At 40.0% G+C, this 121,896-nt stretch overlaps 2 protein-coding genes across 4 annotated transcripts; one reads left to right on the top strand and one right to left on the bottom strand.

The window, feature by feature from the left end:
• The first annotated feature begins 2,437 nt into the window (after window positions 1-2,437).
• myo7aa (myosin VIIAa) lies at window positions 2,438-55,565 on the top strand. The gene is given in 51 exon segments (XM_051958238.1): window positions 2,438-2,476; window positions 3,125-3,229; window positions 5,710-5,823; window positions 8,805-8,957; window positions 11,370-11,554; window positions 11,772-11,893; window positions 12,053-12,195; window positions 12,593-12,706; window positions 13,000-13,068; window positions 13,147-13,231; window positions 14,009-14,085; window positions 14,307-14,426; window positions 16,483-16,625; window positions 16,979-17,189; window positions 17,979-18,114; window positions 18,838-18,944; window positions 21,802-21,939; window positions 22,842-23,000; window positions 24,997-25,039; window positions 25,042-25,088; window positions 28,563-28,657; window positions 28,900-28,984; window positions 30,791-31,009; window positions 31,893-32,000; window positions 32,660-32,869; window positions 34,185-34,391; window positions 35,421-35,597; window positions 36,721-36,810; window positions 36,888-37,015; window positions 37,434-37,560; window positions 37,645-37,764; window positions 37,848-38,021; window positions 39,263-39,490; window positions 39,956-40,123; window positions 40,780-40,897; window positions 42,427-42,553; window positions 42,899-43,068; window positions 43,784-43,974; window positions 44,803-44,927; window positions 45,600-45,757; window positions 46,483-46,636; window positions 46,901-47,056; window positions 47,506-47,611; window positions 47,711-47,824; window positions 48,566-48,653; window positions 48,898-49,004; window positions 50,393-50,578; window positions 50,782-50,898; window positions 51,509-51,592; window positions 51,706-51,825; window positions 52,872-55,565. Coding segments are annotated over 51 exon segments (6,660 nt in total). The 3' UTR covers window positions 52,965-55,565.
• A 10,085-nt stretch (window positions 55,566-65,650) lies between these two features.
• gdpd4a (glycerophosphodiester phosphodiesterase domain containing 4a) lies at window positions 65,651-112,536 on the bottom strand. 3 transcript variants are annotated; one of them, XM_051957571.1, is made up of 18 exons: window positions 112,326-112,536; window positions 92,254-92,470; window positions 89,631-89,736; window positions 89,092-89,195; window positions 87,958-88,051; window positions 86,505-86,564; window positions 86,317-86,415; window positions 86,065-86,158; window positions 82,059-82,204; window positions 81,554-81,636; window positions 79,800-79,950; window positions 79,073-79,291; window positions 78,798-78,955; window positions 76,247-76,394; window positions 74,410-74,492; window positions 72,654-72,733; window positions 70,268-70,407; window positions 65,651-69,276 (listed from the first exon to the last, which is right to left on the bottom strand). In XM_051957571.1, exons 2-17 carry the CDS (start codon window positions 92,313-92,315, stop codon window positions 70,313-70,315), a joined length of 1,782 nt encoding a protein of 593 aa, XP_051813531.1. In that variant the 5' UTR covers window positions 92,316-92,470; window positions 112,326-112,536; the 3' UTR covers window positions 65,651-69,276; window positions 70,268-70,312. The 3 variants fall into 3 exon arrangements, with proteins under 3 accessions (XP_051813531.1, XP_051813528.1, XP_051813529.1); XM_051957568.1 differs by lacking the exon at window positions 70,268-70,407 and having other exon boundaries at window positions 112,326-112,535; XM_051957569.1 differs by lacking the exons at window positions 70,268-70,407; window positions 112,326-112,536 and adding an exon at window positions 112,107-112,293.
• Window positions 112,537-121,896: the final 9,360 nt, after the last annotated feature.

Genomic DNA, 121,896 nt, shown 5'->3' with positions numbered 1-121,896 from the left:
GATTGATTCATTTGTGATCATTGTGGAGCAGAAATAATTGTAGTTGTGTAATTTGTCAATTTGCACACCTGAATTAGATCCACCTGCAAATCAACAGCGCAAGCGATTAGAAATTAGAAAAAATTAGAATGAATGACGTGAGGGAGACAGATGATGGAAATGAGAGGAAATATAAAGGAGGAGACAGAAAGACAGACACCAAACAGATCCTCTGCGTTCAATAATTCAGCAAGTGGTTCCTGATAGTTTGCCATCAGTCTGTGTGTGTGAGTGTGTGACAGCTGCTCGGTGGTGTAATGTTCAGCAGGCTCAGTTTGCCAGACGGAGTATTTACTTAATTAAACAGACAGATATGTAACACACACTCAGACTACTACGGTGTTCATCACACAGTAAACTCAGCAGCTCACATCTTCTCCGCTACTGTTCTGAACATTTCTGTCTTTTTAAGGAGGAGGAGGGAAAGAAAACAGACAGAATCATGGTTCACAGCAATCATCTGACTGATTTAGATTTAAAACAAAACGGATCAAACGACAAAAAGAGGAAACGTCAGTAGTTGCTGGGAATCAAGAATGTCTGCAGCAGACTTTGTCACTTTATTCTGTAGTTGTTGAGATATTTCACAGGATAAGTGGATTCAAGCTGGAATCTAGAGACTTATCTTTACATCGATAAATGCAGATCTACATGATTCGGGTTTCCTTTTAAACGGAACTTGTAGAGTGACTTCTACATCAGATATCTTTGTTTCAAACTTTCTTTTCTTCATCCCCTTAAATACCTTAACACCTTTAGCTACTGACTTCAGGAGTGTTAGTTCTCCTTTGTCTTTTTCTAGATGTTAAAGACACCTGCAGAGTATCAGTCTATGTGATTTTTTTTATTTAGATTAGACTGTTTTCAATGTACAGGATCCTTGCAGATGTTTATGCTTTATTCAGATTTACATGTGGCACTTTTAGCACCTTCAAGTCATTTTAAGTGTAGGGAATACCCAGCTAGAATAGTTTTGTTCCAAAAATGTTCTAAAAAAGTTCTGCAAAGTGTTCAGTTTCAACAGCTGCATAGTGACATTCAGCTCCTTGTTCAGTATTGAGCTGGTGGAGACCAAAACTAGAGCTACAAGACGCCAACAACATGCTAGAATTTGTTTGTCCCAAAAACATGGAGAAAGTTCTGCAAAGTTTTACTAACGTTTCCAGCAGCAAGTTTTCTTTTAGTTCCCAGAATGTTCTTCTTAAAGGCAGCATAGCAAAAGACATTCTAAAAACATTTGGTTATAACTGAGTGTTACACCAAGAACATTCTTTCTTTGTTAGCGTGGAACATTGTGGGAACGTTTTATAGGTTCTGTCATGTCTTTACTCAACCACATCCTCCGATCTTTGCAGTCAGAATGTTCCACCTTCTATATATCGCAGAACGTGAACATCCTATGAAGAATTATCTGTTATCTGAGGTCTTTAAAATGTTTTTCTGAATGTTGCATTGAGAACATCTTCTTTATTGTGGATACGTCTTGTAGAAGAACGTTCTATAAAGTGTTCCCTCAGCAAAAAGGCTAAATGTTCTACCTTTAATAATCACATTACAGGAACATTATAAAACATTCTGTAGACTGTAGTATCTGATCTGATGTGCTGTTAGACATGTGATTCTCATGACTTGAGACAAGTGATGTTGGTGTTGCTAGGCATGTGCTATATGTCAGAATGGAGTGTATCTTCTTGTTGAAAGAACTCAGTGTTGTATTAGTAGTTCCTGTGTCTAGGGAATTATCCTATGGATTTCGCCACAGGGTTTATCAATGAGGCTCTTGTTTTTTGGTCTTCTGATACAAATCACATGTTGTGACAATGGTTCCACTTGTTTAAAACATATAAAAGTGACCTCCGTTTGCTGTTCGGGGAGATTCATTTGTCCGGATCCTCCCAGGCAGTCTCTCTGTCTGATCGATGCTGTTCTTCCTTATAATAAACTTATTATTAAGCAAGTCAGTGTCACGGACTTTTCTCCTTCACCTGCACATCACGGACATCAGAGAGAAACCACGACAAGACAACATCTGGAAAATCTTTTAAAGTTGGTTGGAGAACGTTCTTAGTTTGTTATCTTGAAACATAGTCTGTTCTCCTCTGAATGCTGACATTAAAACATTACACTAACATTGTAGGCACATAACAGGAAAACATTTTTGAACATATGATTAAACCATTTCTTAAAATTATTGTTAGAACTTTCAGGTAATGTTATCCAATGTTGTGGCATCGTTTCCTGTCAGCTGTGTCTCCAAAGTTGGAAAGTTTAGCCAAACTAGCAGCTTCATGCTAAGATGCTAAAGCTGCTGAAACATCACACATGCATCCCAACAGCATGGCAGAATCACTGCTCATATAATTACTGAGTCACCACTGAGATGTCTGAGGAGTGACTCATGAAGAAGGTGGTTGTTGGAGGATTCAGATACTCCTGTGTGAGTCGTCATTAGTTTCACGCTAACGTTTCTCAGCCGTGAAACAACCTGTCTGCTCTGCATCACCTGCAGACATTACTGAGCAGTTAGAGCCTGTCGTGGATCGATCTGTGCGGAAATCCAACACCGTAGGACACACCTGAGGAGGAAGTGGCATCCTGTTGCCACGGGCGACAGGAGAGGTGTAGGGGGGGTTAACAAAGTGTGATAGAAGAGACGGAGAGGGCTGGAGGGTTCTCCCAAAATGTGGTTGCAGAGGGAACTTCACAGTGATGAACTTCTTTGTGGACTTTTTGAAAGCTGAACCAAGAATTTGAAGAAAACGCAAAAGCCAGGATGTTCCTCTGTGTGACCCACAAGATGTCTGCTGATGGAGCTGCTTTTATGGACTTCATCTTTGTTCCATCACTGAAAGACCATCTCAGCTGGTTTTAGATGAACAGAGGTGACTATGATGTGATCTAGAGCTGTGATGAAATGAAGAACATTTTAGAGTTTTTCTGAGAAGCTGAAATTTTACAAACAGCAGATTAGTTTGCACAACTTTCCACCTGCATCTTGGGATATTTTATATATTTTACGTTTGAAGCAGAAAACTTCTACCTTTGGATATCAGTTTCTGAGTGTTTGTAAGTTTGAACGGTGAAGATGTACAAGCGTCGGGACTACATGGACCTCTATGAGAAGGATCTGGCCAAATGGGCGCTGCTACGCAACGTCAACACTGTGGTGAAACACACAACACTGCTGCCGGTATGCATGTGTGTTGTGTGTGAGTTTTAAGTGTCATGAGTCACAATTGTGTGTCTCTTCTCTGTGGATTTGTGTTAAGACGTGTGCGTGTTCACCTGTGTCATACATCAAATATCAATTCTATCTGTGAGGCTTTTTTTCTGATTCAGACCACAAATGTGCAACAAAAAGTTTTTTATTTGAGCACATAGCATTAAAATCTGTTTTATTTCCCTCTTTGTTGGCTTATTTATATTCACTTTGCTCCAAATTTGTATTTTTCTGTCATAAAAGCAAGATAAGGACAATGTTTTCATCGATACTAGCCTAATAAAGATCATAAACTATTCATGAAAAACTGCTAGATGTCTGATTTCAGTGACAGTCTGTTCATGATTAAAATCACACTAACTCTGCTGCTACATTAATGTTTTACCTCTTTAAGGAGTTCTTTTTAAGCTGGTGGGGAACATTTCAATAATATTTGATAACCTTACCTACTATTAATTTCAAGAAAATGTTTAAAATAAATGTTCCTTCCAGTGTTGTTCCTATGAAGTTCATTTAATTATGAGATTATTGTTCCATGATAACAGTTATATTAGTGTTGCTTATTTTCTGATGTGTGTTTGAGAGAGTAGAGAGATGCTGACATATTACAAAGCATTGTGTTAAAATAGTTATACGTGGCTTTCAGTTCTGAATCATAATTGTACATCTGAAAACTGTGTTTAAGGTTTTAACTCGGATTTGTGTATTTGCTTGTAGTCACACTATGGAGATCCACTTCCCTTCTGGGGAAAATAAATCATTAAAATGTAAATTAAACTTTTTTTTAGACCTATTTATTAGACAGATTATGGTTAAGGTTAGTGTAAACCAGTGTAGCAGCCTCTGAATGAATGAAAACATGAATGTGTGTGTGTGCTTTAACTTCAGTCTGATGCATCATAACACAGGAAGCAGTGAGCAGATCCTAGCTTTTTCTGCACATGCTTTTTTTAATCCTTTTTTTTTTGTGTACAGAACCTTTTTGCACTGTTCTTGTATACTCATGTTATTACCTCAGTATATATGAGGAGATGTGTGTGTGTCTGAATGAATGTATTTTGTAAAAAGGTTCATTAGGGCACTGAGTAGACACAGAGAATGTAGAATTTCATTACAATGATAGCTTGTTGTTGCCAAAAGATTTGGTCTCTTGGAAAATCTGTTTAGTTGCTTTCAGCCTGCCTGATGTATTCTCATATCTGTCAGTTAAAATTAAAGGTGTAGCCTGCATCTGTTTGGTTTGTTTAAGCACAAACACTGAAAACGGTTAACCAGAGTCTTTGCAAAGATGATTCAAACCACCTATGAACACTTCTAAAGTCCTGTCCAACTGCATGTTTCATGAAGGGAAAAGATGCTCCGAGACTATTCACACTGAAGCTGAGAAACTCTTTGACTAGATCACATTTGTGGCATGAAAAACAGATTGAGAGTCCAGCTGCATATATGTCTGAGCTTTCCCATCGACGAAGTATTTTTGTTTGTAGAATCACTGCTCACTGAATGTTTGTTCTTTTTCATTCTGAGTAAATTTAAAAAAACTATTGTGGTGAAAATCCAGGAGATTAGCGGACTCACTGAGATCACTTTGTTTCCTCGTTCTGTACATCAACAGAAGCTCCCGACACGTTTATTCATGATTTTCTACATTGCATTGCTGCCACATGATTCCCTGGTTAGATGTTTGCCTTTAAAAGCAAGTAAGCTAATGAAGCATCAGTAAGTGTTGTGTTTATGTCAATGAAGAGTTAGAGAGGAAAAAAGTGACTCAAAATTTCAAACTGACTAAAGATTGAGGTCATCTGGACACTTTCAGAGCCACTATTCAAGCCTTCATTAGTTTAGAGCTTAATACTCATGAAAGGTTTCCTTAAAATGCACCAAATGATTTATAGATATCTTTTGTCCACCCTAATACTGACCCTTATTTCCTCTCCTGTATAACAACGTCCAGGTTTATATTTAGTTTTTCCTTTTCAGAACCTTCCAGTTGAGGCAGGACTGGACCAGGAGATCACTCTCAATTCACTTTACCCTTTTCATACTTAACCATTTATTTATATTCTTGTGTTATCTTACATCATTGGTGATTGTCAGTTGACCTACTACAATAATTGTAGTAAAAGTGTGTAGAATAGGATGTTATAAGATGTTAAGAAGTCTTAATTTAACCACAGTCTGACTTTAAAAATTCACATTTCCAGACTGCATTAAGTCTGGTGGAGGTTAACTGTGAAAAAGGTTGTGATTCAAGCATTTAAACAAATAAATTCTAGATTCTAATCATGAGTTAATGAAGATGCTGCAATCAAAGCAAGGTTCCTTCTAATTTCTCCTAAGGTCCTGCATGGTGTTCTGACGATGATTTGAAACTGTCCGATGCTGAATGATTTGACTAATCTCTGATAATGATCTGTCCTGATCCTGGTTTCTGTTTTGCTTCTTCTCAGGGCGACTATGTCTGGCTGGACTTGAAGACCGGTCGGGAGTTTGAGGTGCCGATCGGCGCTGTGGTCAAACTCTGCGACTCGGGACAGATCCAGGTGTTGGATGATGAAGGGAATGTAAGTAACAAAACACTTGTTTGTTTGTTTCTTGTTGCCTGCTGACCAGCAGGTGGTTATGATCCTGCTATGTAGAAAGAGCTTTGCCTTTCTCGTAAAAACAACAGAAGGTCCTCAGCCGAGGCATCAAGCACCAAGACCTAATAACACCAAGACCGTGAGACTCCTCGTCCAAGGACTCTCATGGTCTTGGTGGTGTTAGATCTTGATGGTTGATGGTGTTAGACCTTGATGGTTGATGGTGTTGTTACACCTTGATGGTTGATGGTGGTGTTAGACCTTGATGGTTGATGGTGTTGTTACACCTTGATGGTTGATGGTGTTGTTACACCTTGATGGTGGATGGTGTTAGACCTTGATGGTGGATGGTGTTGTTAGACCTTGATGGTTGATGGTGTTGTTAGATCTTGATGGTTGATGGTGTTGTTACACCTTGATGGTTGATAGTGTTAGACCTTGATGGTTGATGGTGGTGTTACACCTTGATGGTTGATGGTGTTAGACCTTGATGGTGGATGGTGTTGTTATACCTTGATGGTTGATGGTGGTGTTAGACCTTGATGGTTGATGGTGGTGTTAGACCTTGATGGTTGATGGTGTTGTTACACCTTGATGGTTGATGGTGGTGTTAGACCTTGATGGTTGATGGTGGTGTTACACCTTGATGGTTGATGGTGTTGTTAGACCTTGATGGTTGATGGTGGTGTTAGACCTTGATGGTTGATGGTGGTGTTACACCTTGATGGTTGATGGTGTTGTTAGACCTTGATGGTTGATGGTGTTGTTACACCTTGATGGTTGATGGTGTTAGACCTTGATGGTTGATGGTGGTGTTAGACCTTGATGGTGGATGGTGTTGTTAGACCTTGATGGTTGATGGTGTTGTTAGACCTTGATGGTTGATGGTGTTGTTAGACCTTGATGGTTGATGGTGTTGTTACACCTTGATGGTTGATGGTGGTGTTAGACCTTGATGGTTGATGGTGGTGTTAGACCTTGATGGTTGATGGTGTTGTTACACCTTGATGGTTGATGGTGGTGTTAGACCTTGATGGTTGATGGTGTGTTAGACCTTGATGGTTGATGGTGGTGTTACACCTTGATGGTTGATGGTGGTGTTACACCTTGATGGTTGATGGTGTTTACACCTTGATGGTTGATGGTGGTTAGACCTTGATGGTTGATGGTGGTGTTAGACCTTGATGGTGGATGGTGTTGTTAGACCTTGATGGTTGATGGTGTTGTTACACCTTGATGGTTGATGGTGGTGTTAGACCTTGATGGTTGATGGTGGTGTTAGACCTTGATGGTTGATGGTGTTGTTACACCTTGATGGTTGATGGTGGTGTTAGACCTTGATGGTTGATGGTGGTGTTAGACCTTGATGGTTGATGGTGTTGTTACACCTTGATGGTTGATGGTGGTGTTAGACCTTGATGGTTGATGGTGGTGTTACACCTTGATGGTTGATGGTGTTGTTAGACCTTGATGGTTGATGGTGTTGTTAGATCTTGATGGTTGATGGTGTTGTTACACCTTGATGGTTGATGGTGTTAGACCTTGATGGTTGATGGTGGTGTTAGACCTTGATGGTGGATGGTGTTGTTAGACCTTGATGGTTGATGGTGTTGTTAGATCTTGATGGTTGATGGTGTTGTTACACCTTGATGGTTGATGGTGTTAGACCTTGATGGTTGATGGTGGTGTTACACCTTGATGGTTGATGGTGTTAGACCTTGATGGTGGATGGTGTTGTTACACCTTGATGGTTGATGGTGGTGTTACACCTTGATGGTTGATGGTGTTGTTAGACCTTGATGGTTGATGGTGTTGTTAGATCTTGATGGTTGATGGTGTTAGACCTCGGTCCCTGTTGTGAAAGTTCAGCAACACACTGGAGACTCAGGAGAAGTGACACCGACTAAGCAGTAGTTCTTAGAAGCAATGCCAGCATCAGTTCTGAGGATTCTCTCTGATCTTTGGGTAAATATTGTAGTTGGGAGAAGGTCAGATTTGGATTAAAGGCCAATATGGAGACAACTCATTTGCTTGGTCATGTCAGAATAGACAGTATCTAATCTCCTGCTTGTCTAAAGGCCATTATGACCTTAGAAAGGGGAAAGAGTAATTTTTCTCCCACTGTCACAACAGACTAACATACCACAGCAAAAAAAGTAGAAAACACATTCACAATCAAGTCTATTATGTGTTCTGGTTGAGAGTCAGGCCCAGATTTGATTGCGATCGTCACATTACAAATACAATTCATTCAAGTACAAATTAAACTTTGCTACCATGTTTACATTTCCTGTTGCACCTCAAAAGGTTCTGGTTGAATTCAGTTGGAATTTTGAACATTTTGGACGTTTGTAGTGCTGAAACACTTGTTTTGTTTTGTTTTTTTTAAATAAAATGGCTCCTTTATGTTGTGAGGAGTGTGCTAGACAGTGTCTGAAACCATCCCTCAACATTTTTTAATACATATACCATCATGACATGTAGACATTAGTTGCCAGGAATTGAACTTGGGAACAACTTGCTGCCATTGGTTTGTTCAAAAATACAAGCTGTGAAGGGCTTCTAGACATTATGCAAATAAACTATTTAAACGTTTATAGCTATGAAAATCACCATATTGTGCAACTCTACACCTGTCAGCAGTGACACAAAATTACCCTGATTCTTAAAGGCCCAAAGTCTTATTTTACTGCTCACTACAGCACAAGTTTCTCATTATGTATTATCACCAAGAGCAAGTGTTTGCGTCAGATAAGTTAAGAAATTCACATACATTTCTGTTGAGCAGTCAGAGTGACTAAAGTTTTCTCAAGTTTTTGTGATCTGTATCTAAAAAAAAAAAGTTCTAGTAAGTGGTTCAGTATAACGTGACTCCACATAAGTGCCAGATGGATCTTGGAATAATGAAAAAATCTATTATTTTGGATCAGAAGTGTCCTGTTTCCCTCCTCCTGCCCCTGCAGGAACACTGGATCTCCCCTCAGAATGCCACCAACATCAAGCCGATGCATCCCACTTCCATCCACGGCGTTGAGGACATGATCCGCCTCGGAGACCTCAACGAAGCCGGCATCCTCCGCAACCTGCTCATCAGATACAGAGAAAAGCTCATATATGTGAGTGTTACTGCACACAGGAATCCATCGACACTACGTGCTCTTCAGATACACAGAAAAGAACGTCAGAAGTGTCATCACCAGTGTTTCTATTACTAAGCGTCAAAAGAAGTGATGCTGTTTCCTTCTTACACCATTTACAACCACAGAAACATTTTTTCTCATCCACACATACTGAAGAATAAAAATACAGGAATTCAGACCACAAATGTGCAGAAATAAAGGATAAACTTCTCCTGAAAGCATCAACAGAACTTTTTAGAACAGCTGGCCATCTATGGATCAACTTCAGTTTACACAATTAGAAAAGAACAATTATACAACATGCTAAGTTAAAAGTAATCAAAGATCTGATTTGCTTTCAGAAAATGTGTGAGATTGGCTTTAAAATGTATTTCCCTTTGTGCTTCCCTGTATAAATGTGGTTCCTCTTTACCACTTCTGTCACTAATGTCTCACAAATCCGTCCTGCTGTTGGCTGTTTCTCACTTCTACTCTGTTTCATGTTTATTTATTCCTTCTTTTCCCCTACTTGCTACCTTCCTTCCTCTCTCCTGTTTTCTCTGAAGACTAACTGTGGTGGCAGGGTAAGTCCAGCATGGCTGCAGCAACTTCAGCTGGAAAAAAACACAAGAATATGCATTTAACGCATGTATGTACAGTCTATTTAAGATCTGACCCACCTACACTCACTGGTTTTTGATATCGACCTTTTTCGCTCTGGTATGGATAAAAAAAAACAAACACACAGTGAAATCTCCAATATTAATCAGTTTTACAAATCAGAAACTGCAGGTTAAATCATCTTCCATCTGCATGACAGTCTTGTTCAGAATCTAGTTCATTTACTTTGACCTGTCAGTGGTTTTAATGTTGTGGATGATTGGTGTAGGTCAACTCAGCCATACTCGGAGACTATGTGATCTATTTGTCCAGTATTGCAGACACTGAATTAATGACATGATGAGAAACAGGGAAAATGTCAGGCTTTTATCTTTAATATATCCTGAGATACTGCTGTTCAAAGACTCAAATTTTAACTTGTGAAAATTCATGCTGAAAGTGAGTTGATACACGTTTTTTTCTTTTTGGTATGTCAAGCTGAAATTATACAAATATCTCTGTAAATATTTTTAAAAATCATGCAAATCAGAGTTGGTGTAGCAGAAACTGTTATAAAAATGTAATGATTTCAGATGGAATGACTCCAATGCAACACCTTTTATGCAAACAGCACCATGCACTATATATTTCCTATTCATTCTTATCTACATGCATGCATGTTGCACGTTTTGAATGTTTCATGTCGTCGCTGTTCGCTCTCATGAACCTGAAACTGAAGCAGTCGTGGGTTCGGCCACTTAAACGCTGGAGGTGTCATGTTTCTGCAGGATGAGTCGAAATGCTTCATGGGTCTGACTCTGTTGGGCTCAGCGGTAACCAAACTCAGCTCTGCGGCCTCGCTGCATGCTGATTTGTTTCCAACATGGCCGCCTGCTCTCTGGTGGCGACACGATGATCCGCTCTCGTTGCCGTCCTTCAACATTTGAGCTACGAGATCTGCATCACCTCAGCTACCCTCCACCAGCGCCGCTAGCTGCTCGCTCCCCCAACAACAGTCTGATGTGCTTAACAGACTTTTGATTTCCATTTAAAACGTCCAAGGATCTCTTCCTAAATGGAAAACACAAAATAGTCACATCTGACGAGCTGAAATCGGAGAATTTGGACAATTTTTCCATTAAAAAATAATTCTGGTTAGTGGGTTTTCAAACCAGTTGGTGAATAATTTAATAATCAGCAGCTAACCCATTAACTGTTGCAGCTCTGGTCAAAAACAAGAAATAAGATGTGCTGGAGGCGACCAAATTGGAAGTAGAAATCTGGACACAGATGTATGTCTGGCTTTAAATCTGGGATTTTCTGAATGGTGTTTGGTTTCATGGGTTCATTTTAGGGCTACAACCAACAGTTATTGTCACTGTTGAATAATCAGTTAGTTTTTGATCCAAAAAATGCTGAAATATGTCCAAGGAAGAGGTAAAGAAAACAAATTTGACAAGCTGAAATCAGAGAATTTAGACAATTTAACTTAAAAGACTATTCCTGTTTGTGGGTTTTCGAACCAGTTGGTGAATATTTTAATAATCAACAGCTGACCCATTAACTGTTGCAGCTCTGGTCAGAAACAACAAATACGATGTGCTGGAGGCGACCAAATCGGAGCAGAAAATGTAGATTCATTCTTAGTTTCATGGGGTTCATTTTAGGGGCTGCAGCTGTTTTTGTTACTGGAAATGTTCACATTTTTAAAGCTCGGGTCACAGAGTTTGAACTGTTTTTGCAGTCGGTAATCCTCACATCAGCCTTTAAAGACTTTCATCTATTTTCATTCCCTTCCTCTGCCTGCAGACGTACACTGGCTCCATCCTGGTGGCCGTCAACCCTTACCAGCTGCTGCCCATCTACACGGCTGACCAGATCCGCCTCTACACCAATAAGAAAATCGGAGAGATGCCGCCGCACATCTTCGCCATCGCTGACAACTGTTACTTCAACATGCAGAGGAACAACCGTGACCAGTGCTGCATCATCAGGTGAGCAAGAGTCCAAACTGCATTATTACATTATTATGACAAAACCAATGTTGTACAGTTTTTAGTTGTTGTTTTTTCAGGTTTTAATGGTGTGGCTGATCAGTGTATATGCACTGAAAATCTGCAGACAGTGTCATCAGAAACTTGCAAAGGATGCTAAATCATTGCTTTGTCTTCATTCGTTTCACATTTTCTCACAAATGGTGTGACTTGGCAGTGGAGAGTCTGGAGCAGGAAAAACAGAAAGCACCAAACTGATCCTCCAGTTCCTGGCAGCCATCAGCGGCCAACACTCCTGGATCGAACAGCAGGTCCTGGAGGCCAACCCCATCCTGGAAGGTCAGAGATATTTAGAGACATTCAACACAATCAGACCAATATTGTATTCTAAGACAGCTTTGCGATGTGAAATCTTCTGGTCTAGTCAGGAGGAAACAACCTGGATAAGTGCCATAGAACAAGTTCAAGTGTGAGTGAGAATCTCTGTTTCTCTTCCAGCCTTCGGCAACGCTAAAACAATCCGCAACGACAACTCGTCTCGTTTTGGGAAATACATCGACATCCATTTCAACAAAAGAGGAGCCATAGAGGGAGCCAAGATAGAACAATACCTGCTGGAGAAATCCAGAGTCTGTCGACAGGTAAACCCTGTTTAACCCGGACACTAGAACAGTTTCCTCCCTCAACGACTACACTACAGGCCAGAAGTCTGGAAGCAACTTCAAGTTTCTGTTCACCGTGTCTTTCTTAAAATCCAGTATGAATTGTACGGATTCTGGGATGCATTTGCTGCATGATCAGACTCTTGTTTCCTTGATACGCACCATTTTCCTCAGTTTACCTTTGAAGTTACCAGACAATTGCTGAATTTTGCAAAAAATATTGAGTTTTTTAAAGCTTATTTTTCTCCTTTAATGAACTTGTTGTGTTTTCTTTGATCCATTTAGGAATTTGGTCCATCTGTCATAAGATTATAGAATCCTTTCCAGTTATATATGATGTGAAGCCTTTAGTTTTATTTCCCTCCTCTCTCTTCAGGCCTACGATGAGAGAAACTACCACATCTTCTACTGCATGCTGAAGGGTATGACTGTGGAGGAGAAGAAGAAGCTGGAGCTGAGTAAAGCCACCGACTACACCTACCTGACCATAGTGAGCAACGTTTTAAAGTCCTCCTCGTGCTTTCAGCTCGTTCTGTGTCTGTAAATGAACCATTATTAACCTCTTAGCTGCAGATGTTTGTTTATAATTCAGCCAGTAGCAGCTCCACATCTGTAACATCAACAAGAACCAACTCGGCCTCTGTGGATCAGAGACACTTTTTTAGAAAATTAGAATTCTGAATTACAAGCTACCTTCAACAGAATAAGTTAGATGGATGTAAAATATCAGCAGCACAGAGAGAAATCCAACATTTTAGATGAACAGACTCCATCTCCCTGCAGGGTAACTGTACAGTGTGTGACGGTCGAGACGACATGAAGGAGTACTCCAACATCCGCTCTGCCATGAAGGTACTGAGGAAATTAAAGTCTTTAACTCGTTTACTTGAAATGCACTTAAATGTTTTCTTTTTTCTCTGTTCCAATCAGGTTCTCATGTTCACTGACAAGGAGAACTGGGAGATTTCTAAGCTGCTGGCAGCCATATTGCACATGGGGAACCTCAGATATGAAGGTGAAATTAAAAATATATTTGGTGATGTTATTTTTCAATCTTCATAATGTTCATGGTTGCTCAGGAATGTTTCCCAGTTCAGTCTTCAGTAGTTCTTGGTTTCCTGCAGCCATATTGCTTTCTAGATCTTTTATAGCTTCAGGGTGATTTTTTTATGAAACCCTTTTTTCAGCATTGTTGATAAATTTCATTTTCACAGACTGACCGATCATCTTTCTGTTTCATTGCTCATTACTTCAGTGTTGAGCCTTTTTTCATTACCTGATGGCTAGCTTAGCTTTCCTGAAGTGAACTAACTATTGTGAACTTCATATTTTTGTATGTATTTGAATATTGACAGTTATTATATGTGAAATCCACTGTAGTGACTGGGATTTGTTTGGCTTTACCTGATCACTGGAGGTTAATCTAGCAGCCAGAAAATGAAAACTTACAGATGCTATTGAGGGCTGACAAAATCATTTTTGTCTGTATTTTTATTTACAATGACTCCAAAAGCACTAGAACTAAACATTATCACATCTTTCTCTATAGTAAAATTAGAAATACAGCAAGTATCCAAATACGAAGTATCTAAGTATAACAGAAACGGGAACAAATGAATATTAAATCTGGTCACAAAGCTGAATTTTTGCAGCATTTCTAGTTTTATTCTGCTGTGATGGAAAGCAGTTATTAATTTTAGCAAAACTTCTTATCTGCACACTGATTTTTCATTGCTTATTGTGTGCAAACAAATACAAAAGACTGTTTAACATCAAAGATTTGACCCTGCAGCTCGTACCTATGACAACCTGGACGCCTGTGAGGTCGTTCGTAGCGCTCACCTGACCACCGCTGCAACTCTGCTGGAGGTAACACGACGAGTATTTCCATTTTATGCAACTTTATATATCTACTCCATAACATTTCAGTGACAAATGTTCTAATTTCTCTCCACTACTTTAATCTAACAGCACCAGTTAGTTTAATAATCACATGCTGATGCTTCACTATTAATATCCTAAATGAAAAATTATATCAGTCAGAGGACCAAAGCAGGACTTTTACTTTAATACTTAAGCTGCATTTTCAGGTGGACGATAAAGATCTGATGAACTGTCTGACCAGCCGAACACTGATCACCCGAGGAGAAACCGTCTCCACTCCGCTCAGCATGGAACAAGCTCTGGATGTCCGGGACGCTTTTGTTAAGGTAAAACACTGAACTTTTAAAATAATTTACAACTCTGAGATGTTGTCTTTCCAGCTATGTTAGATGGACACCAAACACTGCACTTTATCACAAACACACCATCCCCACTGTGAAGCATGGTGGTGGCAGCATCATGATGGTGAAGCACGGTGGTGGCAGCATCATGACGTGAAGCACGGTGGTGGCAGCATCATGATGTGAAGCACGGTGGTGGCAGCCTCATGATGGTGAAGCACGGTGGTGGCAGCATCATGACGTGAAGCACGGTGGTGGCAGCATCATGATGTGAAGCATGGTGGTGGCAGCATCATGATGGTGAAGCACGGTGGTGGCAGCATCATGACGTGAAGCACGGTGGTGGCAGCATCATGACGTGAAGCACGGTGGTGGCAGCCTCATGATGGTGAAGCACGGTGGTGGCAGCATCATGATGTGAAGCACGGTGGTGGCAGCATCATGACGTGAAGCATGTTGATGGCAGCATCATGATGTGAAGCACGGTGGTGGCAGCATCATAACGTGAAGCATGGTGGTGGCAGCATCATGACTTGAAGCATGGTGGTGGCAGCATCATGATGGTGAAGCACGGTGGTGGCAGCATCATGACGTGAAGCATGGTGGTGGCAGCATCATGATGGTGAAGCACGGTGGTGGCAGCATCATGATGGTGAAGCGCGGTGGTGGCAGCATCATAACGTGAAGCATGGTGGTGGCAGCATCATGATGGTGAAGCACGGTGGTGGCAGCATCATGACGTGAAGCACGGTGGTGGCAGCATCATGACGTGAAGCACGGTGGTGGCAGCATCATGATGTTGAAGCATGGTGGTGGCAGCATCATGATGTGAAGCACGGTGGTGGCAGCCTCATGATGGTGAAGCACGGTGGTGGCAGCATCATGACGTGAAGCACGGTGGTGGCAGCATCATGATGTGAAGCATGGTGGTGGCAGCATCATGATGGTGAAGCACGGTGGTGGCAGCATCATGACGTGAAGCACGGTGGTGGCAGCATCATGACGTGAAGCATGGTGGTGGCAGCATCATGATGTTGAAGCATGGTGGTGGCAGCATCATGATGTGAAGCATGGTGGTGGCAGCCTCATGATGGTGAAGCACGGTGGTGGCAGCATCATGATGTTGAAGCATGGTGGTGGCAGCATCATGATGTGAAGCATGGTGGTGGCAGCCTCATGATGGTGAAGCACGGTGGTGGCAGCATCATGACGTGAAGCACGGTGGTGGCAGCATCATGACGTGAAGCATGGTGGTGGCAGCATCATGATGGTGAAGCACGGTGGTGGCAGCATCATGACGTGAAGCACGGTGGTGGCAGCATCATGACGTGAAGCACGGTGGTGGCAGCCTCATGATGGTGAAGCACGGTGGTGGCAGCATCATGATGTGAAGCACGGTGGTGGCAGCATCATGACGTGAAGCATGGTGGTGGCAGCATCATGATGTGAAGCACGGTGGTGGCAGCATCATAACGTGAAGCATGGTGGTGGCAGCATCATGACTTGAAGCATGGTGGTGGCAGCATCATGATGGTGAAGCATGGTGGTGGCAGCATCATGATGGTGAAGCACGGTGGTGGCAGCATCATGATGGTGAAGCACGGTGGTGGCAGCATCATAACGTGAAGCATGGTGGTGGCAGCATCATGATGGTGAAGCACGGTGGTGGCAGCATCATGATGGTGAAGCACGGTGGTGGCAGCATCATAACGTGAAGCATGGTGGTGGCAGCATCATGATGGTGAAGCACGGTGGTGGCAGCATCAGATGGAAGGTTTTTAAACGTAGAGGGTAAAATAAATGCAAGTCAACTCTTCCAATCGCTTATTTTTGTTTCAGATTTTAATGAATTGAATCTACTTTATAGAAATCTGACATGAAAGAATACTTTTTACAGCTGCTGTATTAGTCGTAATGGGTTTCGTGCACAACCCAAGCAGGAAGCCACACTTTAAAAAGCCTCCTTAACATTATTAGAGCTACAAATTACAACATTGTTGTAATTACAAAGTGTTGAATGTTGACCTGTATTTGTGTTCAGGGTATCTACGGCCGGTTGTTTGTTTGGATCGTGGAGAAGATCAATGCAGCCATTTACAAGCCTGCGTCTTCACAGCCCAAAGCTCTCAGACGCTCCATCGGTCTGCTGGACATCTTCGGCTTCGAGAACTTCACCATCAACAGGTAAAAGGCAAACACAGTCTGTCATCCTGCATTTCCACCTAAAGTACCCAGAACTTTAAGTAGCAGGCACATCTAACCATAACTCTTGAACTTTCAGAAAGTAGTTGCCTCCAACTTATACGGTATAAACCAACTTTTTCCAAAAGTTCTTAGTCCATGGAGAAAATGGAAACATGACCTTTGTGCCATCTCATTTTCTTCTTTTCTAGGTGTGATTGCAATTCATACAATAATCTCTGACCTATTGCAACAATTTTATCAAAGCTATGAAAAAGTGTCCACATTTTTTTCGTTTCTTGAGATGCTTCCTTCTCCTAACCAGCTCTTCTTCTCATTCTCCTTCCTCCCTGTAGCTTCGAGCAGCTCTGCATCAACTTTGCCAACGAGAACCTTCAGCAGTTCTTCGTCCGTCACGTCTTCAAGCTGGAGCAGGAGGAGTACAACCTGGAGCACATCAACTGGCAGCACATCGAGTTCACCGACAACCAGGATGCCCTGGACATGATCGCCATCAAACCCATGAACATCATCTCGCTCATCGACGAGGAGAGCAAGTTCCCCAAGGTTCGAACCCAGACTCTGGAATCCTCTGGCTTCCATTCCCTCTAAAGTCAGAATTTTAAACCGATCGACCATCAGCTGGTTGGAGACAGAACAGGGAAACCACTTAAGAGTTTTCTAAACTATGAGTTTATCCAGTGGCTCACACATGTTACGTTTAGGAACAATGAGGAGAATAATGTACAAAATTACTTGCAAATCATGCTGAAAGAAGAAACATGGTGTGAAAACATGCTACAATTTTGCATTATAAGGGAAAATGAAAATGTCTAAAAGCAGTAGAACAATACAAATGATAATAAGCATCTAAAACGTCTGAATTTGTCAACACTTTGATGGGGATCTTATGCTAACTACACACTGGAAGGCTTCTTTAAAGTGACGAATGGAACTGTTCTCTTATTATTTTATCCTGCAGTTGGTTTTGCTGCTTAATTTCCAAATAAACAAATGTTTTCTAGCAGCTCCTTAAATCCAAAAAATTTGATTTTAAATGTTATCAGCCCATTTTGAGTCATTTGAAATGAGAGACTCAGTATTCTACTGGTGTAAACAACAGTTTCTTCATTTAGATTACGAATATAGGTACTTCTTCTGTCTTCTATCCTTATTGATTTACTGTTTGCTGGAAACTGTTTTCACTGTAAATTAAACCAACAAAGTTCTTCAAACTTTCTTTAATTGAAGGAAAGATGGATGTTCAGAGGTTAACAGGTCATTAAATGTTAACTTTCTTCTTTCTGCTGCTACTGATCTACAGTGTTGTTGCTTTTCGTTGTGCGTCTCCTGCAGGGCACAGACACCACGATGCTGAACAAACTGAACTTTCAGCACAAACTCAACACCAACTACATCCCACCAAAGAACAACTATGAGACTCAGTTTGGGATCCAACACTTCGCTGGAGTGGTTTATTACGAGACGAGAGGTCAGAGTCACTTAAAACGCGTCATTTAAGCCTGCAGTCGGTGGAAATTAAAATATTCCTGTTAGTGTTTATACGGTCAAAGACATTTATGTGTTTCCTTCTGGTTTTATTGTTCGTGTGGCTCAGAGGAACAGTTCAGACTGTTTATTTGTGAAATTACTTGATTATTTTAGAGTTTTTTCTTGTTATTGACACCAAACGTCTGTAGTTTGTTCTTATACGTCATTAGAACTAATGTCCTGCTTGCAAAAAATTTATATTGGTGGCGCATTAAAGAATGTCAGAATGTTTTATCAGTGCAGCTATAAAACAGGAATTTGAGAAGAGATCAGAGCTAAACTGTAGCTCATGATGGGAAGCATGGTGGTGGCAGCATCATGTTTGTACATATAATTCATTACAACTAATGTCCTGTTTGCAAAATTGTATTTAGGTGGTAATATATGAACATTATTAACAAAAGTATCATATAAAAGAACCTGTTCTACAGTAAAATGTTGTTATTGATGATCTCAACAACCTTTTAATTAACTGTATATAAAGTTTTACGAGTTTAGTGTTTCAAGGAATGGTTAACTAGAGAAGAATAAAAACAAAGGTTTCATCCACAAACTGATAGAATTTTCTGGACTTTTAGTTAATCTTCATTTTTACTGTTACTCAGTTACTCTCCACCGCTGGTTTATTTACTGCGTTCTTGATGTAAAACTGTTTTTGTTGAAGGTTTCCTGGAGAAGAATCGAGACACTTTATACGGCGACATCATCCAGCTGGTTCACTCCTCCAAGAACAAGTTCATCAAGCAAATCTTCCAGGCCGACGTCGCCATGGTAACGGACACACACACACACACACACACACACACACACACACACACACACACACACACACACACACACACACTCTCTCTCTCTCATCACACATGCATGTATGGAGGACAAGGAAGCAGTTTTCTAACTTCCTGGTTGTGTGTCTCACTACACATGTGCAGTAGTGTTTCCCCTGTAGGCCCCGCCCACTAGTTCCTGCTCAGTCTGTGCTCACTCTGATGCCACTGAAATAAAACTAATTTTTCTTGGCACTGTAAAAGTTTTCCACATATCAAACCTTAGTGGAACAAAAAGTCATAACAGAAAGTATAAAAATCAACCTTGATTGCAGTTTAACAGACGTCTCTTTAATATGAGGCGCGATCTAAAAGTTCTGGGACTGTTTTGGCCACAGCAACACAGTCACCACCGTCTACCTTCCAGATCTGGAAACCTGTGCTTCATTTCTTAGTCGAGGAGTTTCTGTTTTAATGCGATTTAGGAGATGTATTTATCACAGATGTTGTTTGACAGAACTAAACCTTCAGGAGGCGTTTAAAGGAAGTGTTGCAGGAGCTCTGGGAGCAGAGTGTTGCTGCACAAGGAGAGGACAAATCCAATCACACTGTTCAACAAACAGCTCAATCTGAATGGTTTATGTGTCAAACCACACTCTGATCTACTAGGTTGATATCTAGATCCTTATTTGATTCTGCTTATCATTTTCATGTAATGTGATGCTCCTTTAAATTACTGAAGCTGTAATCTGGGTCCAGTAGATAGATAGATAGATAGATAGATAGATAGATAGATAGATAGATAGATACTTTATTAATCCTGAGGGAGATTCAAAATTTACAGCAGAACAACTTTTCACAATTCCAAAATTAAGAAATTTGGGCATCAACATGGTGTTTTCTTTGCCAATCAACACTTTAGAGCTGCTCTAAATAATATAAAAATGAACAGAACGACTGAAAGAGATCAGAGTTCTTCAGAGATTAAACTGAGAATAAAACCACCTCCAGCTTTTTTCTTCTTCTTCTGCTGGTTTTTACTCTTTAACTCGCATGTTTCTCAGGTGACATCAGTGTTTTCTTTGTCTTCCCTCTTTCTGTGTTTGTTTGTTTGTGTGCTTCCTGCATGTCAGTGTGTTGCTTCTCTCCAGTCTCTGTGTGGTTTCTCTGCTGACTGTTCTGTAGCTTCGTCTGCGTCAGCTCCTCCCAAGGTAACAATAAAATGCATCCCATCAGCCACAAAACAAACAAACCTCCATCCATTCACCTCTTTATCGTTTTCCATCTCTGTCATGTTTTATTAACATCTTTGTCACATTTATTGTTACATCAGGATCATGAATGTCTTTCGTCTGTAGTTCTGAATATTTTTTCATAACAAACCTGATATTTATTGCTTCTAATGTTGTCAAAAAGCTACACCATCAATCCAACATTTATATGCTCTTTGGTTTCATAAATATCAGTTTTTAAAAAGCATTAATGCTGTAAACAAAACTAATAAGTGCTTAGTTCCCTCTAGAGGCCACAAGAAGGAACTACAACAAACACATAATTTTAAATGATCAAATTGATCAAGTCCATTTATATTTATTTAGTTTCTTTAATCAATAGTGTTATCAGTATATTATTCTGTTAATGTTTCATGAATCAGTAAGTCAAATTTTATTCATGCAAGACTTTGTAAACAAATCAAACTTTATGCTATTGTTTGTAGCTCTGCGTGTATTAAACGCACACACTCATAGCGTAAATAAGGCAGCTTCGATGAGTTTGGCAAGCTGCTTTTATTGTAGCATCTGTGCTAAGCTAGGCTAGAGCGTCACGGAGCTTATGCTAGCTAACTCTCCCATATCAAGCTTCCACTCCTGGTAAGAAAAACACTTTGACCGAATATTTATTGTGTTTTTATACTTGATATAAATCATAAAGCCTTTTCCAGATGCTACCATAGTGTTTTTGATTATTATTTTAATGATCTCTGGTTCTTTCTTTTTTTTAAAAAGCTGAAAATGGAGCCGCCTTAAATGTTAATTTCGTCTCCAGTTAACCTGACCTTGAGTCTAGATTAATAAATTAGTTTTAAACAATGTGGAAACATATGAGAAAATCCTCTAATATTTTCCCACAACCTGACAGATTCATTGTTTTATTGAACCAACCTTCTAATTTCCCAAAATAAGCAGCTTATTATGAAAATGGTCACATTTTAGAAGCTGTTTTTTGCAGAGATTTGTCATTCTTTTGCTCTGAGAACAGCTGCAGGTGAGTTTTCAGTCACATAATTTACCTTTGACTCAGGCGTTTCCTCTGTGTATGCTATTTAAAGTGTGAAGCTGCAGTGTCAGCCCAAAAATGCTGTTTTATTTAATGAAGATAAGCAATATATCCTGGTATTTTAGAAGCTAATGTTTGTTGTTTTTCTCTAAAATTAGCTGCAGGTGAACTTTCAGTCAGCTATGTGATGATATTTCTTTATTTGACACATTTTCTGCTCTGATTACAGGTTTATAAAGCATGAAACTGCAGCGTCAGAACAGAAATAATCAGTTTACTGTATTTCATGAAGAAAAATACGATCACATTCACTGAGCTGAAGCAGAGAAACGTTTGTATTTTTTCCTTCACATGTAGCTACCGGTGGATTTTTAATCATTTAATTGATAGCAGTAGCCTCTGTTTGACTCTGTATACTGTAATTATATTGTAAGTATGAAGCCAAGAAAACACTTTTACATGTAGAGAAAGAGGAAAAAGGTTTGCTGTAGAACTCAGGAAGAACAAACGAATCGTCATTGTGACCCTGAAACTTTCTCTGCTGTTTAACTGTGTGTGTGTGTGTGTTTTGTGTGTGTTTTCAGGGGGCAGAAACCAGGAAACGCTCTCCGACTCTCAGCAGTCAGTTTAAAAGATCTCTGGAGCTGCTGATGAGAACTCTGAGCGTCTGTCAGCCGTTCTTCGTTCGATGCATCAAACCCAACGAGTACAAGAAGCCCATGGTGAGTCTCTGCTTCTGTCTGCTCCCATAGACACACGATAGATGAGGGTTTTAAGGGATTCAGCGAAAAATGTGTCTCAGAATGTAAAACTAAACAGACAGACTCGGAAACCAGTTGGAGGAAACATTTCTTAGTTTTGTTCATTTATTGTGTTTTATAGTTAAATAACACGTCTGAAAACAGATCTGAGGTAATTTAACACACAGAGACAGTTTAAAGGAGTTGGATCATCAGTTATTAGTTGATATGTTGCAGAAAACAACATTAAAACTCATTAAACACACTTTATTCTGCCCCAGTTAATAAGAAGTCCTGAAGTGATGTTAACGATCAGAGACCGTTTCAGGATTTAAACCAAGAAATCAAGTTTTTAGTTTAAATTCAGATACTTTTATGTGTTTTTTAACCTTTATTTAACTAAGTTCTTTCTTTCTTGTTTCTTCTTTCTTTCTTTCTTTCTTGTTTTCTTCTTTCTTTCTTTCTCTTTCTTGTTTTCTTCTTTCTTTCTTTCTTGTTTTCTTCTTTCTTTCTTTCTTTCTTTTCTTGTGTCTCTAATTTGAGTTTTCAGAATAAAATGGATCCAATTAAACACTAAATTTTCCTCCACAATAAATAGCATCATTTTCTAATAAAGTCCAGTTTCTGTCATTTTTCATCGTGAAACTTTCAGACTTTCCATTTTTTTAACCAGATAAATGAAGACAAACATACTGCAAACATTATTTTGTTAATAATCCAGAGAAAATCTAGAAAAACTTCATGAAAACAAGTGAAATATTTTCCAGATGACAGAAGATAAATCAGCAGTGAGATTTAACAAAATAATAAATGAAAGTAGAAGGGTTGGTTCCTGGTAATCTGAACGTTGACTCTGATGTTTGTTTGTTTATTTCTGTGTGTAGTTGTTTGACAGGGAGCTGTGTGTGCGTCAGCTGAGGTATTCTGGGATGATGGAGACGATCCGGATCCGTAGAGCCGGCTATCCGATCCGTTACACCTTCGTAGAGTTTGTGGATCGCTACAGAGTTCTGATGCCGGGAGTCAAACCGGCGTACAAACAGGTAAACAACAACAACAAGAGTAACATTCACAGAACAAACACGGCGGCAGTAAAGAGTAGAAATGAGAGTAATTAACGAGATGAAGACAAAAGTTAGAAATGAAGAATTAAAGACGACGTTCCACCAAAGAACTGAAGCTGAAATGAAACCAAGAGAAAACGTAAAATAAACACAGAATAGAACAGCAAAGCTAAAGCTAGAAGTGAGTTTAAGGAGGGATTTAAAGAAGTTTTAGTGTTGTTTATTTCCACTCTGAGGACGTGTTGTCGTTTCTGAAAGCAGACGAACTTTGACTTTGATCATTTTCCTCATTAGTTAAACGTTGAACCCAAAAATAGATTCATGTTGTAGGTTTTCATATAAAATATTTATAGTAGTTAAAAGTTCCAGTGTCCCCTTTTTTCTTTCTTTCTTTCCTTCCTTCATTCTTTTTCTTTCTTCCTTCCTTCCTTTCTTTCTTTCCTTCCGTCCTTCCTTCTTTCTTTCTTTCTTTCTTTCCTTCTTTCTTTCTTTCTTTCCTTCTTCCTTTCCTTCTTTCTTTCTTTCCTTCATTCTTTCTTTCCTTCATTCTTTCTTTCTTTCCTTCCTTCTTTCTTTCCTTCATTCTTTCTTTCTTTCCTTCCTTCTTTCTTTCCTTCATTCTTTCTTTCTTTCCTTCCTTCTTTCTTTCTTTCTTTCTTTCCTTCTTCCTTCCTTTCTTTCTTTCCTTCTTTCTTTCTTTCTTTCTTTCTTTCTTTCCTTCTTCCTTCCTTTCTTCTTTCTGTCCTTCCTTCCGTCCTTCCTTCCTTCCTTTCTTTCTTTCCTTCCTTCCGTCCTTCCTTCCTTCTTTCTTTCTTTCCTTCTTTCTTTCTTTCCTTCATTCTTTCTTTCCTTCATTCTTTCTTTCTTTCTTTCCTTCCTTCATTCTTTCTTTCTTTCCTTTGTTCCTTCTTTCTTTTCTTCTTTCTTCTTTCTTTCCTTCTTCCTTCCTTTCTTTCTTTCTTCTTTCCTTCCTTCCGTTCTTCCTTCCTTCCTTCTTTCTTTCTTTCCTTCTTTTTTCCTTCTTTCTTTCTTTCTTTCCTTCCTTCCATCCTTCCTTCCTTCTTTCTTTCTTTCTTTCCTTCTTTTTTCCTTCTTTCTTTCTTTCCTTCATTCTTTCTTTCTTTCCTTCCTTCATTCTTTCTTTCTTTCCTTCATTCTTTCTTTCCTTCATTCTTTCTTTCTTTCTTTCCTTCCTTCATTCTTTCTTCTTTCCTTTGTCCTTCTTTCTTTCTTCTTTCTTTCTTCCTTCTTCCTTCCTTTCTTCTTTCTTTCTTTCTTTCTTTCCTTCCGTTCTTCCTTCCTTCCTTCTTTCTTTCTTTCCTTCTTTTTCCTTCTTTCTTTCTTCTTTCTTTCCTTCCTTCCATCCTTCCTTCCTTCTTTCTTTCTTTCTTTCCTTTTTTCCTTCTTTCTTTCTTTCCTTCTTCCTTTCCTTCTTTCTTTCTTTCTTTCTTCCTCCTTTCTTTCCTTCCTTCCTTCCTTTTTTTTTGGTTCTTGAAGTAGATTTCCATCCATCCTCTATACACCGCTTTATCCTCACTAGGGTCCGCGGGGGGTGCTGGAGCCTATCCCAGCTGACTCGGGCGAAGGCAGGGGACACCCTGGACAGGTCACCAGTCTGTCTTGAAGTAGATTTTTAAACCCTAAATTCTGATTTCTTCAAACTAAAACTTGCTGCAGATGAAAGTTTTTTGGATCCGTTTCTGTTTCCTCTTCAGGTCAAAGTGGAACGGAAAATAAAAGCAGCATTATTTTTATTTCTGATCTGATTTATGGAAAAACTAAATCTTCTAAATAGTTTCTTGTTCTGTAACAAACGTCTAAAGAAACATAAAGCGTTCGTTGTTGTTGACCTGCTGGTTTCATCACTGCTCTATCTAAATACAGAGTCTGTAGTCCTGCTTAATGTCTGTAAATACTGCACTTATAAATGTGCTTCGTGTTAATTTATCCGTCTTTGCTGTTGTTTGTTGTTTAGGAGGATCTGAGGGGAACGTGTCAGAGGATCGCTGAGGCTGTTCTGGCAGAGACGACGACTGGCAGATGGGAAAAACCAAAATCTTCCTCAAGGTGAACCCGCAGTAGAGTACAGTTTTAGGGCTGATGGAGAGGAAACGATCAGAGGTTTACTAAAGATTTCATTCATGTCGTCTTTTTAATTCTACTTTGTAAACATGACGTTTCAGTGGAAGAAAATCCTTCATTTTTTTAAACGTCTTTATGATCTTCACGGCTCGTTTCCAAACATCAAACCAACCGGACAAATATGAGAAAGACTCTGAGAGAGTTGGAGCTTCTGGAGGATTCTGATGTGATGATTTCTGTTTGTTTGTTTGTTTGTTTGTTGGCGTTGATGCTCCAGACCTCTGAACTCGTCTTCATGTTGGTGGAACATCTTTAGATAATGAGTGATCTGGTTTCTAGTTTTTGGTCTGGTGGTTCTGACAGGAACTTGATGTTTGGTGTCAGAATTAAGAACAAACGGGTCAACTAGAACACATTTTCTGACCTGCTTGTAGAGAAAACAGCTGTTTGCAGCCGCTGGTGCAGGAAGCAGAATAAGATTAGACTGGACTGGTTTTATATTTTTATTCTAAACAGAGTGTTTATTATTGAGGAAAATGTTTTTATTGAATATGAACGGACTCAGATCCACTTCCTGCTGAAGATCTTTTTGTGCTTCATGCTGCCGCCTGATTAGCTCGTTAGAACTTTGTTTTTCCCGGTGAACAGCTGGACGACTGACTGTAATGAACCTTTAGACTGATGAACCGGTTCTTCCAGTGCTGAGCTTGTTTCCCGTCACATCTGGACTGATGTGTGTGTTTTTAATAATAATGTTTTGTGAGGTCACATGTTGGTCTGTTGGCTGGTTTCCATGGCGACGCTGCTGGTTTTATCTGTTTGTTTTGTCCTGCAGAACGTCTCCTGTCTAAACTTTCCCTTTCTGATGACGGAGCTGATCTGACTCCACACCTTTAAACAAAACATTAGTGCTCTTTGTGTTTTTATGTTGAGATGAATTAAAAAGTTTTATTTCTCTTGCAGTAGTTTAAAGTCTCATCAGGTGTTTGTTTACAGCATGTAGCGGACAACACGACGATTTTACTGTTAGAAAACAACAAAAAAAAAGGGACACTTCGGAATCAAAATATGCCGACAAGAAAACCAGAACGTCCGTCCATTTTCTACTGAAACTAAATGAAACTGTCAACAGTTTCCATTTAGTCTCAGCATTAAAACAAAGTTCACCTCGTCTCACCAGATGAATAAACTGTAGAGTGTCAGCTCTAATCTTTGTGATACTGAGGTCTGTTTAGTCTCTAAAATGTGGATTTTTCAGATTTAATCTCACCTTAAATAACAAAACAGACTCTAAACTCCAATATTCTAACTTGTTATTGGATTTCAGTCTTTTATTTTGTCCTGTTGTAGGTTCTTACAGTGAACAGAAACAGTTTCCTCCATGTTCTCTCTTCTTATTTCATCTTCATCTTTGAACGTTTAAGCTTTAAAAAAAAAAACACAAACTAAAAATTATAGATCAGGGTTTTCTGGAACAAAATCCAGTAGATTTGTGGAATTAAAGTGCAGTTTGTTTAGCTTACTGGAACTAAAGTTACCTGTTATTCACCTGGTTGAATCTAAGTTTTAGATCAAGAAGTTGATTTTTACAGCTATAAATATTGTATTAAACCCTAAAAGTTTAAATCTTTCACCAATAAAAACCACCAGAAAGGTCGATCTAATGCGGCGACTCAGTTCAGTTTTAATGCCAGAAAAGAAGATTTTTAAAACAATAGAAGTGGATTCTTCTCACCCGAGGCTTTAAACTGCAAGAAAAATGTGTAAAATCTGCTCATCTGATCACATGATTAATGACGGTGTAGATTCTAGAGGAAGATGCTCCTCGGATTCTTTTTTCTCCAGAACAGTTTGAGTTTTCAGATTGTTCCAGAAGCCGAATGAATCCTTAACATTCACATTAGTTTTAGATGTGACGCTTCGTGTTTATCAGTGAATGAGTTTTCTCACAGCTCTGTGGACTCAGCCTGTCGTTCTTCAGCGGTCCGTCCATCAGGAAGCTCAGCAGGAAGCAGGAAGTTCAGGAGGTGAACAGAGCAGCGGCCACACTTCCTCCACAGGACGCAGACGGACAGATCGCTGCAGGAAAAACAAGAAGTTTTAGCTTTTTCTCTTCGTTTGTGGAAAGCTGTCAGGTTGAAGCCTGGAGGAGGAAGACGCTGCTGAACAACTTTGAATTTCTGGACTTCACAAGTTCACTTTAGGAAAGCAGATATTCATTTTTTTTAGCTGAAACTGCAGCTCCTGTTGGTCAGATCAGCAGTTCAGGGTTCATTCCAAGAGATTAAAACACACCGATGTTTGCTGCAGCGCCCCCAGCAGGCTGACTTCTGCAGCTATGAGTAAAATGTGTTCAGAAAGATTTGAGAAGAGGGAACGCTGAGTAAAGGTTTTATCACCTTCTTCTGCTTGCTTTTTAGTTTATATACATATATTATTTACCGGCAGTATTTCCTCAAGTATTTTCACCAGAATTATTGTTTCCGTGTCTGAAAAAAATCTAAAAATTCAGCAACAAAGTTCCCCAAATTTCTGAAGATTTGTAAAACCTTCAGGAGGAAAATTCCAATAATTCCTTAAAAGTTTTATTTTAAAAAATCCCCAAATTTGGCAAGAAAAGTCTTGTAAATATTTTCAAAAAATGAGTAAAAATCTTCCAAAAAATCCTATAAATATCTAAAGTGATTACATATATATCAGTAAAACTTCTAATATTTTCTGTAAGAACATTCACATAATTTCACTGGATTTTAGTTGATTTTTTTGGGTAATTGTTCTTAAGAAACATTTGTAATATTTCTTTTTTCCACCAAAAAATGTTCAAATATTTCCCAAAAATGTTGAAAATGTGGACTTCAGAAGTTTCACTGTGGAAAATGTATTTTTTTCCACATTTTCAAACTTTAAAACGGGTCAATTTAACCACAGGACGACAGGAGAATCAAACAGTCTGACTTTAGTGCGTTAATTGTTGACATTTGTGGGTTTATTATCCAACACAGTCCAGTATGACTTTTATTTGTTATATTTTTCATCAATTAATTGTGTTTTATCTGATTTAAAATTGGAATTTAAAAATGTCTAGCTGGACAGATATATATTTTTCTTTCCTTTTAATTATTATTTTATTTGAGCTAATTTGTTGTAAGCTCTTTTTGTTGGATTTTACATTTTTTTCTTTATATTAAATTTATCTAAATCTTCATTTAATTATGTGAAAAAGTTAACTTGCTGCACACATTACACTGGTTTGTTCTGGCTTTGTTTTCTGCTGTTTCTGTGGGAGACGTTGCTTTACCAAAACTTATGATGGGACCGTGTTAGCATTCTGTTAGCATTTAGCTCAAACCAGCGCTGTGTTATGGTTGAGCTGCTGCTGTGGCTGGAAACTGAACCGGAGCTGGAATTAAAATCGTTCTGCGTGGTGCTGGTTCTTTAGTTTTCCGTCTTTCTGTCCAGGATCACCACGACATGCTGCTGGAGATTGAGAGGGACAAAGCCATCACAGACAAGGTCATCCTCATCCAGAAGGTGGTTCGAGGGTTCAAAGACAGGTAGGAGCTAAAAACACAAAGAGAACAGTTCAATATGTCAAGAGGCTCAAGGGAGAGGTACGTATGCTCATGAAGCAGAAGTGGAACAGCAGTGATGTTTAAGTTCTGACGTGAATGCTTTGATGAAAGTGGAAAACAGGATGAAGTCTACCTAAACCTGTTGGTCAGACTGTGAAGTTTTAGGTAAAAGCGAGCCGATCATACAGATTAGTTTCAGATTCTTCTAAACTTCCTTCTTTCAGATCCAACTTCCTGAAGATGAGGAAGTCGGCAGTGTTGATCCAGAAGACGTGGAGAGGATACCAGTGCAGGAAGAACTACGGAGCCGTGAGCAGCATCGGTTTTATGAACTTATTTAGATAAAAACAGACAGACTTGAAGCCTTTAGCTCTTTTTCTTCTTCTCCTCCTCCTTCTTCTCCTCCTCCTCCTCCTCCTCCTCGACCACCTCCTTCTTTTCCTCCTTCTTCTCCTCCTCCTTCTTCTCCTCCTCCTTCTCCTCCTCCTTCTCCTCCTCCTTCTTCTCCTCCTCCTTCTTCTCCTCCTCCTCCTCCTCCTCCTTCTTCTTCTCCTCCTCCTTCTCCTCCTCCTTCTTCTTCTCCTCCTTCTTCTCCTCCTCCTTCTTCTCCTCCTTCTTCTTCTCCTCCTCCTTCTTCTCCTCCTCCTCCTCCTCCTCCTTCTTCTTCTCCTCCTCCTTCTCCTCCTCCTTCTTCTTCTCCTCCTTCTTCTCCTCCTCCTTCTTCTCCTCCTCCTTCTCCTCCTCCTCCTTCTCCTCCTCCTTCTTCTTCTCCTCCTTCTTCTCCTCCTCCTTCTTCTCCTCCTTCTTCTTCTCCTCCTCCTTCTTCTCCTCCTCCTCCTCCTCCTCCTTCTTCTTCTCCTCCTTCTTCTCCTCCTCCTTCTTCTTCTCCTCCTTCTTCTCCTCCTCCTTCTTCTCCTCCTCCTCCTCCTCCTCCTCGACCACCTCCTTCTTTTCCTCCTTCTTCTCCTCCCTTCTCCTCCTCCTTCTTCTCCTCCTCCTTCTTCTCCTCTTCCTCCTCCTCCTCCTCCTTCTCCTCCTCCTTCTTCTTCTCCTCCTTCTTCTCCTCCTCCTTCTTCTCCTCCTTCTTCTTCTCCTCCTCCTTCTTCTCCTCCTCCTCCTCCCTCCTTCTTCTTCTCCTCCTTCTTCTCCTCCTCCTTCTTCTTCTCCTCCTTCTTCTCCTCCTCCTTCTTCTCCTCCTCCTCCTCCTCCTCCTCGACCACCTCCTTCTTTTCCTCCTTCTTCTCCTCCTTCTTCTCCTCCTCCTTCTTCTCCTCCTCCTCCTCCTCCTCCTCCTTCTTCTCCTCCTCCTTCTCCTCCTCCTTCTTCTTCTCCTCCTTCTTCTCCTCCTCCTTCTTTTCCTCCTTCTTCTCCTCCTCCTTCTTCTCCTCCTCCTTCTCCTCCTCCTCCTTCTTCTCCTCCTTCTTCTCCTCCTCCTTCTTCTCCTCCTCCTCCTCCTCCTCCTTCTTCTTCTCCTCCTTCTTCTCCTCCTCCTTCTTCTCTCCTCCTTCTTCTCCTCCTCCTTCTCTCCTCCTCCTTCTTCTCCTCCTCCTCCTCCTCCTCCTCGACCACCTCCTTCTTTTCCTCCTTCTTCTCCTCCTTCTTCTCCTCCTCCTTCTTCTCCTCCTCCTCCTCCTCCTCCTCCTCTTCTCCTCCTCCTTCTCCTCCTCCTTCTTCTCCTCCTCCTTCTTCTCCTCCTTCTTCTCCTCCTCCTCCTTCTTCTCCTCCTTCTTCTCCTCCTCCTTCTTCTCTTCCTCCTTCTTCTTCTCCTTCTCCTCCCTCCTCCTCCTCTTCCTCCTCCTTCTTCTCCTCCTTCTTCTCCTCCTCCTTCTTCTCTTCCTCCTTCTTCTTCTCCTTCTCCTCCTCCTCCTCCTCCTCTTCCTCCTTCTTCTCCTCCTCCTTCTTCTCCTCCTCCTTCTCCTCCTCCTCCTTCTCCTCCTCCTTCTTCTCCTCCTTCTTCTTCTCCTCCTTCTTCTCTTCCTCCTTCTTCTTCTCCTTCTCCTCCTCCTCCTCCTCCTCTTCCTCCTTCTTCTCCTCCTCCTTCTTCTCCTCCTCCTTCTCCTCCTCCTTCTTCTCCTCCTCCTTCTCCTCCTCCTTCTTCTCCTCCTGCCTCTCCAGATGCGAGCCGGCTTCTCTCGCCTTCAGGCTCTGGTTCGTTCCAGGAAGTTGTGTGCGTCGTATCACGTCGCCCGTCAGCGAATCACGGGCTTCCAGGGCCGCTGCCGAGGCTTCCTGGTGCGCCGGGCGTTCAGACACCGGCTGTGGGCCGTCATCAGCATCCAGGCCTACACCAGAGGAATGATCGCACGCCGGCTCTACAAGAGGCTGAAAGCAGAGGTACGTACGCTCAGCAGACAAGGAGAACGGCGTGTTTCTGTCCAAGAGCAGCAGGAAGGAAGCCCCCTTCTTTCCCACAGCTTCTCACTGGGTAATATTATCATCTTATAGCAATATATTTATTTACTAAGGAGATGAAGATGTTTTAAAGTCATCAGTTTGTGAAATGAACCCACACTGTGACAGACTGAACGGTTTTAGAAATGAGCTGAGCCACAGCATTAAAATGCTTCTAAACATATTTACACATCAGCTTTGTAATCCCATAATATTATATATTAACTCTGCAAAACACATATTTTTACTTTAAACAAGGACTTAATAACAATAATAGTTTTTGCTCTAAAATTTCAAATGAGTCTCCTTTAGTGTCTTATTTTTGCAGCTTCTTTAATTGTTTGCTGATTTTCTGTACTTTTCATTTTTCATTGTCTAATTCTTTTGCTTTTCTTTATTCTAGTAGTTACTTAATTCCTTCAGATTGTTACTATTTTTCTGCATCATTATATTCAGGCCCTTTTGGCTGCAGAGGCATAAAACATCTGGAAATATTACTGAACTAAAAGCCAGTAATAAAAAAAGTACCTAAGCATAAAATGCAAAAATGAATCCATAAAAATGTCCCCTGTGGCTGCTGTATGTTGGATCATTCTGTTATTATTACTCTGTTTGAAGTAAAAGCAGGATTTTACTGTTGGAGTTGCTTCATGTGAGACTCATTTTGAATTATTTAGTCTTTAACTGCCTGAAAATGAAAGGAAAAGACTCAAAGTGCCTTAAATTTGTGCTTGTATGTAGTACTGGTGCTTTGAACTGATCAGAGATATTACCCTGAGCTGTGGGTTGTTTTGGTAGCCAGTTGAAGGTTTTTTTTTAACTTTAGTACCATCGGAGGCTGGAGGCTGAGAAGATGCGTTTGGCTGAAGAAGCCAAACTGAGGAACCAGATGTCAGCGAAGAGAGCGAAGGCTGAGGCTGAACGTAAACACCAGGTGAGATGTTCTGACCTGAAAACATTTCAGACTTCTTCTTTCATCTCAGATCAGCGGGTTCCTTCTGCTCGACTGACTTTGATTTGATTCTGACTCGTTTTAATCATAAAAAACGGATATTTAAAATGAAAGGTTACAAAAGTGATTATTTTAGAGAAATATTATTTTTTTATAACCCACAGGTTTTTTTTCAGTCAAATTTGAGGCTGTTTGAACAACAAAATATGAGGAACTATAGAAGATAAAACCCTGAATTTTGTCATTGATGCAGAACCCACAATTATGGGAGAAGTAGGTCACATGATCTGATTGTTGGTGACTTTTACCTTTACTAGTTCTTATAGTTCAAAGAGCAGGTCGATGGAAAAAGAAAAAAGGTATATTATATGATTTCAAAATCCAGTTTAATGTGTTGTATTAAATTCTTTTCTGTCCGACTTTCATTGATATTGGGACTATTCTCAGATTCACATTAAATAAGTTCTTACAGCTCATCTGAGTGTGTGATCTGTCTTTAAGTGAACATACAGCTGGTTATGTGTGTGAACCTGAGAAACACTTTTCTGATCTTGTTAAAGTTAAACTGGTCCAGCAGGCAGAAGGAGCCGGTGTCCTTATTAAGTTCCTGTGTCCAAACTAACGTGGTGTTTGTTTTCCAGGAGCGTCTGGCCCAGCTGGCCAAGGAGGACGCTGAGCGGGAGAAGAAGGAGAAGGAGGAGGCTCGGAGGAAGAAGGAGATGGTGGAGCAGATGGAGAAGGCTCGACTGGAGCCCGTCAACGACTCCGACATGGTGGATAAAATGTTCGGCTTCCTGGGAACAACCAGCTCCTTCCCCGGTCAGGAGGGACAGGCTCCCGCTGGCTTTGAGGTGAGAAAGCAGTTTGGGGCTGGCCCGAATACTGGTTTCTGGTCTCCGGATATTCAGGGTCCCATTAAAGACGAATATCCGAATATTAGTTCTGCCCTGTAACGTCTGATGAGGGGCGGGGCTTGTGGCAGAGACGGCCTGAATATTCGGATCCATTCGTCTGGTCTCCTGGGTCCAAATTTTGCCTTCGTTTTGTCTTCAGTTAAACTGAAGAATTCCCAAACAGTGGAGGTCTTCAGCATCTTGTCTTGTGTTTATGCAACAAAGTAAAGCGTGACGTCAGAGTTGGCAGCCACCCGGCCATTCGGGTGGAGGTAAGAAACACGAATGGATGAGCCGAAATGAGCCGAAGGCGAAGAGACGAGCTCCGAATATTATCCAGGCGTGAATATTCGGATACCAAAATTAATATCCAGATACCACTGTAGCGAACGAATATTTGGATATCCGGGTCCAGCCCTAAACCAGTTATCAAATTAGATGAAATGTTGAAAGCAAAAAACACTAAATTCTATCATCTGTACAGTTTTGTACTTGCAGATAAGCCAAAAGAACCCTTCAAACTAAAAGCTGTATGCTTTTGGTTGGCCGTAAAATAGGATGAAAAGCTGTGAAATGAATTCAGTTTGTTTGTTTCACTGCATATTAACAGAAACCTCAAAATAAGAAAAGGAAACTTTGTGACAAAGAGGGAAAAGAAGCGTCTCCAGTTAAATGTTGTGAATAAATTAATGTGATGGATCAGATGGATTCAGTAACTTTATTTCTTTAACAAGTTCATGATATTATTCTGACATTAGATACATAAAAATCTCTGTTTTTTTAATTAATTTTATGATCCTTTTTTGGTTCATTAAGCACTTAATTCTCTTGGTCATAACTATTTATTAGATTTGCTTTTATCCAGATCTTCTGATTTAAAAACTAATTTTATTTTTTTTACATTTATTTCAATACATTTCAGTCTACATTATGTCTGTTCTCACTTCACTTTTTATTATTGTCTTATTTTGCTTTTATAAATTGAAGCTGATCCTTGTTGTGTTTATTTCTGACAGTGTTTTCTAACTATTTGTTTTATTGAGTCCTTCCATTAGAACATAATGTTTGTGGGTGGACTTAGAGGGTGTTTTTATTGATATTTTTGTTCTGTGAAGCTCTTTGTGTAACTTAATAAATAGAACTGACAGGCATCTTTAAGCTTGGGGTGTTCAGAGCTTCATCTCATCACTTGGAGGATTTCAAACATTCAAAACTCTCCAGGTTGGAGGTTTTTTAGCTACCAGGAGAGGCTGAAGTTCTTCCTCCTCTGCAGGACCTGGAGCGAACTCATCATGAGCTGGAGGAGGAGGACCTGGACGAAGCTCTTCCTCTGCCTGAGGACGACGACGAGGAGGATTTATCGGAGTACAAGTTCGCCAAGTTCGCCGCCACGTACTTCCAGGGAACCACGACTCACACCTACGCCCGCCGGCCGCTCAAACAGCCGCTGCTGTTCCACGACGACGAGGGAGATCAGCTGGTAGGTCGACTCTGAGGAACCGGCTTCACACTGATGGTCACACTTCTGTTGTTTTGATGTTCAGCACAGCTTAAGCAGGTTTTTGCACTGAAAATGTAAAGAGATGAGCCATCAGAGCTCCAATAATTGTGTTCAGTCTTTGATAAAAACAACGTGACACATCCTTCATTCGCTGCTCTGTCGGGTTTAAACCGGAGTTAAATTATTTTTCTTCAACAAAATCTTCTCTGTCTGAAGAAACTTTGGTTTAAGCTGCATTTGTTTAACCTAAATCTGTTATTTCCTGTAGTATTTACTTGAAAATGTCTCCAGAGATCGTTGTTTCTAAGATTTGAGTCAAAGCTGCAGCAGAATTAATTTAGCGGATGCCAGTGGTAGATTTCTGCAGCTAACATCTGCATATTAATCATTCACCTTGTATGATTTTATGGAGACAAATTTAAAGAATGAAGCTGGACTATAGAGCTGCATTTCCACTATCAGTTCATCTGTTTATTATATTTTTCTTCATTAATCGATTAGTTTGGTCTGATCAGTTTCTTGTTGAGTCCAAATCACAAACATATTCAGTTTACTGTCATCAAGGAGGAAAGACACCAGAAAATATTCAGATTTTGGCAGATTCTGTCAGACTATTTAGAGTTTTCTTTATTTTTTTATTACTCAAACTCCTAGATTATCAGAGGAGCTGATGATTTATTTGATTGCTGACATGTAAACAATGAATCGATTATTCCTTGCGGCTCTCCTGGACTGTACTGGATTGATTCTGTTGTATTCCAGAATTATTTTATTGCAATTAAGTGTAAAATCACAAAACTCAAACCAGTTTTATTGCATCACGTCCAGATGAATCTTTCTGACCAATCAGCTGCATTTTAGAACCCTGAAAGTTCCAGTTTTGTTGAACTTGTTCCTAAAGGCAGACAGTCTGAATGACTCAGAGCAACATCTGGAACGTTAGCAGCAAAGTGTTAACCAGCAGGAGCAGCAACATTCCTCCTGATAAATGAATCCATCTCCCCTCAGGCTGCTCTGGCCGTGTGGATCACTGTGCTGAGGTTCATGGGAGATCTACCAGAGCCTAAATACCACACAGCCATCAGCGACGGCAGCGAGAAGATCCCCGTCATGACCAAGATCTACGAGACTCTGGGGAAGAAAACCTACAAGAGAGAGCTGCAGGCGCTGCAGGGGGAAGGAGAGGTGAGGAGTTTAGCATTTATAAATGATCAGGTTGAGCTGCTCTGCTGCTGTCGGTGGTTTACTTATCTGTGATGAGACACAGTCCACTTTCATCCACAGACGATCACCACCTTTCTTCTCGCATCACCACGAGGCCAACCACTTTAGAGCTGTATGTTTTTAGTCTCATCTTAAAATAAATCATTTGAAACCTTCTTTTAAAATGAAGACTAATATAAGGAAAACACATAAAACATATCATCTACGTTACAGAAGAAAAGAAACATTTTAACATGACTATTAACCCTTTGATGCACGACATGGGTCAAAAGAGACCAATATTCCATTGAATATGGGTCTGATTTGACCCATGCTGTGCATCAAAGGGTTAAACAGGTCAAATATAATTTACTGCAAAAACACCTAAAGTGACATCTGGTGACGACTTGACAGCATTAGGATGAAGGAGACGGTCCAGGTACCTTCTAAGATGCTGATGTTGGACAAAAAGCTGGACTGAACCACCACATAGATGATATTTATTAGAGCCGTTTCAGTTTATACATCTAGTTATATTGAGATTTTACATACGCACGTTTTTTTTCTTTTGCCTCCTGGACATAGACAAGTCATTTAGTTTATTTAGTACATTATAGACTTTCTACTGCATGTATTCCATGCTGTTTATTTTTCACATTATATTGTTATTACCTTACTTTAAGCCTTCAGGACACTTTAGTGCTCCTGAAATGTTTTAATCTCAGTGTTAAATGTGGGGTTTTGACTGTAGCATCCATCTCTTCAAATTCTGGAAATTACCTAATTAGGACTGCCTCGTGTTTTATTAACAGTTTGTGACATCGACATCACCAACATCTGTCTTTACATACCTGCACAGTATTTTTATGCATCTTTGTTTCTGGAAAGTATTTTTAGTAACATCTGTACTGAACTTGGTGGGACTTAAAGAGATTATGTAGGAACAACAGATATTTATGTAGATTATAAATTATGGCTATAAGAGGAAATGTAGATAAAAGGAGCCAAAGTAAATAGTTTCATAATATATGAGACATCAAACTGACTTTTATTGAACAACTGTAGTGTTCTCAGTGAGTCATTTCTTTGTCTCGTTCTGCCTCAGACGCCTCACTCTGACGGCCACAAGAAGAACAGCGTCCGACACAAGCTGGTGTCGCTCACGCTGAAGAAGAAGTCCAAGATCACTGAGGAGGTGAGGGAAGGTCGGAGGTCACATAGACTCGCCTCGTTTCTGCAGAACTTAAAAAGTCGTGTTTTGATGCGTTTCAGGTCACCAAGCGCCTCAATGATGGCGAGTACGGTCTCCACGGCAACAGCATGCTGGAGGACCGGCCCACGTCCAACCTGGAGAAACTTCACTTCATCATCGGCAACGGCATCCTCAGACCAACACTGAGGTAATGATACAAAAGTCAACTGAATTATTTAGCTGTTTGTCTGTTCAAAAGTACAAAGCAAAAGGGTTTTCTGATCATCAATAAGCCTTTCAGCACCACTAGCTAACACAATGTAGCATTAGAACACAGGAGTGATGGTTGCTGGAAATGTTCCTCTGTACCCCTATGGAGATATTCCATTAAAAATCAGTTGTTTACAGATAGAATAGTCATGTAGCACATTAACAATGTCTACACTGGATCTATCATTCATTTCAAGTTATCTTCATTGAAAAAAATAATGCTTTTCTTTCAAAAATAAGGACATTTCTAAGTGACCCCAAACTTTTGAACAGTGGTGTACGTACGAGATAAAAAAGTCACTTCTTTGCTGTTTTTATAAAACTGGTATGTTCTCGTTGATGTTTCTGACCTTTAGAGATGAGATCTACTGTCAGATCTGTAAGCAGCTGAGTCAGAACCCGTCTAAAAGTTCTCACGCTCGAGGCTGGATCCTCATCTCGCTGTGTGTCGGCTGCTTCGCCCCGTCGGACAAATTCGTGAAGGTCTGTTAAATTTGTACCGACTCCACTGTAGGAATCACATTTTTTGTGTGTGTGTGCATGGAACTTAATTTTTCTTGATTGCAGTACCTGAGGAACTTCATCAGCAGCGGACCTCCAGGTTACGCTCCGTACTGTGAAGAAAGGCTGAGGCGAACATTCGTCAACGGGACGAGAACACAACCTCCGTCATGGCTGGAGCTGCAGGTACAAACACACACATGATTAATCGAACAACAGGCTTTTTAGCTGGAAACCAAGAGGACTAAAGTTGTGAATTCAACCTCCAGGCCACCAAGTCGAAGAAGCCCATCATGCTGCCGGTGACGTTCATGGACGGAACGACCAAAACGCTGCTGACCGACTCGGCCACCACGGCCAAGGAGCTCTCCAACGCCCTGTCGGACAAAATCAACCTCCGAGATCGCTTCGGCTTCTCGCTCTACATCGCTCTGTTCGACAAGGTGGGAGCAAGAACACACGGAAATCTGCGTTTAAAACTTTAACACACTTATAGATGTGCAATCAGGATTCAAGGAGTCAAAACAGATTCAGAATAGAAAAAAAATCAGAAATATTTTACACACATTTATGCAATATTCGATCAGACACACACGCAAGAATTAGGAAAAAAGTCTCACAAATATTATTAAATTTATGTATGAAACAAGTGAGAATGAACACAACTGGTGCTCAGACAGAAGAGAGTCCCTTTATGGTCAGAAATGTGTTTTTCTTATTGTGATGTGATCCAAAACTTGGTCTTTATTGTGCCAAATTTGTTTTCACATTTATTTCTGTGTGCTTGTTAATAGTTGGTGGGAAAAAATAATAGTGTGAGCTGGGCCTGGCCCGAATACTGGTTTCTGGCCTCCGAATATTCGGGCCCTATTAAAGACGACTATCCGAATATTCGTTCTGCCCCGTAACGTCTGGGGAGTGGTGGCTTGTGGTGGAGATGGTCCGAATATTCGGATCCCTTCGTCTGGTCTCCTGGGTCCAAATTTTGCCTTCGTTTTGTCTTCAGTTAAACGGAAGAATTCCCAAAGAGTGGAGGTCTTCAGCATCTTGTCTTGTGTTTATGCAACGAAGTGAAGCGTGACGTCAGAGTCTGCAGCAACCCGGACATTCAGGTGGTGGAAAGAAACATGAATGGATGAGCTGAGATGTGCCGAACACGACGGGATGAGCCGAAGTGGGCGGAAGGCGAAGGGAAGAGACGAGCTCCGAATATTTTTATCTGGGGGAGGAGGGCGTGATCACATCGACATATGTGTTTATGTTTATGTGATCACAGGACGGGATGAGCCGATGTGGGCCGAAGGCGGAGGAAAGACAGTAACGCTGCATATTTGTTCCACCCGGTAATGTCCGATGGGGGGGCGTGCGAATATTCGGATACCAAAATTAATATCCAGATACCGCCGTAGCAAACGAATATTCGGATATTCGGGTCCAGCCCTACTGTTGGGTGAATGTTATTTATTTTAAAAAGTGTAAGTAGCACTGAGCCCTGCTCTGGTTTTACTGATTTATTCCACTGAAGACCACAGAGGGGCGCTGTAACCTGCTTTGTCTTGAACTTTGTTAGTGTCATAGTTTGTAAGGAGCTCAGGTGACATTCCCTGTTCTTTTTTTCATTTTCATTCATTCATTTACTGAGGAAGGAGAGAATAATGTCGTCACCTGTGATCTGCTCCTAAAGGTTTCGTCTTTAGGCAGCGGTAACGACCACGTCATGGACGCCGTGTCGCAGTGCGAGCAGTACGCCAAGGAGCAGGGCGCCCAGGAGAGGAACGCCCCCTGGAGGCTGTTCTTCAGGAAGGAGATCTTCACTCCTTGGCACAACCCCAGTGAGGACCAGGTGGCCACCAACCTCATCTACCAGCAGACCGTCAGGGGGGTGAAGTTTGGAGAATACCGCTGCGACAGGGTGACTCACACCTCTTTGTTCTTCAGTGTAAAGGAATAGTTTGACATGTTGGGAAATGCCAGTTTTTTTTTTTACTCTCAACTTTCTTCATGTCTGGAACCAACAGCTGGTTAGTTTAGCTCAGCACTCAAACTGGAAACGTCTGAAGATTCATCGTTTTTGCACCGATCAATCTCATTCCCGGCAAGAGAACAAACACACAAAGTGTATTTCCCAAAAATGTTGAATTATTTCTGTAAGTTGCAGTCAAAATCTCAGCTGTAGAATAGAAGAGCTGCTTTTTCTGTCAGTATATAAAACTATAAGATGTAGTTTAGTTTCTCTTTGGGGAGTCATGTTAAGTGTCATGTTACTTAGAATTAAGCCTGCACAAGTTGGTTCAATCTGAGAGGAATCTACTCTGAGCTGATTTTGAGCTCTTACTGTATGATGACAGACTAACTTCCTGGTGTCTGTCTGTCTCAGGATGATCTGGCTGAACTGGCCTCCCAGCAGTACTACGTAGATTACGGTTCAGAGATCCTCCTGGAGCGTCTGCTGAGCCTCATCCCCTCCTACATCCCAGACAGGGAGATCAGCAGCTCCAAGACGGTGGAGAAGTGGGCTCATTTCATCATGGCTGCCCACAAAAAGGTGCATCAGAGATCAGAGGAGGAGACTGTAACAGAATAACTACAGAATGACTGGATGGGTTGCCTTGAAATTCACGGTCCTCAGAGAACAAATCCTGCAGATGTTGGTGTTTTAGTGCCAACAGCAATTTGGCATTTTGTGTTTTCAGTGAAGTGTCTCTGCAGATGTTGGATGTAAATTTTGTTCACACATTACTGCATTTAAACGATGGCTTTTACTGTGAAGTCTTCTTCAGGTTGTAATTTTAAACCATCCAGTAGTTTAGTTTATGTGTCAAATACCTGTAAGGCCGAAGACTTTCCAGTTATCTTCAGTCACTAAGGTCAAAACCTGGCATGTAAACATCAGCAGCACTTTGGTTTATCTCAGAGGAAATATCTGCCACCAATGCGTCTTACATTTCTTTCCTTCTTCCCACACATCATTTAAAGGGTTTGGAAGCCGAATGGTCTGACCCACTTTCTGTAGTTTTAGAGAAAAATGGGTTCAAAGTTTTGTTTTCCAGAATGGTCTAACGTTCACTGGAACACTGTGCTGTGGGTCAGATCACTCTGCCGCTAAAATCCAGATCATAAAATACCAGAGAAGTTGTGTAAAACAGTTTGTTTTTGTGGGTTGGACCACTGTGCTGTACTAACGTCTGCGGGTCTGTTCAGGGCATCTACACCCAGAAGAGGTTCGACGTTCAGAAGGTGAAGGAGGAAGTTGTGGACTTCGCTCGACACAAGTGGCCTCTGCTCTTCTCTCGTTTCTACGAAGCCTTCAAGTTCTCAGGTGAGAAACTTTTACGCCTAAACTGATGTAATAAACGTTGAATCATCCTGAGTTCTTTAGGGCCAAAGTAGACCAGTACAGGGCCGCACAGAAAGAAAAAGAACGTTTTATTTCCGGTGTAGTTTGCTCCTGGTTTTATTTTGAAGAATGATTAGTATGTCTTCCTGTCACTTCCATCTGTACTGGACTCATGTTTTCATGCCTGGCCTTAAATGAAGCCATCAATCTGCCAAAATGATTAAAAAAACAAACGTCTCCTTCTTTTAAAAGTGGGAGAATCTGAGAAAGAAGAAAAAGTAAAGACAAATTTCTCAATAAAAAATATTTTATTAGTTCAGCACAACTTTTTAAATAATAAAATGATATAATAATATAATAATAATAAATATATAATATATATAATAAATATATAATAAATATAATAATAAAATTCTTATGTGTGCGATGACCGGTCCGTGGTGCAAAAAAAGATTGGCGACCGCTGCTTTAGAGGATACCTTTTTTAAACTTAACTTTTACAACTAAAGCACATGGGCAAACAAAGAAAACTAACCATCAAAACAGGATTAAAGTTAAACAGGATTAAACCGGTTAATCCTCTTTGTTAAAGACCTGTTTAACCATCTCAACCTCACAACACACCAGCGGGTTTAAAAGACATGTTATTTAAAAAAATTTAAAAAAAATCACACATAAAACAGCCAGAATCTGTAAAAATGCAAAGAATGGTGACTGTTCCTTTTATGTGATGTACGGTTCAGTTGAAAAGTTTACCAAATCTAAGTTTTAAATTGTGATATCTCATTAAAATCCCATTTAATCACGTCTTATTTAAAATATTCCGCACTCTTCAACCCAAATGAGAAGCCACGACCGACTCAGCAGTAACATGACGTTAATTATTGGTCTGTTTGGCTGAACTGCAGCCAGTGTTTCCACAGAGACTGAGAGGAAAATCAAACCTACTGGGTCAATAAATAAACACAGCATGGCTCAGAAACAGTGAACAGAGCAGCAAGCTGTTGGAAGATACATTCAGCATGGTGAAACATCTTTGTACAGACGATGAGCAGAGACTCAAAACTGGACAAAAGTTGTTGAAAATAACTTAAAATTGTTCGTAATAACTCCAAAAGTTTGAGCCCAGGTCATTTTGAACCAACTCTGAGTCATTCTGAACTAGTTTCCAGTAATTTTTACACAGTTTTTAAGTTATTTTGGACAATTCTTGAGTCAGTTTGAACAGGTTTTGGACAGTTACGTGTTTCGTTGGATAAACTTCAAATCATTTTAGGCTAAAAGGACAATAAACAGAATGTCATGGCTCAGAAACAGTAAACAGAGGAGCAAGTTGTTGGAAGATGCATTCATGATGGTGAAACTTCTTCTACTGAAGCACTGAATTAATACCGGTCTTCATTGTCCTTGTAGCTGTTAAACTTCTCCAGAAACCGTCCTAAGAAATTATCTTACGTATTCAGGAAAGTGGGACCCATAAAACTCTGAATATTTGTCTTTCTGCCTCTCAGGTCCCAGCCTGCCTAAAAACGACCTGATCGTCGCCGTCAACTGGACGGGGGTTTATTTCGTGGACGAGCAGGAGCAGGTCCTCTTAGAACTGTCCTTCCCAGAAATCACTGCAGTGTCCAGCAGCAGGTGAGGCATTCTGGGAGATTTAGCATCCTCTTTGTTACTTCTTTTCCCTTTATTCTGCGTCTCTGAGCGCTTTCCTCTGTCTGTCAGCATCGGTCATTTCAGCAGATTCTCCAGCAGCAACACGTGCTTTCATTCCAGAGTTAAAGTCCTTTATTCATGTGTGAATTAAAACTCACAGGATGGATCAGAACAACATTGTGGAAGCTTCGTTCTGACTTTAACCTAAACCGAGCTGCTCTAATCCTCACCTGAAGCTGCATCAGTTCAGTGATTCTGTAAAGCTTCAGACTGATAAATTCTGCGTAATTCTGCTCTGACAGTTAACAAACTGTGCTGTCGGTTCAGGGGCGGGAAGCTGCAGGGCCAGAGCTTCACTTTGGCCACCATTAAAGGAGACGAGTACACCTTCACTTCCAACAACGCCGAGGACATCCGAGACCTGGTGGTGACCTTCCTGGAAGGTCTGAGGAAGAGGTCCAAGTTTGTGGTGGCGCTGCAGGACAACCCCAACCCCAGTAAGTATTGTCCAAGAGATTAAAGGAAATGAGATTTATACACATCTGAGATATTTGTTTCTGGGTTTAAAGTCTGTTTCTGTGTGATTCTGGTCAGTATTTTACTACAGCAGCTGTTTAGGCGACATTCTGAGACAAGTTCAGGGATTTTATGTGAAACAAAACGAGCTTTAAACGCTTTCTTCTTCTGGTGTCACACCAAGCAGAAGCTGTCCCCGATGCTGCTCAGTAGATGGACTGAAAACTGTTCAACACTGGTCAAAGTCTGCGTTTTTAAATTCAGGGCTAAATAAAGTAAACAGAGTAAGAATATGCAGCATGTGTCTGATTTATTGTTTAATTTCTTACATTGTTTCTCATTTCTATTAACAGATTTATTGACATTAAGGAGTGATAAGAACGCTAACATTTTCTTCATTTTAACTCAATCTGACCATTTTTCTTCATTAATTGTTAATAAGAAATCTTAAAATAGTGAAAAAAATGTGTATTTTTCAGTTTATTGCCTAATAGGAGAAACCAAACAGCAGCACATTTTATGATGATTAATTTTTTTGTGGAACTGTGTAAAATCAAAGTTTGTGGGATTTAACATAGAAAAATAATCTATTTCATGTTTCTTGCTAAATGTTTTTACAGTTAGATTTCCCTGTAAACTCCTCAGTATTATTCTCCACCACAGTAAAGTCTGACCTCAGTTTGTTTCTTCCTGCAGCCGGTGAGGAGTCGACGTTCCTGAGCTTCCTGAAGGGAGATCTGATCGTGTTGGACCAGGACACCGGAGAGCAGGTCCTCAGCTCTGGTTGGGCCCACGGCATCAACGAGCGGACCAATCAGAGAGGAGACTTCCCAGCTGACTGCGTCTACGTCTTACCCAGCATGACCCGGCCTCAGCAGGACATCGTGGTGAGGAGAGGAAAAATCACGTTAAAGCCTTTATGATGCACAAACTGCTGTTTCTCAACAGAAAATCAGCTGAACTTTGTTTTTGTGGGACTCTGACGTGCTCATTTTGTTGTTTTCAACGGAGAACGCGCCGAGTTCCTCTGAGCATTTTGAAGTTTGTTTTAGCGAAATCAATTTGCAATATTAACCAGAAAGCTCAGTAAAAAGTTAGAATAGCGTCACTTTTAAACCGACAACTCGGTACGGAAAGTGTGATTTTACCTCGCTCACGTATTCTAAAGTAAGAAACGAAAAAATGAGCATAATCCAAACTATAAACACTTCAGAAATCACAGACATCTACGTCTAAAATATTTAATTTGGCTGCACAGTTGTAAAAAAAATATCAGTTTGGGTTTTGAAACTGATGAAAACGTGCAAGAAAGACGTGAAAAAAGGCAGCGCTTCACGTTTATTAGTTTTCTGTTGATTTCAGGAGTTAAAATATGATTAAATCAACTTTAAATCTTGTTAAGAGGTCAACTTTTATGTTTTTTTAATTCTTTCTTTCTTTGAAGTTCATCCAAAATTCCCCGACTGTAATGAAGGAATGCAGCAGGTTAACAGATCAAACGACTCACACACCACAGAACCAACATGAGATAAAAATGAATCTTTTAAATTATGTTTTCATTACGTTTACAAACAAAAAAAGCTGCAGCTGTGTGCTCAACTACCAAGTGATGGAAAAAGATGTTCACAAGGACATTATCCCCAACCACTGCATCTTTAAAGAACTTGTATATCTGTTCTAAAAGCTGATTTATTTTGTTTTAAATTGTCGATCAGGCGCTGGTCACCATGACTCCAGACCAGCGGCAGGAGTCGGTTCGTGTTTCGCAGATCGTGATGCCAGAAAGCGACGGCAGAATGAAGCCGTACACGCTGGAGGAGTTCTCCTACGACTACTTCAGGTACACATGAGGAAAAAACGTCTTGTAATGCAGCAGGATGGAGTTTATTCTCACCTCGTACAGGAAAGACTGTCTGTGTGGAAACCTCCTTCATCAGAGGTTCAGACTCCGTCACATTTCTGTAGAGCTGCAGTGATTGATCGAGTAGTTTGTTATTAAAAATAGTCTAAACTTTATGATTCCAGCGTCTTAAATGTGAATATTTTTCTTCTTTCTTCCTCTGTGACGGCAAACTGAATATCTCCCTCATTTTTCACCATTTGCTGACATTTTACAGACAAAAGAACAAAAAGACTAAACAAAAACATCATGAATAGGTTAGCTGCCAGTGAAAACAGTCGATAGTTGTGGCTCTAATCTTCTGCAGCGTCTCACACTGTGAACAGCTGTTACTCGCGAGTGTGAAGGAGGAATGATTCTTTCCCCTTTCTAGACAGGTAGACGTTGCTTTAATCTAAATCTGACCTTCTCCCAACTACAGTATAAACCCAAAGATCAGAGAGAATCCTCAGAACTGCTGCTCTGTCGGTGTCACTTCTCCTCCTATCAGTAAACTTTACTCACAACCCAAATCACGTGTCTCCAGTGTCTCGCTGAGCTTCACATCTAAACGTCATTGCTGACGGCCGTTCAGCCGTGTCTGCGTGTCACTGGTGTCTCTGCTTCCTCCAGGCCTCCTCCCAAACACACCCTGAGCAGAGTGATGGTCACCAAGAATCGAGGTAAAGACAAGTTGTGGAGCTGCACCAGAGAGCCGCTCAAACAGCCGCTGCTGAAGAAGGTGGTGAACCACGAGGACCTGGCTCAGGACGCCTGCATGTCCTTCATAGATATCCTTTAATCGGCTCGTGTGTTTCACTTTAACAGAGAAGGCTCCAAGTTAAAAGTTAAGCCAAAATCCTGTATAACCAGTATGATCTGGGGACCTCTAGTACAGCCATGGCCATAAGTTTGGACACAAGTACCATGACGCTTGTGAATCTTAGAAAATACCACAAAATTGTCACTTACAATACAGCACACAACTCCTGAGAACTATATTAAGTTTCATATTTAAAAAAACATCAAAAGAGTTTGGTGTCATTTTGTTATTCTTACCAAATTCTGTTGTGAAAGTACTGCATTTTTTTGTTATTTTCTTCTAATATTATGTTTTGGGAACAAAGTTGTTCCAATTGTTGGAATTTATTGATATTATTATATCCCTTGTTGATTTGTTGACTAATTAAACTGGTGCTGTCAAAAAATATTAGCTATGTTCTGTAATAGACATCAGAACAGACATAGTAAGTCATGCTGTGTCCAAACTTATGGCCATGGCTGTAGAGTGTAACAGTGATTGATTTGTAGCAGAAGATTTCCACCACAGACGAGCAGCCATGGTTCACATAAATCACATGAAGTCACCGGCTAATGCCAGTCAAAGTGTGAATATTTAACTTAGACTTACATTTCAGCACTCAGAGGATGTTTTGAGAATATCTTTTTAAATTACACCCACGTCTTAAATTTGTCCTCCGCTGACCGTGCTGTGGTTCCTTGACGGCGGTCCTACCTGTGATGAAGTACATGGGCGACTACCCGTCCAAACGGACCCGGTCGGTCAACGAGCTGACGGATCAGATCTTTGAAGGGGCGCTGAAGGCCGAGCCTCTGAAAGACGAGATCTACTGTCAGATCATCAAACAGCTCACAGACAACCACGTCAAGTCAGTAAACCGAGGCCGGAATTACAAAAAATCAAAGTTTCATGTGGAGTCAAAACGTTCCCCTACAGTCACAATAAAAGTGCTCTTTCCATTTTGATGACCTTATCTTATTTTTGCCAATATTTACAGTTCAAAAAAAGACCAGTTTCTTGTCTAAATCAGTGAGTGGATTCAGTAGGAGGAGCTAAAGCACAGACTGAAGATGTGCTGCTTCTACTCGGTGAACTGTCTGCAGACGCTGACCTGCTCTTTGTGCTGCTGCAGGTACAGCGAGGAGAAAGGCTGGGAGCTGCTGTGGTTGTGCACTGGTCTGTATCCTCCCAGTAACGTGCTGCTGCCGCACATCCAGAGGTTCCTGCAGTCCAAGAGACACCACCCGCTGTCTGCAGACTGCATGCAGCGGCTGCACAGAGCTCTGCGGTAAAACTCAGTCGTCCTCTGATTGTTTGCTTGAGGCCTGCTGCCGTATGAATCACATAAAAACGACACCGCATTAGTAAAGAATCATCATTAAAATAAACTGCGAATCATTCCTCTCCGCTCAAAGATATATTCTGTTTATTTTAATTTGATGTTTGAGTAGAGTTTCTCAAAGTTCACCTTAAATCTCAGAAATAAGCACTGTTGATACTGCACAGATTGCTTAGAGTAATGAAAACAACAGTACTGCACAGGGTTATTCTGTACGGAGGAGGATATCGGTGCTGCACAGATTCTCTCATGAGTGAAATTTATTTAGTAGCTTCACTGTAAAACAAGTGGCCTGTTTGTTAGTTTGTTCTGATACTCGTATTGGTATTAACCCTTCATCAGTGGTTCTGTGAGGTTGTAAAATCAGCTGACTGACCGTGTTGTTGTCATGGCAACAGTAACGGATCCAGGAAGTACCCTCCTCATTTAGTGGAAGTCGGAGCCATCCAGCACAAAACGACTCAGATCTTCCATAAAGTCTACTTCCCTGATGATACAGACGAGGTACGACACAAACCGAGGGACGCAAAGTTCAACTCGTCATCGGCAGTTTAGAATGCATTTGAAGGTGTTTTTTTTTGTTTGTTTGTTTCAAACCTGCAGGCCTTCGAGGTGGAGTCGAGCACCAAGGCGAAGGATTTCTGCCAGAACATTTCCACCAGACTGCTGCTCAAATCTCCTGAAGGCTTCAGCCTCTTTGTCAAGATCTCAGACAAGGTCAGAGGTCAACGATCGCTTTTGAGGCACTTCAAAGTAGAATAATATGTGAAATCTGCGAGGTCAGGAGATGAGACTGTTCTCTGGAGGTGTTCAACCAGAGTCCAGCTATTCTTTTAAAATACGTTTTGTGTTATAAGTTGTGTATATTCCCTCTCTGATCACCAGTTGTCTTTATCTGTTCTTTAGAAGGTTAACCACAAAGCACATTCTCCACACTTTACATACAGCAGTGGAATGAAGTTTTCAGACGCCGTAAAGTTTTACACAGTCTCAGATATTATCATGAAATATTTGTGGAAAAAGTCTTCTTTGTGTTTTAAAAGGTGTGGCTGCATTAGACAAACACAAATTATTATTATTATTTGTTTACTGTTTACAAGAAAAACAAACAAAACTAAATTCTACCAAAATGACCCAATACTCAAAAATTCTTATTTTTATGGAACCAATCCGTTTTTAATGGCGTTTTTATTTGTTTCGTATTATGGCTGTGATTGTACTAAAAGAAAATACACTTGAAGACCTCAGAGTGATTCTTAATACACCACCTGTCAAAAGTTTTGAGACACTTTCTCATTCAAATAAATTAGAACCCGTCTCAACACTTTTGACAAGGGGTGTACGTGCAAATGTTTAAGGTGTCTAAAGCTTTATTCCACCACTGTACAGGACACTTTAAACACTGCAGCATCTACAGGTGAACTCTGATCACTTCATTGATCTGTTATTTCTGTGCAGGTGATCAGTGTGCCAGAGGGAGATTTCTTCTTCGACTTCGTCAGACATTTGACCGACTGGATCAAGAAATCTCGACCAGCTAAAGATGGTTAGTACGTTTTGCAGTAGAAGTAGTGTTGGGCCGTGTGATGACTTAGATTCTTACTGGCTCACAGATCGATTACATTTCTGTAACTGCAGATTAACGTCACAGCTCTGATGCAGATCTTCAACCTGCTAACTAAAGAACTCTGAGGCTGTTTTGATCCAGTTTTTGGTTTTAAAGTTGGTTAAAAGGTCATTTTTAATCAATGATCATGATTAATCTCTGCTCCTCCCCCCCCACTCTGCAGGAATCGTCCCCTCTCTGACCTACCAGGTGTTCTTCATGAAGAAGCTGTGGACCAACACGGTCCCAGGGAAGGACTCCTTTGCCGACTCCATCTTCCACTATTACCAGGTTCTGATTTCTGTTTTATTCTTTAGAAACAGAAAAATGTGCATTAATCAACATTCTAGTAAATGTTTGCCTGAAGTTGTCTGACAGCCAGGATTAATAAATCTAACACAGTATGTTCACAAGTGGTTCACAGTTCAGTTAAATGCAGCACAAAGACACAGAAATGAGCATTAAACCATTACTTAAAGCTGCTGTCCGGAGTTTCCGTTTGTTTTCAATCTATGTATCATTTTTTAACAAAGCTTAAATGTGTTAGTCTAGTTCGATACTATAATATAAAGTTAGTATAACGCGATATGAAAATTTATTCCTGAGCTCCGCCTTCCTCTCATAGACCCCCATGTTATTCCAAAAAGCGCCGGTCGCTGCCGACCAATCAAGTTCGAGCTTCAGCTTTGTCATGCTGTCAATCAACGGTTACGCGCACAGCAAGCAAGCCCATGCAGAGGTGGGCGAGCTACGCACTACGCAACCGCGAGCACATTTGTTTTGCTTGTGGAGGAGAGAGCATCAGGGATCAGCAACTTCCAGAAAAGTTACCAATCCCACGGCTTGTCAGGCCAAGAGACTGCAGGACGTTTTTTGGCTCGGGGTGCTCGCGTCGCTCCCCGACCACGGCCTCCATAGCCCGCCTGACGGCTTCGTTTAGATGCCCGACCTCTGGAGGAAGATGTTGGGGCGTCTGGGACATACTCTTCATCAGAGGAGTCATGCAATTCTGAACTCTAGATAGAAATAAATAAACAATGTAACACATATACACGCGTAAATGCACTAAGTTTGATAAACAACGTCATCGAGAGGGATACACGAGTGTAATCACATATTGAAACTTTACTCGTTAGTCCTAGCAGATTCATGTTATTTTGGTATTAGGACAAGTTAGACTCAATACAGCATTCTAACGTAATTCCTTTATTATTTACTAAATGTACTAAATGCAGAAGAGGGGAAAACAGCAAAACAGGCGAGATGCTGCAGCACTCCGGGCACTTCTCTCATGTACTGAGCGCGTGCACAAATAAAGGGGCGAAATCAGAGGGAGGGACCGACAGTGTTTTGGGAGACGCTGCGATTCAAACTCCGGACTGCAGCTTTAAAGTTACCATTAAAGCTCTGATGTGAAAGACCAGACGCAGTGTGCCGGAGGACAAGAACCTGAACAGTAAATCAGTTCAACTAAACAAACAAAAGAAAACAGAATTGTGCTTTTAACATTTCAGGCAGCAAACTGTAGTTTTTTTATTCAGAATGATCATCATCTGTGTACTTTTTCTCTGGAGCTGCTGTGACGGTGAACTTTCCCCACTGTGGGATCAATAAAGTTTATTCACACTGCGAGTCATCCTGAGTGTAAACAAACACATCTCATCATCATCTGCTTTCAGGAGCTGCCTAAATACCTGCGCGGCTACCACAAGTGCTCACGGGAAGAGGTTTTCCAACTCGCGGCGCTCATCTACCGCGTCAAGTTTGAGGACGACAAATCCCACTTTCCTACGATTCCCAAGATGCTCCGGGAGCTGGTTCCCCAGGACCTGATCCGCCAGATGTCACCGGATGACTGGAAGAGGGTAAACGTGAAGAATCTAACTGCTTTTAGTGCAGTACAGTGAATATAAAATCACTGTTAATGAGGTTTACGGTCAGATATTGTGTGTGTTTGACACTGATAAATCACTGCTACCATTAAGATGCTGAGTCTAGCTTTGTATTTGGATCCAGTCTGCCTGGCTGAGCAGAGATCATCATTAATCCAGGCTGTGTGCTCTTCCAGTCTGTGGTGGCGTACTTCAACAAGCAGGCCGGTAAATCCAGAGAAGAGGCCAAACTCATGTTCCTGAAGGTCATCTACAAGTGGCCCACCTTTGGCTCCGCCTTCTTTGAGGTCAAGGTAAACACACCTGCAGCTTTCCGGGCGTTGGACTCGCCTGTCTTTTTTTAGGGACCTGTGAAATCTGACTCGGTCCAACACAACAGCTCAGACATGAATTCTGTTTGAATGAATGTGAGAATTCTACTGTAATATCGAGGTGTTGTACTGGACTGCATTACATTTCTGGGCTCCTCATATTTTGTCCAACTCTTATAAAGCATACATAAGAGGCAGAATATTAGGAACACCTTAAATGTAAAGTGGTCCAGTGATCCACCTACAGTGTTATATGGAGTAGAAGTGTCCCCAGATTCCACAGGATGAGGCTCGTTTTGTTCAGAAAATAGCCGCTGCTTCAGAGTTGGACTGGACTGAACACACTGAATATTTTAGTGTCTCAGAAGAGAAGAACTAAGAGGTAGAAGTGCAGGGAAATGTAATGGCAAAGACGAACAGCTGAGCAAATGTCAGCAACAAACAGGACGTCTTGCTTCATTTGTACCATCCAAAGTAGAATTATGTAACATTAATGCAGACAAACATTAGAGCTTCATATGTAAATAATAGAAGCTATGAGTGATGACTGGATATCGAGACGCTTTAGCAGCACGAGTCTTTTTGTTTTCAGCAAACCACAGAACCAAACTTCCCAGAGATCCTGCTGATCGCCATCAACAAACACGGAGTCAGTCTCATCGACCCGAAGACCAAGGTTTGTGTTTGAACGGGAATAAATGCCCGCTCTCCAACGCTGATTGTCCCGTTAAGAAGCCGCTGTGTCCCAGAGGTGCTGAGGCTCATTTAGGAGTGTCTGTGTGTGTGCAGGACATCTTGACCACTCACCCCTTCACCAAGATCTCCAACTGGAGCAGCGGAAACACCTACTTCCACATCACCATCGGCAACCTGGTCAGAGGAAGCAAACTGCTGTGTGAGACTTCGCTGGTGAGGAGCAGGAACAACTCACTACTAAATATCAAATTATTGTTTACTGCAGGATATTGGGGTCCAGCCGTAATGAATTCCTGGAACTCCCAGTTAGTCAGAACTGAGGAAGCTTCTTGCATGAAGGTGGAACATCCTCCAGACCCAAAAAGAAGCCCAACCTACCTTCTACTTCTGACATTATAAATTCAGAACAATGTACATTTCCACAGCATTATGTCAGCCGGTGTAGTTTCTTGTCTGTCTTTGTGCTTAGTTTCAACAGAAACGCTAGTTTTCCTCAGCATTTAGGTCACAGAAAGTGGCACATTTGGGTCTGTTCACTCCTGGCTGCAGGTAAAACGCTGCTCAGCTCGTCTTTGGGTGTTTAATCCTCATCATGTGTTGCTGCTAAATGAAGCTGTGGAATTGTAAACTGGTTCATCCTGAGGATAAAACCCACAAACACAAGCTAAACAATGCATCTGCAGCCCAAAGCAGCGAGGAGTGAACAGACCTATAATACCAGGAGACAGACTGACTGATTGTTCTACTTTTCTGTTTCCTAACGACATGCTTTAGTTTCTCTGTGATCCATGTCAACAGCTGGTGTGTTGATCCTGATAGATACTGTATTCAGGCTGTAACACGTGGTCACAAACACTTTCAAGTTCTACAGAAAGGAGAGACGACACTTCTCCTGATGCGTTCGTTTCTAGTTATTCTTTCCAAAAGGCTGATCTCTGTCTGTCTGTGATGGGGAAGCTGCTGTATTCCATCAGTCATTGAGGCTCTGCAGGTCCAAACAGCTGGATGGAGCAGCTGGATGCTCTTGGAGATCATATAATGAGCACATCAAGCGTCACATCGTCTCTCCTTTCCATAACATGTGCAGTGTGTTTTATAATAACCAGACTGGAACACATCAGCTGTTCATGTGAATCAGAAAGAAATAAAGCGCAGTGCGAGGAAATGCAGATCAAACAATTCTTGCCATATGCCTTTGAGGCTCCATAGATGTGATCTGTGTCTAAAATATTCAGCTGTGACTCTGTTCCTGCCTGCAGGGCTACAAGATGGACGACCTGCTCACCTCCTACATCAGCCAGATGCTGACCACCATGAACAAGCAGCGGTCCGGGCGAGGCCACAGCAAGTGAACTTCTTACTGGCAGGAGGCCGCCGAGCTCATCCGCCTCTTGCGTCCTATTGGCCAGCACTGCAGCTGGGGGCGGACCTTTGCCAGCCAGCTGTGGTGGATGAGCCGCAGTCCTTCTGCTTACTCCGACGGGTCCAAGCTCACCGGGGCGAGTTCGGCCACCAGCAGCGACGACCCCGGAGAAGGACCCAGCAACTACAACCGCTACGACTACGATGAGGACGAGCCGTCCAGCGAGGATGACTACCTCTAAGACTTGAGTCCAAACTGTCCTCCATTAGTCTCTCTGGTTTTGGTTCCCAGATTGAGCAGTCAAACCTGTAAAGAAACAGTGTTCAGTCAGTAACACCTTAAAGGCCTGCTTCAGATCACTGCAAGGACCCTCTGCTGGGTGAAATGCTAAATGGGCATCTGAAGGTGTTAAAAACATTAAATTAACACGCCTTAAATATGTTTACCTGATGTGGACAGGAACCTGTTGGAGTGTGATGCTGTTCAGTCTGTGACTCAAAGGGCCTGTGTTGGTTTTAGCCAAATTATTTTAATTGGTCAATCAGTTCCTTATTTTAGGCCACAATTAGTATGGCCAAGTGACATTAATTGCTTATTTATATGACTGGGAAATACTGACAAAAATGGCAATAAATACACAGAATTATTACAGAACTGCTTTCCCTACTGGTTTCCCATCAGGTCTTGTATTTACGCTGCAGAAACCCTGATTTATCTCTAAGAGTTAACAGGAAAAGAGTTTAGCTGATGCTAAACCCAGACTCTGACCTGAGGCCTTCACTATAGCGCAGCATTTGGGGTTAACTTGTTGTTTCAGAGCAGATTATGTTCAAGACAAAAGCTCACGTGTCTGAAAGCAGCACCTACGAACCATTCAGTTCTTTTGGAAAATTCTATCATTATTGGTATGAGAAAAACTGTGTTAGGAAATCAGGAGTTTATTAGCGGTTTCAAAGCCATTTCTCTGCTCTGTAGGCCTTTGTTTCACAACTATTAGAAGGTCAAAGAGCACACAGCATTAGTGCTCTATCAGTCTCTGTGCAGTGATATAATCGTTAGAAAGTCTGCTTACCGAGTTGAAAGATGCTCTTTAAAACTCCCCAAAACGATCAACTTCACCAGGGCTGCAGCTGAAACAATAAGTCAGAAATTGTCATAATTACCATAGCAACAGGCTGAACAGCACATGTAATGGAACAGATGGAATAAATTGTGTTTCTAGTCAGATATGCTTGTGTCTTAATGAAGCGGCAGCGATAATAATAAGCCCATTAACTTTCTTTCTGTCCTGCTCTGCTGCAGCAGCGGTGTGTTTCATAATCCTCACATTGGTTTAGGATTTAGTTTTTCTGCTTGTGAGGCCAGAAAACAAAACAATACCTGGGTTTTATAACTTGTTTTGTAATTCAGACATCAGCTGAGTCTCTGTGTCTAAACTCAGAGGTAAACGCGTCTGATTTGGCTAAAGCGTCTTACTGCAGCAGGAAATGCACGTTTTAAAACCAGGATAAGGATCTAAGAAAAATCCTTTAGTAAGCTTTGTCAGAATAGGCATTTAAAGGTATTAAAAGGTCTTAAATATATTTTCTAAAACTAAAGTTTTTAGATGGACATTTTTGCAAAAACTAAAGCGAATCTAGTACCATTGTCCAAGAGCTCTGAATGAATCCATCCAGATGTTTAAGTCCAGTACAGTAATGACATTTATTCAAAGGGTTTGTCCTGACTGGTTTTCATTAGTATCTGTCATAACTAGCATGACAATGAAACGGGTATTAAATGTAATATGTGGTCATAGTAAACTAAGGTCTGAAGCCCTGATTGTATGTGGTGAACCCTGAATAATGCTGTCTGATAGTTTTGTGAGTAAATACAGGAGCTTTAGTGACGCTAAAGACGCATAGTTTTGTTCTTTTCTCATCTAGTGCATCCTGAAATACTGACAAAATCAAGAAGTTCACATTCTATTTACAGTAGCAGCTGCAAGATTCTCAGACAACAAGGTCAGAAACATTGAAGGTTCCATCTTTCTGTTTTTCTTCTCAGCTGGGACCTGCTGCTGTTTCAGAGTGACTCTAGCTTTAGAATACATCTGTTATTCCAGGCCTTACTTCCAAACTGTGCAACTGAAGGGACTCTATTTACTTGAAACTGTAACATTGTTTGACAGAAGAAACAGACCTGTCATGAGTTGGAGCCTTCAGGTTTATCTTTATGGGTTATATTCTGTGAAACGGTTTAATATTGGACAGTTTTTTTAAAGACTTTATTTGTTTTATGTTTACACTCGTTTATATTTGTTTATTATCAGCTGTTTGTGTTTAGTTTGACACTTCATACCTTCTTTGTTTCCTGTTTCTATTGAGACGGCATTACATCAGAGGGAGGAGTTTCCCCCTCATGTACTGGAAATGATTTATTGACATGAATACGAGTTCTGCTTAAATGTGTGAGTTGAAGCTGTAAGTGGACCTTGAGCTAAAACCGTTTTCACACTCGACAGTCCTGTTGTTTTTTACTGTTATTACAAGTGTCATTTGTCTTAAAACATGTTGAAAATTGTGAATACAAAATACATTTATACCTCTGAGGGCTACACTTTTCATTATTGTGGTAAAAGAAAAACGTCTACGCATCACTTTTTGAGCACTATTACGTAGATTTTCCCATTTATGAGGAAACTTTATCAAGCGAGAATAAAAATTAGTTCATGGATCATCCAAAGATGGGAGTTTAGTGCATTTAAAAAAATACAATTCTGAATAATTAAAGAATACTATAAAAGCACACAGAGTGCAGTACTCTACCAATGCTGCTCACTTCACTAAAACGTCATAGTTCAGACATTTTAGGAACATTTTGGATGACATATAGCCTAGCCGCGCTAGACCCAGGTCTGAAGACACAAGGGTCTAGGAACTCTCCACAGGGAGGGAGGCGGGATAAAAGGTTGTCTATCAAATCACTCTGCAGCAATTGGGTAGGTATACAACCAATCAGCGCAACGAATAGGCTGACGGAGTTCCTAGAGCGCCGGAAATCAGAGGATGCGGTAGTTCGGTGAAGCCTTATTTATACAGTCAATGGGTGAAGCTCAAGTATATTACAGACATGTTAACAGAAAGATTATTCAGAGTCGGTGCTAATGGAGCTCAACGACTGTTGTTGTTTTTGTTGTCGACTCTGACAGAGAATTAAATTCGTAGCCGTGGGTTGTCTAGCGCGGCGAGGCTAGACAACCCACGGTTACTTCTACACAACCTAGAAGTAACAATCGATTAGATTTTGGAGGTGATCCGGATCACCGTCTGGATCCAGGATTTTTTTGAAGGACTCTGTACAATTGAGAGAGATGGCCGTCAGGCCATCGATTGTTACTTTTGCTCTTCCGGGCATTCTGTAAAAATTTGGTGAAAATCCGTCCATGACTTTTTGAGTTATGCTGTTAACAGACAAACAAACTCCGATGATTACATAACCTCCTGGCGGAGGTAACTATGACGTTTTTGGTCACATTTTGGACGACATACTAAACTATGATGTTTTTGATGTCGCTGCTACACATACTGCCCTAGTTGAAGTTTTAGGTGGAATATTCTTTTTAACCAGCCCCTCAGGTGTCTTTAAGGATTTTGGATGGAATACTCGGTTAAACCAACATTTTAGGTGCATGTCCAGGGATTTAAGGTGGAATGTTGATTTAAGGTGGATGTGTGAGGACCTTGTAGGTGGAATACTTCCTGAAACCAACCTTTTAGGTCAACATTCAAAGATTTAAGGTGGAATATTCCTTTAAACCAACCTAAATTTCATGTTTTGATCATTATCAAGTGAGAAACCTCAATCCAGACTCCTCATAAAGACGTTTGAGATTCATGCTGCTGTTATTTGTTTAGTCCAGACTAAATGACAGAAATCCACAACTGTAATTTATTTCAGGACTCGGTTATTAAATGTCAAAACAATCCATGTGACTCTAAAAACTCAACAGCTTTACAAACTCTAAGATTAAACTCTACAAGGATCCAAAAGAAGTTGGACTTCTACATGAGAGCTTTAATTATTCTTCATCTACTTCCTGAAAAGTTTTGTCAAAAAAAGACAAAAATTAATACTTTCAGCTGAACTAAAGACAGACTTTGTGATTTTTCTGCTCACATGTTGTCTTCTTGTAAACTTACTCTTTCAAATAAATACCCTCCTTACCCCCTGGAAACCAGCGTTTGTCCTGTTTTTGCTCCTCAGCGACCCCAGACAGCCGGTTGTATGTTTTTTGAACAACACACCATACTATGAGGTTTTTACAGTCAAGGTTCTACTATGAAACCAGTTTGACATGTTCAGGTGTTCGATGTGTGAAAACTCAGAGATTTCAGGGATCAGAAGGTGGTTTTCAACTTTCTTTGTTAAATTTCTGCTTCAACTTTAAACTAAATTTCCCTCACTAAGCCAGCCCTCTGGACTTCCAGTAAGCTGTGTTCCTATTGGCTGTCCAGGTGGCTGCTTGGTGTCATCAGGAACACCTGAGCAGCTCAGTGTCTTCCTGCTTTATGTCTGCAGTCAAACATTTCCTCTGCTTCTTTTCACTGAACTGGGTTTCGCTCCGTTGCTTTAGTTTGTTCTTTAGGCATTGGCTTGCAGCTTCCAGCAGTAAAATTGTCTTTAATGTGTTTCTTGGTGTGTTTTAGGGCTTTGTACTGGATAGTTGTCTAGTAAATGTGGTTCTTTAGCCACAGTTAGCACATGGTGCTAATGTGTGCAGTGATTAGTGGATTTGATGCAGCTGAGTTGTGTCTTTATCTTGGCTGTAGTGAGTCTTTAGAGGTTTTTGGTTGTTTGTGAACCAACGTTGGTTGTCCAGAAGGTAAGAGTTCCTGTCCTGATTCTCTGTTTAAAGAGCTTCTCTGGTAGGCTGCAGGAGACTTTAGCGTTTGGGGTGTGCTAGTTTGGTTTTTGTACGGTTTCATTTGGACGACTATCTTGAGGCCCCTCCATGTGGTTTAGTGAGGTTTTGTGGAACAGTTCTACAAAGCAACCTGCAGCAGAAGAGACTTTGAGAGTTTTTAGGAAGTTCTGGAGAGCAGCACAAACATTTGTCAGCAGTTTGAGCAGGAGAAGGTGAGCTTCAGAGTAGAAATGAGAAGGAAACCTTGTTGACCGTGTGGTGAGGTCCTGTACCAAGAGTTTGAGCAGGTTGTGAAGAGTCTGTAGTTCTTTGATCTGAAAGCACCAGAAGAGTCGACTCATTAAAGGAGAAAATGGGAGATATTTTTGGTTCTTCTGTCGCTCTGCAGCAGCGCTCGATTTAGACGGTCGCCGCAAGCGCTGGGAATCATGGGAGGTTGATGACATCATACAAAGTGGCTGCCTCCATGAAGAAAACATGATAGGCAGTTCAGCTCGATCGAGAGCTCGATTAAGACGGTCGCCATTTGCGACTGAAAACGTCGCAAATGGCGACCGTCGTAATCGAGCTCTGCTCTGCAGTTTCCTTGGACTGAATATAAAGTTTCTATTTTAAATGATTTACTGTGTGAGCCCAAGAAGACTTCAATAAACTCCCTCCATCCCCTGAACACAACACATTTTATTACCATGTTAAATCTTTCTAAAAAAATGTTTTGGAGTTTTAATCAGTTTTTTCTCTTTGCTTGTTTAGTTTTGTCTTCTGTGTGAAAGGTGCTAAACAAATAAAGTTGAATTGATAAACTGAATAACTAACTCGTGATTGTGACAACAGAAGTATTTTTATTTTGATTTTAGGGTTTGTTTTATTTTTAAGGTTGAAAATCTGATAGAAAAGATTAGAAATAAACTATATTTAAAAAAGCAATTAGATAAAAGGGAAAAAATACAATAAAACATTTTAAAAGAATTAAACATTAAATACAATTAAACAGACAAATTATTTAATTAGATAAACAGAAGATACAAAACATGTAATTATGAAATAAAACAAAAACAGAGGAAATATTTTAGAAAATTAAACATTTAAAAACACAATTAAACAAGAAGAATTTTACATTTTAAAAAACACATTTAATTACATTAAAACTTTAAAAAGATAAAACATTTAATTAAAAAATTAAATCTTAAAGACAATAAAACTTTAAATAGGAATTCAACAGAAAATACAATGAAGCATTTAAAAAGAAAATGAAACATTAAAAGGTGGTAAAACATTTAAGAAAAAAATCCTTAAAGATTTAATCTAAAAATTAAACACACAGAAAGAAAAGGAAATTTTTAAAACATTTGAAAAAAATAAACATTAAAAAGAAAACATTTCAAAATCAAATCAAACATTAGAAAAGAATAAAAGGTGAGAAAAGAGCAAAACTAAACATTTAAGAAGAATCAAACTAAAGACAAAACATTTGAAAAGACACCAGTTAGACTTTAGAAGATCAAATTAAACAGAAGAGACGATAAAACGATGAAAAAGAGCAAAAACAGATAAAGGTCTTAAAGCGTTTTCTAGTCTGAAATGAAAACATCAAGTTGTTTCTTCAAACATTTCCTCTTTCTATGTTCTTGGTTTGACTGTGGACAGATTTACTAAGAGCTCATTTCAGAAAACTGCTTTCCAGATAAAGTCTACTAGTAGTTGAAGGCATCGATCAAACTAATGTTACCTTCTGATCTCCACAAACTTTACTGTTCAGTGAAGAGAATCAAAGTTTGTTCAGGATTTCTAAAGAACCCACAGGTGAAGGTCTGAGAAGAACTCAGATGGACGGTCTAAATGTGAAATCAAGACTCATGGTCACAAGTTTTAAGGCTTCTGTGAACCACAAAGTTCAAACTAACACAGAAGTACTGAGAAACTTTTAAAACTTCAGTCCTCAGACTGTCTGAAGGTTCAAACTAACAGTGAACTACTCAAGAACTTAGAAGATTTCAGTCCTTGGGCTGTCTGAAAGTTAAATCTAACAGAGATCTACTGTGGGACTTAGAACATTTCATCCCTCAGACTGTGTGAAAGCTCAGGTCCTGAGGACTCGGGAGGTCTGGAGGCTTTGGAAAGTCTTGGAACTGAGGATTCAACCCTCCAGCACAAAGGCTGAAGTCCAACCTCCTGAGAAAAACGGTCGAGACTCGAGTTAAAAAAAAAAATTGAAAACGACAAAAAATCGATGACAAATATGCAAAAAAAGAAGAATTAGTATCTGAGTGAGTAGCTCAGGGGGTAAGAAGAGAGACTACCAAGTGGAAGGTAGCAGGTTCAGGTCCCACCACTGGCATTTTTCTGTCTTTCTTTGTCTAAGTTTTTCAGAAAATTTAAGAAGGGTCTTGTCTTGAACCGGCAACCTGTAGCTCCATAGACAAACCCTTAACTCACTGAGCTACAGATCAGACAAAAAGAAATAAACTCGTCGTCCCTTTGACATCGTAGTTCCCAAATGACCACATGGGTGGAGCCAAGGTGGAGTCTGGGTGGAGTCAAGGTGGAGTCAGGGCGGAGAGTAGGAGGGGAGATGGGTGGCGGCCTCCCCCCTCTACTCCCCCACCGCCCACCACACCTTCCCCCGCCTGACAAGTTTTTCGAAAATCCGAGTCTCGAGCGGTTTCCCGAGTTTCTGGAGTTTCCACGAGGTCGGAGGCAGAACAAGCTGTCATAAAAGGTGTTGAAGTCGGCGAGGATGGAGTGACTTTTTACAGCGATGAGAAGGAAGACGACTAGAAGAGCAGGTCTGTAACCAGCATCACTAAAATCCATGGAGTCGCTCCAGAGAAATGAAGGGAGGTCAACTTTTATCAGCCTCCATCCAGATGTTCAACTTGATATCTTTACTTTGACATTTTTAGCACCACAAACCTTTCGTATCACACTTTATGATCATTTATCAGGACTTTAATGGAATCCTTCAGCAGATTTAGTTTTTGTTGACAAACTTTATTCTTGTCGTCGTGGGACTGAGGATTTAAAACTGATCCTTCTATTTGACCTCATGTTTATTAGTTTTAGTGGAGAAAGTTATTTTAATTGTCCATTAGTCTCTTAAAAACCAAAAAATAAATTGGATTAGTCAAGAGGTTTAAATTTCTTACACTGTCATATTTCAGATATGACAAAAAATATAAAAATAAAGCGTCTTGAGACATTTTGACCTGTAATTGGTGTTCTATAAATAAAATTGAATTTAAATTGTATGTATCTTGTAATGTTGGAGGAATTCAGACATATATGTTGGAAAACACATTCTTTGTCCATTAATCTGTTGATTGTTTTCTCCACTAATTCATTTGTTGTTTTGATTTACAAAATGTCAAACCCAAATATATTCAGTTTACTGTCATAAAAAACAAAAAGATTTACATTCATGATGCAGGAATCAGGCAGTTTTTCACTTTTTATCTTAGTTTAGTCAGAAAGATAGACTATATTGCCAAAAGTATTCACTCACCTGCCTTGACTCGCACATGAACGTCAGTGACATCCCATTCCTAATCCATAGGGTTCAATATGACGTCGGTCCATAATCTCCCCTCCACCAAATTTTACACTTGGCACAATGCAGTCCGACAAGTGTCGTTCTCCTGGCAACCGCCAAAACCAGACTGGTCCATCAGATTGCCAGATAGAGAAGCGTGATTGGTCTCTCCACAGAAAGCGTCTCCACTGCTCTAGAGTCCAGTGGCAGCGTGCTTTACACCACTGCATCCCACACTTTGCATTGCACTTGGTGATGTACGGCTTGGATGGAGCCGCTCTTCCATGGAAACCCATTCCATGAAGCTCTCTGCTGAAGCTCTGTTCTTGAGCTAATCTGAAGGCCACATGAAGTTTGAAGGTCTGTAGCCATTGACTCTGCAGAAAGTCGGCCACCTCTTGGCACTATGCGCCTCAGCATCCGCTGACCCCGCTCCGTCAGTTTACGTTGTAGAAGCAGTCTGCATGCCCAGGGGCTTGATTTGATACACCTGATTCTGATTGTTTGGATGGGTGAGCAAATACTTTTGGCAATATAGCGTAGTTGATAATGTGTGAATTGTTGCAGCTTGTGAGCTGTAGAAGGTTTAAATCTTTGGGGCTGAGTGTCAGAAAACATTTAAAAACCAACATCAACAAAACACTCAAAGATTTGAACATCATTAAAGGGAAATCCAACTTTTGCATGACAATGTCTAATTAAAGACATCTATTTCCAATATAAATGTGTGCTATTCATCCTCTGGAGCTTCTCTTCACATCGTCTTCCACCTGGACTGGTTTGGTCGGGAGCATGAGCAACAAACGTGAAAAACTGCACTTTAACATCAATGAATGACACTGAAGTTTAAGCTCTACATAAATGAGACTGAGCCTGGATGTGCTGCTCTGTCATTCACTCCTAAGTTTAGGGAAAGTTCAAACTAAAGAGGACAGTTCAGATCAGACTTGACAATGAGCTGATTTTGAACAAACATCTCAGACTTTCTGAGCTTCAGCGCCTCTAACAAGATATTTGAACAACAAGCAACTCAAGAGATCCAGAAGTTGGAGAGAGTTAGCTTTAGCTGAGCCAACATGTGGGACGCTAACCCAGCAAACATTTTAGACTTTTCTCTGTGAATTCTGAGAAATAGTTTCCTATTTAATGACAGAGCTACACATCTGAACTCAGTCTCATTAAAACAGACTCTAATTCAGTGTCATCCATCCATATTAAAGTGCAGTTACCCAAAATGTTTGTTGATGAGCTCCAACAAAACCTGTCCAGGTAGAAGGTCACTTTGACAAACAGGAAGTGGAAGATTCCAAGCAGATTGATAGAAGGGGGAACCGGACTGTACTAAGTGTGGTCCAGTATAGAGGGGTGTTTGTGGGTTTTTAAGGCTGATAATGATCATTAGTGAGACATTTGGAGGAGATGTTCATTTGTAGTAAAGAAAGTACCGTATTTTCAGCACCATAAGGCGCATCCGATTGTCAGGTGCAGTCTCGATTACGGGTTTATTTCTGTACTTAAGCCATACATAAGGCACACCGTATCATTGGGTGCATGCCAAAACAAGGAAACGGAAGCAAAACAGTGAGTTTGGTTGGACTTTATTCCACTACATATTTAAAAATACACTCACATTATTTTTTGATCAATCTTTTGTCACAAATCCATCAAAGTCCTTATCTTCTGTACTTCTTACGGACCTCCTCATCTTCTTTCGGACTCCAGGAAGACTAGCTGGTGCCATTGGCATCAGCTAATGGGGATCCTTTTAAATAAATAAATTCTGTATCTGAATTGAACAGCTGGGCAATTTCGACATCAAACATGCAGGGTTCACTCTCGTCATTGTCGGAGTCAGTCTCGTTGCCGGGTGGCTGTTCAGCAATGATGCCGACTTTTGCGAAAGCTCAGACAATAGTCAGTACTGTACGTAGCTTTATGTAATGTTCTCTAATAGGTTTATTATTGTCAGCGTGTGTAGTGCACGTATTACGTCCCTATGTTGGCGGGAAATGGACCGACAGTCAGATTTTGGAACTCCGTGCACACATAAGATGCACCGGGTTAAAAGGCGCACCGTCGATTTTTAAGAAAATTAAAGGCTTTTAAGTGCGCCTTATATTGCGGAAAATACGGTATTTAAAATCTTGGAGTTAAACTTAGAACACAAACTCTAACAGAAAACTTTTTTTACACGTTTTTGTTTTGTTTACAGATGTTAAGTTAAAGGAGTTTTATTTGTGATGTATAACCAATCAAATCGCTCCAGAAGACAGAGCGACCACAGCTAGATAAAGGTTCAGAGCCAAAGTAGCGCCATTTTTAAAAGGATTTATTTCCGTAAATCAGTAAAAAATAAAATACTGATAATCAGTAAATCAGTCAGCCCACAATTACTACAATTCTACAATGTATGTCTCTTTCCTTTGACGTGTTATTTGTACACTATACGATGTATATGATAGCGTTTTTTCATCCCAAAGGCTACACTATGATGGTTTCTCAGAGACATACTATGCTACTCTGTTTGTTCTAGTCCTGGGCTGCTGCTCTCCTCCTCTGTTGTTTTCTGGATTGTTCTCAGCTGCATGCCTTCGTCTAACCTTCCCTGAAACTTTCATCCAAATCCGTTAGTCTGTTTTTTAGTAATGCTTCACACAGACAGAAAGACAGACAGATTTACAGATAAACGTACGCCGATCGTCACATAACTCCACCGTTCCTTGGTAGAGTAATAAGTGAGCACGTACCTCCACCAAGGCCAAGCAGCATGAAGACTCGCATCTCTGTAGATCTGCACAAAACTACACAAAGAAATAAACAGCTATGACACATCCCAAAGGGCAGTATTTCATGGGAAAATGCTCAGAAGGTCAAAGTAAATTGTTATACTTAAGTGAGTTACATAATTGTGCTTCACAGAGAACAGAAAATACAAAAAAAAAACCTTTACTTGAATAGAACCACTAAGAGACACTCACCTTTTTCCCCAGAGAACAGAATGTCTTCAGTAAAACCAGATAAACAGTCGGAATATTTGAAATCCACTCACTCAGAGGCCTTAACTCCAATAAAGCGGCACCAAAAACAGATGAGATGTTTAGAATCTGAGGCTGAAGCTGGTTCCTGTGGGTTTAACACACTGTGGCTCAGATGACCAAGAATCTACATGATTATTTAATCCATGAGCAGAAGAAATGTTAGGCTTAGCTTGGAAAAGATTAACAGGCTATATTAGAACTTAAATATAAAATAACATGTTCTTCTGTATTCATTATTTTAAATTAAAAAAATGTTAGTCACAGACATTTAGAAATCATGTCTTTAGTTGTATTCATAGATTTGGTGAAACTCTGGAGTTGTTTGCTTTTTTCATTTAGTACCTTTTACCTGTTAATCTGATGAACAGTTCATCCATTAACCTGCACTGAGGTTTGTGTTTCTACAACAACTTGCTGGTATTTTAACTGTGCCAATTGTTCTATTTGATGCTTGTGTGTTTGATTTCTTTGTGCATTAATACAAACCTGTTTCTGCCTGTCGTGTCGCTGTTTTACAGGTTTTAGTCGTCGTTTTTGTCCGTAACTGATCATCTTGACTTCTTGTAGTGTTTTCGTCGTCTGTGTAACGTGTACTGTCACTTTTTTACAAAACATTAAATAATATTTGTTTTGACTCAGCTGACATGAATGAATGGATAACTTGTCATCAAATTTATTCAGGTTTTGCAAAATGTTGTTTTGTTGAGGACCATTAATATTAAATATTTTTGATATTTACTGGCACAGGCTGTATTCTTATAAATGTTGGAGGAAATTTTCTATAAAGTTTAGTCTCCTGCTCCCATAAAATGAATTTGGAGAAGATTTTTACATTTAAAACTCGCATTAGAACATTAGAAACAATAAAATAAATCTTAATATCCACCTCAAACTGCAGTAGCAGTGTGCTTCATTGGCTGATGAATAACTAATGTGTTTATTCACTGCAATTTATTCATATTGTGCAGAAAAAAATATATATATATTTTTTAAATTTGCCACAACAGACTGTCTGCACATTTAGGCCAGAAACCGACAAACAAACCTTTTTTTTCTAACGTTTTAATACCAGATGATCGCAGCATTTATAATCAGAAAAGTTACAGTAAAAAACCAAACCAAAAACTGGGAACGCTCCTATAAATAACATAAAATAACAGCCGCTGAGTACAGCACAGGATGTAAACGCTACAGAGGTTAAATCGTTTGAAAGAATAGACACTCATTTTTTATTATTTCATCACACAGAGGTCATTTTGCTCAGCAACAAGTACTGAAGCTCATTATTCAAGGACGATGTCGAACATTTACACAGCAGCACTGACATGAGCCTGTGTTCACTCCGATAATAAATAAAGTCTGATTTCAGGAATGTTTGACAGTTTTCGTTTCAGTTATCGTCCAATTCAGAAGCTCTGATTTTCAGAAATACAACATTGTACGTCCACAAACCTGTAAAAGTCTCTTACAAATGGGCGTCTCCTCGCATGCAGATTACTTGTGCATTAAAAGAACAAGCGCTGCCACACCAGTGTGTCAGTGGAGCGTCCGGTCCTTCCTGGATCGAACCATGAATTCTAAAAGTGATGGCGCCAAAACTACAACAAAACTCTGACATGGAGAACTTCTCCTAATAAACGGCTCCATTAATGACCTTAAATGTACCCTGAAGAAAACTACTTTAAACTACGATGCACTCTTGCAGGCATTAAGCAAAGCAGAGATGTACCGATGACGGCTGCATCAGGAAATGAGAAAGTCGACGCCTTGCTCTTCACGTTGCCAAGAAACAAGAAAATCTTTTCATGCAGCTGATAATTTTGCTCAGCGGTCCTGAGTGGAGACTAAACGATGAGAAGCAGTTTGCCTGCAGTCAGACAGTTTATGCAGAAGCCTGTGGACTTCATCTGTTTCCAACTATGTTCCTCATCCATTTTCTTCTGAGTCATGATTATGGTTTAATTTTACCTTCGCTGGATTAACATGCAGAGCATCATGCAAAGGTAACTCTACTGGATGTTTGCCTTAAATATAGAGACTTAAAATAGCACAGAATCTGTTTGTGAAAAGGGTTTCCTTGTTTGGTTCAGTTTCAGGTACCAAGTAAACATGTTTGTTAGTTAGCTAACATGAAATCTGTTAAAGTTTGTGCACTTCTCTGCTGCCCATCTGTACACTCAGTGTGGGACAGATATTCATTGTTCTGTTTCAGGTTAATGTTGTTAGATTTCTTCTACACTTTAGTCAGATTTAAGGTGAATTTCAGTGGGTTACTGTGCTTTATAAACAGCAACATTCCCCAAAACTAAAGTCAGGGGAAAAGGCTTCACTTTCTAAGGAATCAACTTGTGTTTATCAGTAGATTGTTTATTTTTTGGTAATCGGCATGCTGACAAATCTGCTATGAAGCTTTCCTCAGAGCACGCCGTTCTAACACCTCTGTGTTTTGGAAATGCAAAAGTTTCTCCGGTAGCCAGGATACCATCTTGAACTAAAAACTCTTTACGCGGATGATGATTTAAGTCTACATGAGCTCAGAGACTAAAGTGATTACTTTAAGAAAGCATCTATAAAAGAAAAAGTTGGATAAAACCAACACATGCAAGGCTTGAAATGCAACGCATCTCCAAAAGAAATCCAATGCAGAGCTGCATTGTCACCAGACTCATTCGCAAAAAAAGGAACGGTCTTACGGTGGGAAACATCATATTCAATAGAATAAATATGGCTGTGCAGCTATAGCGATAGATATCTGTAGCTAAAATGCTTAGCCTACCCAACAGATCAGCTACTATATTCTCAACAGGAACACAAACAACCGTAAAACTAACAGCTAACCACATATTACAGTACATTACAGTAAGTTGCTTGGTTGCATTTTCAGTCTTTATATTAACACAGTTTCTCACTTGGGTTGCTCTCAGGTGAACCAGAACCAGCCCTCAGAGTCCAACGTTAGACTGAAGCGTGGCTCAGTTCACACACAAAGACAAAACGACCTCAAGTCTACATGAGACCAACAGCCAAAATACAACTAAGCCCTAAACTTAAAAAGACCACTATTTATCTGAGAATTAAAGATTAAATGCTAAATGAAAGCATAGTTTGGTAAATCGTGCACATAGATTCAGACTGCTGGTTAAAAATACTGAGCAGCCCGTTGAACACTGATTCTTTACAATAAATACCTCTAGACTATGTGCATCCAAGGAGATTTGTCAGAAACCACGGTCATATTTTCTCAATAAATTCCTGCACGTTTGCCATGACGGGTGAATAAAGCTAAACGATGAAAAATCCATAGTCTTTTTTTCTTTTAATGGCACTTACTGCAACATGTCCTGCTTCATCTCCAAAACTGTGCAGCAAACCCTTCAGAAAATCAAGGCTCCTGGCCTCTTGGATTTCACACCTGAAAGGTTGAGAGGAGACACTCTGGGTTTCAGATCCAACATCAGGACAACGTTGCACAGGTTGAGTGTATAGTCATACTTCCAGAAAGTACTGTGTGCGTATGTTTGAGGACAAAGCTGCTGCCTTGCAAAGAGTGCAAGGTCTGGTTTCTCAAAAGCATCTTTTTTTTAATCTTTATTTAGAGCAGCTGAAACATTTGGCACAAATCTGCAGCCAAACTGAAAAGACTCCCAGCCGAAACAACCCACATACTTTTGAGAAACGCGGCCTCGCTTAATAATACATTCACTTTAGCACGAATACTCACTAACAGTTACCTTCTCAAGCCTCGGGTTTACATTCATTCTGTCAGTCCAACAGTGCACAGTTCATACACTAAACCCTACAGACACACAGATTAAAACTGAAGATGTGGTTTCACTTTGATCTGATGAACCTGATATCTGTACAGCTGGAAATGAAAAAGTAGAACTCGAACATAAAACGTTATTCGGAGTCCGTTTTATCGTCCTCCAAACGTCTCCTGAGCTTTCAGTCTCTCAGAGCTTCACCTCCTCTCACAACATTTGGTCTTAATCAACTAGAAACGAGAGACAAAGAGCGAAAGCGACTAGAAGTTTCACTACAGCAGTATATACTCATTATTTTCTCCGTTCATTCGTCAGGCTTCGTTGCTGAGCTCAGCTGGTGGAGTTGAATGACCAGAGATGAAAATGTTCTCGAGCATGTCGGCGTCTGGTCTTGTGTGTGAATGTCCTCACATCCCAGGTGGTGAATGGCATCTATGAGATTTTAGCATGGAAACGGACACTGGTGCTCCTCGTGTCCAGAGTCTCTCGGTCTCTGACTCCAGATCAGGAGGTTTGGTTCAACAGTTCAGTTCCTGCAGCCAGTCGACCCACAGACTCGGGATCAGAGAGGAGGTGGAGAAACGAGAGAGCGTTTGCTGCGTCTCACTTACCTAAACACTTTAATCTGTTCTGTATCTGGTGGTTTTGTCCTGACTTCCAAACATCTGGACCTGTTCATCTGTACACTCCTCTGCCTTCTCTTCTTTACTTAAAGTTGGGAAAAGGTCATTTCACATTTCATTTATTTCTGTGCACCAATCAGAGATTATGTGATAAAAGTTGTTGTCAAATCTGATCAAATGACATCTAATTTTGATGACTATTCTGACTAACAGAAAAATGCTTATGATCTGAACACCTGCAGGGGCTTTAAACTGTCTTTCCTCCATTGTCTCACTATACTTCCCCGTCCTGCCTCTCTGTCTTCGTCTCTCTGTCACCCCCTCTCTCCCCCAGTCACTCCTCTGTGATGGTGGGTAAGTGAGGGGTACTGGGTGAACTGGGCGCGCTCCGTAGATCGGGCCGGACGTTGACGCTGGAGATGGACCACACATCGCTGAGCTCTGCAGAGGGGAGGAGGGGAAAAGCCAGAAAGTTTAGAGCTTATATGTCAAGGAGGATTGTGGGTAATACAGAGGTCAGGAGAGAGGAATTGATGTAAAGGTGCAGGAAGAATTAAAATGCAGTGACGTGGGGGTGGCTCAGTAAAGGTAGCACAAGCACTGAAAGAATCATTTAATACGACCATGTGTAAGAAAGCCATGCAGCTGGAAACACAGAAGAAAACATGCTGAGTTTGATGTAAGGACGCCTACACTGAACGAATTACTGATGTATACTGTAGCTCTCTATTGGAGCTCTCTGGCTTTTTCTACTGATATTTCATTAACAAATAAACGCAGCTCTCAGATCTAGCTTCTTTCATCTGAAGGTCAACTCTTCTCTTTCCTTTACTGACTCTGAAAAGGACTTTCACGCCTTTATTTTGTCCACATTTGATTCTCTACTCAGGTCTCAGCTAGCATCAGGTTTCCTGCCACTCGGCTGCTAATAGGCAACAGATACCACACTTCTCTGCGTTGGCTTCCAAATTACATTTAGAATTGATTTTAGGATCTTATTGCTTGTTCTAAAATGTCTAAATGGGTTAGTGCCTCCCAAGATCACAGAGATCTGCTGACCAGAGACTCCTGGTTTTCAGATCAAAGCACATCAAAGATCAGGCTAATGCAACAGCTGCACCTAAATCGTGAAATAAACGTGCTGCTTTACTATTTTATTGTAAGTTACTGTTAGTCTTTAAGACGTATAGCACTTTAGTCAATGATTGTTTTTAAATGTGCTCAAAGAAAAATGACCTCATGCACAACTGGGGAAAGATTCTCCTGAAAAAGGGCCAATTAGCTTCGATTATAGCTATTAAACTACAGAAATCTGTAAACACTACTGACTGATCAGGGTCCACATTTTTATTAGTTCTATCCAGTTACAGACAGCTTTCTAGAGGTTAGGTGCCATTTTTCTACAGGAAACACAGAAACTTGGAATACAAACAGGGTTCATGGTTCACACGGGGTTCCTGAAGGGACATGCAGGGTGTCATGGGTTGAAGGCCAGAGGGAGGGAGACAAGGGCTCCAGCAGGAGGCTCAGAGCGGAGAGGACTCCAGCGAACACAGATGACCTCTGAGGAGTCTGACACGTACACGACACGGACACACAACAAACACAACACAACACACGGCAGGAGATCACTGCATGCAAAATAACGACTCGTCTCTGCTGGTCGCAGCCAAGATACATAAGTTAACATTCTGGGAAATCAAACTGTTTGCTTCCATCAATATGAAATGCAGGGTTGTGCTTCTGCTAGCAGAATTTTAGAAGTACAGTTTTCACTCTTAGCAGTAAGAAGCTGCTCCATTAAAGCTGATCAACAATGTTCTTAACTTTCTCCCAGAAAGACCACAAACAAAATTATTTCCCAAAATGTCAAAATACACAAAGTCTCATTGATCTGATACCGTCTGTCTTCATTGCAGTGAAGTTTGAATTAACGGACATTCAAAGTGTAGAGCAAAGTGGAGCAGAAACAGGCGTAAACTAACCGTGACGTCACCCGTTGGTTTCAACGCCGAGAAAATGAAGCCCGGATTTTGTTACTTCCTGGTCGCCGTTTTGGATTTTTTGGAGCCAGTGACGTAAAAAGCGTCATCAAACAGACTGGACCGGAGAGCAACTAGGGGCAGGATTGGCTGAGGACTCTCTTATCCCGCCCACATTTTACCGCAGAGGCTTCTGTTGCTGTCTATCAAGTATAGCCACGCCCCCTGGCTCCGCCAACTTTAACGATTTATTTAAAATTCAGTATTGATTTATTTTAAGATCGGTCACCTGATCTCTCATTTTGACCATGAAAACTAACGGGGAAAAAAATCCTGAGCTGTAGAAAATCAGTCTATCAAATTTTATTTTCTCCAAAAATGAATTGGGGTCTATGGAGAAAAAGCTTTTTGGAGCCAACCCTAGCGGACGGCGTGATATTGCAAGTTTTTGACACTTCCGGGTGTGCTTCAATTCTGGAGCCAGATGCTACGTCCATCTTTATATACAGTCTATGAGCAGAAAGGTATTTTATGATTTCGGCAGCATGCTGTTTTTACACTCTCTTGGACCAATATTGGCTCTGAAGAGTGGAAAAAGTCTTCCTGAAATCACTCTACACCACTCTAAGTTACTTGTCTTTGTGTGACGGTGCAGTTCTGACTTGTGTCACGTTGAAACTGTTTTGGAAAGGTAACCAGAATCAACCTAGCAGGACTGCTGTTACAGCTTTCATGGAAATTTAACCATGTGGCTCATCAAGACATGAAGCCAACATGTTCATTTGTCATCAGATTAATAAATGAGAGCACATCTGGAGGGGTTTCAGTGTCATTCAGCAGTCAGGAGCTAGACTGCATGTAGAGGAAATAATGAGCCTGTAGTTACCACAGAGAAAAAAACTGCAGTTTTTACCGTCTTCAAGACCTGAGAAAGCATATCAGGTCAGGACACCAGGAGCATGTTTGCTGCTTTCTTCAACATTTACATGGTTGTGCAGCGTGAATTCACTTATGCTGTGATGTCATCAGGCTTCTGATTGAGAACACGTGACATAAAATACCTGAACTGTGGGCTGGAATGTGCTGGACACCTGCTCACAGCACGGTGACAACGCAGGTTTTCTGGTCACGACAACACAATTGTCACTCTTTAATTGCCTGACTCATCAGATCTGGCTCCCTGTGAAGTCTTCCTCTTCCCCATATGCAAGTTGAAAGGTGACTGTTTCGACAGCAGATGGTGCTCAACACATTTACATAACAGGACTTCCAGTTATCCTGTATCACTGCACAGGAAACTACTTTGACAAGGACGGCAGCCAAACTTAAGTCAGGTACACTTTTAGATTTTTACTGTCACGGTGTCAGAACTTTTTCAGAGCATCTTGTACTCCACAAACAAGCTCATCACATATGGTCTCCATTTATAAAACACATAGTTGATTCCAGAGAATTATTCTACTGTAGAAATTTGCCTTTCAGTTTTCTCTTCTTAGGAAAAAAACAGAAGACATCTTAATATACTCTGTGTTGTCTGTGACAGAAAGGCTGCCAGAGTTCCTAATATTTTGTGTAATTAGTGACAACAGCTGCTTCTCTAATGGCTTATTTTGTTCTGTTTTCTGCCACTGAAGCACTGAGATGAGACGTCTGATTGTTTGGCTCATTAGAATCACACAAATCATAATAAACAGGAGATTATCAGGCAGGATGAAGACGAGACGTGAGATCAAATAAAATGGAACACAGTCGTAGTTATAGATTCATGTACAATGATGGCCCAGTACAGAAATAAAAGCGAAGAAAAAAGAGAGAGAAGGACAAGCGGTCACATACCTGTCCTGAACTTGCTGTAGGGTCCGTTCTCGTGAGTCTGGCGGCTGCCGGACCAGAAGGGCAGACCTCTCTCCCGCCACCTGAGACAGACACAACAAACAGATCAGAGTGAACCAGGTGTGTTCCTGTGTTTACCTCGGTGCTTTGAGACTGACTTATGTAGCTCTGTAGCTGCTTTGATGTGTGCGCTGGGCATACATGAGGACACGTGACAGTGTTTGTGAGTGAAGACGAGGTCCAGGTGAGCGCTGACCAAAACCCAGCTATAAAAAGGTACAAAGAAAGAGCTGATGATGTAAGAGATGCTGGGAAACGAGCAGAAAAATAAAAATGAAACCACAGGAGGGTTCCCTGTGTGATGAAGCGCCTCGTCTGGCTGACAGGAAAAGATGAACTCCACTGACTCAAACTCTTCTTCATATCCTGAGTATTAAAGGCTCAGTGACACTTTGTACAGGTCAGAACTCTCTCAAATTAAGCTACAGTAAAAAAGTTCAGTCGTCATAAATGCTTTCAGTCTCTCCTGGAAGGGATCGATAGCACTGCACACAAAAAGTGACAGAAAACATGAGATTTTTTTTGCTGTATTAAGGAGGTATGTACACTACCGTTCACGTTTGGGGTCACCCAGTCTTTCAACATCATTAGCTAACACAATGTAGCATTAGAACACAGGAGTGATGGTTGCTGGAAATGTTCCTCTGTACCCCTATGGAGACATTCCATTAAAAATCAGCCGTTTTCTATGGAGTCACAGGAGTGCCACATCAAAATATAAATAAATAAATGCATAAATAAATAAACAAATAAATAAATGAATGTGGAAATATAAAGAGCAATAAATAAATAAATAAATAAAAGGAAAAAACAAAAGGTTTTTAAAGGAAAGACAAAATTTTCCTTTTTATTTATTTATTTCTCTTTATATTTCCACATTTATTTATTTATTAATTTATTTCTCTTTTTATATTTCCACATTTATGTATTTATGTATTTATTTATATTTTTGATGTGGCACTCCTGTGATTCCATAGTTTCCAGCTACAATAGTCATTTACCACATTAACAATGCCTCGATTGGATTTATGATCTGCTGAAAAAAAATGCTTTTCTTTCAAAAATACGGACATTTCTAAGCGACCCCAAACTTTAAATGGTAGTGTATGCTGGTTTGTTTTCAGCAAACTTCAAAACCTGATCACTATTTAGTGGATTTTGGCTATAGCAACTCAAATCTACCAACCCGATTCCTTTACACACTGAATTCCAAATATGTTTCTAAACATCTCTTCCAACGGAAAACAAACTCAGTGAGAAGAAAAAGAGGACGTTTTTAAAAGCAGTGATCCACACCTGTATTTCTGACCCCCAAAAAACACGAGTCTTAAATCTAAACGACAGAAATGCTCCGCTGTGACGGACTCCAGCCCAAAGCTGCCTCAGTGTCTCTGCAATTAATCTTTCAAAAAAGTACAGTGTGATTTGATAGCAGATGATTAATGGTACATAAATTGGCAGGTTGAAATATAAACTCAGCCCTCATGTCCCAGCTACTGTGCTGCCTGTCTCATCCGTCTGAAGTGCAGTCACAGTAACGTCTCTGATTTCACAGTAATAATTAAATCTCATCAGCAGCCGTGATGACTCAGCCTTGAGCAGCTTCACCACCCCAACACCAGACACTCCAATTTACCAGAGAAGCTAATTATCTGAGAAGCAAGTGTGTCTGTGTGTGTGTGTGTGTGTGTGGTCGTACCAATGGAATATGAAAACTGCAATGATGAGGAAGGCGGACACCACATCAGTTAGAATCCACATCAGACTGTATTCCTCTGGAGTCTGAAAAGAGACAAAGAAAGTGTTGATCACAGCTGGTGGAATGAACTTTACCGGAACTTTCTGTGTCAGAAGATGTAAGGCTGGAACACGAACCTCGCCTCTAAAACTACGACACAACCACCAGGAAATTACAACTCCTTCAAAGCTACAAATGAACGTCCACTGCCTCCAGGATGAAAGCGCTAATTAAGCCCATCAGCTCCAGGTAAATCTATTTCACAGAACAATAATTATAAATTTAGTTTCTGTGAAAAACATCTGCACTGGTGCAACAGTGGTGACAGAATTTCCTTCAACCACTAATGACAGTTTTGCCAGAGCTAAAGAGGGGAGCAAACGTCGCAAGTAGAGTGTGAAATATGACAAAAAAGCCTGGCAAGCATCCAACAGAAGTTTCTAACACACCATATTAAAAAAGAAACTCTGTGTTCAGAGAAAGGATTGAAGTCTGTAAAGAAAGTGATAAACAGCAAAAGCACGTTGACTTGCATTTGTGTAGCTACTCTCAGTGGCAGAAGGGGGAGACGAAGGTTTTGTAGAATTAATAAAGCATGAAATATATGACGTGGAAACAATCAGGCTAAAACTCCCTTTTCTTTTCCGTTTATTTCTTCACAAAAAACTATGAAATACATCTGTTTGCAGCAAAGAGACGTAGAATGACTACAAAGAGACGATAAAGCGCCATAAAAATACATGAACGCCGACACAGATCTGCAAAATGAGTGCAGACACATTAAATAACCACAAATCCGAAAACAGGACTAAGAATGACGAGCTAAACTAGAAAAACAGGCACAAAGAGACATAAAACAAGCATAATCAGACACAAAACAAGCATAATCAGACACAAAACAACTGCATAAATGAGTAAAACAGTAACAAAAAGACACGTAGTGACAACAATGAGACTAAAGAGCTGTAGATATTTTAAAAAACAACTACATAAATGCAGAAAATATTCACAGAGGTACAAAAACAAAGAAGAAAATTCAAAATCCCCACAAATAGACATAGAACAACCAATAAAATGCACAAAACAACTTCAGAAAAACAGTTTACCAGCTGGACAGAGAAGCAAAATGACCACAAAGGTGAAATAAACAACCAAAAAAACCCAACGCAAAGTTTGATAAGACATCTGTTACACATCAAAAGCTAACAAAGCAAACTAATGACCAGTGCATATATTTTAACAATCACATGGGGCTAGCTGGATTGACAAAACCATCATTTTATCCGATGAACCAGATCAGGCGATATGAAGCCAAACTGAACTAAACACCTGGAGACTCAGAGACTGAGATGCAGCACAGAACAGCACTGGAAGGCTTTTCTACCTGCAGCCATCCAACTCTACAACTCCTCTTTCTGCAGGAATGACAACTAAAACATCAGGCACTTAACAATAAAGGTAATGACAGCTGCAATAATACTTTAACATCAGATTCATAACATCATGTGGGGTATTTCATTATCATGCAGTGTTTAATATATTAAGGTATCATGTGCAACACTATGGCTTATTTTCTGTTCTAGTCTTATTTTAGCTTACTTATTTTGAACTGCAATAAAGCATCGTACTTGTATTTGACTGCTTTTCTACTAGGCACTGCACATATTCTCATTGTCTTTTTATAGGCACAAAGGTTTCTTTCTGGTCTAATAAAATGTTTTCTTTTCTTATAAACACGATGCAGACTTTATTCACAACATCTGAATCCAGAGCTGACGACAGAGCTGAGTGTGCTCACCATGAGGAAGAGAGGCTTGTTGATGCTGGACAGGATGTGGATGGAGTTGGTGGTGACTGAATGCGCTCCAGCACACCAGGCCAGAGTGTAGAGCCACGGCTGGCTGATCACATACAGGTTAGTGCTGATGTTCACCGACTGGTATTTACTGCGCAGAGAGAGGAGCAGAAAGAGGAGAAGCTTTTTAAGATTGCTTCACTACCGTACTTTAAAAATCATAGAGGTACACATTAAAGAATCTCGTTAGTAACCTTGTACTGAGACTCAACTACCAGCATAATTCAATATAAATTAGCATCAACCAAAAAGAAAACCATGCTACCTCTTGCACTGAAATTATGACACCACACAAATGTGCACGTTTTTCTGAGCAAATGATGTTTTGAGAAATTATACAATCAGTTTTTATTCTCAGATTGCAGTTTGTTAAATTTTATTTTGTTCAAGTTGTTGAACAGCAATCTGCTCTTATAAACTTCGAGTGTCACAAAAAGCAAGTAGTTCTGCATTAGATTTATACCTTTCTGGCAGGCTTCACTATGATCCAACGTTTTTAACAACATGTGTTAACACTAGGAGCTGCTGCTAAACAACAGCTTGTATAAATACTATCCACCATGTGCTGTGGTTTAACCAGCTGATTCATCAAGAAGCTCACAACACCAAATATTTTTGATTTGATCAGTTATTTGGTTTCTCAACCCAAACAAACTCAGCAAATCTAAAATGTATGAGGATGATGAAATGTTACATTTCATGTGGCATTAAGCTACAAGAAGCAATATTATGCATGATCTGCAGTAGTGTGAATGTGGAGAATAAATACATATAACCTTTTATCCATGTATGAAAACAGTCCTGTGAGTGGACTAGAAATGTGGCAGAAGAACAACAGTAAGAACTGGCTTGCAGCGTGCTGCATAATAGCTTAAAGGTCCTCTGAACTTCATGAAATTTGGCCTCAAAAGAGGTGAAAAACTGCATTTTTTATGGTTCTTTGGCATCGGTGTTGAAAAATGAAATAAAAAATATGCCCATGTTTGCTCTCAAGAATACTTCAACTCAGGTACAGAGTGAATATTTGATACTAATGCTTTCTTATTTCTGTATTTAAAATATATATCCTGATGCAAAAAGAGATCACAGCCTGCTGTGACACAAAGACATGAATCAGCAACATAAAACTGACACAAAGTGCTGTGTCAAGCTAATATAGATTGGTTAAGTCATTTACAATCTAAACTACCGGTAAATACCTTTAAATATCAGGACCAATAATGACCTAGTGTACCGGATCAGTATGTCTGATTTAAAGGTAAATATTTAATTTTCCATAAAAGATGTATGACTTACTTAAATCATTCCGTATCAAAAAGACAAAACATGTTTGCGTAGTAGATGACTTGTTATCCAAATGAAATTAGTATTATTATACATAAAAGATGTCTTCAGTGGTATCCAACCTTGGTAAAGCGACAGATCTCCTCCATCACAGAAGGAGAACTTTTCTTTCCACTAGTAAATCATTGTATAGTTGCACTCCAAAAGGCTCAGCATGTAAGAGTTTGACCACATCCTTCTAACATGATGCTCCCACTGTAATATTCAATCATACAAACGCTTTCCAGGCAGTGCAGCAACATGAGTTATCCAACCAGCTGGTGACAAATCAACAGTAGCGAGGGAGAACTGCTTCACTAGACTGTGAGAGTGGTGTTAGAAAGTGTCACTCTGTGAGTCATTCAGCCGTCTTTCTCATCGCTCTCTCTCCAGATTGTTCTCCCACAGCTTCTGTTTATGAACGAGTGCCTCCCACTCGGTTCTCTTGTACAACTTGAGAGCCGTTCTCATCTGCCTCTTATTTAAACCTGTCTGTACCTCCTCCACTGCTTCTCCTCACTTATTCCATCGCTCAGACCAGCTCTCTCCTCTACTGATTCACTTCCACTTAAACCAAATTTTTCTTTCCTCCCTTTCCCACTCATCTGTTCTCTGTCTCTCTCTCACTCCTGCAATTAACATCTCTCCCACCTGCCCTTTTCCTCCCTCCTCCTCCTCCTCCTCTTGCTTCCCTCAGGTTGTTCTACGATCAACATGATGGAGTCACAGAGGACGCGGTGGCCATCTGTATCTTCAGTTGCATAACTGCACCGACACAGAAGAGACCACTTCAAAGTTCAATGTGAAATGTCACATTTCTCTCAGTAGGTACAAACAGGGATGTTCTGGGTAGCTGGATCTGATTGCATAACTGAGCTCCTGAATGTAATGTGTGAGTGGGTTGTTATATTTGCTTTTAATTAGGATTTTTAGGCTTTGTTCAGAGGGGACAATGTCCATGTCTAAATTACACTTCAGAAAAAACATTCTGTAGTAGTTGTACTTTTTAATAATGCTCTCTGTTGCATAATTATATTGTCTCTTATTTTTTCCCGTTTCTATTAAAGAGTTTATTGCTTTAGAGTTTTGTTCATTGCAACCTGAGGTGATCAGAGTCCTAAAGCAGTTTATTTCACTGCATGTATTTTTCCAACAATGAGTGTTTGCATACCGGATCTGCTGCTGAGACATGGTGCTGTAGTGCAGGTTCAGTCTGGTGATGTGGTCGTCTGTCAGCTCTTGGATTGAAGCCTTTTCTCCAGAAGTCTGCTGCAGCTGTGGGTCCACAGCCTGGACCAGGTCCCTGTCTTCAGAAGGCAGCCACAGCACCTACACAGAAACGCAACAGTTACCCAAGTCATAACAAAAACCTTCAAATATATTATATAATAGAGTTTAATGCTGCCTTTCAATGTGGAACAGAACATTTTGTCTGAATCCATCTACCTGTGAGGAGTTGATGTGGGCCTGTATGACCTGCAGAGTGGTGTTGATGTATGACTGACTGTACGGGTGTCCATACGGTGGCCTGCGTAGGTCAAACAGCACTAGTCTGCCGGTCCGGGCCGCTACCTCGAGGAACTGGGCCAAAGAGGGAACAGACTGATTGTGGGCCTGGGACTGGTCCGACTCAGACAGGGACGACACAGTACCAAACGGATCCCTCTGTAAGGGACGAGGGAATGAGAAAAAATAGCAGGCTTAGTTGTTGTGAGGATTCACAGAAAAGAGAAACAGGTGCAGTGTTTAATTTCTACTAAGTACTAAAATCTTCTGTGTCTCTAGTGAACTAGTTCACTGCCAGTGTAAGCAGGAAATAAAACAACATTTGGATGCACAGGGGACTTAGATTTGTTGCAAAATTGGTTTGCTATGATATTCTACCCAAATTTCAAGCCAGAAATGCCAAGAATAAATTCATTATACATGGTGCAATACTGACATGTCAGGGCTCTATTTTTGAACTGCACATAGAACCTGTGGTACTTAAATGCAATCAATATAATAATGTGGAATTTCAATTTTCATGATTTTATATGAACTGAAGGAGCACTTTCTTCTCTTTCTCTGGTTGATAACAACACAAGTCTGCATAGTTGCTGTAAAGATGATTTAGGGAGATTTAGTTTTTGTCCAGCAGCAGTACTGTGTGTTATGTGTTTTTCAGTCGCACCGATAAGAACCAGCCGCCTGCATTCAGCTGCTGTAGCTCGGCCCACGTGAACATGGAGGCATCAATATGTGTTCGATTTGGGAAAACCTCTGCAACATTAGTCGTCCTCTTCAGAGTGGAGTCGTGCATCAGGAAGGGAACACCATCGTAACTGCAGACAGGGATGAAAATATTTAGTGAGTGACAACATGAGAAATGAAGATGCAAGTCAGAGAAAGCACAAGAGAGAAAAATGAAATGTGAGGTCAGGGAAAGTGAGCGAAAAAGGAGAGGAAAGCAGGGAGGAAGAGTGAAAAGTGAATGAAAAGTAACGAGGGAATGAAAACAGAACAGATGAAGGAAGCAGAAGAGAAGACTACTGAATCCACCAATAAGCATTTAATTCTTCGAAGCTGTTCACAACATCAAACCGGCTCACATAAAGCCATGTATCTGATTCATGAACACTCACACAAACAAGCAACATGACAGAATCCGTCATCTCGGTTAATCACAGCTGATATCAGTTATGTACATGACCATAAATGCAAACACACACAGATATTAATAGATTTCCCCACAAAACCCACGACAGTCTTAATCACACAAGAACCTCCAAGAAGACACAATCCTTAATGCAGGTCACACACACACACACACACACACACACACACACACACACACACACACACACACACACACACACACACACACACACACACACACACACACACACACACACACACACACAACTTATCCCTACAGACAGAAGAGCTGCCAGACTCACCCAGGTCACCAGCAGCATGAGATTAAGCTAACCCGCTAATGCTGAGTCATGCTATGTTGCTAATCCCCCTGTTTTCAGGCTGTAAAAGAGCGTGTAGAATCAAAAGCTGCAGGCTAATGGTAGGGCTAACAGCTAACTGGATTAGCATGGCGGTAATCACCTTAGCACTGAAAGCAGCACGCGAGCATCTGATCTGTACAATTAGCATCAAAGCACAGACTCAGCCTGAGTGCACTGGTGGCCAGCTGCTCTGATGACCAGTTCAGTGATGAAAGAGCATGTTGTGGCCTGATGGTAATAAACAACTATTGATTTGATCAGTTTAACTCAAACATAATTAGATCATTTTAAAACCAGTTGTCCAGTTAGCCAGGCAGTCACTAAACGTGGGTCATTTACTGTCAAAAACTGCTCCAATTTTACAGTTTAAGCTCCTGTAATCCCAGTTTTGACCCAACATACAGTTACATACAGGGTTGCCAGTTCCCACACTTATGACACCAGACAGACTTTTCAGGCTCTGTTTCAAGCCGTCACGTTGTCCCAATAAATCTCCCACCAAATAAGAGGACGCTTCAAAATCCCTCCTTCATAAAACAGCATAGTAAATGTGCTTTCTCTGCATACAAAACAAAGTCTGAACATCTGGGTTTCATCTACATTTCTACACAAATTTTACTCCAGAACAGAAAATTATAGACAACACAGAAAGAAGTAACGCTTATTCATTAACCGAGAAACAGTTGGGAATGATTTAGAATGATTTTCTAACACCTCAGTCAGGCTAGGTGTCGCACAGACTCACAGCATGTGTACTATGATTAACCAAAACATTTTCTGTCATTTCAAGTTTATTATTACGAGGGGTTTAGTCCCCCTTGTGTTTGCAAAAGCGACATTATCGTGTGCATGGATGTGTTCCAAAACACACGACACTCGCTCTGAGAATCAAAGCAAGGATGTGCAGACAGGTGACAGCGGTTGATACCTGATGGTGACGTCAGTCTCTAGACCTTCCCCTCCAGCTTCCACCGCCTTCTCAAACGACATCACAGTATTCTCTGGAGCAAGCTACACACAGACACACAACAGAAACGTTCCCACCGTGAGCAATAATACACAAAGAGAAGTTTTACAGCAAAGCAGGGACCCCAGCATCCACCCCTCAGAGCTAAGAGTTCTTGTTTTTCACAGTTCCGACACATAAATATGTGTCCGCAGAGATCTATTTCATGTTTATGATGTCTGATATTCCACACAGTCTGCTGCAGCTCAGAGTGATACCGACCAGCCTAATTAGTGTCAGCATAGTTCAGCTCATTATAGAATGACATTTTTTAGATAACACAATTTTTAAAAAGCTTTTTACATTTTTAACAAGACAGATGGTTTGAGGAGGATGAATTAGAAAAAAAACTAATGGATTACTTGGAGCATAATACAGTCCTGGATAGCCAAGGCCCTGAGGTTTGCTTGGTTCAGCTCAGTCTTACCATTGGAGCTCCTCTGTGTCCTATGAGTGTTGGTGCAGGTCCCAGCGTTCCTGCCTCTTTAATGCAGGGCGAGTACATTCCCAGGGGGACCAGGTAGAGAGAGAACAGCACAGACAGGTAGAGACCCAGGACAGCCACCTGACGCACTAAAGAACACAACAGGAGGAAGGAACACACATTAATAAAAATGCAATGAATATCACAATAAAGCCAAAATATGCATTCATTAGTTTGAAGAACGGTGTGTTTTAGATTCAATATTTATCTGTAAATCTGCAGAATTCCTGCTGGCTCTATTCTGAGAGACTGAGAATTATCCACTGTATTTAACATCATACTGACATCAGACGCCATGACAAAATATATACACACTAAATGGGTGCTATGATTTCTATTTTAATCATTCCTGTAAAAGTACACAAACAACATATTTTGATCTAAAACACAGACCCTCTCTGTGTACAGGTGGGTTAGTATTTAAAGGATATAAGCCGACTTTGTTGACATCCAGATTGTATTTGTTTCTGTAGTTTTCATAACTGCTAATTAACTCTCCACACAAACATAATTCCATCTGCAGTGCATTTTAAAATGCGCACACAAAGAAATCCCAAAACTAACAAACACATCTTCAAGCACCTAAATATGGTACAATGAAGGATTACAGGTATGTGATCAGCAACACAGTCTGGTGCTGAACAGCTTCCATAAAGGCAACATACAGACAGACTGAATTTAAGTTTGACATTTATGGTAGTATTTTAAAGAAACCTATTGGAATTATTTAGACAACGGTTCAAACAGACAACTGTAAACAGTTAATCAATAATAAATAATCTCAACATATAATTACGCTGATTACTTTCCTCAACCTAAGCCCTGCTGCCTGCACTACTGGTGAAGTTCAAAATACCCAGCATTTATTTTGCAGTGCAACTTATTTTTCCGTTAATCTAATTAAACGCTCTTAGGAGAGAATTTTAACCATTTTCTTTCAGCTGCAACCCTGTTGGTGTTAAACTGTCTTGGGAGAAAGTAAAAAACAAGTACAAAAACACAGAGAACGTAGGTTTGCTGAAAATCTTCTAAGGTCAGAATGTACATGGCTTTGTTGCTTTAATCAGTTCCCGTTTCAGGATTAGAGGCCTATCGCTATGCAAAGGTCTATAGGGCAGTGAAACAGCTTTCAAATTGCTTGTAATTCTGTACATCCCTAGAGAGCCTCCCACTATCCAGGCTCTGGGCCCCACCAGACCCTCTAGCAGCTGTGATATCTTTTAATAAGAGAGCTGATTGGCTGGTAGTCACTGAGCGTGTCCAGAATGAGTAATCATGGTGATGCATCCCAGTAAGAAATGAGCCGTCACTGCTACACCTGAAGCTACCTCTCCAAGTGTAAATCCTGTTTCAGAATACAGCTCTCTGCTCTGTCGGAAATGTCAACGGATGCTCTTAGTCCGACTCCATAACGCTACCTCTCACTGAGAGCAGCATGACTCGGTACAAACACACTTGCAGCGATCTGGCTCCTGATTGGACCACAAAACTGCCCAAAACCAGTCAGCTGACAGTTTCAAGCTATTGCATGTGACTAACACGTGTATTCTCCAGTAGGTAAAAAAAAACAACAACCCTTAACAACTTAGTCAGATTGATCTCCATAATCAATAACACAGTGGGGTTGTAGCCACAATATTAGTATCAGTTAGGATAAATTCTGCAATTTATAATTAACACAGTGTCTAGCTATATTAGTACTTTTTTAAATGTGTAATATGTAAATTACTGACACCTTAAATAACACTTCAGGGTCATACGTGCAGCCTTTAGTCTTGTTTTGAAGCACAAATCCTAATCTTTGGCTCAAATGTGCTGTATATATAAAACGTTGTGACTTGACTCAACCTTTTAAATCTCACTTATGTTGCATGTCTGTGATTTTATTTATTAGTTGATGTCATTATTTGTCCTATTATAAAATGCTTTGTAACCTTGTTTTCGAAAGATGAAAGATCAAAGTGTATTTACTCGAGCACCATGACACCAGTTACCTCTCTGTCACTGAGTGTGTTTTTCTGTGCATTTACTTCTATTTTCTGGTCGGTGGAAATTAGTCGTTACATGTGAACCGTCTCATCTTTGTGGGTGCCGATAACCTTAAAGGTCTGTACCCACCAGAACATAGCACTGCTCCTCTCCAGACTTGTTGTTTTTTTATCTCAACACAGTAAAACAGGAGAAAGCAACATTCCGCTCTGTGCTTTGGCAAATCTCTCTCCCCCTTATTTCCTGCCAACAGAGACCCGAGACATGACTCAGCATCGCTCTACCTGCTGAATCACCATGGCAACCAGGGACAGTACCCATGGAGACAAAGACAGAAGAGAGATGCAGAGACACAGAGGTGAAAGCCTTTCAGAAAGAGGAAAAGGCAGACAGAGACAAAGTGACCCAAAGTCAAGTAAAGGAGTCGGACAGCAGCAGGAGGGGTGGAGCTGGCAGGTGAGGAGGTCAGAGCGGTCAGGAGACTTAAAAAAAACTGAGTAAATGAAAGAAGACAGAAAGCAAGAAACAACAAAAAACGAGGCAGAAAAAAAGCCCTTTCAGCCACGTACTCGTTTCCATTAATGTGACAGCCGTGTCAGCTTTGTGTCTGAATAAGCAGCATGCTCATGTTTCTGTAAATGTCGTGACAGTAATCTTATTAAATCGGATTTAGTATAATTTCCATATTGCTTTGGACGTGGCACAAGTCTAAACTCTTGTTTTCTATTATATTCTGAACTTTTGGCTAATTCTCCATGCTGCCTTTGTATTGCTGTGACGTTATTTACTGCTGATTGTTAGTGGAGGCACTTGTAAATGAGTTCATTAATAAATAACTCCCTATTTTTAATAACTTTACACCTGGTGCTGCAGATATGTCAAGCATGGGTTGTATGGATTAGGTCCTTGGTGCTGTTTGAGATCTTTCTCCTAATAATCAAGGTGATTATTTTCCAGATAGACCATCTAGATTGAGTATATTCTGTCTGGCTTCTAAGAACTTTTTTGTACCCATTTAGACACTGTGCATATTAACATGTATTCTGCGGTGCACCTATCAATGTGAGCTGACCTGTAAGGTGACTTCTAAAAGATCATTTATCTTTGAAGCATCACCATGAGTTGGTAATTTAATAAACGCTCTTCCGAGTACAAACACCAGTATGTGGGCTGTGTTTTTCTATATGAGGAGCAATAATATACTAAAGTGAGCGATGACTGGATGACAAAGTGGTGTCACCTTAGCAGAATCATAAAGTCAGCAGCTTTATGTATCCCATGTTGGAAAAGGCTAAAGAGCCAAACAGTGTGAAAATGAGACACTGACTTTCTGTTGAGAGGAAAAGAAGGAGATCTACAGCTGTATAATCCATGCTAGACAGATTCAGATTTCAGATCAGCTTTCTTCTCTTTGCAGCTCAGTTCTACCATGTCTAGCCAACAGGTTATTTCAGAGGTTCTTAGAAGCTCTTTCTTTCCTCCAGTTACCGATGGTACAGCAATGATAGGCTGCTTGTCATTAAAAGTCTAATCTCCTCTCTGTCTTTCTCTAGAATATTCCCAAATGTTTTTTTTAACTTGCAAAAGATCCTAAAGGACCTGGCTAAGATGTTTAGAGGTCTGGACTGAGGCAAAGAGTGAATTTAACTGATTACTTTAAAATATTAAGCTGAGGCAAAAACTCTAAATAGATTTCAGATCATACTTGCACATGGAAAATTGAATAGGAATAGTATATATTCATGATACAAGCTTCTTTTCTTTGGCAGGTTTTCTTTCCAGGAAGAGCTAATAAAGTATTTACCAACTTTTTCCCCTGTGAACAGTAAATGCAGATTTTATAGTTTGTAAGGTTCTGTAGAACCGCTGCAGCTGCTGCTCTTCACTCTGCCAAAACATCTCTTTACTCTCAACGTTAGCTTCAAAGCTGAATAAGATAGACAGCAATCAGCTTGCTTACCTTTCTTGTTCATGCGGAAGAAGTGCAACGCTATTGGCCAGGAAAGAATCGCCATTAATGAGACTGCACCCACATGGAGGTAAGGTGCTGTCACCTAAAGAGGCAAAGACAAAAGCAGAGAGAAAGACGAGGAGAGTCACCCACAACGTAAACAGATTAGAAATAGTCAGGGCAGCATTTAATACAATGTTCTGTGAATTCTTTAATATAAAGTCATGCTGCTCTCTCCTGTGACTGTCAGGTTTGGCTCACCTGCAGAGACAGGAGGAGAGTCTTCCATTCTTTGCTCCAGAGGTCAGATAAGATGGCGGTAGCTGTGACGGAGAAGGCCAGCGTCACCACGATGCCAGTCTGACAAACACACAGGAAGATGAACAATTAGAACTAGAACAAGAGGAAGGATAAAAACATCTTTTAAATCTGTGTGTGTTTGTGTTTACCTTGTGGCTCCAGTGAAGGTACAGCCTCTGACCCTCAGACAGCAGACACACTGCCAGCACCTGAACAAACGTTACATATTCATTAGAAAATGCAAATAAAGATGATTAACACTATTCTATAAGATTCTGACATCAAAAACCTCAATGGTTTCCATTACCTATAGTATTTTTTTTAACTATACATCATTAAATGACACTTTATTTTGTAATTACTCCTTATATCTTCATGCCTCAGACATTTAACAGTATTATAAGCCTTGTTATAGACCTCCTCTCTAAGCAGAAAGTAAACTCCACAGATGCAGAAGCATCCTTCACTTAATCTGTGCCCATTTCTTGCATTACATAATGAGTCTTACATAACATTTGTCACCTTAAGCAAGCAGACTAGTTCCTAAATGTCGCAGAAAGTGCTGGCAGAGCCAAAGGGCTAATGCACACTTGTGTTTAATGAAACGTATTGTTTGAAGCACGCAAGATGAGGGAGAAAAAGTAAGGTACACTGACACTCCAAATAAACACTCAAGTCAGGCCGGTTGACAACTTTCTACTGCTAATTATCTGCAGTCGGAAGAAGAACAGTAAAGTCAAGCATGATGTGAACTACAGAAGAGGAACTCGACTCCTTCTAATAAGACATGAGCTCCCCTGAAGACGCTTTAGGGGGTCAAATAAACACTGACAATGTGGTATTTTTGCCACGCACTACTACTTCTGCACTCATCCATCATCATCATGGCTCATATGTAAATTTGGGCTATTATTTATGCATGATTCATCCATGAGGGTGATTCAGCACTGCCTCACCTTAACAAAGACAGTACTACCAGCATCCTGCTATTGTTATTTCCATCACAAACAAGGTGTGGCAGATCAATACTGTCACTCGCTTCATTTCAAAGATCAGAAAAAAATAACATGTCTTGATGCTTGTTGGCATCAAGACATATTAATTAACCCCATCCCTAACCCTGCCATCAAGTCTCAGTACTTGTAGTCTGTGTAATGATAATATTTTAATCTGATCTGATCTAAAACAAAACAGAGGAACAAACCAAACTCTGTGTGGTTCTGAAAGCAAGAGCCAGCAGCTAATTCACACCATTTTTTAATTTATTTCTTAGATATTTTGGGGGCGTTTTTAGCCTTTACTGTAGTAGACAGTGGAGAGGAGACAGGAAATGTGGGGAGAAGAGTCAGGAACCGCTGCATCGGGGACTATATCCACTGTTTATGTGTTAATATTCTTATTAATAGAAACAATGAGCAATAAAAGGATGAATCAAGCAGTTTACAAAAGTTGTAAGTGATGTCTCTGTCCACAAAACAGTTCAAAAAGGGAGTTCCACTGAAAGCCATGCTATAATTCACACAAATGTTTGTCATCAACACAAAAGATTTCTCAACTTCTGTTTTTTTTGGCTGCTGTTTTGTTGATTGGGTGATATCTTACCAATAGCAGGGCGATGTACGTGAAGAGAGCAGCAGCAACGACCAGCAGGACCAGAGACCAAGGAAACCAGAAGCCAAGGGTCCCAAAATTAAACCTGAAGAGGAATAAGAAGCACTGTGACATAAACGGGGCAAAATCCACATTAAAATCGAGACATCAGCAGCATTTAAAGCACTACTGAAGCATCTGAAGTGTCTGACTGTCTCCATCAGAACCAGCTGTCTGTCTGTCAGCAGCAGCAACTTCTGAATGACTGAAAGGAGAGCAACGGGCCATGCTGTCTTTACCAGACTGACCGATATCAGAAAGTATGGAATAAAAGTGTTTTCAAGGGCAGCAACAAAGCCAAACGTGTTCTTATCATCAATTCACTGACTTTATTTCCCTTTCCATCAGAGGAGGCAACAGGACTCTCATCTCATTTCATTTCAGCGTCCTCATCTCCTCTGTCCTCCTTCCCGTGACCCAGAATATCAAAACACCATCACAAAGGACGTCTCAGTTCCTATAATGCATCTTGATTAGAGAGGATTTACCAGGCAGCTGGAAGAATTATTAGCGATGATGCACAGTTGTAGCCTGGATGCATCCTCTGTGAAGTGTTTTTTGCAGCTCAGACACAGCTATGTGTCCGCTACACAAAGCTGGAACATATAAACCACGCTGGGATTGGGAGCAGCACCGACGAATGTGTGCATATTACACATCACTCAATCAGAATATACGTCACTCCTCATTTGTATAGCAGTATTTGGTGTACCACGACTCTTTCATATTTCACTACGCAGGTGTGAAATAAAAGAATAAAACATGTATGCATTCTGCAGTGCTGTAAATTCAATTAGAAATAAATAGAAGCTATCATAAACACTGTTCTGGTCATCTGATAGACCATAAAAGACAATGGTGCATTGTAACAAAACAACAGACAGGTGATGCAGCTGCACCACACGCCATATTTAATTACTTTAAACCGGTAGCTCCGAGGCAATTCCATGAGTCGAACAAATGACCAGCATCAAAAACAACTCATTACTTTGTCTTATATCTTGTTTGTCCACCCCATAATGAGGAGAAACACACATGACAAACTGAAACAAACTCATAAGTCAGTGCGTGCTCTGTGAGGCCCACCAGTCAAAGTCATTGTAGTCATTCTGGGCTTCACTCCAGAAATAAAGGAAAAGGAAACTCAGGAAGAAGGTGAGGATCAGGAGGCCAAAACTGCCACATTCCACCTGAAAAACACATACAGAAGTCATGTTACCCAAAGGAAGCAAGCTCACTAATTTATATGGAAACTTGCACTGAGATTACTTCTAATTTGAAAGATAAAGCGCATTTTTTCAGTGTTTACATTTAGAGAATCTTTTGTGCCCAAAGGTTACAGGGTTAAAGTGACGGATATGATTTACGGTCATCAATAGAGCAGAAACTCCCCGAGGTAATCATGTTACTGAGTGCATAAGGAAGCAGTATAGTATATTTTGATACAAGCTGACACAGTACATATACATGCAGATACTTTTTCATAGAAACCGTAGTCACTGACTGCAGGAGTCAGCACTCCGGACTGAGGAAAACCGGCTGGGGAATCGATATTCTGTGCATGATCAGCAAAGTAACCAAACACAAGGCGCTGCTCATAGCTGGTGCTGTGTCGGTGTGTTTACCTTGCTGCAGCAGCACTCTCCAGGCTGAGCCCGGGCTCTTTGGTATCGTCTCCATTGGCAACCGTAGAGGCCGGCCAGGCAGGAGACAAACGGCTGGTGTTCATACCTGGTACAGTCAGTTAGAGAAGAAATAATGAGGCAGTTATCTGGATACAGCATTCACATGTTTAGGGTTCAAAAGACCCTGCAGTGAGGCAATGAAGACTGGACATCTGAGAGACTTTAAAAGAGAAAGTATTCTGGAGAATAAGTTGTATGGGATTATTGTAGAGGAACCTGTTTTATTAGAGCACAGTGTGGAGTTAATGCCCTTTGGAGTCTGATAACAGGTTTTATCTTGAATCTGACTCCATGCTGATAAAATACACAGATTGACTAAGCCCTACAGCTAACACATTTCATGTCAAGCCTTTTATCTCTTGTGCTGGATAATGATCTGAACATCAACGGAAATCTACAAAAACAACTTCAGAACTCAGACTTTAACCTTCATAAAGACATCCTAAAACATGGCTGAACTGAAGCTGTCGCCAAAACTACGGATCTCAACTCAAATCATTTTAAACTTTACAGAAAAATTGTATAGATATGAATAGATTTGACAAGAGATGAAAAAGCATTCACGTGTATTAATCAGCTTTGTTGCTGGATTCAGAGCCACAGAACCCCGACATTAAACTGTTTTATAACCACACAGTACTCGTACCAACAGGTCACAGAAATAGCCCAGTTTAGATGATGCATTCAGGCTATCTTGGTGCAAAAAGAAGCTGTGTGACTCATCCATCTGTTCAGATAGAGTGTAGGTCGTCGCACCCCAGAACATACAGTTCTCCACAAAAACAGTTCACAGTGCAGTTTGTACATCATCCAGGACATTGTGTGGAAATGCAGAACAGCGCTGAGTGTTTTGGTTTGTCTGAAATGTAATTTTCTGATGTTGTAAAACAGATATTATGCTGCGCTACAATATATCAAGACATTGCCAGAGGATCTCAAAACCTTACCAACTCAAATATAAATCAGCTAGAAGGGTGTGCAAAATGTTATTTCATTTTGTGACAGATGGCATTAGTGCAGATGATCATCCATTTTAAATGACAGTTACTAACAGCAATGCTACCTACAAAACTGTGTGAACGTATACAAAAACTGATAACCACACAACTCCAGAACCTCTGCAAAAGTTTGAACAGCAACCAAAAACACAAGCAAAGTCACTCATTGTGACAGTGGGTGAAATGGATTTGAATGGTAACAGACATAATTTAGACTGTATGTTAGAAGATTTTTCTTCTTTACATTAAGTGTGTGTCTTGTTGTGGAAAAACACCCTGACTGGTACTACCTAAAATAAGAAAATTAACACGCTGTTGGATTGATGGTAAATTTAATATTGTATACAATATGGAGAATGAATTGGGGAAGAGACCTCACTCTCCTGAAGAAGAATAAAAGCTTATTTTATCATTGTGTCGTCCTGCGGGTCAAATTGACTCACTTTAAAGTTTGAAAATGTAGAAAAAAAACATTTTCCACAGTGAAACTTCTGATGTCCACATTTTCAGCATATGTTTCAAAACTCTGAACATTTTTTGGTGGAAAAAAGAAATGTTAAAAATGTTTCTTAACCAAAATCCAGCGAAATTCACTGGATTTTGGTTGATTTTTTAGTGAATGTTCTTAAAATAAAATAAAAATATTAGACGTTTTACTGACATATATGGAATCACTTCAGATATTTTTAGATTTTTTTTTGGAAGGTTTTTACTCATTTTTTAGAAATATTTACAAGAATTTTCTTGCCACATTTGGGGATTTTTTAAAATAAAACTTTGAAGGGAATTTTTTAAGGAATTATTGTAATTTTCTTCATGAATGTTGTGCAAATTTAAGTCCTCCAATTCATACGACCGCATCGGTCGTTTTCACCGTGCACCGGAATACGACCTATGCGGTCGTATGAACGTTTGCGCCCCTACGGGGAAAACGAACGCATTACGGGATTTAATTCGCAAAACGGCTTTTCCGTCGCAAAACGGCTTTTTTCTCACTTTCCCAACACGTTTTTAGGGTTATGGTTAAGGTTAGGGTTAGGGACAGGGACAGGGATAGTGTTAGATAAAAGTTTGTTCATGATGACGTTTCACCTGCGACTCCAGAGTGTCGATATTTACTCAACCGCTAGAGGTCGCATAGTCAAAACGTAACACTGGGTCGTAATACTGGCATGTACAGACGACCTATGTGGTCGTTTTTTGTTTGAGGACAGGCTCCTAACAATCCAGAACAGCTTGCTAGAGATGACACTAGACCAAACCACCTCCTAGAAGAACCTGTGGCCTCAGTTACATTTAATAAACTGATCAAGGAGCCTCTTCAGACTAGAACTCTGCATGTGAGAAGAACTGAGATCTCTAGTTTTGTTGTGTAACAATCCATCTCACAGTACTACAAGCAGAAGTCAACCTGTAACTCTGAACATGATTCAGTATAAAAGCAACTGAACAGAAGATTAACATAGGATTGGAATACAAAATGATAACCCGAGAGTTTGTAATTGTCTTCACCATCACAGTACCGTCACTTTCTGGTAGTGATGTTGGTGTGCGTTGTTGTGTACCTTTGCAGCAGCTGCCGCCGCACCACCTTTAGTTTCCCCAGCTTCAGTCTGGTCACGGGCATAGACTCACCCACAGCCCGGCATCACAGAATCAGAGAGACGGAGAGAGAGAGAGAGGAGGGGAGAGAGGAAAGAGAGGGAGGAAGAATAAGTGACAGGAGAGAGAGAGAATGAAGGAGAAAAAAGTAGAACTCTTGTTGACCAAAGTTATCTTCACCTAGAGGGAGAGAAGAAAGTTTGAATCAATTTAAAGTGTATTTATAGATAAAGTAGACTCAGCAGGTCTGTGTGTGTGTGTGTGTGTGTGTGTGTGTGTGTGTGTGTGTGTGTGTGTGTGTGTGTGTGTGTGTGTGTGTGTGTGTGTGTGTGTGTGTGTGTGTGTGTCCTGGTTTTACTCCTGTGTCCTGCTTAAAGTAACCCAGAAGACATAGATGCTTTCACACAAACACACACTGCCCTATATTTGATATTTTGACACTTGATGCTCAACATGTGTGATTCTCCACTCTGTGAGTCTGCTCAGGTGATTTATGACACACATAGAACTACCTGTCCCATACGGTCTCTGTTTATACTCGTATATCACTCCATATCCAAAGCTACCTGACTCCAGGAACGCTATAATTAGACCAGTCAGTAAGGCAACTTAACCGACCTAAAAGCAAGCCAGCCAACAAACCAGCCGGTTATTCTGCCAGCAGCAAAGTCCTGAACTCCACATCAGAGCTGAACATGTTTCTGACTGACTGATTGACCAATAGCACATGAGCAACAATCATGATCGTCTATTAATTAGTAAGAATAATACCTGGAGAAAAGAAGCAGCTGTGAGTTGTTTTACACGGTTATTTTAAGTTTAGGAAGAAAATGACTAATCAGCTTTTCCAGAAAATATTCACAGATTGATAATGAAAGCTGTCATTAGTTGCACAGAAACTTCTACAGTTTTCTGTCATCAAATCCAATTTGATAGTTTAGTTTTGATGACGCTATTTTCAAAATGTGTTTGTACTTTGCACAGCTTTTGTTGTAATTTAAACACTTTCAAATGATTCGTACACATTTACCTTCTAGGCTAAACCAGAAATGACAACTAGTGTGAGTAAATTCTGCTATTTTCAGGCCCAAATAGGCTATTAAGTGCATGTCTGTCATTTCTCCAAAAAGTATTCAGGTTGTTTTCTTCAAGCTGTCTCTAACACCTCAACAACCCTCCCAGATTGCCTTAATAATAATAGTTATGCAACGGCTCTACATGTACTGCTCCACTGAACTAAATACCAAAGAAAACAACAATCAGCTGGCAAACTGGTGAAACAGACCGATTAATCAATCAGCCGATACGTCAGCCAATTAGTCAGATAGCTCAGGGGAACAGCCCACCTCGGCTTCTACGTCACATCAAGTCCCAAGTACCTACAGCCTGACATGTTATCAACACAATAACAAGTTCATTAGACTTTCATGTTGGCAAAAATTGTCGCCCAAAAAAAAATAAATTTAAATCGCAGAATCCATAGAACTTCTCAATCTTCACATTTGAGATATTGGAACAAGAGTATTTTTGTCATTTTGCTTTATGAACAGCTTTAAAATTGCTGCCGATTATATATTTTTTAATTTAAATAAAATTTTTTCAGTTGTAAAATAAAAACTTCACTTTATCCTAAACAACATAACGGACCCATCAAACCTCTGACCTTCGATCCTGATGCGTTACAGACCCAAATAGGCGGCCTCAATCTCCCAGACAGCAGCTTTTAACAGCGTCCCTGAGTTAAGAACACAGAGGTCAGCCTCTTAGCTTAGCACCCACTCTCCATTACAAACGCCCTATTGACCAGAGGGTGAAATGGTTTAGCTCAGGATGTATAGTTTCAACACCGAGCAGCAGATTAGTGATGCTAGAATTGTTTTCCACTCCTGTTATTACTCCACCCAACATGAGCACTGGGTGTATTCAACGTCAGGGAACAGACGGTCCGTACACTGCTAATGTACAACGTTAATCCTAAACACGGTGACCATGTGTCTCCAGTACATGGGGGCTGAACAACGGTTTCTAGGTGATTAAAAACACAACGTCATGCAGCTAAAAAGAGTTTATGATATGAACCTTTATACCGCTAAATGACAGATTAATGTTGTTTCTGGGCACACACACACACCAGCAGCTTTTGGGTCACCTTACAGAAAGAGGGATTAAAAAAACATTTAATAATTACTTGAAATCCTAACACTATCACATGCTTTGCCATTCTCAGTGTTAGACCAGAGGCACTGCAGAGATGGTAGGAAAGCTGAGCATAATGTCTTATCCGAAGACTAACAAATCATTTTTGGCACATGTGGATCTACAAAATGTTTTTACAAGGCTAGGGATAATTAATTGCTGACATTCAGAGCTCCCATGTGGTTTGAGCACATTACTGGAATTGACTTTTCATGTTTCCTCTTCGTCTAACTCACTTATAACAATTACTATTACTTAATTTCTCTTTCCATCTCACGCATTATTTGTAATTTCCCTTTGAATTAATTGTAATCATAACTGTAACTGCCTTTTCTCTCATTAAGTAGCTGGTTTGCATAAAGACTTCTGGGACAATCACAGCAGTTTGTTTTTTGTTGTCTGAATGGATTTGTTTCTGGAACAGGTAAGACAACCACATATAACTCTAAAAACAGTGAGGACATGCAGTGTGAAACATTCAGCTGAATTGCATTCATTTTAACGTGGCTCATTTGTTTAAAAGAAGTTGGAAATTCATGACGTGCGATAAATTTTCAGCCATTAACAATGTGAAATCAGCACATCAAAATCATCCAACACACATTCTTATGTAAACACACAACCTGAGCATTAGGTTTAGAAAACTTAAATAGTAGGTTATAGGAGCACAAATCTATGTAGTTGTAATCCGCTCTAAATAATTACATTACATGATACTACGGCATATAATCAACTCCTGTTTAACTAACTGTATTTAAATGGATTCTATATCAATTTTCAGTTCATCCTTGTTCACTTTGTTTCCATTTTTCTCTGTGACTGAAGTCGGCCACCAGACGACCGAGCTGATCCAACCGGCCGAGTTATCGCACGGCTGCCATGGCAACGGTGACATCAGATCTGTTATTATTACTGCTGTGGAAAGGGTGAGGGGAGGTGGGGCAAACAAGAAAGAACCGGAGACCGAAGAAATGACGGGGTGAAAGCGCCAGCGAGAAATTACGATCAGGCGTCATCAGAGCCGTGATGCACGAGACACAAACACACACGGATTCTGCACACGGCTCAACGTGCACTCAGGGAAACGTGCGCCTTAAAGTCCTCATACAGTTCCATAAAGTAATAGGAGATTTAAGATCCTAAGAGAAATAAATTCACAAAAAAGAAAATGACATCAAGTGAGTGAAATCAGCACCCTCATGCTGACATCCAAGTAAAAAGTGAAACAGCAGATATCTGTTGTGATGGAAATTTCTAGTGAAAAATACAATGAAATGGATTTAACAAAATGGAAGGAATGACCGGAGGACAAGGAAGCTGGAGAGAAATAAAACTGATCAAGAGACGAATGAAAAAGGTGCTGAAAAGTGATATAAGGTGCAAAAGGAGGTAAAAGACACAAAAATAAAAGACAAGTATGAGTTCAAGATAAAGTGACTGAGTTCATAATATTCAGTCACAAAAAAAGTCCTTCCACTGGCCAATACAATGCCACCACTCTTTCATTCAAATGCTACATCTATATTCATTTGCTTTTTTTTTTTTTTTTGCATGTTTCACAAAAAGAAAAAAGCTTTAACTTTTTGGAGAGGTAGAAAAGTTGACGTACTGATAAAAGCAAACTGCAACAAAGTGAAAGGGACACAGAGAGCGTACTAGGTATGTGAGTTCAAGTAACAAACATATACAGCAAAAAATTCTGTTTGATGTGTCTTTTTTTACCATTTCAGGTTTGTCTGGAGCTTTTCAGTTAGATTAATTGGCACCCGTTTGGCGATAATTAGCGTAAGATCATCAGAATCGTGTGGACAAACCAATCCACTAATACTAAAGCAACAGTAAGTTCACAGGAACAGAAATTAATAAGCATTTTATTCAATCTTCACTCCATTTAAATGGAAACTTTGCTGAAGTTAATAGACTGGTTAACGACAACTGTTTAGTTTCTCTTTCTTGTCACCTTTGTGTCTCTACATGTTTTTGTGTTTTAACTGTGCTTCACTCTGCTAAATATACAAAAGAAGCTATAGTAAGTAACAGAGACTTACATACTAGTAAAAGTGGTAATAGTGGTCAAACATTACATATAGTCCTTTTAAAGCATTGTCGTTTGTGCTCATTTATGATTTACTGATAGCTATTATTTTATTTTAAAGTCTTCACATCTTCTTTCAGCTTCTTCTGATAGTCGACCCATCATGCCACACTGAAAGTGACCTCAGAGAAAGTTGTTTGGCAGTTCAGGGTTGTGACAGGTGTGTTTTGTCAGTGAGCAGATGAAGGTGTCAGTGTGCATACAAAGAATATTTACTTTCCTCACAGGTCAGCACAGGCTGGTACTGCGAGCACAGCAGGGACACTTTACCAGCATTTAACAATGTTTACTTCATAATGTTCACAAATACGGGCAGAAATTTTAGATGTGCTTTGAGGTAAAGTTATCAGAGAGTTACATGTTTCTGCTTTGCCTCCATTGTGTTCTTTATTGTAGCTACTATAAACGCCTCCCTTCACACTGCAGTCTTTCTATGGGCTTATACAGCACAACCATTGTGTGTTTTAGGACCAAACTCTAGTGTTTCTCCAATCGTTGACCTGCCAGACATTCCTGCCACCTGATGAAAATGTTTCTTATCTCCTGTCAGTACCAGTGTAGCTTTTTAACTTCTGAATAAACTATGGGTCTGAGCTTAAAGTGGGTCAGACGTATGACAGGTGGTGACGTGAAAGGACCAGTGGCACACTTAAAGGATTCTCTGAGCTCCTGAGATAAAAGTAAAGTGCATTTCACAAATTTAGGCTGAGAAAGCTGCTGACCATGAAGTGAGGGCACAGACAAAGATAGCACAGAGGAAGGTAGGAAAGGAGAAACAGAGGAGAAGACCACCAGTAGGAAGGAGGAGGACTGCTGGTGACTTAACCCTCGTGTCATCCTGTTGGTCAAAATCGACCCGTTTGAAAATGTGGAAAAAATACAGATTTTCATAGTGAAACTTCAGATGTCCACATTTTCAACATTTTTGGGAAATCTTTGAACATTTTTGGTGGAAAAAAGAAAAGTTTAAAATATTTCTTAAGAACATTTACAAAAAAAAATCCAGTGAATTTCGCTGAATTTTGGTTGATTTTTTTTGTGAATGTTCTTAAAGAAAATATGAAAAGTTTTATTGATATATATGTAATCACTTTAGATATTTTTAGGATTTTTTGGGGAAAATTTTTACTCACTTTTTGAAAATATTTATAAGAATTTTCTTGCCAAATTTGGGGGATTTTTTTAATAAAACTTTTAAGGAAATATTGGAATTTCCTTCCTGAACGTTTTGCAAATTTTCAGAAATTTGAGAAATTTTTTTGTTGAATTTTTGGATTTTTTTCAGACAAGGAAACAATATTTTTTGCTGCCTGTAAATGAAGACAACAGGAGGGTTAAACTTGTTAAGATGCCACAGAGGGTTCTGAATATTTCTGTCAACTTTTGCATCCATGCATTCATTTTCAGTCCATTTATTTTCCCTCCATCACTGTGTCTCTCGACATACCTTTTCATCCATCCTCTGTCTCCTTTCACCTGTCCATCTGTCACTGGTCCCCTTCCTGTCTCTGGACACCGGCCAGTACTTCAGCACCTTCACATCAAACTGCCTGACTGAGACACCACTCGATTCAGAGAGAGCCAAAGTCAACTAAGGTCACCTGCCCACACACCTTTCTATTTATATACGTGCATATTTATAGAGAACAGCGTGCATTAAATCAACAGTGACATGAAAATGTTCTACAGTCAGCTAAAACAGTTCATTTACTCCGGAGGTCAAACATAAGCCTGCAAACCTGTCAGCTATTCTGAGAGGACCAACTTATTGATTACCTACTTACAGGCATTAACAAAATGCCACTCAGTGTTCAGAGACTCAACAGTTTGTTACCTTCCACAGTGATTTTGGGCTGCAACCTAATCCTAAATGCATTATTCCTGTCACAGAAAATGACTTTCTGATTGTGTCGCCGTTGTTTAATGATGTAATGAGGCAGCAGTGCAGCGTTCACAATGCAGACAGGAAAAAACAATCATTTACTTGTTGGAATTTGTGGTTGTGCTAGAGTAAACTGGCAGACACTAGGGCTGCTCTGCATGGTAAAAAAAAATCATAATCATGATTATTTTAATCAATACAATTATTCATGGACCTTTGTTTGGTCTCTTTCCATAGGTAGCAGCTGAGGAGCAGAAAGAGCTACCAGGGGACACCTTTAGAAATATTTCTTAACCCTCCTGTTGTCCTCATTTACAGCCATCCAAAAATATTGTTTCCTTGTTGTCTGAAAAAAATCCACAAATTCAGCAAAATAATTCTCCAAATTTCTGAAAATTTCCAAAACCTTCAGGAAGAAAATTTCCAATAAATCCTTAAAATTTTCCCTTAAAAGTTTTATTTTAAAAAAAAAAATGCCCCAAATTTGGCAAGAAAATTCTTGCAAATATTTTTTTTAAAAAATGAGTAAAAAACTTTTTAAAAATCCTAAAGATATCTAAAGTGATTGCATATATATCAGTAAAACATTCACATTTTTATGTAAATGTTCTTAAAGAAACATTTTTAACATTTCTTTTTTCCCACCAAAAAACGTTAAAAAATTATCCCAAAAATGTTGAAAATGTGGACATCAGAAGTTTCACTGTGAAAATAGATTTTTTCCCACATTTTCAAACTAAAACGGGTCAATTTTGATCCACAGGACAACATGAGGGTTAAACTTTTAAAAATGACTTATCTTGTCAACTGTGGATTTTCTTGTATTTTAAATATATTTCCCACAAATCAAATGCACCTATATAACAAAACAATATTAAAAATGACAACTGTAGAGGAGGCCAGATATATCCAATACGGGAGGTAAATGAGATGGAATAAGAACCAGTAAATAGAATAAATGTGTCAGGAAATTGCATGAAAGCAGCAAAAGGTGACATTGTGCATTCAGGTAGACATGTGTTTGGAGTTTAGGAGTGCGATATAACATCAAAATCAAAATCAAAATATGAGATAGAAGAAGAGAGACCTGATCTGGTCCACACCCCAACAGCTCTCAGCACCAGCCGAAGCTGACTAACCGAGACCAACCCATGTTTTACAGCACTATAATATCAAGCAGGATGCTGACTTTGAGGCGTTAAGTCCCACAGATGGGAGCTCCACACCACTGGGTCCTTATCCAAGCACATACAGCAAGCATCTGAGCCTGCAGTTCCCCTTTTACGGAGCACCAGTAGGGTAAAACTGACCTTTCTCATGATGGTTCATGTTCTCTATTAGTAACGGACAATCTAACAAGAAAAGGGTGCGCTGGATTCACAACACAAGACAAAGTGAGAAATGGAAAGCAGCACAGTGATAGTTTTATCTTGATTATCTCGGTGTGATAATCACGAGAGGCCAAAACCACAACTGAAAATAAAATTCTCCTTTGGGAAACGACTGAAAATGACACTAACACTAGGTACGTCTACAGTTCAGGCGGTGGGGGAAACATAAAGCAGAACCCTGAGTCCCTCGGGCTGTGAGCCAACAGCTGGAACCACTGCAGCACCACCGGAGCAACATGACGCAGGTAAGAGTCGGTGTTTGACACAGCGTCAGACAAGCAGCGCTGCTCTGATCCCACCGACAGAAGGCGAGGTGGGAGCCCTGCCATATGTGGCTCTCTGTGAGGGACTCAGAAACAACAGTGTACACCCTAATGAAGTACTGAAGCTCTTTACGGACGTATGTACACAGGAACACATATGGTTGTGCACCAACAAAAGAAACACAGCTGCTGTCATCGCGGTGAGGTTGTCATCGTGATGCCCTTGACAACATCTCCAGTGCATGTCAGGTTTTATTACATCTGTAACATGGAGGGATTAAAGGATGAGCACTGGAATCACACCATTACTGCCTGTAGTGAGCATATCCTCCCACAAACACACTGGAATCCAGCTGTCAGAAAATATAATCAAGTGTACATCCAAGAAGACCATTTTAACTGTGTGTTTACGTATATTTAATAGATATGGTATCATTACTTAGGAGAGTGAAAATCATACTAATAAACTGTACTGATGATAGAAGCATATAAGTACAAGGCCATATGGCTCATTTACTGGACAGTCAGTATGGAAAGAAGCTTTGATAAAGACATTTCACCTGGTTGGAGCCATTTAAATCACAAGATGGGTCTGAATGCAAACAAAAGCCTGTGAAGATGATCACCCACAATGCAGCTCATTCAAGGAGGTGAGAATGAGGAGATAAGATAACCAAAGCTTGAAGAGTGCTATGACGCATGCTGGGCAGGTAATGACTCTTATTTGAGTTTGTTTCAGTTGATCTTGAGGCCAGCTCCATTTGTTGTAATCTGGAGTGGACTAAAGATCACAGACTCTGCTCCATTTTTGCTTTTCTGAAGATGTGTTATGATTATTTAGAGTATTTCAGCGACTGCGGTAGTCACATTAAAAATTCACCACACACTCTTACAAGCCTGCTGCTGCATCTTATTTAAGCTCCTAATATTGGCAAGTGTTCCAGACTTCATCGTTCCAGTTCCTGCCTCAGTTGTTCCGTCTCCAGCATGTGTTGGCTGATCAAGTGACTCCTACACAACCTCAAGCTTTATTCTCATTTGTCTCAGCCATACGCCACCACTGAACCAGGTCAGTTTGAACAAAAAGCATCGAGCACAGAACATTTTATAAAGCTTCACCGACTGCTCATTTGAGACAAAAGGAATCAACAACATTTATGATAACTGATGGCAGAATGCCAAAAATGCATCAGGTTTTGATTGAGAACACAAGCAATGTGGAGAGAAAGTGGTGACTGACATTGTTCACTATTTTGTGACATGTTAATGACCAAAGAAGTAACCAATTCATCAACAAAACAATTATTTCAGCAGGTCTAAAAAACAAACTGACACAAGCACCTTAATTAAGCTTAAACCAAACTAACTTGTGATTTGAGTAATCCAATGCAATCGATAGCTTTTTTTTAAAAAATATGATATTTTAACTTACATTAATTTAATGCTAATTGTGAACTGGTTTAAACAGAAACTTCTTTCCAAGTAAACACTGTAGAATCTATCAACACTCATATACATGAAACAGAATTATCATAGACAAGAGACATGAATATGAGATGACACTAAACCTTCTATTTTCCCCAAGAAGAGTCCACGTGCAGACCCAGCAGAAACAACAGTCTGTCAGTGTCTACAATACTGACAGAAAGGAAGTGATGATTGACTGATAATATCCGCACAATTTAATTACAGCTACTGCGACCTGGAAAACAAAAACTTTTTTTGTACTAATACTGCTCCAGTTTCCAAAAGCCTTGCTCTACTTTTTCAAAAGGACGTATTGTTGAGAAAGTGTTCAGTGAACAAAGTCTGCCTTTCTCCTCGGCCGAGACCAAGGACAAACACAAAAGACAAATTCATCATTGAGGGCTACTACTGTCAGTGCTCCTCTGATCCACATGCTAATTTTACAAGGTTAAGACTTTTTACTTTAACAGGTATAAACTTAAGAGAGCTCTACTGAGCTGTATTGTACACTGGAAGAAAAATAAGCATGACAGGTGTCAAAAACACTCGAATCAGGAATCCATCATCACATTTGGTTCATTTTAGTCTCATAATGACTTCCCTGAATATTTAAACTTGAATCAATGTTCAAAAATTGGAAAACCTACACTTCATGACACTTGCAGTCATCGAGGGGTGTAACAAGGACGCCGGCTCTGGCCAAAACACCCAACGCAAAACTCCACAAGAGTATACAAAATAAACAACAAAAGATTTAAAGTACGCACAAAGTGTGAACAATATATCTGTCCAATGTGTTGCTTCACTGATACAAGTGTCTCTGTCTACAGTTGGGAATGTTTTTGGCAGGTCTGTTTCATCAGCGTTCAGTTTATTAGTTTGATTTTTGTGAGATGTTGAAAGTCGACCCAAATGTGAGCTTATATTTTAACATTACAAAAAGCTTCCTGGCCTGCAGACAGTCAATTCAGCAGTTTAAAAACTGCAATGCACCAACAGCCAGCTGGACTAACCACATGGGCGACTGAAGCCACCATAAGTCACTTTTTCATGGTTTTATCAAACTCCAAAAAATCTACCTGTCACCGAGTATGAACCATATAGTTTATCTTCTAGGTGGCATCTGTAGCAGCACTTTCACACCAAAAACAGCTCCGTTGTTGTCATTTTACATCCTAATCTCTGTGTGATGTGGGAAACTGATGCAGCTGGATAGTGAAAAGGTTAGCAGTCTGTCATGCTCCACTCGCCTGCTCTGATCCATTACATCAGACAGGAGCGCTGACCGCCTTGTATCTCCACGAAAAATTAAATTATAACCCGACAGGGCTGAGAACAATTGAAAAAATGGCACCTATTCACAAGGACTGTTCTCTTACAGCACCCAGGGAGCCTGAATGGCAACACTGACACCAGAAAGGAACACTTCACCGTTAAGAAATGAAAGAACAAATATGCACCTTTTAACTTTAAATCTCTCCTCGTGTCTATTTTAGACATTTTCCTCGTTCTTTTAGACGTGGCTGTTCATCCTTCAGTACAGTGTAGCTAGGAATAGCTAACAAGTAAGTGAAAATGATGAATGACAAGCGAAAAAACAAGGGAAATAAACCCAAACACATCCATATTAGGAACCGCTACTGTACACAAGTATGTCAGCATTTCTAACTGGTCCATCATTTCTCTTTTTTGACATTTTCATAGAGGAGGAACTTATGTTTTAATGGTTGGTGACTGTTGTCTTGAACTGAAATACATATAAAAACAATCTTTAAAAATCATATCAGAATAGTGCCAGACATTATCATCTTTGACTTTACATCACTGCTGAACATTGCTGTATTTACACATTTTCAAAAATTGAGCTCTATAAACTTCAGACAGAATTTATTATGGCAGAAATTACAGAAGTGGGGACTCATAATCACAGTAGTGTCAAATGCATCATACACATGTACGTGCACAGGAACAAGTAGAGCATTATCAATACAGAGAAAGAGAGAGAGAGAGGATCAATTAACTAACAATGGCATTACATGCTCCTACAATTATACCAGCAACTAAACCGTTTGTCCTGGTTTCACTCACACTGCATTCATGTCAGGACAACAAGAGGAAAGAACAGAAAGGTAAATCAAGCCAACAAGATTAAGACAAGATGAAGTCACAGCCAGACTGAACGTCTTGGAGGCTGTGTTTAAGTAAGTCAAGGTCCACCAGCTTATCAGTGTCACTGAGTTATCTGGAGGCGTGCCGCTGTGCACCGTGTCCTAGTTTTTCTATTACATGACTGTTTTGTGTCCTGTCTTGGAGACGTTTTGTAATACGGGTTACAGTGGATATAGATCAATGATCAGCAACGGAGTTAAATTAAAGTTTCTAATACATCTGAATTTTAACGCACCAATATCACCACCATGAGTCTCACTATAGCAGCACCTCAGTGTAATAAACAGCATATGAAGAACACAACATGAATGACAACTGAATTGGGGAAAAATAATTAAAAATCACAAATAAACTCAAAAATTCTGGCAGCAAAGGAGCGTAAAAAATGTTTGCAAACAGTGAAAGTTAAAAAACTGGAAAAAAAATGACGAATATCTGCAAAATAATGGCATCGTTCAGTGCTTTTAAATGCAATAAAACTGTAATTTTGAGGTCAGGTGTTGTAAAAGAACAACTTATTGTTTGTAAAAGATGTTGTTGTAGACAATATTTACAGTTTCAGCCTGTTTATTTGTTTCTACAGTTAATATGTAAATTACTACTTTTGCTGCGATTTTGCTAGATATGATCTGCAATTTAACAAAACAGGAAATATCAGTGAAATAAAAGTTAAAAATGATGTAACATTTTTTTTAGTCCACAATATGCAAAAGTTTCTTTCAAATAAAGGCAAATATATGGAAAATAATGCTATTTTTGCTGATTTTGGAACATTTAAAAATGAAAAATGTGGGTAATATTCACAGTTTTGGCCTGTCATTTTTAGCGTTAACATTAATTAATAACTTTTTCTGTGATTTTACTAGTTATCTGTAATTCCACAAAACAGGGAAAAACTGCAAAAGAACAGTAAGTTGTTGAAAAATACGATTTTTCACAGAGCTGAACTTGTGTAACTGCTGTTTAATCTGAAAAGAAAGTTTGATTCCCCGGAGAGTTTCTGAAGCGCCCTTTAAACATAACTATTAATCTCTGCTGCTCAAGTATGCCCGAGATTAGATCAAACTTCACTGCTCCCTTTAGGGAAACGGAGTATGAGATGTAGAAATGTGAGGACATATTTAAGACAAACAAGGACATTCCCTTGCGTTGTGGGAGCACTGTGGATAAATAAAAGCTCGTCAGCTTTACTGCTTTGCATGTGAAATGACACAAGCTGAAAGGAAATAAGCAAATGAGTTACTGCGGTTCCAGCTCTCTTTTTTTGCTAGAGATACCCAGAAGCAGATCCTGGAGCTGAATGTGATTAGTCCCAGACTGCGGGTGAACCGAGGAGAGGGATGGTGGTGATAAAGAAAGCAATCACAGAGCTGAATATTGAACACACAGTGCTGGAAGCGGCCTGTACAGAGCTGAGCTGATAAAGCAAAACAAACAACACTTCTGAGTGAATGTGCAGACAACATGGAGGCGACAGCTAAACCGACATGACCCTGATACAATCATACCTTCTACCTTTCAGAGGAGATGTTTTCTTGCATCATGTCTCACAAATCAGAGACGACTGAGAGGAAATTATGACACTATCCTCTCTGCACAGTGGCTGCCTCTTTAATATAAAAGTTATCTTTCGCTCAATATAAGGACAGAAATACGTATGAACAGACATATCAGTAATGATTATCTTTGGTACACTAACATTCCACACATACTAAAACAAACTACACACTTTCATACTAAATCCAGGCTCAAACAAAAGCACAAACAGGCAGTCTTTCTGTCTGTGAGTTGATGTACACATCACTAACCAAAAGAAGAGCGATACTGTAGACGGACAGATGACAGCGGCACAGAGAGCAGAGGACTGTACACATAAAACAATGCGTCCCTCTGTGTCCAGGCCAGTCTGCTGTTCAACTCATTGTCCAAACGCATCACACCACAGCTAACAACAACACAGCAACACCACTAACTACCAGGCATGTGCTGGTGTCAACGCTTCAGAGTACAGTCATTCTTTGTGGGCAAAATGCTGAGAATTATTATCAAAACAATGCATTTAATTCATTAGACAGCGCTACAGAGCACAAACATAGTGGTACTGTTGTCTTTTATCTGGCAATAATCTTCCCCAACATCAACCAAATAGTTTGTCGCCTCATCAGTTAATTAATATTCATCACACTGAGAGCTTCTATGATAGTCTGTAGAACACATCAGTGCAACATCAGCATTGATCTTTCAAAATTAATGCCACTGAAGATAATTAAAAATCCACAAATTCTTGTTTAAACATGAGAAAAGTTAGCTGCATTGTACAATAAATGATTGAAATTTGTATTTTGAGAGGTAACGTAACAAATGCACTGACACAAACGGCATTGATGATGGTTCATTAGAAAAAACTAAACTAAAACAGAACAAAACTCCTTTTCATTTCACAGTCTAGTCAGGATTTAGTCAGAGTCTGAACTGACCAGACAGCAGAGCTCACAGAGGTTATGAAGATGTAAAAGAGTCGGAAGAGATTAACGATAAGCCGGCCAGAATATTGATTTATTCATCACACTGCTGGCTATGTGTTCATCATCACAGCCACCAAACAGCCTCAGTGAGAAAGAAATAGCCGAGGATGCTTTAATTGATTTTACTGCCAGAGGGGGATCTCTGCAACCTGCGGGAATATTCATTCACAGTAATAAAACTAATCTAATTAACTTGTAAAAGTTAAAATCCTGCTGCAGTGAGCACCTCATCATCATGTAAAAACAATTCACAGGGGAAATCCAATTGTGCGAAACTCTAATTCCAACTGTGTGGCTCAAAATCTGCACATAATAAATGCGGCATGAAAGCTTTGTATGCTATATTTTCTAACTGTCCTCTGGAGAAAAACAATCAAAAAAGATCAAACTGCTAAACATTTGTAGACATACCTACTGGAGAAGGTCAAGGATTAGGTTGGGCTCAGTAAGAGGCTGATTTTATTCCTCAGATATGCTGTGAAGTATGAGATGCCTTTAGGCGAGATACTCGATTCAAAAGACAAAAAAAACTAACTGAGGCTTATCGTTCTCTTTTCAACTGTGTTCACAGACATTACTGCATTACTTCTCAAAGAAATAAACACCTAAATCATGTAGAAGAGCCTGTTTCTGGATAGCACACAGCATTAACACAATCTCAGATATCATCGGAGGTCACAAACAAGAGAAGAAGAGGTGAATGCCAACATGAACACAAAACCACATGAAAAACACATCTCTGGAGTAAAGCTCCGTGCTCCTGTGACTTTTAAAATGTCGTGTTGTTCCTTAAAACCGGCCACAGACTCACAGTCACTGCATGGAGACATCTACCAGTATTATTTCAACTAACAGCATTAGAAGCAATGCTGTCAGAACAAACAATACTGTATTTATCTAGAAATGCTTTCAGTAATAAAAGCCCAATTTTTTTAAACCACAGACAGACAACTAAAATCACAGAAAAAGTGACAGTTTAGATGTTACAATAATTTCTTTCACATCGATAGCATTTGTTCATATTTACCTCAGCTAAAAATATCTTTACTTTACACATATTTGCCATTATTTTGACCATTTTTATACTGCTTTATTGTTTTGATCATTGCAGAAATCTACTGTTTTATTTTCACAGTTTAGTTTTTTTTTTTTAAATTATCATTTTTACGGTGTAGATCCTGAACATTAAATCCCTGGTACTTAATGTTCTCACAGATGACTGACAGTTTAACTTATGGACATGATATCTGCACTTCTGCTGCAGTATTTCCCTGTGAGGGTGACCCCTTCTCTTCGTGTCTCTAAACAGAGGAAACTTGGGCATCCCTGAGCACCACTGCTGTCAGAGCGGTACCCTTAAATGATGAAACAGCTCAGCAGAAAGCCTACATTAATTTGGAGCTTTAGAGTCCGTCTCAGGCTGTGCTGCAGAGCTTTAAAGGATCTGTTGCATCATGATGCTCGCCGTCTGTCTGCTGTCTGAGAATGCTGGCATGATGTCTGCTCCAGGTGTGGAGCTTAGGAACGATCCAGCTCTGTATGTGTTTGAATTCTGAGGCAATGTGAAAATACACCAACACCACTGCAGTAATATTCTTTCACTGTCAGGCGAACATCAACAATTGGCTTGTGGACATGAATCATAAATATGAACGACAAAGTGAAACTGCAGTTTAAAAAAAAAAAAAATTAAAAATCAGCAAAAAGCTAAAAATCTGCATTATGGCCACATTCATAAACTGTACAAACTGTGAAAATATTAGCAAACACCTGTAAAATAATGATAGTGTCACTCATTGTAAAATAACAAACTACTATTTCTTGATGTCAACACTTCTTTCTAAATATCTGAAAAACTGTAAAATAACAGTGCAATATATTTTTTTCCCCCTGAGATAATGTCAAATGTCTGTAAAATAAGATTTTTTAATGACTGAATGAAAAAAAGTCTAATATAAAGATTAAACCTCATAAAAGAACAAAGTACAGATTTTTATTATGAACATTACTTACAGTTTTGGCCTGATTTTTTTTTATTTTTGTTGTTAACACGTCAATTATTGCTTATTTTCTGAGTTTTTACTAGTTATCTGCAATTTAACAAAACAGGGAAAATCTATAAAATAACAGTAATATATTCAAAAAAATTGCAGTTAGAGGCTTTAATTTTTGATAGTCTTTGTATCAAACACAAAAGAGCCTTCAAAACCAAAATAACTTGGGGGTTTAAGAGGATCAGGAGGTTGCAAACCCAGACTAATCATTTCGGAAATATTTCAGACACTGGAATCCTGCTACCTCTAAGCCTGTTAAATCACTGCTGTGTCCCACCTACAAAGTGCGTACCACTAATACTGGCATAGCAATGTTGTGCAACGTCTGTTTATGTTCTGCAGACGGTGGAACACCACAGTTGTCTGAAAATGTAACAGTAAGTCATGGAGAACAAGGCTTTTTCTGCATAGATGAATTCAGATGCCCACAAGAGAAAATCATCAGCACTACAATGACAAGAACTGCAACTAAAAAAGTAAGAAATTGTGTTCATTGGAGTGTCATTTACTTATGTGTAATACACATTTTTGTCAATAAAATGGTCAGAAATACAAGGAAAATGCATAGATTTCTGTCTAATAAGGTAACACAGACTCACTGCCTTACAGAACAATCATGTGATGTGTCAGTAATGGCGTGGAAAGGACTGATAAAACAGGCAAAGTTGCATTAACATTATACAAACCATAACCTCGACTGTGATGTTTGATGAGTCTCACCATTTAACAATCTACGTATCTGTCAAGACTGTTTGAAAAGCAGCTATGTTGTCTTATCACAGCTGTGGCATGTTGTCTACAATCACTAAAGGACTAGTATATGACAGTGGATCCTAAGTGATAACAAAGGCAGTATATTACTAATCAGATTCTTTTGGAATTTAAGCACCACAGACGTGGAGCATACTCCCAAAAAATGCTGCAACCCACAGTTCTTTAGAATCAAGGCTGAAGACTTTTTTGTTGCCTCTGCCTTTCATGAATTAATAAATATTTCAAACTGCACTGTAACTTTTATTTTGTGTTTTATCTTATTTTTTTAGTCTCCATTTAACCCCTTCATGGCTAAAAGATCTGTAGTTAGCGTAGCGGCCTGGACCTGGGCTCTTTCTGTGTGGAGTTTATCTGTTCTAACCAGCTTCCTCCCACAGTCCAAAAACATGCTGAGAATAATTGGTGATTCTAAATTGTCCGTAAGTGTGAAAATGAGTGTGCTTGTTGGTCTGTTTCTATGTGTGGCCCTATTTTAGACTCCTTCACCCTGGGATAAACTCCAGCTCCTCTCGACCATACTGAGGATTAAGCGCTTTATAGATAATGGACAGATTGATGGATTTAACTCTTTTAATTGCATTGAATTGTCTTTTCATCTTTCTTTGTTCATTTACTAATTTTCTTAATGCTTTTAATGTGCTATATAAAGCCCTTTGAAGTGCCTTGAAGTTGAAATTTGCTATTCAAACAAACCTGTCTTGTCCGGCCTAATCAACGCTGACATACCACATAAAAGCAACATATTCCAATCACTCGTCATTTCTAAAGTTCTCAAAAGCTGTGGAAATAATAAATAATGAGCTGATAGGACTGAACTATCAGTTTTTGTGTAAAACTATGGCCATGATAATGGAAAAAAGCATCAATAACTGATCAGCAATCACTTTAGTCTATTTAGAATGTTTTTTACTTAAACACATGTCACTTTTATAGTGAGCTGTCCATTCAAACATCAGACCAGAAGGCATATCTAACAGTTTGGAAAACCTCCAAAGGAAGTCTCCCTGGAGGCATCTGAATCAGATGTCCAAACCACACCAACTGTCTCCTTTTGACATGAAGGAGCAGCAGCTCTACTCTCAGCTCCCTCCACATGTCTGAGCTCCTCACCCTATCTCTAAGGCTGAGTCTAGCCACCCTATGGAGGAAGCTCATTTCAGCTGCTTGTATCCACAATCTTGTTCTTTTGATCAATACCCAGAGCTCATGACTGTAGGTGAGGGTTGGAAAGTAGATGGATGGTAAATTGAGAGCTTCTCCTTGTGGTTCAGCTCCCTCTTCACCATGACGGTTTGGTACAACGCCTTCATTACTGCTGACATCACACCAATCCACCTGTCCATCTCACGTTCCATTTTCCCATCACTCGTGAACAAGATCCTGAGATACTTGAACTCCTTTGCTAGGGGAACCAACTCCCCCTTCAACCTCGGACTTGGAGGTCCCGATCCTCATCCCTGTCGCTTCACACTCGTCTGCAAACCACTCCAGTGCTGCTGAAGGTCATGATGTGAGAAAGCCAACAGAACCACATCATCTGCAAAAAGCAGAGATGCGACCCTGAGGTCCCCAAACCGGAAACCCTCCTCACCCCTGCTGAACCTTCAGATCCTGCCCATGAACACTATGAACAGGATTGGAGACAAGGGACAGAGCTGGTGGAGTCCAACATCCACTGGAAACGTGTCTGACTATGTGGACACAAAGTCAGACATGTCATGTAGATGATGTGTTGTTACTAGGGCTGGACCCGAATATTCCGAATATCCGAATATTCGTTCGCTACGGCACTATCCGAATATTAATTTGGTATCCGAATATTCGCCGCCCCCGCCCCCCCCTCAAGATGTACATAAAGATAGAGTATGCGTCACTTCACCATAAAAGTCATCAAGGAAGACGATGGAGTAAATATCATGTACATCCAAATGTGTCTGATTCACACTGGCCCTGCTTGATTTTAGAACAGTTAAAAGTTTTCGCGAGTCTCCAGCAGTGAGTCACACCGTACACCCTGAATACATATAAAGTAGCCCTTTACCTCAACTTCATATAAACGCAGGGCATCCAACGTGACACACCAGCTCTCAAAACACAACACAGCTCTATAAGGATGCACTGTATGACTTCTGAACAAGACAACAAATGGGAAGTGTGGAGACGATGGATCCCGTAGACATCAGAAATGCTGACGTCTGACGATGTAAAGTCAGTTTGTCGATGTAATTAAATGTCTTCTTGTGGGTAAACAAACAGTCGTGTACGGATAAACAGCTTTCAGCAACACCGCTTCACGCTAACAAAAACAAGAGCACACTCATCCTTTCACATCCATTATCCTTTTCACAGCTGTAGCAGAAAAAGTGACCTTGACTGGCTGATAAATGCATAAATGTGTGTCTGATGTGCCGCCACGTGATGCAGACTAGAAACAATCCGTATTGAATAACTGGTAATCTTTAAACCTCCAGGCAGATTCAGACAGTGGATCCATCAGTATTGATCTATGGGACCACAATAAGGCAGCCGGACAGCAACATGACTCACCTTTTGTGAACCAAACAAATCACAACCATCAACCATCTGCACGAGAAAAGGCATTTCAGCTCAACACTGACAGAGTAATTAATAATATGAGTTAATCTCAGGTGGTGCAGCTTCTGTTAGAGATATTAGAGGAGAAGTATGGAAAAAATAGCAGCAGACAGTCATGATAAACCCACAGTTTTGCCATTAAATCCGCATGAATCAGAAAGTGCACTTTGACAGCCTCCAGACAGGGCAGGTCAACAACAGCTAAAGTCCACTCTTGCTTAAGCCTTCACTCTAATTCATAATCCAACTTATTAAGAAACAAGCTAGCGGCGAACAACTTAACTTAAGAGGCAGGTTAGCATTAAAGAGACGCAGCTAACAACTGATATAGCGACAGAAAACGGTAAAAATGTACAGTTTTTAAAAATACAGGTGAACTAGAAGGAGGAAGAACACAACACATACGGTATGGTCGTTAATCATCGTGCTGGCGACGATCTGAAGTAGCTGTACTACCGGGAGGGACGCCGCCGTGATTGAATTCCCCGTTAAAACTGACAATCCGGTGTTTAAACCAGTCCGTTAAACACCAGTATTAACGGTGTTGTCAGGAGTGCTGACGGTACACAACGAACACCAGCAGAATCACCGAGTGAAACAGACGTTAATCTGACATCTTCTTACCGACTGTGCGGCTGTTTCTGTCCGGTTTTCTCTCCGGTATGTTTTCTCTCTCCGCCGCTCTGCGACCGCTAGTTTCTAAAAACGAGGCACGAGCCCTGAGCTGCTGCTTCTGCTGCTGCTGCTGCAGTGGTCTCGTGCAGCGCCGTGCGGTGATGTGATGACACCGGGATGTGCTGCACGAGCTCCGGCCGCGGGAGGAGGAGGAGGACCGCGCGCACGAAAGGGACTCCTATCAACCTGTTGCTTACGTCACCGCAGCCATGGAGACGTCCCGCTTTCTGTAGCGCTGCGCTCATTGACAGAGTATTTATGATTCTGGTAATCTTTATTACTTTTATATTATCATTCTAATTAGAATAATGTCATTCACTGTTATTCATACGGCACATGTTTTATCCATTATTTAATATAATAATTTATTAATTAGTCCATTGATAGAGTATTTATAATATCAATAACTGTTATTTTTATATTATTGTTGTTGCTGCTGTTCATGTTATTATCATTATTGTTGTTGTTATTATTAAAGTCACTGTTATGTATCCAGCACATGGATTATTTATTTTTAATATAATAGTTTATTCATTAGACAGTTCATCAATACATTTAATATTATGGTCAAGCCCCTATTATGTTATTAATCATACAAATTTACCTGACAAGTCAAGGCTAATACCTAGCAATATTATTTATTATGAAAATTCACCTGACTAACAAATATTAAGGTTTAGACCCTGCTATTTTATTAATTATATAAATTCAACTGATCAACTTAAATATTAAGAACAATATCCTAAAAAATACTTATTATCTAAATTTACCAGACTAATTAAAATATTAATACTAAGACCCTACAATATTATATAAAATACAAACTCACCTGGGTAGTTTGTTAAGCAATCAATGATATTATTAAATATATTAAAATTAGGGTTCAACCTCAGGGTCCATCAATATGTTAAGTTTTTTTCATTCCAGCACCAATACTGATTATTCGTAATCAAAGAGACTTCTGAACTGATACATTTGCAATAAAAATTGAAATTTTGGTGTCACAATTTACAGTAACACAAATTCCAACTCAGAGTTTTGTTGAATTTGTTGTGTTTATTCATGTTTTACTGGTGGTTAATTAAGAGAAAACCTTTCAGCATCTCTCTTTTAGTGTTAAGAGGCTATTATTTGTGTCTGATTTCAATCCTAATGTTCTCTAGCTATGTTTGAGGCTTACAGGTGTGACATTGGTTCTCTATGAGCAGCACACTGGTAACACTGGACAGGAAAAACTTCTGTTTAACAGGTAGAGACTCCAGCAGAACCTGCCTCAAGGAGAGCAGACGTCTGGTTAGGGTTAGTACATTAGCTAGTTAAATCTCATAGCATATTATATGCAATCTAGTCAAGTAAAGAAGGTTTAATATGGAAATTTTGTAAGGTTTAATCCTCCTACGTAAACTAGTCTGATATAGTAACACCACAGGGTTTAAACGTGAATGCTTAGACTTTTTAGGTCACTTTTGTAATCATAATCCTTTTTACTGGAAGCTACTTTGGCACAGGAGCTGCTATCTGAGATGTTCTATCTAACAACGCTGTCTGGACTGAACTATTTTATCTTTTTTATGCTGCATGTTTGATGTTTCATTCATTTGTTGAAGTAGTTTTTACAATTTTTTTAATTAAACATTTCTTTTTCTTAAACTATTTGTAAGTTATCTTTCAAGAGTTGCTATACAAATTAAGTCCTGTTATAACACTAATTTATTGTTAAATTTCTATTTTTAGATGGGTTATTTTTATTGATTAACAAAAACAACTATATAGATGGTTAATATTTCTATCGAGTTTGGTTTCGTTTTTTGTGTTTATCCAAAACCGATTTTTAAGTCAAAATTTACAAAGCTTAGAAGATCACATAAGGTTACATGAAATAAAAATGTAAAATAATAATAATAAAAAAAACAAACACAATAAGTTTAAAAATGGCAAAAACCCATAAATAGAATCACATTAATTCTGAGAAAGCACAATGATAAAGCTATGTTTGAGGCTTACAAGTGTGACACTGGTTGATAATCTTGGTCTATATTTCTGTGTAGTTGATGTATTGTGGTTTCAGTCTTCCGTCAAATGTGTTTTTGTTTTAGGCTCAGTTATATCGATGATACAACTGACTAAACCTCAAATAGTGAGTGAAATAACTGCTGGATATTCAAAGGAGTTCTGCTGACATGTTCCTGACTCACTGATTTGTGTTTACTGTTTGTTCTTTTGACATTAAATGTACAATAAAGTAGCTACATCACATATTATATCCGACACTTAATGATGTTCTGTTTGTGATTACAGTACGACTTTCCTCCATGCGTGTGTCTCATTTCCACACCGGTTCTGTTATATAATGTAAAACTCTCTGCAAACAGACAAACAGAGCATCATTAAATGTTTGTGGCGATGGTGAGCTTGTGTCTCTGTTCTGCATTAATGGAGTTGTTGTGGTAGTTAGTCCATTACAACAGCGTTAACTCACCGCCAACTACCCAGCAGGAGACATTTTCAAACACGAGGAAATGTCGGGCTACATTTGTTATTACATAACAGCCGGTTATGGCCTGATCCGAATTTCAATCACTCTCACAAACTCAACTTATCTGCAAAAGTTTAGTTTGAGGGTCAAAAACATCCCAATCAGAGCTGAGCTGCAGACAGAAGGAAGATGATAGATAGATAGATAGATAGATAGATAGATAGATAGATAGATAGATAGATAGATAGATAGATAGATAGATAGATAGATAGATAGATAGTAGAAACCTAAAAGTAAAACCGAGTAATGAGTATTTTAGCTAAAATAAAATTACACGTCTGCAGATGAAGCTGCATATCTACACACTGAAATGTTACTGGAGCCACAAATGTGTTTAGTGCAGTTTAATGCTTTATATCTTAAAAATATGTTAAACTTTGTGTTTTTATAAACACTGACACAGGTATATGTTAGAGGTTTGGGTCATAATTCCTCCAGGTTGTTTTAATCATAGTCAGCTGCATCATTGTGTGAACACAGACATGCAAATCCAATAAAAGATTCATTCTAAATCAAATCAAACAATCAAATGTATTCCATTTATCTAAAGTAGATAGTTGAAAACGACATTTTCGTTACATTGGATCAAGCTGCAACAGAATCAATGGAAAGTTGATTTATTTTTTACATTTCTGACACGTTTAGAGCTCAATCAGTAGCAGAGCAATAAAATAAAAGGCTGAAAAGGTGGAAGACAGAGTGGAAACCTATGTAAAAAATGAAGAAGGAGATGAAAAGCAGGAGCACTAATGGGCCACCCACAAGCAGCAATTTTTGAAGCTAAATAAAAAGTAAAGAAAAGTGCAGTTCCACAAATGTCCACTTGAGGCTCCAAAAGCGAGTCAGTCCCCATAGAACTCCATGTTAAAGTGTTCAACTTTACAGCAGAAATAAACATGTTTACAGACTGGTATAGAAATGGTTTTAGTCTCTGTAGATAATTTCCCTCTTCAGAGCCACTTTACAGGGGGTGAATTTTTATAGAACTTACCTGTTTAAATTTGATTAAAGCTTAAAATTATGAATAATTAAGGTGGAAAGGTGGCCCATCTCAGCTTCTCTCAAACTCCACCTCGTTGCTCATTTTTGGATCCAAACCACACATAAGGAAACCTACGGGTGATGTCATGGACTATTCATACATTTTTAATATACAATCTATGATTTCCCATAAACACTGAAGCCCTGAGAGGAGAAAAGAGGAAGAACAAGCCTCAATCTATGGCAGTACTGAGGCTATTTCACCACAGATGTGTGGAATTACTAGTTTGTGGCTCCCTGAGGAAGAGAGCCAGCCAATACTGAAGCCCATTAGAGGGCTACACGCTCATTCATAAAACTGGAGTTCCTTCCACTAACAACTGTTTTTCTGGAAGAGCTTTTCTGCAGAACCATTTCTCTACAGTCATTATTACCATTTAGACGCATTTTAACAACACAAACATACCACAAACAACAAAGTAGATCTGACCAACCAACACTATGTCATAGCAATACAAAGAGTTTACATTACTGTCATTGAAGAGTGTATAAAACAGTGTCTGATTGAGGTTTAGCTGAGGATTTAGGTGGAGCTCTTGTACTGGCTCTTAAACACTGCAGGGATGAAACCTACTTTGAAGAAACAAACTGCTGAACAATGCATGACTGACCCAGAATCTGCTGCTGAAAGAATAAAAATGCAACACAAAAGCTGGATGGACGCAGTGTGAAGCTCCACAAGGACACTTTTGACGTCAGACTATTATCTTATGTAATATATGAACCTTATCAACAATTATAAAAGAATAACTTCCAGATATCTAATCAATTAGGATTACTTACATAAACGGTTTATTATAGGGGAGAGTGGAGTTAGTTGAGCCACCAATTGTTTCTAGAAAACCATGGAAGAAATATTTTAAAGAGGAATCCATTTTACTCTAGCAGTGAAGAGAAGGAGCACATTTTAGTTTTCAGAACAGTTTTTTGGTGGTCAAAGTCCATATTTCATGTTTATGGTTTTATAAGTGTTGTGTCTGAACAGTTAATGAGACGTCTGAAACCAGTTCACACATATATTAGTGCCTTGGGAAGCTACAATGTGAGGCTAAAGTGTTAGCATGAAGTTAGCTCTAAACTGCCTGATGATGCTCTTTAGCTAACATGGTAGCAGTGGGCTTAGATGAGTCGTGATTATTAGTAAATATTGTAATTCTACATCGTATTTTTACATTTTCTAGCTAAAATGATGAGACATTTTGATTTCAGACAGACAGAGCTTCAACTTCTCTGCAGGATTTGGAGAGAGTTGTAGGAGAAGTAAAGAACAATAAGTCCATACGTCAGGAGGCAGATGGAGATCGACAGAATGACTTTAAAGAGATTCATGGACAAAGAAAACAAAAAAAATAAGTAACCAGAACGAGGTTTAAGAGAACAGGATCTGCCCACCAGGTCTTCAAGGAAAAATGGAGACAGATCTTAAATTATGTTACATTAAATGAGGTGTAAAACTTCAACTTTACTTCAACATGATTGATGGCTCAATTTACCCTGATATATGTTCTCCAAAGGCTCAGTTTACCCCCAAGTTGAGACAAGAAAACACTTTTTTTGGGGGGGAACCATATTTTAAAAACAATCTGAAAATTTAAAATGGTGGCAGTGGGGTTAGTTCGGTCACCTGCTCCCTCCTGTGATTATTGATAAATAATTACATTAGTGTAAATCTACAGCTATCTATATGTTGGAATATTTGCTCACTTTTGTAAAAAACAATTACAGTTCATTTTGTTCATTTTGATCTGTGGGCCTTACTGAAGGAAACTGTCCTTTGAAGTTGTACATTTTGATCTTAAATACAACTTTTAAGAGGCCAGCTGGTCTTTAATTTGTCTTTGATACAGCATTATATGAGGTGGAAAGTTTTCAATTTTACTTCAATGTAAGTGGTGGCACAATTTCCCTCTTCATATTTTCTCCAGTGGCTCAATTTACCCCCAAGTTGAGACAAGAAAACACTTTGTTTTGGAAAGCCATATTTTAAAAACTGTTTATTTCAGATCCAAGCTATTAATTCCCAGGGATGCCCCACATCCTGAAGTATCTGTAAATGTTATATTTTACAGCGTTTCTTTGTTACGTCAGAACTGGTTACGTGGAACTAGTTGGTGAGCGGTCGAGTACATCGTCATGCACGCTATCAGACGGCTTTGTTTCCATTCTCTGGTTGTACGCCATCTTGGATTGTGCTGCATTTGCTAACTTTCAGCCTTTATTGTGGCTCCCAAGACTCTTCTGATGGCAGCGCTTGAAAGAAAAGGAAACGACTCATACATGCATGAAAGTCATTGGTTTTCATGACTTTTCTGAAGGACTGGTATCGTGATGCACGTAACGGCTTTGTTTACATTTTCACTGGAGTTCCAACTTACAGCGAAAATCGACTTACAATTGAGTTCTGCTTCTACGTTGATTGTCGCCATAAGTCGGAACCCCAGGACCCCCTGTACTGGTATATTAAGAAGAAAAATGTGGACTCTTTTGCAAACTTATTTAGTAGAACTGGTCGGCTACATTAAATCATACACTTTAAAACTGAAGAACGTCACATGTTTATGATGATAACAGAACTGTTTCTTTGTCCGGACAATAAATAAGCTTGTTCCCTGTGAGACAGAAAGCCAAAATTTGAGTTAAAAGCTCAGTTTAGGAAAAGTGTGAACACCTGAGATCGCTGTGCTGGAGGAAGGTTACATAACAGCACATAACAGCAGCAGAGCCTCTGAATGGAGCCTGAAGGGAGACTGTTTTGACAACCGCTGCCTTCAAGGTTAAGAAAATGAGCTGAAGCCGTCTGCTGCTCAGAGGAGCTGGAGGAGGCAGCAAACATCCGAAGCCTCCTCCAGCTCCTCTGAGAAGCAGACAGAGGCTTAACGGGGCAGATCCCAGCTGAGGATGTGAGTAAAGGATGTAAAGAAGGTGAAGACACGCTCCGTTGAAGAGTTAAACACACACACACACACTCTGAACATCGTCGCCGGGGTCGCCTCCCCGTACGCTGATGTAACTCCTACGCAGGACGTTGCCATGGCGACTCATTGCACCTTTAATCACAATGCATCAAATCTGGACAGCAAAGGCATGGGTCGCCACGGTAACGGGACCGTTACAACCCGTACATGTGCACACGGACAACGCAGTAAAACACACCTGTTCAGTCACACGGCTGCTGTCAGAAATCATCTCCAACACTCACAAAGACAGGAGACTCTGACACCTCTGGATACTGAGCTTCACAGTCTGCTGAGACAAGGTCATCTGTTCAAACTGTTAAAACATCAAAAGATTAAAAGAAATCAGCACCCAACGTCAAATGTTTTCAAAGGAAAGTATAAAAGTAAGAAGAGAAGGTTCAATCTAGGACAGGAAAGTTGGTAATGATTGACAAAAACAACAACCACAGGGGGAAAATTAAAAAATAAAAGATATACACACATGCAAAGATGCGTCTTAAAAGAGCATTTCTTATTTCTGTAACAGACACATGGCACAAATATTGACCAAACTGTCAAAAATGAAACTATTTAAGGTGATTATCACCCACATAGACTACTAATCAGCAGTTTGGGGTCACTTAGAAATGTCCCTATTTTTGAAAGAAAAGCACTTTTTTAAAAAAAATGAAAACGCCAAAAATGATGAGAGCTGGCGAGAGCCCGCGCCAAAAACCAGTGTTTTGGTGCAAGCTATCATGCGATTTCGGAACGAGATTTGGATACAGACCACAACAAAGAGCGATCGCCAGGTAATGTGGAGGTTTTCGTTCACTTCTCATCTCTAGTATGTTGTGGGACACTCATTGAGACTATCTGAGCCGGTCAGTGTGGGCAAAAAAGCACGTTAGGGCGGACTTTGACGCAGGGGGCCAGCCGCCCCATACTTTTTGCTAGCTGAGCTGCTAAGCTGCCTGCCTGGCTAAATACTGGAGCTATGTCAAAAATTCATTTCTCCATCACTCACATGTATGAAATGACAAATGAAAACAGACCCCAGGTTGAAAAAATCCGAAGTTCCCCTTTAATAACAGTATAAAAAGCATGAATCCCCGTTTGAACGCCAAAAATCTGTATTTCAGATAATGTTTGATTCTGACATTTATACTATTTTAATACTATTTTCAGTGGATTTAAACCAACAAAGGCTAAATAAATACACAAAAATGGCATTTTAACTGTATTTGCTGCTATCTAACAAAAATATGTAATAAATGAATCTAAAAATGAGATGATTTGAGATAAAATGGATTTACATTCCTCCTCAGAGGAGCTGAATCTGCAGCCTGTGATTAAATCATTGAATAAATGATGTGAAGAGATGCAGGTTTTTATTTCTTATTGTACCATTATAGTGTGAGAGAGTGTTGTGTTACTCATGTTGTGAGGACTTAAAGCTGTTGACAGGCTCATATTATGGAGAACAGACTCACTTTTATTCATTATAACTGTAAATTTATCTGCACCTCCTTATGTCATTTCAATATCTCTGTATAGTCTTTAAAGAATAAAAATAAAATACTGTTACTCTTGTATGTTCTGCTGATTTTATATATTATATTTTGTAGATTTTTAAATCTTATTTCACTTAATCTAATTTTAGCTTCACTTTACACTCTAATACTCTTTGTTGAACATCCATGCTGCTGTAACAACAGGGATTCAGAAAGTCATCTTAGTCTAAGTTTAGGCACAAAAAACAACCCCCCTACATAAATCATCATACTTTAACATGCAGGTTTGTTCTGAGGCTGGAATGAGTCTGAAATAAATGAATTAAACAGATGTGGAGTCCTCAGAAGTCTGGAAACTCCAACAGAGCCGAGTGTGGATGAGGAGTCTGCAGTGCTGCTTCTCTGCAGTGGAGGACGTTATGTAAGAGCAGCTACTGCGACACACACAGACACACACACACACACACACACACACACACACACACACACACACACACACACACACACACACACACACACACACACACACACACACACACACACACACACACACACAGTAGACAACACGGTCATCAGTCACCTCCTCCTGTTTCTAACCTTCACTGTCGTCTCTCGGTATGAATCACAGTTTCCTCTGAGAAAAACCAGATTCTCTTTTGTGACAGTGTAATCATCGATGCTCCGTATCAGTAAATGTACACGGACCTCGGTCTAGTTCTGTTAGCTTCTAGCTACAGCTGCTAGTGTTCGTGTATTTTGACTTTTTGTGAAGCACAGCGGGTTTGTTCTGCTGTCAAAATGTGGAACTATTCGGCTTCTTGCAGTAGGGACAGCTGAAACATCACACAACTAAATGTGAACTGAAGTATGAGCATCATTGAAACATTACTTTTCCCAACACCAGTTTCATTTCATTTTCATGTCCATCCATCCATCCATTCTCTATACACCGCTTTATCCTCACTAGGGTCATGGGGGGTGCTGGAGTCTATCCCAGCTGACTTGGGTGAAGGCAGGGGACACCCTGGACAGGTCACCAGTCTGTCACAGGGCTACATATACAGACACACATTCACACTCACATTCACACCTACGGACAATTTAGAGTACTCAATTAACCTCAGCATATTTTTGGACTGTGGGAGGAAGCCGGAGTACCCGGAGAAAACCCACGCATACACAGGGAGAACATGCAAACTCCATGCAGAAAGATCCCAGGCCCAGAACGGGATTTGAACCGGGGATCTTCTTGCTGCAAGGCGAAAGTACTAACCACTACCTCACTGTGCAGCCCTCATTTTCATGTGCAGCATTTAATTTGCAAATAAGGTGCAAATGACACTAATTTCCATCAGAATTATAGAAGCAAATAAAAGAAGCATCAAAGGAAAATGCTGCATTGAGAACGCTGACATGAACGGTTGTATGGATGTTTGTTTACAGTATTTCTAAGCTTCTGTTGAAGACAGTAAGTCAGCAGTAATTTTACACAG

Source organism: Acanthochromis polyacanthus, chromosome 13, assembly GCF_021347895.1.
Source record: "Acanthochromis polyacanthus isolate Apoly-LR-REF ecotype Palm Island chromosome 13, KAUST_Apoly_ChrSc, whole genome shotgun sequence".
In the NCBI taxonomy this organism is placed as follows: Eukaryota; Metazoa; Chordata; class Actinopteri; family Pomacentridae; genus Acanthochromis; species Acanthochromis polyacanthus.
Note: the sequence above shows the minus strand (reverse complement) of the source record. Positions and strands in the feature narration are given on the sequence as shown.

Bases quoted from the DNA above. Each gene is read 5' to 3' on its own strand.
- gdpd4a (XM_051957568.1), bottom strand. From the start codon at position 92,315: ATGCCCGTGACCAGACTGAAGCTGGGGAAACTAAAGGTGGTGCGGCGG. The intron at 88,052-89,091 runs GTGGGCCTCACA...ATTCCTCTTCAG, and splicing joins GACTACAATGACTTTGACTG to GTTTAATTTTGGGACCCTTG. The intron at 78,956-79,072 runs GTAGATGGATTC...GTTTCTGTGTAG, and splicing joins CCCACATCAACTCCTCACAG to GTGCTGTGGCTGCCTTCTGA.